Source organism: Seriola dumerili, unplaced genomic scaffold (assembly GCF_002260705.1).
Source record: "Seriola dumerili isolate Sdu_G_001 unplaced genomic scaffold, Sdu_1.0 BDQW01000191.1, whole genome shotgun sequence".
NCBI classification, from domain to species: Eukaryota; Metazoa; Chordata; class Actinopteri; order Carangiformes; family Carangidae; genus Seriola; species Seriola dumerili.
The window spans coordinates 3,799,708-3,940,799 of record NW_019174446.1 but is presented as its reverse complement, the minus strand read 5'-3'; the positions used below and the strand labels follow the sequence as shown (position 1 = coordinate 3,940,799).

General features: G+C 40.7%; 5 protein-coding genes across 8 annotated transcripts; 3 read left to right on the top strand and 2 right to left on the bottom strand.

Annotated features, from left to right (window-relative positions):
* Positions 1 to 23,326: 23,326 nt before the first annotated feature.
* LOC111227857 (growth/differentiation factor 6-A-like) lies at positions 23,327 to 29,180 on the bottom strand. Its single transcript, XM_022753582.1, has 2 exons — positions 28,820 to 29,180; positions 23,327 to 24,321 (listed from the first exon to the last, which is right to left on the bottom strand). The coding sequence occupies exons 1-2, from the start codon at positions 29,178 to 29,180 to the stop codon at positions 23,327 to 23,329; spliced, it is 1,356 nt and encodes a 451-aa protein (XP_022609303.1).
* A 3,870-nt stretch (positions 29,181 to 33,050) lies between these two features.
* Positions 33,051 to 45,349, top strand: sybu (syntabulin). Of its 2 annotated transcripts, none has more exons than XM_022753422.1 (8): positions 33,051 to 33,139; positions 37,696 to 37,742; positions 37,993 to 38,179; positions 38,761 to 38,907; positions 40,548 to 40,647; positions 40,861 to 41,013; positions 42,425 to 42,580; positions 43,510 to 45,349. In XM_022753422.1, exons 2-8 carry the CDS (start codon positions 37,719 to 37,721, stop codon positions 44,702 to 44,704), a joined length of 1,962 nt encoding a protein of 653 aa, XP_022609143.1. In that variant the 5' UTR covers positions 33,051 to 33,139; positions 37,696 to 37,718; the 3' UTR covers positions 44,705 to 45,349. The 2 variants fall into 2 exon arrangements, with proteins under 2 accessions (XP_022609143.1, XP_022609142.1); XM_022753421.1 differs by having other exon boundaries at positions 38,707 to 38,907.
* A 1,663-nt stretch (positions 45,350 to 47,012) lies between these two features.
* On the bottom strand, positions 47,013 to 56,568 carry ebag9 (estrogen receptor binding site associated, antigen, 9). Its single transcript, XM_022753217.1, has 7 exons — positions 56,274 to 56,568; positions 55,677 to 55,771; positions 55,106 to 55,187; positions 54,755 to 54,919; positions 53,439 to 53,549; positions 52,627 to 52,718; positions 47,013 to 48,775 (listed from the first exon to the last, which is right to left on the bottom strand). The coding sequence occupies exons 2-7, from the start codon at positions 55,757 to 55,759 to the stop codon at positions 48,658 to 48,660; spliced, it is 651 nt and encodes a 216-aa protein (XP_022608938.1). The 5' UTR covers positions 55,760 to 55,771; positions 56,274 to 56,568; the 3' UTR covers positions 47,013 to 48,657.
* A 653-nt stretch (positions 56,569 to 57,221) lies between these two features.
* ttk (TTK protein kinase) lies at positions 57,222 to 66,854 on the top strand. Of its 3 annotated transcripts, none has more exons than XM_022753450.1 (25): positions 57,222 to 57,285; positions 57,934 to 58,021; positions 58,114 to 58,336; positions 58,520 to 58,626; positions 58,726 to 58,869; positions 59,094 to 59,169; positions 59,259 to 59,340; positions 59,469 to 59,590; positions 60,080 to 60,167; positions 60,321 to 60,429; positions 60,569 to 60,791; positions 61,013 to 61,119; positions 61,440 to 61,583; positions 61,707 to 61,879; positions 62,316 to 62,461; positions 62,618 to 62,744; positions 63,098 to 63,190; positions 63,338 to 63,495; positions 64,165 to 64,316; positions 64,911 to 65,035; positions 65,152 to 65,226; positions 65,322 to 65,498; positions 66,140 to 66,236; positions 66,375 to 66,460; positions 66,559 to 66,854. In XM_022753450.1, exons 2-25 carry the CDS (start codon positions 57,934 to 57,936, stop codon positions 66,625 to 66,627), a joined length of 2,991 nt encoding a protein of 996 aa, XP_022609171.1. In that variant the 5' UTR covers positions 57,222 to 57,285; the 3' UTR covers positions 66,628 to 66,854. The 3 variants fall into 3 exon arrangements, with proteins under 3 accessions (XP_022609171.1, XP_022609170.1, XP_022609169.1); XM_022753449.1 differs by having other exon boundaries at positions 59,055 to 59,169; positions 61,719 to 61,879; XM_022753448.1 differs by having other exon boundaries at positions 59,055 to 59,169.
* Positions 66,855 to 68,127: 1,273 nt separating this feature from the next.
* Positions 68,128 to 122,923, top strand: bckdhb (branched chain keto acid dehydrogenase E1 subunit beta). Its single transcript, XM_022753453.1, has 11 exons — positions 68,128 to 68,349; positions 69,083 to 69,160; positions 70,843 to 70,911; positions 73,506 to 73,639; positions 75,776 to 75,931; positions 78,986 to 79,094; positions 82,997 to 83,094; positions 86,100 to 86,210; positions 110,104 to 110,190; positions 120,206 to 120,357; positions 122,465 to 122,923. The coding sequence occupies exons 1-10, from the start codon at positions 68,154 to 68,156 to the stop codon at positions 120,344 to 120,346; spliced, it is 1,179 nt and encodes a 392-aa protein (XP_022609174.1). The 5' UTR covers positions 68,128 to 68,153; the 3' UTR covers positions 120,347 to 120,357; positions 122,465 to 122,923.
* Positions 122,924 to 141,092: the final 18,169 nt, after the last annotated feature.

Sequence of the window (141,092 nt, the reverse complement as noted above, 5' to 3'; positions counted from 1 at the left end):
ATTGTTTCTTGTGGTCAATTGTGTCATACACTTGCATGCAGATGCGTGTGGGCATCTGCATTGGGGAGGAATACTTGTAACAGCCTAATAAATACAGGGGTAGGTTGTATTTGGTTTTTGAAGCATATTTGACATTTGTTGGGAAACACTAAACCGAGGAATGCGTTCCTGGCAAAGTTGGCAGGTGGTGCCTCTTTTCTGGGTCACGGAGAACGCAGAGGGAAATCTACTTCTGACATTAACAGGCTGCTATAGGAGTGTTTTTGATTAAATTAACATGGCATGAGAGGTTGGCTGGTCTGAGCCAGAGGTGAGGGCACAAGGTGAGGAAGGTTGGGATTAAGGGGTCCATGGGGCCACGTTTGCGCCAGTTTGTATAGGTGAAGATGATACTCAGGGCCGGGGATCGTGATGAAGGTGTCATGCTGCAGCTGCAGTCTCTGTAAGAGGTTTAATTATGCCCCGGGCTGCAGGGTGCGTCACCAGTCACAGATGACAGAGCTGGAGGAATGAATCATGGATGGACCGATGCGAGGACTTGCTGGTTTTGAGGTGCGGGGGAACGTGGCAAGGGTTGGGGTATGGTGTGGGCAGTGCTAGTTGTTTCCTTTAAAGCCTCTTTTAAAACTTAGGTTCTGGCATCAAGTAGGTGTTCGCCCAATGGAGCGCATGTGGATGGGTGAGGGCACCGATTCCCTACTGCCAACAGTAAACGCTGCAGGAGATTTTGTTCTCCACTGATTTTAATGTTGTGCGGTTAGAGAAAACACCAAATGTCTTTTCAGGCACCACATTCTCTACAGTAATACACAATATCATGACAGGATAAAGACCATGTTCCAGGGGGTCCAGGACCTTTTCAAGGGGTCACAAAATAAATGTTGAGGGGTCTCTTGATAATTTACAGAGAGGAAAGGACGACAAAACTACTTGTTTTGTGACATTTGCTTACACTATGCGTGTTCATGTAAAAACTGGACGCTTTTCCCTGTTAAGGCCTCCAAAAAAACTATTCTGCGAAAACATTTTGTGGAGAAAACATTGCTCTTCACTGGAACTACGTCATGCGATGGGGTCATGGAGTAAAATAAATACCTCATTTTAAGGGTCACAAGGCAAAAAAGGTTGGGAACCTCTTTGGTAAAGCATCTCGCAGAATTGAAACTGAATATGTTCTTCATACAATAGAAAAACCTGCTGTTATTTCAGAAAAAATATTCATTCAAACTGACACTTACAATCCTCTTTAATTACTTAAATGGAGCTGACAAACACTTTTTTGCTTCACTTCAACTTGGACACTTCAACTCCTTTCATTGCTTTAACTGAACCATAAATTCCATATAATATTTTCAGATTCAAAAAATAGATACTTTGAACCCTTTTTATGTGTTTGCACCTGCAGTCATTTTATTTGTATATATAGATAATTATATATATATATATATATATATATACATATAATGAAGTCAATTTGTATCGATTTACTGAATTATGGTTCAATTTAAAGCAATGAAAGGAGTTGAAGTTGTCAAAGTTGAGTTGAAGCAAAAAAAAAGTGTTTTGTCAGCTCACATTTAAGTATTAAAAGGATTGTAAGTGTCAGTTGAATTGAATATTTTTCTGAATAACAGCAGTTTTTCTATTGTATTGAAAAATATCAGTTCAATTCTGCGAGATGCTTTACAAACAGAGGTTCCCAACCTTTTTGCCTTGTGACCCTTAAAATGAGGTATTATTTACTCATGACCCCATCGCATGACGTAGTTCCAGTGAAGAGCAATGTTTTCTCCACAAATGTTTTCGCAGAATAGTTTTTGGAGGCCTTAACAGGGAAAAGCGTCCAGTTTTTACATGAAACACGCATAGTGTAAGCAAATGTCACAAAAAACAAGTAGGTTTTGTCGTCTTTCCTCTCCTGTAATTATCAAGAGACCCCTCACATTTATTTTGTGACCCCTTGAAAAGGTCCTGACCCCCCTGGAACATGGTCTTTATCCTGTCATGATATTGTGTATTACTGTAGAGAATGTGGTGCCTGAAAAGACATTTGGTGTTTTCTCTACCGCCACAACATTAAAATTCAGTGGAGAACAAAATCTCCTGCAGCGTTTACTTGTTGGCAGTAGGGAATCGGTGCCCTCACCCATCACACATCCTCCATTGGCGAACACCTACTTGATGCCAGAACCTAAAAAGTTTTAAAGAGGCTTAAAGGAACAACAAGCACTGCCCACCCATACCCCAACCCTTGCCACGTTCCCCCGCACCTCAAAACCAGCAAGTCTCGGCATCGGTCCATCCCATGATTCATCCTCCAGCTCTGTCATCTGTGACTGGTGACGCACCCTGCAGCCCGGGGCATAATTAAACCTCTTACAGAGACTGCAGCTGCACTGACACCTTCATCATCCGATCCCCGGCCCTGGTATCATCTTCACCTATCAACTGGGCAAACGTGCCCCCATGGACCCCTTAACTCCAACCTTCCTCACACTTGTTGCCTCACCTCTGGCTCAGACCAGCCAACCCTCTCATGCCATGTAATTTAATCCAAAAACACTTCCTATAGCAGCCTGTTAATGTCAGAGTAGATTTCCTCTGCGTTCTCCGTGACCCAGAAAAGAGCACCACCCTGCCACTTTGCCAGGAACCTTCCTCGGTTTAGTGTTTCCCAACAAATGGCAAATATGCTTCAAAACCAATAACCTACCCCTGATATTTATTAGGCTGTTATTCAAGTATTCCCTCCCGCCAAATGCAGATGCACACGCATGCATTGCATGCAAGTGTTATGCACACATTGACACACACACACACACATACACACGTCTACAGTCACACACACCTTCCGTCGGCCGCAGACGTATTAGTAATTCTAATGAGGAACGGAAGATTAAAGAGTTGCGTTGTCTTGGGTGTTACAGTACACGTCTAGCTTACTTTGAGGACCAGAGGTCAAGAAGAGGAACACAGGGGGAGGAAATTGAGAACATTTCTTGATTAAAGCCTCTGGAATATCTAACCTTTGACTGCACACAGACTCAGCAGTGTTCTGACAGCATATGCTGCCTGGCCCGGCCATCTCAGTGTGTTAGGACCTCCAATGGGCCCCTGAAAGAAAGGAGGACTTGCATCGCTTTCGCAGACATCTGGGGACAAACTGGTAAAAGCAGCAGCCAGCTTGGCAGCCGTGGTTACTGTTTGGCCCACGTAACTGTGTTGAATGACATCGGCATCTTTAGATCTCTATGTTTCTGTATGGAATAACAGGCACACACATTGATTATTACCTTCTCCACTTCACTTCACTGTTGATTGCTCTGGTGTTTTAGATTTAAGTCTAGATTCTCAGTCAGTTTGGCCGAGGTGTTAAAAACAAACAATTTCCACGCTGGAAACAACTTTACGGTGCGCATTTCCACCTTTTCCTCTCATTCAATCCAGCCACTGTTTCCTGATGTCCCCTGACCCCACAACCCATTAACCCCCACCCAGCAGTTAGCTTATCAATCCTCCCTGAGCTCCGTCATCAATCTCTCAGTGAAAATCTCCTTGTTTCTGCCAGTTGTTTCCTCGAACTGCCAGCGTGTTTAAAAAAACCCTGCAAGAGCTCCCCCTTTTCCTGCCAGGTTGGTCGGAGGCCAATAAAACTGTCTTGGTCAGTCATAAGACACCCTGAGAGAGAGAAAAGGGTGGGGGGGGGTTGTTTGGAGGTGGAGGGGGGGTGGCAGGGTCACGGCCTAGAACAGGCTCAGTCGGACCTGACTGGTTCAGCCGAAGGGGAGGGTCTTGCTTTCGGACCTCCAGAACTTAGAGGATAATAAATGGCATTTAAGGAGACAGTAAAACACAACTATTGCATAAAGTCATCAGTTAAAGTTAATTACAAAATATATGGGGGTTTGATTGAATGGGTCTCTGGGGAGTGATCAGGAAGAGAAGCTGCAGGCGAGCCGTAGAACAGTCGTCCGATGAGCATCAGTGGTTCACACACATTCCTTCAACTGGGACCTGGTCTGTGTAAAGGACTTCAGTGAGAGAGGCGTGATTCATTGTGGGCCGCCATAAAAGCAGAAGTCGAGAGCAAGATGTGGTAACTAGCAGTGGTGTGCCATCAGGGCAAGTAAGGCAAGCGTGCTTGACCAGTTAACGCTAAGAATAGACATCAAATACAATGATACTGAAGTAGAAGCAATATTTCTCCGTACATCTCAGAACAACGCTTTGTCCCATAAGGAAGGATTTGATATTGCCTGTTTGCATTCATTTTGTAAGTTAATTGCCCTCCTGTGGCTACAGTGGGCTAGGCTAACTATTAGCCGCTGTCATTTTTGTGGCCGCGGCTGTGTCCCGTGGACAAAGGCTGGGGCTTGTCAGAGGGAGGAGCAGCATTTTTTTTTTGGATATTTTGCACATTGTGGATAATCCTGGGATCTTTGATGGGTGACTTGCTATAGCTACCTACAGACAAGTGTTCCTGTCAAGCTTCCCGTTGACTTAGCTTCACACGTTGTGAGATGTTGCTGTTGGTGTTGTCTTTCTACTGCTCTCGGTAGCGGTTGCCAGAGCACAACACCACCCACCGAGTTGATTGGGCATTGGTTTTTATGCCGGATGCTCTTTCTGATGCAACCCTGTGTGAGAGGAACTGCCAACCCCGCGCAGCCAACCTGCTCTACCACCCGAGCCACAGCCTCCTTCCACAGTTCTGAGATCAGTCATGATGTTGCATGCATTATTAGAGCAAGATCTGCGGTAAGATCTGCATATTGTAGCGTTAGCTCCTCTATGAGGTAGATTGTGCGTGTAGCGATAAGCCTAGTTATTTTGTCAATGCAGGCACACAATGAGTTAGCGTGTTTCCATGCACCAATTTCTTACTTAAGTCCCAGTAGCTTGTTATATATAATGATGAGAATTGCGCAACTGTTTGTCACAACGATCAGTTTCTCATTTTGTTTGAACTAAAAAACAGGACTCAATAACACAACTCAGAGACAGGATCTTGATCAAAAAACACAGTCTTTACTTATAAACACTTTGGTACACAAGTGGTCAGTCAGAAGATCAGGCTGACAAAACAGGTAGGGAGAAGGCCACAGCAAGGTCCAGGTAAAACAGGGGAGAGATCAGACAAAGCGGAAAAACCAACACTAGGAAAAAAGGCTGCAATGCTTGACACAGGGTACAAAGACGAACTGGCTCTGAGACAGACGAACACACAAACTAAATAGACTAGAAAGGAAGGGTAATGAAGGGCAGGTGAAACAAATCAGGGCGGAGCAGGCAATGAAACAGGCAGGAAACACACAAGAGCAGGAAGTAAAGCATCTGAAACAAGGAGAGGTGAGTATTACAAAATAAAACAGGAAACACTGAATGAATATTAGACAAAGAAAAACATGACCTACGAAGTTGGATGGCACGTCACACCTTTATGAGGAAACATCCACCTACCATCGCATCTGAAGCTCCCTAGTTACCACATTATATCTCATTTGTTTGATCTGTAATAAAAAAAAACTTGTCAACTTGCAGTTTCACCAGGGATTATTTCTTGTCCTTGCAAGGTAACTTCTTGTCACTGTGTCAAGATTATGGCTATGGCAAATTATGGTTAAGGCAGGGTTAGGGTTAGGCAACAAAAACACTTGGTAAAGTTTAGGAAAAGACTGTGGCTATGGTTAATAAATAGGGGAATGTTAATTGCAGGTCTGTGATGGCACGCAAACTCCTGCCTGAAAGTCAGAGATGCCCATCCCTACCCTGACCTTTACTACATAAAAGGGTGCAATACTTCTGGCACTGATTGTTGGCAATGGATGTGAACCAGGAGGTGAGGAATTGTCCAATAAAGTATAAACCTAATTCCCAGGGATGGACTACACTCTTCTATGTTAGAGGACATTTGCGTAAAGTTGAACTGTTGAACTTCACATGGATGACTTTTGAGTCTTTTAGTTGTGGTTTGTGGCAACAACATGTTTTACATCCTGTTGTTTAATTTCATTAAGAAAGCCTAAAACTCAGTTGATTCTTGATGCTAAAGTGTAAAGTGAAAGTCAATTTATCACAGCCCATGATGAACCAGGGAAAACAACATATCATCTACTGACAGTCATACAACAAACACATGTATAGAAAAAGAGGGTTGTGTGGACTCTTTGTGAAAGTGCGCACATCTACATTTGTGTGTTGGTGTGTGTGTGTGTATGTGTGTATGCGTGTGTGTGTGTGTTTAGGGGGATCTGTTACGTTTCAGACAGAGGCCTTTGTTACTGCTTCTGAGTGTTGGGGTGCAGCCGTGCATGCAATCAGTCTGTGTTCCCTTATAATTTTCAATAAGTCTGTTTTTTGGCCTCTTATAACTCAGCGCCAACTCACCAACACAATCACACATTCCCAAACACACAAACACACACACACACACACACACACAGAGAAACACACATACAAAAGACAAGAAAAAATGATTTAAGCCAGTTCCTCATTCAACCAGCAGACGCCATGTGTTTCTCATGTTGCCCCGACAGTCCTTTTTCATGAGATCTTCATGTTTTATTTCAGAGTAAAAGGGACAGAAAGTCTAATCTCTGTGTATCATGTTATAAGGTACAAATCACACTGAGGGAAAATGCTAGAAGAGAGAAGAATGAAAGGTGGGGGGAGCAGGCATGGTGGTGGTGGTGGTGGTGGTGGTGGTGGTGTATAAATCTTCATGGGGTTTGCAGGGAAGGAAACTCTTATGCTGAGGAACAAGAAGCACATGTAGCGAGCAAGCTACCAGGAAATTGGTATAGTCTTGTATGATTTTATAGGGATCTTGGGCATGCCCTTCACATTAATTAGGATGTGGAGTGCGGAGGTATTTTTTACAGGAAACTAAGTATAGAACCCCTGCTGTCTGCCTCGGGGCTCCAGCTCCTGAGTCAAAAAAACCTAGAGGACTCTGTAACCAAAGTAAAGCGGGATAATGCAGGTCATATGCACACAAACACGCTGACACACACCAAGTGGCATGAACACACACATAAACAGAGACGTGTATGCACATATGAGGGAAACATTACTTGCTGAGGACAGACGCATGAGAAAATGAGCTTCTGCAGGTCTGAGTGGCCTGTACAGGTACTTTGTAATGTGGAATGTTAATCTTTTTTTTTTTTTACTTTATTTTGCTTTATTTTCTTACTTTGGAGTAATGTTTGTTGATGACTCCTCTCCTGATTTAATCAGTATGCCACTGTGTACCGTTTTAATTTTTTTATTCACATTCTGGAGACTCACATTGTAGGGACTCGTCTCCTATTTGAGGACAAAAACTTGATCCCCACAAGCTAAACTTGGTTTGTGAGGCTGAAACACTTGCATTCTTACCTCAGATCCGCATTACCTCTTCTCCCCTTTTAGCCCCATGTGTCGGTGTGTGTGCGTTTGTGTGTGCGTGTTGACTGCCCATTTGCAAACTCCTCTCCTCTCTGCCCACCCAGGTAGTTCTTCAAAAGTACACAGTGGTAACTTCATCCTCTGTCTACTTAAATATGGCACCGCTGAAATGCCTGCGTTCAGTCGCCATCCTAAATGGAGACCAAAGGAAACTCAAAAACATGTCACCAAGCCAAACTTAACATCACATACCAGCATAAATGCATGTATGTATTTCTATGTGTACACTGCTAAAAAATCTTTTAATCCTGTGTATTTTTCCCTGTAATTTAGTTCCTATAATCCTTAAAGTTTTCATGAAATTCAATGGTACATAGTAGTATAGTAGTTTTCAGTCGTAGTCTGCTATTCCATGTAACACAATCCAACATTACTGTTTGTAATTTTATCTCACTGGGATCAGCCTCACTGTTCTGTACTGTTCACTCTGTTTGCATGGTAACATTTCCTGCTGCTGCTGCATCACATTAAAAGCATTTAACTGGGAAAAACATGGGTGACTTTTATTGTGAAGTAATCACAAAAAAATGCAGTGTTTTTGTCACTGAGGTTAGCGCTGAAATAGTGCACACCTCATGGTAACCAACTCTTTTGTGTCCTGTTGTTGTGTAAGACTAAAACACATGTGCATGAAGTCAAATCGCAGCTGCAGTTATTACTGATCAACGTCTTTATCAAAACAGAGTGACTTTGTTTGGCTGCGCTGTAAAGAGATATCCTGTGTTTGCTGTAGTGTTAAACCACATACCGAATCACACCAAATCAACCAGGATTTTTAACATTAAAGTTATATATTTTTTTAAAACAAATGGAAATATCTGGCAGAGTACTGAGATTATTTCTACTTATTTCCAATAAAACTAAACTTGTGTCAAGTATTTTCTGAATAAAAGTTTCATATTTCTGGATTTTAGTGTAGAAACCTGCATTATCCTTGTTTCTAGAAAATTCCTGGGAAAACTTAAATCCTACTGCAAAAAGGTGGAAATATTTTCAATGAATAGGCTAGTTTTTTCCGTGTTGGCCAATTCGTCCCAAGATAATGAAGTTTTTAAGACTCAGTTTAGACAGAAATGACCTGATAATAGATTTTTCACATCAACTTGCATTGTACATGTAGAAAAAAATGCAGTAGTGATTCCCAACCAGGGAGAAAATGAAAAAAATATATTTCTGTAATCATTAATGATTGACTGACTGCTAGTGCGAGGCATGTTAATTTTTGCTTTTTTCTTGTGAAGCAAGGGGCTTCTTTGTCTGAAGGAATCACAAGCAAAAAGAAGTTGAGATCTTGCAATGTAGGATGCTGTGGGAGTTGTCTCATCGTTTGACAACAAAGCACAAAAAAAAAAAAGGCTTTTCCTTGCAGATATTGTGTTGCTTTTATTGCTGACCCTTTGCGCTCCCGCACAGAGAAACCTGAGGGTAGATCTGCAGTTGCAGAGGAGGAAGCACCATCGGAGTGAGTAGCACAGTGTCAAGACAAGCTGTGTCTAAACGTCTCGATGTATGTTTACACAATCTAATGCACAAGTTCAAAGGTGAAGGGGAAAAGGGCTTTTAATGTTTCCGGGTTTATTTATTCAGCCTAGTGTCTGGCTAAGAACTAACTCCCACCCGCCCCATCCCTCACTAACCCCCCCACCCTACCCACCCTGCCTCAGTTTCAGGCCCTCCTACAAGGGTTCCCACCTCAAATGACATTGCAAAGCTTACGATATGATTGGTGAAGAGCACAATGTGGTCTGTGTGTGTGTGTGTGTGTGTGTGTGTGTGTGACTCTGCTGGGGGCCACTATCCACATGTTTTCCGAGGCAAGTTAAGCACACACAGTAGTATATAAGGGCAATAAATCAGCAAACAGTCGACCACAACAGTCCCGCTCATTTCTGTTGAGGGGTGGGAGGGGCTCTGTTATCGATTTCAAATAGCTCATGTCATTTTCTTTACAAGCACAGATCACATGGTTTAATGATAAGTTGTTTCATTTTGAGAAGAGAAGTGAAAATGTGAATTACGTGTGGAAACTGCATCTGTATTGCATATGTATTAAAAACTAAATATGTGCCTCTCTCACTCTGAACAGATGTTCAAAAAATACTAAACACACACACACACACACACACACACACACACACACACGCGCTATAAAAGTTGCTTTAGGTAGGCAGGCACATTATGCCAAACTTTAACTGTTGTTCCTGTGAGCACAGTCAATCATAAACAGTTGAGCCATTTTATTTGGCCAACTTGCTGTTAGTGGATAGTGTTGGCACTCTGACCAGAGGCTCATAAAATTGACATGTCTGTAAATTCATGCATTTATTGACACAAATTAATAGATGCAATGCCTTTCTCCGCTATTTCATTCCGCACTTCTCTCCATTCCCAACCAGTGGACAGTTTTTGGACAAAGTCCCCAGTCTAATGGAAGCTCTTTTTTCTTTCTTTCTTTCTTTCTTTCTTTCTTTCTTTCTTTCTTTCTTTCTTTCTTTCTTTCTTTCTGTCTTTCTTTCTTTCTTTCTTTCTCTAGTTTCAAATCTTTTAGCAGAGTGGTGCGGCCAGACTAAACAGAAAACAGAAAAGTTTACTGTGCACAGATGCACTCCAGTTCAGTTTGAGTCCAGGAACTCAAGCCAAAGAGTCATGGCTGACTGTATATTATGGCTATCAGGGGGCTCTCGTCTTCAGACAAGGACAAACCATTACATTATGCAGTGGAGAGAATATTCTTGAAGGGACAAAAACAAAAAAAAAAAAAAAAAAATCAGTGCTGCTGCTTTCTGTGTGGAGTCTCCATGTTTTTGTGGGTTTCCTGCAGGTGATCCAGTTTTTCTTCCCACAGTCCAGATTCATGCAGCTCAGGTGCAAAACTCCAGTCTTTCAGTGTTTGAATTTCTCTCAATGTATCCAGTCTTTTGGCGCCCCTGAATAGAAATAAACACCGGGCATTTTTAAGCAGCTCAAAAAACATACTTAACATTGTTTTATCACCTTGAAACTTAATGATTTTTCCTAATTTTATAATAATTGCTTGCAGCCGCAGTGATTTTGAAGTGATGACATGTTTCAGAAGTCACTGCAGAACATGGTGCATTATGATATTCATTTGTTCTATATCAGTATGTTTATGAGGTATGTTAATGCAGCACTTCCCTTCCTGAATAATAAATACGTTTATTTGGATTTTCTGTTATTGGAGTTTTATCATAAGAGGCAACATCACTGTGTAGGATAACAAAATGTAGAAAATGTCCCTATATTTTTCTGAACAAAGTGGATATACATTTGTTCATGCATGGCACATATGACATGTAAAACATCAAATATTTCAAAATTGGTGTAATAACAATTCTTTATGGGGATTTCTCTATGTTGTCACCTTTATCAAATGAACGAACTCCGCTGGTGTAAAAGAACAATTTAAATACTTTTCCACATATTGTGTTTTTATATGGTCAGAAAAAAATATATACTGTATATGTAAATGTCGACAAAACACAAGAGTTGTTGTTTGTCTGTTTGGTTTATTCAGCTGTCTAAGAACACAGCAAAGGGGCTGAGACCTTGTTCAGAACCAGCTTTCTGATCCACCGGTGATCCCACCCAGCGACAGGAAGTACTGTACATTACGGGTTAAACGTGCCATGAATTATGGGTTAAGGTTTTACCCCAGAAGAGAGTCCTTTGATGTCCCAAATTGCTGAGCAGTGAAGGGAGGAATGGCTCTCACGTGGCCTTCGTTGATGAGTTATGGTTATTTAGTAATGTGGCTGTGCTAGATGCGTTGTAATGATGCATTTATGGAACTCATCCTCTGATTAAAACCAAAGCAAACAGGCTGCAGGCTTGAGAGCAAACTAACTCTGCTCTCCCAATCTCATTTTCTCAATTTCACCCTCACCCTCCCCGCGCTAACGAGATGTGCACAGGACACCCTGCTGGCAGCAGAGAGCATTGCCTCTGTGGGACAGATGAGCAGCAGGCTTTCGCCGATCAGCCTGGCTGGAAATCAGGAATGCCCTCCTTCTCCACCTCCTCATCCTCTGCTACCTCCTCCTCCTCCTCCTACTCCTCCTCCTCCTCCTCCTCCTCCTTCCTTTCCTAATGGCTCATACCAAACTCACCAGGAGATCTGTGACCGCACCATCCTCAAACCATGAGAAGACTGCCACCAACTTCCCCAGAGGTGGAGGATTATGAGCACAAATGCTTTGCATCTGTGCACTTTCTATCTGTGCATGCCAGAGTGCTATTTCTACATAAGCTAAATGTAATGGGAGGCGGACTCGTGTCCCCAGAGGTTAAAGTCAAGGAGGGAGCGCCAATGTTTTTGCCTTGCAAACAGAAAAAGACAGAATACTCAGAGAGTTTATTCATATTTAATATCACTACTGAAGATTTCATTCATAAACTATTGATTGCAGCCTGCAGGGAGGAACTGCTGCAACTTAAATACAGTCATAGGCAAGTGAATGGAACTCTGTCATGAAACTGTATCCATCAATGCACATGCTTGTTAAGAGGTTTTATTAAAAAACGCTGAAAAGATGTTTCACTACTGTTCTGGTATTTTTATTATTTTATTTTTATGAGAACATAATTTTTTCCTCCCTTTCCGTTTTGTTTCTTTGCCTAAGTTTACATTCTCTTTACTGCCCCTTCTCCGGAGTTCAGCTGGAAGTGCTCTGTTTTCTCCACAAGAATTTTATGACTCTCTAACAGAGTGTTGAGACACAAAACACTTAAGCGGTGCTGGAAAGGACTGCGGGACGGGACTGACAAACAGGGACACAAAGCCTTGGAGGAATGAGGAGGAGAGAGATGGAGACAGACAGGAAGAGAGTGTGTGTGTGTGTGTGTGTGTGTGTGTATGTGTGTGTGTGTGTGTGTGTGTGAAGCCAACATATTTCAGTGTGATGACCAAGCATTTCTTTTTGTTATTTAAAGTGATTTCCAAATCTCACAGGAAGTGTATTTGGCTTCCAGAGGACATATGGTGTTAAATGTACCTGCTCTGCCCAGTTCTGCTCCGATTTGATCTTGATGAGCTGCATCTCACATGCTTAATGGTTCACAGCAGCTCTGCAGCATCTGTTCAATGTCTGAGGGTGGATATGCATTTTTAGGGCCAATAAGTGCACAAGTGACAGGGGTGGATGGAATAGTTCGCCCCAGATTAATCAGATTCAGCGCAATAACCCTGCAATCCTAGAAGTCTGAAGAGAAGCCCCGGATCTTTTAATTCAGACTTGCATTTTGAACCCCTCTGAAGTAGACAAAGAGGTAATTTGCAAAAGCATCTGGATCCGGTGGCGAAGCAGGCCGAGCAGCAGAGCGCGTTCCCATCCACAGCCCCTCTCCCGAAACCCCCTCCACCCAGCCCCCTTTCCCCTCCAACCACCACCCTCGTCTGTTTATCATAGGATCTCCAACACACAATCAAACATGAAAGGATGAGTGCTCGCAAGAGCCTTTTTAGATTTTGTGGAAATGTGACATCTCTGGAAACATTTAGCCTGTCATAGCTGCTGCTGCTCTTCAAAGAGCGCCGAGAGGAATAGATTAATGTTGCTTCTGTAACAAACCTTCTTCCTGTCTGTCCTCCTTTCCTACTAAACACGCTGGCTCCCTATATCTACTGTAACCATGCACAGAGATTACTGACTGTATAGTAATAAGGCAGCAAATCATTTTAAGATGTGTACTGTATGTGTATCAACATTGTACTGGCCATGATTTCAAACTGATAAGGCATTTGTGCTTAATTTTTATATCTCAAAATGTTTGCTTCTGTATCCCATTATGTAATCTAGATTTAAACTAATCTATATGTCTTTGAGTTATGCCGACTAAATGGGAAAGGCATGTGAACACATACTGTACAGCTGTATGTCATAATACCAAAGAGATGTGTATTCGCCCGGGATGGCACAAACTGAGGCGAAGACGTGTTGGCAGGAGTTAAAAATGTTTCAACTTGAAACAGAGATCAGTCAAAGGCTGAACTCTGCACACAGTCGATGTGTACATCACTAGCTAGCTCGCTGAATGACTGTACAGTCGATACATTGGCTGGCTGGGGTGAATAAACAGCACACACATAGCTGGTCCAGTTGAGATAAAAATTGTTTTGCTTACCGTCTGAACAGATCTGCCATGCCCCTGACCTTTGACCTTTGACATTGCTACTTTTTCACATGGTTTTAGGCCACAAAAAGTAACCATGAATAAAACTGATTGAACTTCAATGTCTAAAAATGCTGTGATTCAATCCAAATTAGTGTGACATGACATGGAGGACCTACCTCATCCCCAATCCCCAGCAATAAATAAAAGACTTTGGAGGTCCCAGGCCTTCCCACTTTGAGCCTCTGGCCTTGTCCATGCCTCATTCACCTGAGGCTGAGGGCTTGTAGGTGCAGAGTCCACGGAAGTCCAACAGAGGACAGGAGACGTCAGGGATCAGTAGTGTCTCAAGAGTCTAGACTATTTTGTCACATTTGAGAAAGGGCCACAGGCAACAGAACAGAGCTTCTTTTGCACAAGAAAGGTTTTTGTACATAGTAATCATATAGTTGCACACCTGTATTAACAAAATACGACAGTCAAAAGACTTAAAGTTCTAAAGTAGTTCCCCAATGAAAATTGGAAATTTTATGTTGAAATAAAGGTGCTACATATACGTTTTTGCCATTGCTTCATAGCCAATGTTAGCATTAAGAGCTGTTTACTTTCCAGTCAAGAAGAAACCTTGTGCATTCTTTTACTTGACTGGAGCTGTCTCCAGCGGTGGAAAGCAATGCCAATGTTAACCTTTGTTTTACGAGACAAGACGGACCAGCGGGCTAACTTCAGCTGACTTCTCTGCAACACAATACATAAATGTCTCTCACATAACATCAAAACTGTTGTTTCTTCACATTCTGTTGAATTTTACTTGAATATTTTGAACTAAAACTTTACATAACCATAGCCCCTTTAATTTGAAATTAATACAACTTACTTACTTACATTTACATTAGAGTTCCTCTCCAGACACATTTTAAACTATGTAAAAAAGACCACATTATAAGTATAAAGAAACAAACAAAAAGGGGCTGGAAGCACATCTACAGGTTGAGATTCCCACCCCTGCTGCTTGTGTTAGGTTGACCAGTGAAAGAGTGCGTATCAGTGCATATCAAGATGGTTAGCGTTAGAAGAAACGCCGGAAACATTCAGCCACAAATGTTTAAGCCTCAGTCAGACCCAGACTCAGATGAGTTGTGCACCAAAATCTGCAACTAGCAGACATAACAGAAGGGTTAGCGTAGTTAGCATCCAATATTTGTTTATGTTATTCATTAGCTTGTTACTGGCAGTGGCAGTATTAGCGGTTGTACAAATGCAAACTCTCTCTCTCTCTCTCTCTCTGTACCGACAAGGTTTCGGGTTTATTTTGCTCGCCCCCCACCCCCCACCCCCATCTCCGCACGTTAACAGGATTGGTTCCTTAGGTTTGTGACATATGAAACCCTGGCTGTCTGAATCCGTTTTTAGGAGGCTGTCATTGGTTTACTGCTCAGTGAAATACTAAGGCATGGAGTTGACTGTTTATTTTGCTCATGATATGTCTTGTAATATATAAAAAACACCATATGGACAAGGTTTAAAACTTTAAGGTAATGGGAAAAGAGGAGTGGATTCCACTACATTTCTCTATGATGTTTTACAGTGTACATTGTTGTTATTTTTTTTAATGATGGCCAGTCACAGGTCAGATAAAAAGTGGCACTAGAGTACATCAAACAGCAGTAACACACTGGCACATGAAGTGTTTTGCTAATATAGACAGACTATAAGAAAGACGAGAGAGGGAGACAAAAATAGAGAGACAGAGAGGGTCAGACAGAGGGAAAGGAATGCTGTTTACTCATTGCACTCATCCATAAGAGGGCTCCATCTCAACAGTCAGTCGGCCGGACGTTGCCTTGAGTTCAGCACCACATCCAGCCAACAACACCCCCCCCCCCTTCTCCTCCTCCCCCCAGCCCCCCCCCGACCCTAAACCGCCACCACTTTACCAACACAAAAAGATGCAGCACGGCACTTTCCTTTTCACCCTAGCATGCAAACCCCCCCCGCCCGTTCCACACACCCTATCCAACACACACACACACACCCCTGGCCTCCCCCTTTCCCACCTTTGTATCAGTTGAAAGGCATATGGTTACTGCCATCCGATTCCCCCTGGCTGAAAGTGCCTTTCACTTTACCGCAGTTCACAAAGAGGTCAGACTACGGCAAACAGAAATATTGTGTGAGAGCTCACTTTTTTGTGCCTGAGCGAAGAGATGTGAGAGACACAAGAATAGCAGGGGGAGAGAGAGTCCCTGATAAAGTTACATCTGGTCAAACAAACCTCACTCCATTCCTCATGCCAGAGCGGGAGAATTTATGTTGTAGTGAATAAAGAGCAGTATTGGAGAGAATTGACAGAAACTAACCTCAGACATGGTCAGCCATACATCATTCATTCAACTCCACATCCATGCACTGAGTTTTCAAGCCAGGTCGGATTTCCTGATGTAGTTCAAACAGCTGCAGTTGAAATTTGCTGTTTGGAGCCTCAACAGTGGGTGTTTCAGTAAAGTCAAACTGAGGCAAATTCAGGAATGAGAACACAGCGGTGTCCTGTCTGAGGTGATCAGCACAATGAGAAAATCAATCACCGGTGGGCAGGTAGGGTTGATAGGAGCGAGGTGTCAGAAATGTCACAGAGGCCGGTGTGTGTAACACGATGAGGCAGTGTTTCAGTCACAAACCCCTGGGTCCTCTGGGCTATCTTGTCTCTCCAGCTCTCTTTGTGCTGCTCTGGTAAATGATTAATAATGAGTGTTCCTCTGTTGACCTTGTTTGTTAAAAGACTTGTACCTGACAACTTTCCACAGTTTGTGCACGAAAGGAAAACTATTTCTGACACAGACAGGGACCTACTCCTATTTCAGAACGTCTCCCTGTGCCACTTAAACGAGTCATAAAATAAGTACAGCTCTTTGAAGCTTTGCGAACGCTACCCCAGTGTCCCTATTGTTAACCTTAATAATTGTAGCCATGAGTTGCAGGGTAAATTTTCAGTCTGCAGCCCTGTAATTAGACTGCCTATTCAGGCACCAATTTATGACCAATATTTTTCTTGGCATTAAAAGCTACTGAGCTAAAGATTTGATTTCCAAACGGGAACTCTGGGGAACCACACCAAAACAGCCTCTGGAAAGAAACCGCACAGCCAAAGAGTCTTCAGCACTTCAAACACTTCAGTGCAAACTAAAAGAGATTAATTCTGAAAAGCTAACTGCTGTTTACTTTGCCCTTTATGATGGTTCCTTTTAGTAGGATAACATTTGGTGAGAAAGTGTCAGACTGGGTTTTACTCGAGGCCTGCTGCTTCCCCGCAGACCGGGGACTCTTCGAGGAGGTCTTCCCCGTAGCAACCTCCCTCCCAACCCCCCCTTGGGGAACAGACTGACGACCGGCCTGGAAGTGTGCCTTGTTCCACGGGGCCATCAAACATTTATTCAGCGCATAAGCTGCTGCCAGCAGCCTCACTCACAGCCTTGGGCACTGCAGTGAGCTGGGTGAAGGGAGGGCATGTCAGACTCGTGGTTATGACAGCCATATAAAAGATAATGCAGTGAAGTTATACGCATTTCTACTTCACCGTGTGTAAACACAAGCAAGTGTGTGCGTTTGTGTATTAGGGAATGCGGTGGTGGTGAGTTTTTTTTTTTTTTTTTTTTTTTTACCCCTGAACAGAAGACTGCCTCGCACCATAAATCTGTCCCTCATTGGGAAGACAAAATGAAAATGGCCCCGTCATAAAACATCTGTAATGGCTCCATCCACCACCAACACATAATGGGGCAATTACCAAGAAGGGGGCTGGGACAGCATGAAGCCTTTAGCTCTCTTTGGTACGCCACACAATGCTTTGGTGTATGTGTTTGTGTCACATATGCATAGGTCTGTGCATATGCATATGTTTGTGCTTCATTTCAGCTTAGACCCACTATGTTAAGAGTGAACGATCGCAGAGGACGTCCACCTTTACCTGCTCATTGACCCTGGACCCCATTCCCCAAGAAAACCATCCTGTCCATGCTGCGCGGTGACAGACGGGCACATCTAATCTGAAATTGCATTATTGATGCCTGATCTTTTGCACGGCCCGGTCCGGGCCCTGCGTCTTCCACACCTCGTAATCAAGCATAATTGAGGTTAACTGTACAGCACGGCTGAAACGCTAGACAGGTAAGCCGCAGCCTCTCATGATTAATGTAGTGTGTTAGTGTTCTGGGCTCTGACCTTTTGAGATAGGCCAGGCACCATTTTTAAGTGAAAGCTCTGCCTCTGCCGAGTTGTGGAGTTGTCCATCAAGTCCTCCTGCGCCCCGCCACCCTCCTCCTTCCACCTTCTACCCCACCATCACCCATCACCCCCACCACCCCGCCCCCCCCCTTCCAAAGTCAGATCCTTGTCTTGCTGCCTCATTGCCCCTGACCCATGTTTGTTTGCCTACATGTCTCGTTTTACAATGCAGAACCAAAACCTCTTTTTTACCACCCAGGTCCCTTTTCTTAAATCGAGTATGTCTTATGTAGAGGAGTGGAAAAGTTAATGGACATTGATTGAGCCTGGATCAGGACAGAAGGAACTGCACCACTGACTCTGAGATTCTGGGTTTTTCTTTACTTTGAAACTATAAAACTTATTTCAGACTTACTCTGGAGATGCTCTTCTATTTAATTCCTGTCTTTTCCTCAAGTCAAACATGCATTTTAGGCCTAATTTGTCCTCCAGAGGACCACGTGTCCACACCAGTGAATGCCATTGTCCAGCCACTATTGGTCAACGACCCTCCCTCTCCTCTACACAAGCCTCTGCGGATGTGAATTGGCAGCGAGGTCACGTCCTTGCCTTGCTCCCAAACATAAGCATTGTCAGAGTTAACTGAGTAAATTTACTTTTGACTCAAGCTCATTCAGACCCTCAGACAAGCACACAGATACACAAAAAAAAGATGGACTACAAGGACACAAAAAAAGGACAATCTTCCTTTCTGCAGAGATTTGCAGGAGAATCTGAAGGTGTGCTTGTTAATCAGGGATGGCGAGGACCCGGGTCACCATCTGTAACATAGACCAGGGGCAGTAAATGGATGAGGAGGGGTGAAAGGGCACCCTCAGACATTCCTTTAGAAAATAAACAGAAGAAAAATGGACTTCTCTGGACAGGTATTCCAAGCAAATATATCTAGTTGACTTTAGTTTTTGATGTTTCCTGAGTTTTTAAATACATTCAATGTCGTATCTGTGGAGTTTCTAAGATACAAAAACCATAAACGGAAAAGCACGTGAAAGTGTGGTTTCCAGCACGGTTGATATAAGCTACTTTGGCTTCATCCTCATGTTTCAAAAGCACAGTTGGGAGTGAGTTTAATGCAATTAGCAGGTTATCTGTGGTGAAGTGGAGGTGTCTTCTGTCTTCCTGTTACCGTATGGTCTGACAGGAGGGAGGGATGGCTTTCTGTAAGGCCACAGAGGAAGAAGCAGAGGAAAAGACAGGCAGATGCCCCCTCAGAGGAAAAACACCCAGGTCTTTTGTTACACTATGGCTGCTCTGTCTGGGGTTTATTATCTGTCCCCCACTTCGACAACAGTACCAAGAGCCACCTGCATTTTGTTTTACAGTTTTGCTTCTCGTTTGGCAAATTATTTCAAACTTTTCACAAAACACGTTTTTGTTCGTTTCAAAAGGAGTTCAAGAAAATGAATACAAGGGGGGGGGGGGGTTGAAAAAAAAGTAGTGACCTCTGGCATTAAGGCACAAGCAAGTGTATTTAATGTTTGGGGCCGCCCCTGCCTTTGTGTTGAAGCCAGTGGTTCAATGAAAGGCAGCAGTAGGGGTCACTTCAGGCATCTGCTGCTCTCCTGCACCACTCATCTGTCCATCTGTGTACGCTGCGGCCCTTCTGTCCACTGATACACACTCACAGACACGCACATGCACACAGAAATACACACTCCTCTAATAATGCAAATGCACACATCGGATACTGTAGAGTCTGGAAGAGTGTTTTTATTGTGCGTCTGTTTAGCTCAGAGAAGCACCACCTTGCCCTGGCCTGCGTTCTTGGCTGGAGAGAGGTGTCCAGCTTCATTATTGAAGCAAAACCGCAGTATCCGCTAAAGCAGAGTGGTGGGAACTAGAGGAAACCGGAGAAGGAGGGGCTCCTCTAGAGGCAAAACAAAATGTGTGAGCGGAGAAACAGCCAATGACAAATAAATAATAAGCCGCTTGCTGGAATTTATCAGTAGCAGCTAAAAAGTCAGGCCTTGGCAGTGACCAAGCTCCTCTTTTCTCTTCCCCTTTTCTTCATTTAAATTGCATCCATCCAACAAATCAAAGCACAAGCCCTAAGTCCTCACAATAAATTTTCTAATGCTCCTTCCCGGTTAACAAATTTCTGCTTTCTTAGAGGTCCCCGCTGCCTGAGAGATCAGTGTGATTTATGCCTTTCCTGTCACTGATGAGGACATCACTGATAACAGAGGGGTTGAGTATGAGGAACATCTATGTCTCTGTACGAGCCAAGACGGTTTTTTTTTTTTTGTTTTTTTTTTTTATCTTGCAGACACTCCCGGGCTTTCCACTCAAAGCAACACCTAGTAGATCTTCACTTACACAGCCCTACAGAGCCCTGAAGAGGAGCCTCCACACACAGATGTGGGGTGTCAGGACTATTTGTGTTATACATTCTCCACATTTCTGATGAAAAGGGCCCATCTCTTTGCCATTTTCGGTTCGCTTAGACTAATATATTAGGAGCAAGTTTCAAATAAACACAACTCTTTTTTTTTTTTTTTTTTTTTTTTTTTTTTTTTTTTTTGTCTGGGTCTCTCGGCCTCGGTGTGGAGTGGAGGGACAATAAGGCGGTTGTGATGAAGAACTTTATTAGAACATTTAACTTGAGAGTGAGGGATTGAAGCGGGTAAACAAAGCATTCCTTTCCCTTTCATCACCATTTAACTGTTCCCCTAACATTCAGCCTCACCTCCAGGCCAGTGCCCAACAGACCGGGGAGCTTGTCAAATAAATATAAATCAAAAAAGTAAAGCTTTATCTCACGGGTTGCCGCGCAGTTGCTTTTCTAATCCAGAATCACTCATCTCTGGCACTGAAAAAACAGACTCGTGGTGGTGCATATCTCCCAAAGTGCACTTGTGAGCAGGAGGGCTCGCGGACGCATCCCCGGCGATGGTGTCCCAGACATATAGCCTGGAGGGCCATTTGGTTATACTCAAGGGAAGGGTTGTTGTGTCAGTCGTTTGTGGTGACTGCTAAAGAGTGCACTTAGCATCCTCTGTTTCCCCCTAGCAAACATGTGGGGAGTGACATGATACTGTACAAGAGCCTGGACAACATATAACATTTCAAAGCAATTTCCTAATTGTTTCCAGGCCAAGGTCGATAGCCTATATGGAAGCAATCCCTTCTTTCAAACTTTTTTTTTTTTTCTCATCCACAGATTGGGAAACATTAAAGTGTTAAGTAAACTTGACCCAGGCGGGGCTACTTCATTGGGAAATAGCTGGGGTTCGTACATTCAGTGCCATATCAGTGACAGTCAGTCGGTGGATTCCCTTCTACGTGGATGGTCACCATATGTTTATATGGTTTTTGTGGTTCAATCCTGCAGCCAGTCACTGACTATAGTGACATTTGTATGCTATGATGAGACTGTTTACAAAGGGGGAGAACAGATTAGCTTTAGCATACCTAAAGGCAAAGGTATATGTGCTCCATATGCACTGTATACAGCTTACTGAGGGATTCTGGAGTTGATTTTGATTCACAGGAGAAAAAAAGATTAAAAAGTCACTATAACTACAGTTGTCTAAAACTGGCACAGTATAGTATTTCTCCTCAATTTTTTTCATTCTGTATCATCTTGAACCAAGATACTGATGTAATTTCATCATATTTAATCAATGTCAAAGAAGAAAATATCATAATTTTGGGTGAGTATGGTTGTAGGCTCATAGGTTTAAAAACATCAGTGATGTGGCCCCTTTTTTCATTTGATTAATCCATGAATGAAAATAAAAAGTCACTGGCTTAAGGAAATACCATACAATGTTCCCATTACATTTTTGTGTTTTTTAGGGAAGTCAAACCCTCTTGAAAATGAATGAAATGAATGGAAACAGGGTGGAATTAATCATCAGAAGTTCCAGGCTGGTGGACTTTGTTTTCAGTTTTATTTGTACAGTAATGGTGTGGAATATTATCCAGTAATATATGTATATAAATGATCTTATATATCATTGTAAAAGCTCTTTACACTCTAACTGAATGCACCTCAAAACTCAGATCCTATATGCAATTATGAGGTAGACATTAATAATGGTATTTTCCACCCTCTGCAAAAAAAAAAATCGAATACACCTTAAATTACTCTTATCAATGTAAGAAATATATGATTATCATGAAACTCTGTACATCACAAATAATAAAATAATTATAGAATAGAAATTATACCGATTTGAGTGCATTTTGTATATTTACAAAGAAATGCCGTTTTCTCATTTCTTCATTCCTTGCACTTTGTAAAGTTTTCGACTGTACAAATATTTACAGCTCCAAAAACAAGAAAAAAAAAATAATGAACAGCAGTGCATTCAAAGCTAATGTGCATTTAAATATCGTCTCGTTTGCGAGTCTTTTCTTAATCTTTTCGTCGTCAGAGAGGACAAACTTTCTCGCTGACCGCGTGTCCTTGGCGCAGTCAGTTGTGGAAGTGCATTTCGTAAAGATGCAGACTTTTGAGCAAAAAGTTCGCCTCAGTAATGTGTGCTTTCTATTTTTTTTTTCTTTACAACAGGGCCCCACTCAGGCACAACACAAGTCTGGTTTTGTGTCCTTCTCTGTCCGCAAAGGCGCACGACGCATCTCCCAGCGCCTGTCAACCGGTCTCCAGTAAGGCAAAAAAAAAAAAAAAAAAAAAAAAAAAAAAAAAAATCTCTTGAAGGCATCACCACCACCATCTTATCTCCTCTCATCAGACCAGTGTGTGTGTGTGTGTGTGTGTGTGTGTGCGTGTGTGCGTGTTTGTGTTTGGTAGATTAGACATTCACCCCCTCTATTTATTTATTATTTAACTTTTTTTTATTTTTATTTTTTAATTATTCATTTATTTATTTATATTTGGAAAACAGGCACTTGCTCGGGCCTGTAATGACTCCAGCTGGACAGTGGCAATTACAGCCTGGATGCACATACCCAAAAGAATCCGGCCTGGCAGGATCACACGGCAGAGTTGCAACAAAGCGCTCACAGGCAAAGCCCAGTGTCCTCTGGCCTCGGCACGAACAGGTGCACAGTTTGGACTCAATAGGCTCCCATCTCGCCTTCAGCCAGAGCGCGCGCACACACACACACACAACACACCGCTATCACACACACACACACACACACACACACACACACACACACACACCGTGTTCCCAATCCTTGTGCCATATGGACGCGTCTCACTCCGGGAAACAAAAGCCTGTTTGATGAGTGATAACTTGTTGCGTGGATGGGAATGCATGTGCGTAACACTTTAAGGCAGAGAGTGTAAATTCATGTGACTGTACTGAGTCTGAATAAATAGCAGATATCGCCTCTTGTGTGCATCCCTTTTGAATAAAGACTCGTGCGTCATGCGTCAAAAGCATTTCAGACCTGTGAGGACTTTATATCTTCAACCTGGGACCCATCAAGACATATCTTTGATTTTTTTCTGTCTCTTTAAGTTTGTTTGTTTTTTTTTTAAACAAAATAATGGCCGCTACCTGCACCCACACTGCTCCACCACCATGTCCTCGTACTGTTTGTACACCACGTTATTGCCCGAGTCTATATACAGGATGCTGATGGGGCTGAGTTTGGTGGGGACGCAGCAGCTGGGCGGGGTGCTGTTCGGGTCCATGGAGTTCATGAGCGTCTGTATGATGGCGTGGTTGGTCGGTTCGAGGTGCGACCTGAGGGGGAAGTCGCACACCCCCTCGCAGTGGTACGCCTCGTAATCCAGGGGCGCGATGATCCAGTCGTCCCAGCCCAGCTCTTTGAAATTCACATGCAGCGCCTTTTTGCTGCACCTGGATTTTGATTTCTTCCCGTGCCTCTTCCCGTGCCTGTTGCTCAGCGCGGTCCGCCGCCGACGGCGGGGCCCCTCTCCTCTAACCCCCCTCAGCGACACCCCCTCCTCCTCTGCAGCCTTCACCACCGCCGCCGCTTCCTCCTTCTCACCCACCGACCTCCGCGACTTGATCTTCTCCTTCATCTCGTTGAACAGGTTCTCCCTCTTCTTGGAGCGGGTGTAGGCCACCAGGATGGCCTTCTCCTGCTGGGACCGGCCGCTCCTGTCCAGCCCCAGCTGCCTCAGGTCCACCTCGGTGTCTGATTTGCCAAGAGTGACCCTGAGCTGGAAGCAGAGCTGGCTCCCCTGCTGATAGTGATGATGGTGATGATGATGATGATGATGATGATGAGGGTGGTGATAATGATGCTGGTGTGCTTTAAACATTTCCCACACGTCCATAACCTCCCAGCCGGCTTTAGTGGAGTCCAGCGGGTCCAGAGACCTGGAGTCCAGCAGCCTGTCCGAGCGGCAGGGGTAGAGCTGGATGTCGTAGAGGCCCGTCGTCTGCAGGGAAGTCTGCAAATCCCCGGGCGCTCTCCTGAATATCCTTAATTCCGCCCCGACCAGCTCCTCTTTGTCTGAAAGGGTTGAGACATCAAACAGATACTTTTGTCTTCGCAGAGGAGAGTGCAAAAGATCGTCTGCAAGGATAAAAGAAGAAAATAATTGCAGTCAGATTCACTTAGGGTGTACAGTGTTCAGAGGGATGGAGGGAGGGAGGGGGACTCACATTCTCCCACAGAGGCCTTCCCCCCCCACCCCACCCCTACCCCCACACACACACACCCCCACCCCCACCTCTCTCTCCCTCTCTCTTCCTCTCTTTCTTGTTTTTCAAATGTCCACCCTGAACCTGCCTGAAACAAACCACAGCTGACAAGTCCTCAGTTTGGACGGTAATGAAACAACCTCACAGTTAACACCACGTTTGTTGTTGCTTATCCCACCTCCATCCTCCACATATTATCAACTACCCATAAGCCCACTCTGACCATTTTCCTCTGGTTCACTTTGATTTGATTACACAGTAGACACATTATACTCCTGATAATAAAATCTTGTGCATCTTCTCTGATGCTGAAGGTTAAATGAGGGTTGAGTTTACAGAGCCTGCTCCGAGGCTTCCTCCTGAGAACTGTTGTTCCTCAAGTTTCTTCATTTCATTTCCTGCAAAAATTTGTTTGAAATCATATTAAGATGCAAAGCAAACAAACTCCATGTCATATGCAGGAAGTATAGACTCTCGCTTGTTTCAAAAACATTATAGAATGACATGTTTCTTTTTTTAATCATCTGTCATATAGGTCAAAGTTTCTTTTTTTTTTTCTTTTTTTTTGACATTGCAGCAACAACAATCCAATAAAATCTGGCGATGTTTTAATTCCACGCCACTTTTAATCAAATCCAGAGAGTCTTAATGAAAATATTTCTGCTTTCATTTTACTTGATGACAGACTGATTATTAATTTCCACCACTTTGGCAGAGTGGAAGTCAACTTTTCCTTTTTTTTTTTTTTTTTTTTTTGTAGCTTCAGAAAGTCTTAAATCTACGCAGCACTCAGAAATGTGTGGTAGGCTACGTTTTCTTTTTCTTAGACCTCTTGCAGAGTAGTAAAGCAAAGACAGAGAGAAAAAACAAGGGGCCTAGTGATGTGAAGGCCCCTGGGTGCTGCCAGACACAACGGACCAAAGGCGACATACTGTACACTCAACTGAACAATACACAATTAATGCATTATTCCCTGCTGGAGACCCAGGAGGCCTGCAAACATTTCATCACGGCGAACCAATGAGACTGGAATATAACACAGAGACGATGCATCAAACAGAGATTGAGTACAAATCTCCCCGAGTGTTTTCTGTGCTTCTTAAAATCAATTTCAGATCAGAATGATTTATGTTTATCATCATATTATCACGAATATCAGGCTGCAGCTTAGACATTTTTAAACTATGGATACATGTTTCCTACTTCATTCTTTTAGTGCAAAAAAAGTAGTTTGTATCATTTTCCAATTTAAATCACTTTTTTTTCATGAACAAAGGGGATGAAATCATTCTCTCATTTCCTGCGGTTTTCCTCTATTTTTGACAATTTTCCCAAAACGAGAGTCAGTAGTTTGAGAAAAGGCAGAATTTAACAAGAAAAGTAGGTTAAATTCAAGAAAACTCCTGAGACAAGTTCATTTGCGTGGGGAACAAGTGAAATCTTTTCTGTTTAAATGTCAAATCATTGTAAAAAAAAAAAAAAAGAAAAAGAAAAGGAAAAAAAAAGGATTTAAATCTAAAAGCTGAATTTAATTTCTCGTTGTGATGGTTGATGTGTGATGTTTCTTAAAAAAATAAAAGCTCATCGCCTCTGTTGATTGTCTCATTTCTGTCTGAAGATTAAAAACAACAATAATAATAATAATAATAATAAAAGTGACATGTCTACACCTCAACATCCCTGTGATATCATTAGTAAAACTTGCTGTGAGGAGACATTTGAGTCTGGTTGTCAGTTTCCCTCCGTGAACCCTGCCGAGTCAAACAGTAAAAGCAGATTGAAACCTTGTGCTCGTTTCAGCGACTCTGCGCGTATGGTCTACATTAGGTTTCTGTTTTTTATAAGACCTCAAACAAATCGAATACAAGTTCACCAAATAATTAACAGTTCTCAATTCCCATCTTCCTCATTAAAGCACTTCCCCTCTTATATTTCATCTCATCCTGCCAACGACAACATTCCCCTTTAAGTGCGCCTGCACGGACCGAGCAGACTGTGGATATTACTGGGAGATAATATTCGTGTTGACAGTTAAAAATGGAGAAAGCTTTCTTAATTTCATTATTATGTAAAAAGCTAATTTTTTCCATTACGCTGGAATACTTGACGGTGGATAATTGGTGGAGAACGTGTTTGATTTTTTTTTTTTTATGATTATTGCTTGGTTAAAGCAGCATCCTGTGCACTTTAGTTTGACCTTGTTGGCTGTATTAGAAAAAAAAACGCATAACATGTTTTTGTCATCTATGCCTCTGTTTAGAGGGAGGGGGGTGGGGGGTGTAGAGAGAGAGAGAGAGAGAGAGAGAGGCCGGGCTGCACCATCTGCGCTTTAATGAGTTACCCCAAGTGCCAAAAGTAATTTTCAGATTGGGGTTATTCTTTTCTGATCTTGCCTTTTCTGACCTTCAGGAAACACCCCGTCTGCTTTTATAAGCAAATTCCATTTACCTACAAAAGTGTGAAAGCCAAAGAAGCCGTAGATCATATAGGTGCAGTCAGTAAAACCTGTCTCCGCGTGGATGAATAATGCGTAAAAGACGCAAAACCTGTTACTTTACGCGTCAAAAGCTGCTCCCGTGTGCATTTCTTCCCTGATGGAGGCGATTCAAATCACTGAGGTGACTGAGCTGAGGTCCATCCTTCAGGTTAATGCAGTGCAACACTTACGGGACGCTGGGAGGAATCCCAAAAGAAACCAAAGGCGCTTGAGCTGAGACAACGGGAAGAAAAAAAAAAATTTCCGTAATTAAAGTGGCGTTCGCAAAGTGAGGTTCCGCAGTAAAGAAAAAAAAATATGAGCCACTTCACAGCAGAGGAAGTGCTCTTTCTGTGTTTTTTTCCTCCCTCGTCGTTTTTTGGTGATGTGCCCATCGTGGCCGAGCTGGGTCATTATGGGAGAATAGACAGTGTTTGATATGTTATGACATGAACACTCAATTAGATCACCGAGTTCAAATACTCCAATCAGCCGTTCGATGCCAAGCAGCTCTCAGAGGGTCCAGCTCGGGGTCAGAGCCAGTGACACATCACATCAAAATCATAGGAGAGAGTGAGGCGTTTTTCCTATCAAATCAGTTCACACTGCAAGAAGTGGCCACACGGATGAAGCACTCAGTTTTGTTTTCACTCTTTAAAAGTCTTTTTCTGTCTGAAAAGGAGCAAATGTGCGCGAGAACGTCACATATTTAGAGGGAAAGGTGCCAAATCTTCGTCACTGTACTTAAAATTACACTTCATTAAATATAAATCTTGGAAAAATTTGAACTGCACTTGAAATAAGCGAAACTTCACCTCACTGCATCCGTGAATAATAACAACAACAGGTTTGAACCAGCCGACTCTGGACTCCACAGCTCATCGCGATGGACATTTTTTGCAGCGCGCACTCTGCGTCCCAGAGCCGAGGCTCGGAGTGTTTGAGACAGGAGGGGAAGCAAACAAAGATAGCTTTTATTTCTCCTGCAAAGATTAACTCGGCTTATGTCCCCTTGTGTGTGTTGGATGTGTTTGTGTTTATCAGAGTGTGTTTGTCCTCGCAGGCCGGTCAAATCACTTGGTTACACATGTTAACTGACCCAAACACCTGCTTCTCACACCGGCCAGCTCTGCCCCTGGCCCCCTCAGCTCCCTTTGTCAGCACAAGTTGGACATACTGGGCACCATGACGGCAACAGATTGAACTTCTTCCTTTTTTTTTTTTCTTTTTTTTTTTTAACAAGTGTTTGGTTTGGGATTAAACTTTCCCTTTATACTTTAGAATATGGCCTCGTGTCACAGTGTTTGAGTTTAGAGACCAATGAAAAATCGAAAATGAAACAAGCAGCAACAACCTGCTTTAATATCCTGAGTGAAAAAAAAAAAACTTTCCTCCCTATTCACGTGGAGGTTGGGAGCGGAATAGTTCTGCTGCAGCCTGCACTGACAGTGATTTACAGCCTTCATTTAGAGAGCGCCTCAATTAGTGTTTTACTGTCGTGTTACCCAGAGGTTAATTTAAGTGTAATATAACTTAATATTCGGAAAAAATTACACCTTTCGGCGAAAAGATTTTAAGGAAACTTAGACCACTGCTCGCTACTAATCCTGCAGCTTCCGAATTTTCCTTTTAACAATTATGCCTTTGATTTATTGATATTTTGTGCTCGTATAAAAGAGCATTTGCACATTTTCCTGAGCCTGATTTAAAACGTGCGTAAAGGTAGCCACTGTGAACTTGTTGCTCTGTGGTTTTTACGCCTTACACTAGTTATTTTTGTTCATATTTTAACAGGATCTAAGAGGAGAATACTGGAGCAGCCAGTTGAGGAAAAACTGTGCCACAGAATTATGCAAGACTGAGCTGATGGAGGAAGCAGCGGATAGAAACCAACCTGTTCCTCTGTCCACAAAACTTGTTATGGTGTTGGCAGATTTAGAGGAGCGGAAAAAGCTTGCGTTTAGTCCGAGCTTCTCTGCAGCCGAGTATGTCCTGTATATGGAGAGCATGTATTCATGCGGCACAATAGCGTCCTTTAGGTCTTCTTTGTGATGGCCCACGACAGGATGCGAAGACGCGATGATATCTTTTAAGAATTTGGATGACCTTTGTCCGTCCCGATGTGGAATCCCGGCTCCCCTGTTCCTCCTCGGCGCAGAGGGAGAGATGATAGCAGCAGACTGGAAACACGGTATATTCCCAAGGAAAACAAGGAGCAGGCCCAGATATAGCGTTACCACTCGAGATGCGTCCATGGCTGGAAGAGTAACCGGGAGATGTTAAGAAACTCTCTCGCTTTTTTTTTTTTTTTTTTTTTTTTTAACCCCGCTCAGTGAAGTTGGATTCGGGGGGTGAGCCGCCGGAGCCGGAGATGGTGTGCGCGTCAGGGTCGGAGAGCTGCTACTTTTGCGCTCTCTGGTCGCACCAGAAGAAGTGCGTTTTGCGCTCTGGACTCCACACAAGAGCGGAGACTGTTGGGCCGACAGAAACACGCCCACATGGTCGTTCAGTGCACGGCTTCCCAAACGATTTCATGTCACAGACCTGCAAACAGACGAGCACTAGAGCCAGCGGGCCGCCACGAGATAAAGACACGAGAGTGCTTGTGGGAAAGTTTTCTGTTGTTGTTGTTGGTTTAGCAGCCAGTCGCTGATCTGGCTGCACTGTCCACAGAGAACAATCATTTACTCTAATTTAAACAATTGCTTCAATTGAATTTTGATATTATTATGTGAATAAAATTATGAGGAAATTAAACTCCAGTCATTTTTGTTTCTTTGAAGGATTTATAGAAGAAACCGAAGAGAGTTGTAGTTCTCCTTATCACAGTGTCTGACAGCCTGGAATCTTCCAAGGACACATCAGATCAGATTAGATGAGATTTTACGCACAGATAAACTCAACACACAAGGTGATCGTAAAGTTGACTTTTTCTTTTAAAGGAACATCTTGGATTTCGAAACGTTATTCGATGAAAGATTTCAGTGTAATAATAAATTCAATAATATGAGATGAATGAAAAAAATACCAAGGCAGATGGACTTTCAGTGGTTGACTTTGTGTTGAGCGGATGATGATTGTGTTCAGTGGTGAGGAGGAGAGGAAAGACGTGTTTAAATAAGATGAGGTCAGAGGTGTCGCATTTAAAAGCAGCCTAGAGGTGTGAACACAGTAAACCCAAAACATTTAGTCTGGATGTGGAGTGAGTCAAACGCATTAAACGCATTAGGAATAACACTAGTGACCTCTAGTGGCCATCGAAGTTCATCACAACGCGATGTCTCCCTTGTATGAAGAAACGAAGACAAATGCTGCTTTCATGTAATCTGGGAAAATCTGGCTTCGTGACTATATTGAAAAGCTTCAGCTTTTGCAGTAGGCTATAATCCAGAGCTCCCACATTCACATGGTTTAAATCTCGTCTATTAGGCTACATTAGTCCTGATAAGGAGGGTTTGTAACTAAATCTTACCATATCAAAAAAAAATCTGTAACTAATCCAGTCATTTGCCATTACAGGCCATGTGGTGCTCATTTATTTTGTTTGCTATTTTCACCAAAAGAGACTTTTCATCTTATCTGACAGACTCATTGTTTTCAGTGGGATATGTCATGAAACAAGGCACAATAAGGCAGATCAAAGGTCATTGTAATATGAAAAAAGATTAAATGATTAGTTTGGCATGTATATCAGATGGGCGTGGAGGACTGTGACACTTGATACAGGCATGATTGAGCCTGTTTGATGTGAACTGTGATACATTTAGATAATGAAAGTTTGGATAATTAATCACATTACATCCATGAAGTCATAGTCAAAGTCAAAGTCAAAGTCAAAGTGAACTTTATTGCCATTCAGACCATACAACTGTAGAATGTACAGCATCCTGGCTCAACGTGCAGCCATATAAAAATATATATAAATATAGAATATAAACATACAAACATAAATAGACACAATTGATATAACAGTAGACTAGGACATAACAAATAGTGCAGCATGTCAGTTTTAGTAATAAAGTGCTGATGTGGTGGACATCGAATTATCCTACAGGGCAACAGCAGTTAAAAATGCACTAGCAACAGATGAAGGTATAGTAAAAGCAGATTAAAAAAAGTATAGTTCTGGGAGATGAAGCTATGCATTTAGTCTCTGTTCGTGTTTGTAGTGTGGTAGCCTACACCACAAAAAAACATATTACATTGCAGTACGCTACAGTAGCCCAGGTCACAGTGAAGGGATTTTAATGTCAGTGCCTGTGGGTTCGTTGACCTGCAGCACACTGAGTGACAGTGTGTTGTTTCTCCAGCAGAGGGCGACAAACTGCCGCTCATGGGTCACTTGCTAACACTTTCCATTGCTTCCTCAGTTTGACGCAGTTGTTAAGCATGACCACCTGTAAAGCCAGGGCGAGATTAAACATCACACAGGTTGTTTCACAGAGACACATGACACTGTTTAATCCTGACATGTTTCAAGTCTGTCTGGTTCCTGCACCTGTTTCCAGTGAGTGGCGGATTTGATCTGGCAAACGCTGTGTACCTTTTTATTATGTTGGTTTTTGGGGGGGTTTTTTTGTATGTTTTCTTTCTTTTTTTCTTAATCTGCAAATGTCATTGTGAGAAACTACCGTCTGCGCAGGCGCTGAATCTGAATATAAATGGATATAAATAAGACCAAGAGCAGCTGCCACGGCAGCTCCCTGATTTCAGCACCATGGAGAGTCAACTGGCTCTCACACTGAGAGCAGTTTGACAGGGTGTGTTTGGCTTCATGTGCATCACTGTAAACAAAGACACCGTGTGTGTGTGTGTGTGTGTGTGTGTGTGTGTGTGTGTGTGTGTGTGTGTGTGTGTGTGTGTGTGTGTTTGTGTGGGTGTGTTTGTGTGTGTGTGTTGAACATGTATGAGGCCTAGCCTAATGTCATGTCAATGTCATGCACATTGCAGTTGCATTTTGCACCTAGCTCTATACTTGATTTGTCTATTTAATTATTCATTCCCATTTTTACATATTATTTACATTTATATATTGTGCTTTTGTCTTTTTGATTTTGCTGTTCTGGTGGTGTGGTATCTTGAGGTGCTGATGTGAAGAAGTGATCACCGCTGACACGTCTTTACTTGCAATCAAAAAGAAGTTTATTTACAAGAAAGAAACAGTGTCAAAAAATGCCGAATCCTGGAGCATCTCTGCCAATGTGAGATCTCTCCTCTAACGTTTCACAAATCCCTCTATTTATCTGTCTTATCCCACCTTTGGAATGTGCACTTCTTCCAATAAGAAGAAGCCTCCACCCAAAGGTAAATAAGATCTGGTCTACAGCCTCTGGTCTCTAGCCTTTGGCTTTTTTAGGCCCACATAAAACCCCCACTCTCTTATACCGTATTTACCAAAAAACCAATGGGGAAACAATTTTACCTCCTAAGGCACATTCCTTAAACTCAACTTACAATGAGTGGTTCAAGGTAACCTTCGACAAGGCCTTAGTTGACAACCTCCTTAAACTTTAGAATAAAACATACATAAAAGAAGAACACAACAATTTACTATGTTGAAATAAAAGGAAATGAAGTGAATAATACACTACAGTGGGTAGTGGGTTTTTATAAGGCTATCTATCTATCATCTATCTATCTATCTATCTATCTATCTATCTATCTATCTATCTATCTATCTATCTATCCGTAGAAAATTTTGTATTCAATAAATCCATGGTAAACTGTTATGCATCATGATGGATAAATAATCTTCAGTATAAAGTATTGTAAAGTGTAAAGTATAAAGTATTGAGAAGCACCTATTTATAATGTATTAGAATGTGTGCTTATGAATAATACATCGAGGCCTACGTCGTGTTTTAATATCTCTCTTGGATGGAACTCAAAGATGACACATATTTAGACAGAGATCACACATAGGCTCGTCATGTCTGCAGCTTATGTTTCTATATGATGGAGGTGGTTAAGTAATGCCTCGCGCGTTATGTAACACACTTGGGATGGTATAGTCATATTGTGCGTGCACTGTCAGCGGTCTCGCTTCTTGTCCAATCGTGTGTGTCCTCACAGCTCTCCTCCACCCGACATCCACATCCCAGCATCAGAGCAGAGCGGAGGCTGGCACCAGGAGGAGCATCAGCAGCGGAACGACCCTTTGTGCTTCACCCATAAACGCGCCACCTTCTGCGAGGAATCACCATCAAACACCCAGGCAAGCCTTGTATTTATTTTATTCATTTTATTTCACACTCACTCAACCATTTGGTGTTAAGAATGAAACTGAAGTATTCGCAGCATAGAAGCAGGTGGCTGGTGGTGAGGACGAGCTGTTTACAAGTTCAGGAGCGAGTCTTTTTTTTTTTCTTTTTTTTTTTTAATTATCCGAAATTTTGCACAAGTCAGACCTGTTTTGAGAGCTGTTGGGTAAAAGCCATCCACACCAGGCTTAAAGTTTGATGTTATCATCGCCTTTGGTTACACCCTGTAGCCTTTATTCTAGAGGCATCCCCGCGCATGAGAAAAACATTCCCAGTAACTGTGGGGGCGCCAGATGAAACAAAAACAAAACCCCAATGCTGGATACAACATGACGAAAATGGACAATGAGCTGTTTGAGGGCAGTGTGCTAGGAGATGCTGTCACTGGCAAGAGATATCAGGACACGAATATCCCCCAGGCTTCCCTAATCCTCAGTGAAAATGGCTCTGAAGAGAGAAGCCTTAAACAAAGGGAGGCATGTAAACATGTAAACACATGTGAGGGTATTACACAGGGCTCCTTGCTTAGAGCAGTGTTGCATTTAATGACTGAAATTCTTGTTTAATTTATTGTGAGAATTTCACATATTTTAAAGGGTTTTAAAAGTTCCTATGTGAAATCATGTGGTGCTACATATACAGAATTATTATTGTTATTATATTATTATTATCATAGCAGTTAACAGTGGTTTACTATGGTACAAACCTAATAAAGATCTTGTGTACTATCAGGAAGCCATTTTATGAATGGTGTTTTGGTTTCAATGTGCTTAATGCTCCCTGCAATGATTCCTGAAAGTGAAAGAGATTAGCCAGTAATGACATCATGCAATGATGATGCATTTTGTATAAGGGTCACTGAGCTCAGAGCAAGTATTGTGACTACCATGCCACTCCTGTGCCACTAGTTGTTTTTCGGAGAAGAATTTTGTCCTGCATGGTGCAATAATAAAAAGAAAAAACATGCAGATAAGTTCACTCCTTTCAGAGCTGCACAACAGTCTGTGGTTTAGGAGTTCATCAGCATGAGTCAGACATCATCATCACTAAAATTATACTCAACACCTCATTAACAATCACATTAGAACAGAACTAATGGGCTCAGTGCATCGTGGGGTTAATATCAAATGGAAAAGAGAGCCTCACATTAGTCCATGTGCATGATCAACATTAGAAAGCACGTAGACTGGGATGGATTAAGGGAATTATTATTCACGCCCACTCCATGCTGTTTTAAAAGTAGACCATCTGGATAAGAGAAACAGCTCAAGTGAAGGCTTAAAGACTTGTTTACCACTCATGTCCACATTCTCCCAGCATCCCACTGGCAGCTTTTTTTTTTACAAGTCTTCCTTTCCCAGTACAGCCACTTTTTGAATCGGTATGTTCCCTCCCTCCAGGCTTGTGTTTGGATGAGTTTTCAGAGCCACTGTGGATCACTGGTAGCTTAACTGTCAGTTAGGCTTAAGAGAGCTGAAAATCCTGTGTTTGCAACTCAGATAATACTTAGTCTGTTGCTCAGCAGGTAGCCAATCAACATTGTCTGGAGTCAAGTGGAGGAGCACACGCATGATCCTACTTTAGAGGGTCTAGTGCAGGATGGGTGCAGGTGCAAAAACAATTAAAAACAGGCAGAAAGTTAAGATGAAAAAAATCTAATTCACTACTAGAGCATGCATGGTCTGGCATCTGTACCCAAACACCCCACAGGCCGTCAGGTTACAAACTACTGAGTGATCATAAGCAAAGGAAGATAGTCTTGCACTGTAACAAATAATATGAGATGATTGTAAAACGCTGTTTGAAAGATTTGGCTGTGGGATGCTACAGTCTATAGCCTAGCTGATCTGTGATTCCTCATGTTTTGATGTTATGACCCTCCTGCGTTTCCCACACATGGCTGCTTGTGGTTGCATGAATTTATAGAAGTCACTTCCTAAACTAAAAACCTTCTCACCCCTCTCTCCTCTTAACCACACCCTGTTTACTGAAGCATTTCTCTCTCATTCATTGACATCAGTTTTTGGGTTTTTTTTCAATTTTCAATTCAAATATTGGCATGAACAAAAACATGTTGCCAAAGCAGTTTACAGAATATTAAAATACATGAATTGTGAAATATGTGTTGCCTACGTGTTGCACTATACTTGCACATCATCAATTCAAGAAAATCTGAACATTTTCGTACCATCCATCATCAAGACTTTATGGCTGATACCCTCAGTTTGTTTTCTTTGTTTAATTTTCTTTTTTCTATAGGACTCCTTGCAAGAACATGTTTTAAAAAAAAAGGCAAAACATTCCATATAAACTCCAAAATAAATCATATTCATATGCTCCAAACAAAGTCAGTAGTACATGAATAAGTATACAGATGTTCCTGGAGCTCACACACACTGACTCAAGGACACACTATTCATTCAGTCTAAGAAAAACATTGTGCAGCTGAATGGTGAACACTCCCCCTCATCACCTCAGCACACACTAGATATTTTCTCAGCATCTCAGGATGAACAGCAGAGGCTACGCTCTGTGCAGATTTACACATAATTTGTTCCATCGAGCTGGAGTTGTTCATGCAGCGTTTTCCCTCGGTTGCTAAGACTGTTGCTAGGGCACGGCTCTGGTTGCTCTGCCCTGGTTCCTGCCTATAATGTGATTCTGCCGTGCCAGTGCACCAGGCAGCTGTGAGCATTGCTACAGTGTGATGTTTGTGGGAATGCAGAAACTCAAAAAGAAAAGTGAAACGGTTGGCAAGGTGGTGCAGACTACCTAGAGCTCAGATCTATTTTTGAGTCTAATGATAGGAGGTGGAGTTTGATTCCCAAGTCTCTCTGTTCTATTTCTGCAATCCTCTCTGGTCCTCTGCGGTTTGAAGAAAGAGGATTTTGCAGGAAGTCTGGGCTGCTCACACAGGGACGTGACTTATATTAGGTCATGAAGTGGTGATATTATTCTGTTTGTTTGGGGAAACCAGGTGATCAAAGCAAGACTGACATTCATCCAGTCAACTTTTTTTTTGAAAAAGGTACCATCTGGATGAAGCGAGGGAAGACAGGTTCAGACTCATCCATGCGACAGCAGCACGCAGGCCCTGGGGTCAATTACATCATTCCTAATGCAAAAAAAAAAAAAGGAAAACATGTATGCGCTTACGCAACTGACCCCCTTAGTCGATGATGCTCAAAGGCAATCAACAGGAGAGAGGAAGTGAAGTGATTGTATAAAGTTTATTCAAGCATGAGAGTAAACCTGCATTATTTAGCATTAAAGCATCAATAAAAAATGTTTCTTCTTTAAATGTGCGTGTCAAAAATGAAAAGTTCAGAGTTTATTCCTACTTTGGTTTCTACTCCAACCCATTTTTGAAAGAGGATATAATATTGCTCCATCATCCATTGTATCTCACTGATAGACGCAGTTTGTAGCTCTTGGCAGGCAGCCCCGCAGTTTTGCCACAGAGGGCTGATAAGAAGAGTCAGTGAAATTTTGCTTTGCAGAATAATATAGTGAAGTTAGACACCTTTCTGTGCTTCATATCGGATCATCTTAATTAGTAATGACGATAATGAAAAGCCAAAATATGAAAAGAATATTAGTGATCTTTTTTCTTTAGGGTTGTATCTGTACAGATGAGAGTTAACTCATTTATTTTAAATCTATTCCTTTCACATATTCCCTTTTGTCTTATCTCTTTTACTGTTTTTAGCATCATGTCTCTCGGGGAGGCAATGTGAGTCTGTGGGTCCGTCCACTACTTTGGTCCAACCTTAAAAATCTCAACAACTATTAGATACATGCAATTTTGTACAGACATTCACAGTCCCCAGGTGATGTATCCTAATTATTTTGTCAATTCCCTGACTTTTCCTCTAGCGCCACTATAAGGTTGGCATTTGTGATTCAGGGTGAAAAAAACTCAACAACGAGATGATGGATTGTCATGAAATATGGTCGTTCAACATCCCTTGAGGATAATCCCTAATGACTTGGTAATGGTCTGAATATTCCTCTAGCGCCACCAGCAGGTCAAATGTTTCATGTAATCAGTGATTTATCTCGGCATCTTCTTGAGGGATTGTGATGAAATTTTGGGCTAATTTTCATGGTTTCCCTGGCGATGAACCCTAAGGAATTTGGTAATCGATCTGTTTTTGTTCTTAAACTCATTTGTCTCCAGTTGATTATTAAAAGGGCTTCACATATTGTGGTTTAAAAAAAGGCACTGTGGCTGTGGCCGTTTATTTTTAGCCGTGACACATAGAATTTGTTTCATAAGGTCATAAATTCAGTGTGTGTTGGTCATGTCTGGCTCCAGGCTTATGCCATCTGTACCAGGCAGGGTGTGTGTGTGTGTGTGTGGCAGTGGGTGGGATTTAGTGGTGTAACACAGTTCAGACAGAGGGCCCTTGTTTGTTGAGGGTTTGAGTGCCACGTCAAAAATGCTGCCACATACACAGTCCACAGAAAAAACACTCACCTGGTTTTTCTCCTCTCTTCCACTCAACAGGGGAAAACGCTACGTGAAGCACAATGGGACCGTTCCAAGAATATGAGGTGAGTCTTGTGATTGCCACTGGTCATGAGTGATAGATTTAATGAATGCTGAATCCTTTGCCACTATAAGACTGGCTTTTTTCAGGTATATGGTAAAGGAAAAGACAGGTAAACTGTGAATTTACAGTTAACATCAGAAGGCCCCAATATGACCAATAATCAATCTTTTATGGAATTAAAAATGAAACAAAGTGTGTTTCTGCAAAACTATATCCCTGCCTTTAGCTGTGACGGATGTTGCTTTGAACAGGAAAAGAAGTCACCAGAGAAAGGAAGCCCTCGCAGTCGTATCCCACGCTTGGTCCTGCATCCCTTCCGACCAAAGGACAAAGGATCACCTTTGTCCGATTCACCTTTTTCAGAGGAGGAGGGAAAGGAGTGTGACATGAGCTCAGACCACTCCAAGAGAACCATCAGCACCAACAGCTTTTGCTCTGGTAAGAAGTTCAGGTCCAGTCCAAGGACAGCTGAGTTCATACCTGATGTAAAATCTCAGATACTATGAACAACCAGCTCCATTTACAGGCCGTCAAGTGCAAGATTGCATTGCATTGCTCTTGGTCGGCTGTGTAAACATAAAATCCTTATGTGATAAAAGCAGAATCTCTCATTCAGATAGTATTTTGCATGCAGAATTATGCAAGCTCTAACAGAAATGCATCTATGTTTATTTTATGTTCACCTGAATTGACCTCCTCAACCAATACTACACTGCAAAAAATGTCTCTGTGCGTGTACAGTGCGTGTGCATGTATGTGTGTACACTGTGCAAATCAACCACAACACAGACACTGCTTGATAAATACTTTAAGGAAGTGATGAGCCATTGTGAAAGTTGTTATGCTATCTGTCAGATAACACCCCTGGCTGAACCTTGAGCCCTGACTTGAATGCTTGTGTTCGCTGCCTGCCCTGCACTGCCTGTTCGTGGCTATTACTGTCTGTGTGTACCTGTCTACAATAGATGACACCGGCTGCCCCACTAGTCAGTCTGTGTCCCCCTCCAAAACCCCGTCAGGCTCAGAGCAGAGTGCCCACGGCTCGCCGACACTCCCGGAGCGGAAGACCAAAGTGAAGAGGGTGAGGGTGATGGCCGAGTGGAGCGGTGAACCACGGAGCGTGCAGAGGCACAAGAGGGAGCTGAGGTCGGCCATGAAAGCCAGAGGTAAAGAGGAGTGCGGAGATGAAAAAGATGGAGACAGAAAGAGGATCAACATATGAAATCTTCACTATGACAATCTGATCCTCTAGTCTATGGGAATAATCTGCATTTTTTGTCGATGAATATCTTTACTCATGTGCAGACTTACACACTGCTTACACATACTTTTACATGCCAGTGGTTCCCCAAAGACCAAAGTACAATAACAGAGTATTTGTCACATGTCAGCAGCTAACAGTTTCCCAGGCTTATTGACTTGAACAAACACTAACTGGGAAGCAGCTGCTTGCCTAAAAGCAGAATAATAACTGGAATGAATTGTTGTCTGTGCATCTGTGCTCTGTTAACATATACCAGAAACAGTGCACTCCAGTCCTGATGCCAAAATTAAATTTCCTCTCTTTTAATCTGTTTAAATCTGGGGTCATGAGAGAAAACTTCTTGATCTTGAGTCAAAATGGGGCAGAAAGCTGATTGGTTGAGGAAAACATTTGGGAGCTTAGCCAATTAGGCTGATTAGCAGGAGGTTACTACACTGAATACATTGAATGTGCACACACTCTCAGTCCACTCACCAAAGTGGTGGAGGATCACTTAGTTTTGAACTGTTTTATTTGACACAGTCATCACGGGACACAATACTATGGTTTTATTAGATGACAAGCGATGCTACTCAGGTATGACTTTGAATTTAACCTATAAAGAATTTCAACAAAAATATTTAGTGACTGTTTTTTCTCTGTTTAAACAATTATTTTTCTCTGGTGTTCAAGGCTGCAGTGTTGTGCTGAGCCCTTTACATAAAGTGACTGTGTTACAACATTTGAGCAGATTGTTTTACACATAATGGCTGAGTGTTGACTAATTCTGTTTTAGTGGCATTTTAACTCACAAAGGGTCTAGATTATGGGGAGTATAGCCCATCCAAAAAGCTGTTGTATGAGAGTATCTGTCTGAGGCTGTGTTATTTGGTTGGTCACTCCATCAGGGAGACTATATTATGGATGTCCTGCTTACGTAAAGTGAGACATGATGGTCCTGTTTGATGCTGCACTTGATCCTAACAGGAAAAGATGGTGCTGCTTCAAGGTGCTCATCAAAGAAGATGCAACGATGAACTGACATGAGAGGGACAGGAGACAGGAGAAGTGGACACAAATGGCTCATGTGTTTTCTTGATGACATAGAATAAGAATATAGAATTGTGTTCAAATTAATGTGGAGGTTTGAGGCTGAAAGCTAACTTTAGCCACCTAACCTTTAGCCAACAGCTACCACTGGGCGAAACTTGACGACAAAGGACAATTTTGTTTTTGTTTTTTTTACTTTTAAGGTAAAACCAGTGAAATGTTGAGTTGTGACATTCCCAAATATATGGGGTTACAGTTGGACAAGTACAGAGGAATCATAAAGTCAGTAAACTCAATATTTATCCAAAGGTTTCTAACATTAGCCACATTCATACCACACCAAGTGAGGCTGAAGCACTAAAACTCTTTGAGAGTATGGACTTGAGCAAGACTGTGTTCCTTTTCTTATGAATTAAACGTTTCATAGAATGAGGAAGATTGGTAAATATTCTTCAAAAAAAATATAGCTTTGCGTTAGGTCTGCTTGCATGTTAATGCTGTTTTTCCCTGCAGGTAGTGAGGCCGACTTCAGCTCTTCCAGCAGCACAGGCAGCCTAAAGACCAGGGAAAGCCTAATTTCTAATTCAGCTGGAAAGAGAGCGCCTTCACGAAGGTATGACATTTAATGTATGCATTTTTATCATCTCTATGCTTTGCTGGGCTGCTACTAGACTTAAAAAAAAAAAAAAAAAAGGTTTTAATCTTATTTAAAAGAGAAAGGTTCGTTATGCATAAATGTTTTTTTGTTTTTGGAATTAACACTTGAATTATTTCTGTTTTGTTTTGTTTTTTTTTGTTTTGTTTTTTTCCAAATCGTATTATTCAGTCGCAGCACCCACATCAGACCTCTGCCAGTGTTCAAACCAGCCGGGAGCCCGACAGCCAACCGCGATGCAGAGCTCTACGCTCCCTACAGGACTCCTCCGAGAGCTGCCTCCTCAACCAACAGCAGCAGCTGCAACTCCAGCCCCACCTCCAGGTACTAAACATTGCTTTCATGCCATGCATTATTGATAATCACAGAACAAGGTTTGTGGCTTCAAAGTAAAATATTCTGATCAGTTGCTGCGACCTCCTGGACACATTCAACCCTGCAAAGGATCTCCCCCTGGATTCATTACAAATCCAACCTTCTCTGCCTGAGGGAGGAGTTAGATTTTGGAGACTGAGAGATTTGGATTGTGGCTCAGGCAATGCACTATGAGTGAGTGAGTGAGTGCGTGAGTGAGTGGGTGGTTGGATTAAGACGAGACTGTTTTATCATTTCCTCTCTTGCAGCTGACTGGGATTATATCGGTCATGATTTGGCTGTGGGTCGGATTAATAAGGATTCAGTAAAGCAATTGTCTGAATATGGTACCCAGACAGCGACCCTACAGGATGCAGCCAACTCATAACTGGATTAGAGAGAATGCACCTTGGTTTGGAGGAGGGAAGAGGGTCATAAATATTTCAGACTAGCAGAATTGATGTATGAACTGAACAGCCTGCAGCTCATATGTGTGGACCACCTTGAATTTCTGACATGGTGCTCCAAATTACTAGTAGGGTTTACTTTGTAGGCTTTGTTTGTTGACTCTTCAGCCCTGCATAAGGTTTAACCTAAAAATCCTCTGTCAGCAAACAAACATTCAACCCACAGCCCTTTGCAGATTCTGCTACTGCATAAAAACTCACTCTTTATCTTGTGCTTAGAGCTTCCATAAAAAACCCCACTCCTATCACTTTAAGACATTCTGCTGTCAGCTTTCCTCTGCCTGGCTAAGTGTCATGTGACATCTTTTCCTTTCACATGCTGTCTTCTCCTGGGCTGTTTCTATTTCTGGCAGGGATGCATAGTGCTCGCATCAAAGCCTCAAGTATCCCAGGTTGCTAGGATGTTGTGTTAGTGGGAGAGAGGGGCTTACATGCTGCTTTGCATATTGTCCAAATCCACCCACTCGTCCTCTACAGAAAAAAAATCCTTTTATCAGTTCTCTTTGAGCATGATAAAACACTGATCATAGGACATGCAGAGGGCATTTGAATGCTAAGGCAATTAGCTTGTAGATTAAGGTTTTTCTAGTAAGGTGATTTCCTTCCTTGCTAACTCTGCTTGTATTTAGATAAACCAGCATTTTAGGGTTTTTTGCCTCTAGTCTGCATGCCAGTAATCCTGTGTCAGACAGTAATTCCAGGCTTCGGAGAGCATCTGCCCTGACAGCACTCTCTCAGCCAGACTAATTACCCTCTGCAGGGAGCAATTTTACTTTGAAATGTCTAACTGCTTTGTTTTCTGCTGTTACTTCAAAATGTCTAGTTGGGGGCTGATGGATATGGTGGTTCTAGAGCAGTAAATGTGGCCCTTCACCAATATCATAATATTATATAATTACATCTCTGCCTGACAGAAGAGCAAACCTAGGCCGCTACCACTCCTGTGGAGACAACCACGGCATCAGACCCCCGAACCCCGAGCAGTACCTCACCCCTCTGCAACAGAAAGAAGTGGCCATCAGACACCTGAAGATCAAACTGATGGAGTCTGAGAACAGAGTCCATGACAGGTTAGTTAAGATTTAGCAGCACAGTAGCTCCTGTGATTTGTATCTGTAGCTTTTTATGGTTTGATAGTGGTAGTATCAGGGGAGAAAGTGATGCATTTGATGTGACGTAATCCTCCATATTGCAGCTCTGCTCAACTAATAACATTTACTGAAGTGCAAGATGAAGTAACTTCTTAAACCATATCTTTTAAAGTCATCAGCTCATACATTTTACACTTATTCATATTCTTGCAGAGTGAGAGACAAATAGGAGAAAAGATTGATACCATTTATATCTGTTTAAAAATAAATAAATAAATAAATAAATAAAGCTACAGCCAATAGCCAGTTAGCTTAGCATAAAGACTGGAAACTGGGAGAGACAGTTAGCCCAGGTAACAAAATCCACCTACTGGCATTTTAAAGCACACTACAAACCCACATGCTGTCTTCACATTTTGGTTTTTGTATTGATTAAACAAAGGAGATTAGTTTCGAGCTGTCAGACTGGATTACACCTTGAAAAATTTACTTGTGTGCTAAAGCAGGCGTGACAGGATATGGCATAGGCAGGGTCATTAGCATAAATTGTAGGAGCTAGGATGACTAGCAGGCCATCAATAACATTCCACAAGTTTGTAAACAGCATATTAACACTTTCATTGACAAAGTTTGTGATTCAAAGTTAAAGTTGATTGAACTCTACTCAAAGCAAACAAGACAGGGTCATGTTGCAACTGGAAACGTGCACGTGTAGCTCCATTCTTTGAAATGAATGTGAAGTAAAATTTGGTTTTTGTTGCTACCCCTGTTTCAAGTCTTTGCACCAAGTTAAACTAACTGGTAGCTGTAGCTTCATATTTGGCATACAGATATATTAGAGTTCAGAATATTTCTCCCAAAATGTTAAACAACTGAAGTAACTCTGCACATTTTCTTCTCTTTATTAGAGAGACAGAGATTGAAGAGCTCAAGGCCCAACTGTGCAGAATGAGGGAAGACTGGATTGAAGAGGAGTGTCACCGGGTGGAGGCTCAGCTGTCCCTAAAAGAGGCTCGCAAAGAAATCAAACAGCTGCGTCAGGTGGTGGAGACCATGAAGAGTAGCCTGATGGAGAAGGATAAGGGAATACAGAAGTACTTCATTGACATCAACATTCAAAACAGGAAGTTGGAGTCCCTGCTGCAAAGCATGGAGCTCGCTCAGAGTGGTGCCAACCTCCAAGATGAAAACACCTTGGACTTCATCTGTGATAGCCCTGACAGTGGTGGGAAGAAGATGGTAGGGGAGGAAGAGGGTGGGATGGAGCTGGGAGACCAAGGGGCTGAGGCAATGGCAGACAGCGGGCTGCTGGTAAATGATGAGATGGCCAACAGAGCGGACATTTTGGAGCAGGTCTTCATGTCCACTGCGGTTGACTTAAGTCAGGACTCTAGTGGCAAGCTGAGGGCAGAGGCAGAGTCAGGGCCTGGGGTGTCTGCACTGTCAGAAGAGGAACAGTTGATTGATAAATCTACTGCATCCACACCAGCGCTACCAAATACAGTTTCCACCACCATCTCCTCAAGCACACCCTCCCAGCAGACCACAGAAGATAAAGGAATCCAGACCGACACAATGCCCATGTCTCCAGACCTGCAGGCTCTGCTCCTCCAGCTGCTGAAGTTCCACGGGGCTACAGCTGCGGACACAGCTCTATCATCCTCCAGTGGTCTTCTTAGCCTCCCAAACCTGCCCACTTCTGCTTCCACCACTGCCACTTTCCCTGACTCCGCACCTCCCCCACCCAGAATGCCCAGCCCTGTTCACCCAGAGAGCCCCGACACCTCCACTGATTCCGGCATGTGCAGCTCGGAGCCTGCACAGAGCCGACGGTTCATGGAGGAGCTGGACTTTGGTGTCGCTGATGAGGAAATTTGTCTGTCACCTGGACTGGATGTGGTTGGCAAACGGTACTGGAGCAACAGCTTCCTGGTGGATCTGGTGGCAGTAGCAGCCCCTGTGTTACCCACGGTGGCCTGGCTGTACTCGCGACACGGTGTGGATGGGAGCTATCCAGTGTACAACATTGCTGCTCTTATCAGGGGCTGTTGCATCATGGGATTGCAGTCTCTTCGTCACGTCACTCACAGGCCGGATGCGTAATAGCTTCCAACCTGCATGCACACACCTAACCTTGAACTAAAAGCACTTAAGCATCTTTTCGAGAGTATTTGTTTTTGTTTGACACCTGATGATATCAATGCAGTTATTTTGGTTCCAACACTGTTACTTTGCACTGTACAGTTGCCATGAGTTGAAGCAAAATGGTGACATGAAAGGGATTATTTATAATGGGGGTTATATATTTATTTATCATTTACATGTATAAGCTGATCATCTGGGTAGATGGTTGTGTTATCATTGTCCTGTGGTGTTCCCAGTTGTCGTTGTGTTTTTAAAAAAGAAAAAAAAAATTCTTTATGTTTAGGATGAGAAAGATTGAATGTTAGTTTCTGACAGGTTCTCAACCGTTTTGAGTTATTGTTCAAAAAGAAACCTTAAACCTTCAGCCAAAGCTTTAATGTGAATTCACTGTTATTGTTTTGTGAAGAAGTATTTTACTTTATTTTTTTTCCCTCCCTCGGAGTAGAGCTTTATTCAGTACAGCCTGTGTATTGTTCATAGAAATGAGTTGACGCTTCAAAGCAACTGACACTTGTTATGTGCCTGAGCTATGTGCAATACTGGTGGTTTACATCAACTGTCCTTGTATCTTTATTATTAAAGCATGATAATTCTGGCCACATGTTTTGGACTCCTGACATTTTTAATCTTTCAGGTGTGTTATGGGGAAGAAATGGCTGAACAGGGATGATTGTTAAAGTTTGACTTATGTAAGAGGCCTGTTCAAAATGCTGGTGAACACTGGGAGAGCCCAAGTTCTTTTTTTTTTTTTTTGTTTTTTAATTTGAGCAAGATGTTCACATAAATTAATAAAAGGGGGAAAATGTCTAGTCTGATCCCAAGCGCAACCAAGCAGTATCCTCATGATGGCTCATCTTACATAAAAGCTTTCCCAGCCTGTATTTTCAGACGTCCTTTGGGTTGTGGGCTGACAATGTGAAGTGCATTAGATCCACTTTACTGGGATCTCTCAGAAGCTGTAAAATGCTGCCTGTACCCTTACACCAGTAAAAACTGGGTCAGTGCCAGAGCAGCTGGACGTCTACCCGCAAGAACTACAGATGCTTTTCTCTACTCGTTACATAACATTTAGCCACATTAAATGAAGAAAGAAAAGCTGATTAATTCTAAATGAACTAACACTTGGCATCTTTACTCTGATTACTCTTTTCTTCCACTCTGCCATACGGCAGTGTATTTTAACTTGCATAACCATGATCTCTGTTTATAAAGCATTAGACTAATGAGTCATCAGATGCCCAACACTAGTCTATGGATTCTAGATTAATATGAGTCGGCAGCAATGGTGTTGTGCACACACACTCTTGTAAAATCAGTATACACTGTTAGATTCTCTAGACTCCCAGGACAATTATTCAGCCTTATAGCTTGTTCTCTTTCTGAAGACTGATGACGTGCATTTTCCCTTTTTGAAACTGGGTCAGTCTCTGAGAGGTTTTGGCAGACAGGCAGTGTCCCCGGACAGATGGGAGTGACATCATTTTGATGGAGGTCAGATGAGCGATGACAACCGTCCATCAATTAAGGTTAAAGGCCGTCTCAGTGTGATGCTACAAACAAGACTGTGTCTATGCTAGCAGCTCTATGAGGTTGTACAGGAGTCTACAGCTAAATGCTAACAACAGCATCCTAGCATGCTAACATGCTGATGCTTAGCAGGTATCATGTATATCACTCACCATAGATAGTTTAGCTTGCTAATATTTGCTAATTAGCATTAAATACTATAGCTGAGGCTAAAAGGAATGTTAAAAGTTGGATTCATATATTTGGTCATTAAAAACTGTCCAGCACATAAGTGTTAAATCTTAACCCAAGGATAGTAGTGGAAGACATGTCGGGATCACCAGAATTATTACAGTTCATTCTGAAGGGACTGCAAATGTGTGTAACAAATTTAATTTAATCACTGAGACATTTCAGTCAAAAACAAAATGATCAACCTCATTTTGCTGGAGAAAAAGTCAAATAATCCCCGTCAGTAGGATTCATCCTCTGGTGACCATGAATGTCGGGATTTATTGCCATGAAATTTTGTACAAATATTTCAGTCTGGACCAAAATGATGACGTCTGACCAACATCGTCATCCCTAGAGCACCACCGCGAGTGGCTAATAAAAAGCAAAAAACCTATATGCTGTACCCAAAGCAAAGATAATCATGCAGTATGTCATCCACCTGTAATGGTACCTCTGCCCCAGTACTGTAGCTTCAGATAGTGCTTCCCAAATTACAGATCAGGCAGCAGACTCATGACCAAAGATATTCACCTGAATCAAATTATTTTATTAAAAACCTGTGTAGGACTAATACAGCAGACCCTCTAGATTGAGCTTGGGGACTTATTACTTCCATGGAAGTGCCTGTTTGTGCTCAACCATGACAAACTCTTATAACATGAACTCATACACATCAATGTGGAAAAAAAGATGAGAAACAAAGGGTTCTCTGTGATTCATTTTTGGAAAAATTAAAAGTGCAAAATGACAAAACAAAACAACATGCAGCTTTTCTCAATGGAAACAGTTGGGAAAAGAGCATTTCCAAAGAAAGCACTAATCCACATTGATAGTTTGCTGAATTCCCTTCAAATAAACACCTGCTTTTAATTAAACTCTTGAACCCGATCATGCACGTATCAGCCATGTTATTAAGTTTCAACTGTATCAGCATCTCTGAGTGGGTCAATAAATCATTTGATAGATAACATTAACTCAATATTTCATTAGAAGTATGAGATCACACTGCTTGCAAAGCTTTTCTTATTGTAACATTTAGTACATCAAACTTGTCATTCAAGTGTCTTTCCAAATTATTTTTCATAAGTCATGGACCAAAGGCATACTCTATCCTGTATGCACATTTGAATTTATAAAGGCCTTTCTCTATCTGCCATTGTTTCCATGACAACAGCTTGCCGATCGGCAGTGGTACCAATTTTTCCAACACCGTTAGCCTTGCATTTCCAGACAAGAAAGGAGGCAAATGTGTTTCCTTAATGGCGAAGAAAACTGGTCAGGGATTATGATGTGATGGTGATCTATGTTTTATAAAGACAGTGTCTGTGCAGTGAGTGTATCAACTATTTAAGAGCAAAGTTCCCTTTGCACGGCAAAAAAAGGAAAGGAAAAAAGTCAATGTGAATCAGTAGCCATGAGATTACCATAGGAACCCACAGCATTTATAGTTGGGCTAGATTCTAGTCTATGGTCATTTGTTCATACTCGTATTGAAAATCCTCAGCCTTCAGTTTAATGCAGATTTCCAGTGTTATAAGGGCTGCACAGCACAGGGAGATAAGATGAAATATCAAGCAACATTCATTAGAAAACAAAAATCTGTTTTCAGACCATGACAGACATAAATATAAAAACACAATAATCAAGCAAACCAAAGGATGTCACTGGTATACAGTGATGCTTAAAATTAGTTACACTCCTTTGTCCTTTGAGGTTATAAATAAGACAAAGAAAAGGAATTGTACTCCCTAAATGAGTCTCAGAAGGTAGCACAGGTACCAGTTTATTTACAAATGTTCCTGGGAAAAACCAAAATAGAACATTTTTCTACACTACCTAACAGATTCCTAACCTTTAACCTATGATGAACTGGGTTGTATGAATACCACTCTCCCTTGAAGACCGAAATTACCTTGCCACATGAACAGCGAGTAGACCAGGTGCTTTATCTGCCCTGAAGAATGATGCGTTTTACACTTCTGCAGCTGGAAAAAACAGACTAAAATGGCTGCTGGTGGAAACAAGGTGGAGGAGGACAGTTTGCTAACAGATAAGAAGTGTACAGTGATAATCCTGGTCGGTTTGATGACTTTAAAGATAGATTAAAGATTGATTCAGTGTCTTTTGCACTCGCTATCCCTTTTGGCTCAAAACTGAGCATTTCTAAAGTGTTACGAGAGCTTGACGGCAATCTTCTGCTCCTTTTTCATCATCCTCTGAGCCTCTTTCTCCATCTTCTTCCTTTGCTGCTCCATGGACCGCTTTTCTCTCTCAGCCATCTTCTGTTGTCTGTTACATGAAGGCAAAACAAACGCATGATTGTCATTACAGAGCACATCAACAGAAGCTAGGTCAGCTGGGAGAGGGAAAAACAAAATCTTGTTGCTTGTGCTGCTGTTGCTGTAAAAAAAAAAAAAAAAAAAAAAAAAAAAAAAAGGGTACACACTGCCACCTGCTGGCCATGACGAGAACCTACACTACTCAAATAGAAAAGTGCCACTGGGAGTGAGCAGACAATGCTCACCCGTTAACATTGTCACTGCTTTTGTCTGTTCAGAGTTATACGTTTATGAGACATTTGCCCATACTAGCTGTTACTGAGGTGGCCAGGAAGCGTATTGTTTTCTTGTTTATTTTATGTTTTCCTACAAAGCCTCCCTATCTGTTACACCAAGAGCAGATCAAGTCCTGGGTGTCACATTTGTGTCTAGCCAACTGGGAATCCACATTAAAAACGAGACATAAACGACATGAAGTGTTCTTGTTCACACAGACTCCAACCTCAGTTCAGCCATTGCTGTTGTCAGAACCAGATGTCTGAACCAGGCGAGGTGGCTAAAAATACCATCTTCTCCAGGATGGATGATATCAGAAATTCACTGAACAAAATTTGTTTTAAAGAGGACGTATTATGGCCATTTTCAGTGTTAATCATTTCATTCTTGGTCTCTACTAAAATAGATTTACATGCTTTAATGTTCTGAAAAAACTTAATTTTTCTTCTTCTGTACATCTTGTACAGTCCTCTATTCACCCTCTGTCTGAAACACTCTGTTCCCTCTGAAAGCTTGCCGGCAACTACCATGGCAACAGTATGTTCCGCACGTCTTGTGTAAACAAACGGTTGTGGCAGCTTCGGTCCTGTTTATAATTTTGAGCAATAGTCCGATCCTGAACCAGAAGAAGACAGATCTGATCCACCTTCACAAGCTGGACTGGAGCAGAAAACAAGCGTACGTACTGTCAGGCAGCCGGAAGGAGGGAGAAATATGAAGAGCACTGCGAATCAAGACGCTGGACAGTCTGCAAAGACTTCGGATGACTTTATTCATAACTTGGAATACTTTTATGAGAAACCCTGTTGAGTTTTTAAGTGTGGACACTTCTGGACTAAAGGAATATTAATAATGGAGGAACAGACAGATGGTCGACAGGTAGGGAGTCTCCACAGCTTCCCCTCCTGCTGGTTTACGCTCCCGGTAAATCTGAATGAATTTAATGTTGGTGGGCATAGTTACTGAATAACAAACTGAGCTATCTGAGCTAACGAGGTACAGCATGTCAACACTGACAAACATTTAAGCATTTATATCTTAGCTTTGCTGTTTCTTACTAACGTGATCAGGTCACGGTAACGTGGTTAACATCACAAATCCACAACAATGCAGACTGACAGGCTGTGAGCCTCAGTGTGAAGTGTGAATTACAGAAATAACCGTTGTGAAAATGAAGTGTCTGACTGTGCGTCGTTTCTGAAGCAGTCCTCCTTGATGTTCGATGTTATAATAACGAGGTACATGGAGAACCGTGGAAAAATAAAGCAGATTTCTGCAGGCAGTTGAGAACATGGTGTCTTTTCGGCATGGCTACAAAACTAAAGAAAAACTCTTCATTATAAGTAGTTATGTGGGGGCGTGCCAAGCTTGCAGGGGGTGTCCAGGTTGCAGGGGCGGGCAGCACCAAGAGAAGTATTGACGTCAATAGGACCAGGAAGTAATGTCTGGACCACCAACGAGGCGTTTCATACAAAGGAGGAAATTGGGTTTTTACCCTGACAGAGTTACTCCCTTTAATGTAAACTGTGATCCTTGTGACTCTGGAGATCATTTACATGCACAAAAATCTATATAACACATTATAAGAAAGGAAAATCTCAGAAAATAATAGCATAAAAGGTCCCATTCAATGTGGAACCAAATTTCCTTATTGCTAAATTCGACTGCAAAGTAGGCTATAATTTCATTAGATCATCCGTTGTTTTTTCCCCTGTAAATTTACAACTTTAAACTTGGAAATTTTGAACTATTCTCAGAATATTACCCCCCTCCCCTGGCTGTTTTTTTTTTGTTTTTAAATGTACAATGGCCCTAATATGCTGTCGTAAAGAATAGACTTGGAGAGTTAAATGCATGGAGGGGTGACATTTGATGAGTTGGAAGCAGATCAGTTCGGTGACATGGACAAGTGACAGATATTTAAAAAAAAAAAAAAACCCCAAAAGAAAACATGTGGATTGCAGATAATGCAAATACTGCATGTTTGCATACTGGTTCATGTGAGGTTTTTGTAAAAGGTAAAAAGGATCTCAATCTATATATAATTTATATTTTTATAATAGCAACATATCAAATGACAATGTGAAAACAATCGTGATTGATCAGGACAGGATTATTACTGCAGCTCCCATCAACTTTACAGAGCTTTATAGGGGGTTTTAGATCACAGTTGTCTGGCTGCAACCAGGGCTGGGCGATAAAATGATAGCAATAAATATCGCAAAATTATTTTCCTCGATAGAAACATTTAAAATGTTCGATAAATGTTCAATGCAATTAATTTCCATGCTTATAGCACGCCCACAAATGAATCACGAATGGCCAATCATGTCACAGGAATAGAGGTCTGCATTGCGCAAGTTAGGATGCACGGTGAGAGGTATAAATGCAGGCCAGCACGTGATATTTACAGACACACGCAGTGGCTGACTGGCTTGAAGTTGGAGCAGAGTAAGCAAATAAGGTGAAATGAGCGACACCACAGAAAAAGCAGAACGCAGCTCGGAGGACAAAGATATAGTCGACAAGAGAGGCCACTCAACTTTGAAACAATATCACCCATTAGAACACACAGGAAGTAAGAAATTAGAGGCCCAAACGAGTATTAGTGGACCCTTGACGAGTGCCAGGCCAATACCCTGTGCAAATCTTCTTTGTCTATTTATTTGTCTATTCTGGTCATGTTTCATGTGTGCTGTATCACACTGCTGAACTTAATTTTCTATTTACTTTGTTGAGTAAAAAGGAGTGAAAAGGATTTTGATTTTAATCATGCATATTTTATCATATTTTGAATGTTTATACCTCAGAGATTTTAAATGTTCTGCTGTTTGGCAAGTGTTTGTAATGTTCTGACTAAATAGAACAGTTTAAAACCACAATTGACTGTCTGGTTTCGTCAACTTTCACTCAGGAGCAAAAATCAGCCTTTAAACCTGAAAGAAATAACGGTGAGGCATTTATCGTTATAAATATCGATGTCGACTGGTATGGAAATTTTTATCGTGATAACCGTTTTGGCCATATCGCTCAGCCCTGGCTGCAACTTTACTGTTTTACTTCACTCTCACCGCTCCCATAGTGTTTTGAGCTGCAGCGGTTTTCAGTGAGAAAGCTCCAAAAGGCCACAGCACAGTGCCTGCTCAGCAGCAAACAGCAGACAGCCACAGTTAGAGACTAGGTGGTGAACATAGTGGAGCACTTAGCAGCTAAATAGACAGATATTTCCCTCAGGAGTTGGTGGACCAAAACATAACTAAAGAAGAGTGAATATTGGACTTACATTCATCAAGCGGACAGAAACACAACTCCAGATGCATCCTAATGTTGTCCCATGACTATTACATGTGTAAGTTCACCATATCAATGGTGATTGATATGGTGACGACATGTCAATGTTTTGTTCACGACATGTCCCCACTGTTTTATAATTGACTGATTGTCATTATGGAATATTGAGTGTAGATTGATGATTGATTTGATTTTAGCGTAAGGCTGTAACATAACAAAATGTGAAAAAATTGAAAGGGTCTGACTACTTTTCAAATCTACTGCGTCTACTTTATATAGGTACAGATGCATTACCTGAGCACCTCCTCTGCTTCCCAGGCAGCATCAGACTCGTCCTCCCAGGCATTTGTGTCCTCCTGCCAGTTGTCCATTTCTCCAAGCTCAGCCTGTAGAAAAGGAAAGTATCCAAGCTATAATTCCTGAATAAGACCAAAAAGCAAACTAAGTATTTTATATTGTGTATTAATTCTTTACTGGACAGTTATTTTGAATGCCCCACCTAGTTCTACCAGAGATATATTGTATCCAAAAGGTTGTACTGTCCACATTGTTGCATTTGTACTAGTTAACATATAGTGGTCTAGTTGAAGTATTTACCCCTTAACTGCATGAAATAGACTAAAATGAACCTTCAACAAATTAGCTAGCAAATGGTTTTTGCTGAAGTTCCATGTAATCATTTAGACTGATAACGAGTGAACACTTACATCTAAGAGTTGCCTCCTGTAGCTCTAAAACTTGTAGTCTAACGAGTTACACAACAGGTTTTACCTTCAATTTTCTATCCAGTAAAATCTCACATATTTCATTTACTACTGAAATCTATTATATATGCATTTGTAAAGTAGCCTACGGAGAGCATATAACCTATAAAGTCTCTATACATTTTTAACAACGTGGGTTGTTTATTTCAATCTTTATTTCCTATTTATTTTCTTCATTCTGTTCTTGATGATTTTTCACATAAAAAATTACAAAACTGCATTTAATTTTACACAACTCTACAAGAGAAACTCTGCTCGGTCCTCAACTTTTCAATGATCAAATAACACGTGAGAAGCAAAAAACCTGCTTGAAGCTTCGGATGCTGTAAAACTGAAACTCACAGAGGGTGGACTGAAGGACATCATATCCTGAGAGGCTGCCAGTCTGCTGGAGAATCCTGCTGAGCCATCAGGCACCAGGTAGTTCAAAGGCTCCCTCTTCTTCAGCACTATCTGCAACGTGGAAACCAGAGAGAGAGGAGTAGAGCTCAGAATTTAACTGAGCTACTGTGTGATGCAGTACAATCCCATAACAGGCATAGATGTAGTAGTTTTGACTTTTAAACTAGGCATAATTCAAGAAAATGTATGTTATTTGTTATTAACTATGTAGGTGTTCTGTGCATTATAGAATTCTTTCATGCATTAGTTTAATGTCCATATTCATTATAAGCATCTCAAGGAATCTATTACCAGGAAATACAAGCAGATAGTGAGTGAAGTCAGATAATATATTCATATTAGACTGGATATTTCCCGTCTGGTCTAACCTGATACATCAGTCAAGGTTTGACAAACAGAAAATGCAAGCCAGGTGCATTACAGTCACAACCATATTACTTTATAATCTATCCTAGCAGAGATCATTTTAATTTACCATTTACTTGTTTATTGATATTATCCAAAAAGGAACGACTGCCTTTTCGCGAAACTCGGTTATTTGCTCATATTATATATTATCTAGAGGTACATGTGTGGGTTGAAATCTATCTCATCTTTGTGTGTCCACTACAGATATTGATCAGAGGTGCGCTTTGACTAGTTTTGCACAAATACAGGAAGCAAGCTGTTGCCCAGTTAGCTTATGCACTGCAGCTCTCCTTGACTATCTCCTAGGAGCAGTGGCTGCACACAGTATCTCACAGCTGATGCTCACATGTTTAACTTCCCAGCTTTGAACATTTTCTTTATTCTAAACAAAATTCATCTGAATCTTGGATATACAGTTGACAGGCTTGCAAGCTCACAAAGTGTACAGAGTTGCAAGGTTTCCTGCATCGTCTGACAAAAAGACTAACTGTGCTAACAACATAAAAATAAATGCACATTGATGAAAAAACCTTTAGATTAACCTTTAGGAAAAAAGTCCAGAGACACTATTGTTTATGCTGTCACCTATTAACTTAACCTATCACAAGACAACATGTGTCAGGTGGCCTACCACCTTGGCTTGGCTACAGAATTTCCTGAGCTGCTACAGTATTAAGCTTAACTCGTCTTTGTGATAGGCTAACACAAACACACCAAGGAGCTACGTCCTTAGTAAAAGCACAGAGATGAAATTTACATTTATCTTATCTAAAAATTCAGTATCCACTGTATCACTAAATTGGGTCTGCTTGTTTATACTGGATGAGCTGCACTGTCTGTTGACATACCTTCTGTGTTTTCCTGATGGTGGGAGCCATGTCTTTAAAGTAGTCAGGCTCTTCATCCACATCGTTGGGTGTAGGGGAAACATTTCCGTTGCCACCTTCAATCTTAATACTTGTAGGAGCCTCTTCGTCCCAAGAGCTCCATTCTTCAATCTCTGGCTGTGCAGACTAGAACAATTTTTAGTCAAATGTATAAGTAGAATTCAAGAGCAGTAGGCGTTTATGTTTATAAGCAAATATATGCAAATTTAGAAATTCTGTCCAGTGATTACATCTGTAGTTTGCCTTCCCAAATACTGAATGCTAAGATCTGAATTTCTCAGGGCTAGTTCTGTTGATTGATGGATTACTGACCTGTTTTGGTACCGATGATGAAAAATCCACTGTTGTTGGGAGGGTTATTTGATCACCACTGAGCTTGCGCCCTCTTCCGCTCCTGTAGAATAATACAATGAAAAGTCAAGAGGAAATAATTCATTATTGTAGAAAGCAGCATCGGACAGAACATTGTTATCCAACATTGAGGTCAGATCTCTTTAGTGTGCAGAGCTGGTTCTGCCAGCCAGGGATGAAAACTTCGCCAATTTAATGTTCTTTAAGCATTTCAAATGGACACGTCATGGCAGGCTAGATTTAGTGTTAAATCTTCTTGCATTTGATCCATCTTTCACAAAAATACCCCTCGTAGATGCTAGTGAACAGGATGCATTTCTCTAAGTGGATGAAGAGAGATTAAATTGTGGATCAGATACAAATTTCACCAGAACATCCCGACAGTTACTCAAAGGTATAATATTAAGTTTTTTGATGTATTTATATTTGCAAATAAGGAAAGTAGAGTTACATTGGCAAGAGTTCCATAAAGGGAATAGCATGTATCAGGGGTAATAGACATTGCATTTGTGAAGCATTCAGCTGCACTCACCTGCATATCAACCTTTTAAAGAAAGAAAGTAAGCTGGCGAGGCATGTGCAGATCTTGAAGAGTCGGAACTGAGTGATGGCCATGATGAAACTGAACTGGAGGGAAAGAACAGATATAATACTAGCATTAGGGTTTACAATGATGCATATACGTGTCATGTTTTGCTCCAGTGTGCCAGGATGTGTAGTAAAGCAAGTCTTCAACAGATCAATATTTATGCAGGGTAGAGTGAAATTAAGAACATCTGGTGAGGAGTCAGTCCTTATAAAATAATCTGTTGGCATATATGAACATTATGTACCAACAACCAGTCTATTCATAATCTGCAGAGACGTGACACTAACATCTCATTAAAATGCTACCCTTCTTGTGTATAAACGGGAGCACTGAACACTGTTAAACACCAATAAACGCAATTACACTAGCAGATTTATACCTCTCTGTGTACTGTAAAACAAAATCACCGAATGATAATGTTAACGATAGGTATAATAGAAGCACTACGGTTATTTTAGCTAAATTAACGCCACTACATTATTTCTCCACGTTGGATTTTTGCACGTCTTTGCTACTATACAAACAGATAGTGTTACTCACCTTGTAAGATGACAATGCACCGTACTCAGAGCAGCTGCTTTCTTCTTGTGTGGCAAAAAAGACAAGTTCATTTATTTGCTAACCGTTGCTTGCTAGCTTAGCCAACAGGAAAACATTTTATTTCTGAACCCTTTAATTGTCTTCGTAGAACGACACATTGGAAGTGACAAATTATAACACTGTCATGTCAAAACCATGCATGTAACGGCTGTACACCCCAATGTGGTTTCATGACAAAACTCCTAAATTTGGGTCGTCGCTCATCTCTGTCCCGTGGCTGCCATCTTTGAGCTGGGAGGAGCAGGAACAGGGAAGTGCAGCGTGGTACTGGTGCATTCAGGAGCTGCAGGAAATTGGAAGAATAACAAACGTTATCGTTATTACCATACATTAATTTCTCACTGTAAATACTTGAATATCAGTAGGAACCATAGATACATGCAGCTAATGTATATACATAGAAATGCAGTTATATACAGTCGATAATCACAACGCATGCAAGGGAAGGTGGGCTCAAAACAAGCATAGTTTGTATATTTCGCTTTATTTATACTATATACTTTATTTTTCCATCCACGCAGAATTTATTTCCATTAAATATGTTTTTGTTCCCTCATAGTTGTGGCCTGATTTCCACTTAGTAATTCCTGTTCCAGAGAAACGGGAAGGCTTACTATTATCACCTTTCTGTGCCTAAATTAATTCTGTATAAATCTGAAATATAAATCCTGTGATGAATGAAACTAAATCCTCGCGTAACCACAGATGTATAAAATACATAATGATTACAATGATAATGATAACAATTCTTTACGATTTCTTAGATTATTAATGTTGTCTTATTGACTAAACGCCGTCATTAGTTTGAAACATGAACGCATCCTGTCGTCACCACAAACTACCCAATCAACACACGACTTGAGCGGAAGTGGCATATTTGAAAACTGGCAGTTGAAGTCGAGCCTTTTTCCTGCCCCATAAGTGAAAAGAGATCAATGACAGCGTGAACAGGGTGAGGCTTTTTTCAATTGAAACACGTTATTTAAATGTTATTACAGATACACTTAGCAATATATGTTTAACTTCACCTGAGATTATTGGAGCCACAGAGGAACGCTAAGGTAGTTGTCGTTAACAACATCGCTACATGTTGGCTAACTAGCTAACTGTGCTAACTCACTTTGTAAACACAAAAGGAGATACTTTTGCAAAGGAAGAACGATGTGAAATTATTTACCTAGCATGTGTTATTGACAGTCTTAATATGAATATTGTTATGTTAATAAAAAAAACATACGAGGTGTCGTCAGGAAAATTAATAATTAACGCTAATGACAAACGATCCCCAAAGCTGCATTTCATTATGGTAACGTAACGGTACAATTAATTTTTCTGCTGTTGCTCTAACTGTTCACCACGTCTCTGTTGATGCGTCAAATGTCACTTATAACATTACCAAATTTGGACAGTGACTTGCTTGACTTGACTTTGAAAAGGTTTGAAGTCATGCGTATGACTAATCCACATGTCATACCATGTAAAGAACCATTAAATTCTCATTATTTTGAATGGTGTTTGGTGTCGAGGTAAACATTATCATGCAAGAGTCTACACATGTTGTCCGGGCTACGTCGTGTATTTATTTACTCTTCACTTTCAGATGGAGGAAGAGGAGCATACAGACAGAAAGCAGCAGCTTGCCATGCTTTATCAGAAGCTCAACAAAATTAAAAAGTATCTCAATGAAGGTAATGGCGTTGCACGTAGTCCTGTCACTGTAAGGTGCATATGCATCAGTATCCATGCTTCATGAAGTCATAACACTTTGCTATTTCTGCAGATGACACGGACAATATTAACCAGGTCATTGGCTCAAACTCACCTGAGTCATGTCTCTCATATTTGATGGACCTGGAGAAGAAAGAGGACCCTAACTTGAATCGTAACCACCTGACTAGACTTATTGACTTTTATACCAGAGTATTCTCCAATATGCCGCTGGGAAGACATTGTCAGAATGAGAGCTATGCCAGAATGTTGGTCAGATTTGCAGAGCTAAAAGCGTAAGTAACCAAAGTTTTTACTTGTGTCTTTCCACTTTTAATTACTGTAGATAAGATTTTATGAAAGCATCAATAACTCGGACAAATCTTGCTTAATCACCAATTTCATTGTACAAATATATATGAATTAGAATGTTTTTATCAGGTCTCTTTGAGTCTCATGAAATGCCCCATTTTTATTAGGATTCAAGATGTCAATGAGGCGGAAGCCAACTTCAACGTGGCAAGATCTCACAGCCAGAACTTTGCATTTGTTCACATTGCACATGCGAAATTTGAGCGTTCTCAAGGTAGCAAGATGTGTTTTTTGTTCTTTTTGTGCATATAAATACATTGGCATGAGACATGTTATCTGGGTTGTTACAGTGTCTGCCATTTCATCTTACCAGGCAATACAAAGAGAGCGGTTTACATATTGCAGAATGCTATCGAGCTGGGTGCCAAACCAAAGGAACTGCTTGAGGCTACCTTGCAAAGTATGCTGACAGGGCAAACACAGCTCCCCTGTTCAGAAGATAAGGAAAATGTACCACGTGGGTATTTGTTCATGCTTGGCTCCATGACATAATATGGTTACATTATCTGTCGTTCAGCAACTCAGAAGTTTAGTTTTTATTGTTACAATGTACTATTATCATACTACAGTGTAACCATTATCTTTTTGCTTTATGCTTTTCCAATCTGATTTTCATATTTTGCTGTCTTTTCTCTCTGTCAGTATTTCCCAACACTAATGTGCACGACTCTGTCAAAAAAGGGTCAGAATTTCAAAAAGTGAGCAGAATATCAGACGGGACGGGTGACCTACAACTCTCCAGTATTTTTGGTTCAGGGTAAGACCAAAACAACAGGCTTCAGTGTTTTCTAAGGTTTCTGTTTGATGTGGGCAATGTGACATTTTATCTTAATCTCTGCACTTCAGGACTGAGCCCCTTGGTGGATCATCAGATGACCAACTGCCAGGCTGGAGAGCTGGATCTCAACGCAAGAGAGCAGTTGGCATGGTGAGAGTTGCATTTCATCCTGCTTGTGTTACTACACAACTTAGTGTAACATGCTTTTTATTTTCATAGGCTGCATGAAATTATTTACCAAATATTTTAAAGTGTGTAAGCCACCTTTTGCTTTACAGGCAGGGAGAGTTCCTGTGGTCCCTTTCTCTATCCCAGAAAAGGATGACGATGATGATGGTGACTACATCTACAAGAAGCCCTCTAAGACAAGTGATGCATCAGTCCCCACCAGTTTGTCCAGGTAATTTGATTACGTCTGGGATGCCATATTGAACAGTTTTGTTAAATTACATTAAATATATGACTGCTTCTACTTAAAACGAGATTACTTAAGATTTCTTATAGTATAGGGCTGCATAGGTTACCCAAATGTTACTGTAATGGTTTGTGTTATTTCATTAATTGAATCAAACAATTCACCACACATTTTTAAAAAATGTGTGAAAAGAAAATTGCAGTGCTGTGATTGTTAGGCTATGGTATTATCTCCTTTGTTGTTATGTTGTAAAGCCCTGCTTTTGTTTTATTGTGTATATACTGCTGAGAAACCACATGGCACTCCTTGAAAAAGTATTAAATCATGACACCAATTTATAAAATAGAATTTCGTGATTTGCGTTATTTCCCTTGTTCACTTTGAAAACCAATTCTTGACTATGTCATTCAGATGTGTAATAATTTTCTTTCAAGTGTCATGTGTTGTATTGATACTTATTTAATTTTGTCTTAGGCAAACATCTGGCTCAAACATGAACCCGTCATTTGGGCTCTCATCCTCAAAGAAAAATGCTGTCGATGGGGATTTAATGAATCTTCAAGTGAGTATAAACATGCAACAGTAGTTTGGATCTATGCAAAGTCAGAATCAACCCTCAGCAGTTTACATTATCAGGACTGTGCTCAGCAAAGATGTTCAGCCTCACCTGGAGAAGGAAGTGTAATATCTGTCTCTCATATTGCTGTGTTCTCAGCCACCAGCTGTCAGTCCAGAGCATTGCCCTTGGGAGGATCAGGCAGCTGTGGACTCCACTACCACACTCCTTCACACATATGACACACGGGACACCCTGAGAATGGAAGGTACTATACAACCTTGAAAATCTGCTACTCAGAATGTCCGGCTGTTTGTTGAGTAGTCAATTAAACATTTATATCTTATGAACATTTAGTGTTTAGATTGTTTTCGCTGTTTTCATGATGCGCTGTTTTTCTCTGGCAGATGTAACTTACAGTTTTGACCAGGTCATTAAAACGAATTCCCCCGAGTCGTGTTGGACATATCTGATGAACCTGGAGAAAAGAGGCAACCCACACACAGACATCAGCCTCCTGAACAAACTCAAGGACTGTTACTCTAAAGTCTTCTCCAAGCTGCCTATCAGACAGTACAGCAAAAACTCCTGCTATGCCAGAATACTGGTCAGATATGCAGAACTCAAGGGGTATGTGGACAACAATACTATATCTGCATTACAGTCTGGAACATTGTGGCATGTGCTGGGGTCAATTCATTGTATGTGTGGTTAATATGGATATAGTATACATATACAATCTCTATAAGCTAAGATAAAAAAACAAAACAAAAGGCCATTGTTTTTGAAATAAAGTGTATCAAATCTTTCTCACATGCTACTTGGCTATAACAACATGTCTTTCTCTCCAGGATTGAAGACCCAGATGAAGCTCAGGACCACTTCATAGTGGCAAGATCCAACTGTAAAGGCTTTGCCTTTGTCCACATAGCACATGCCCAGTTTGAGGTCTCTCAAGGTATGATGGATTACTATTTATCTTCATTTTCCAGAAATCTGATGTATGGAATAGACGGACAACAAACAAAGACAAACAAAATGCACACACTTGGGATGGATGGTAAATAAATGAATACATGTAGAATTACTGTTTGCAGCAGTGATTATAACAACTCTAAAAATGATGGAAAGTAGCTTAAGGCTAGCCACTATCCCAGTACGCTTACAACTGCGCAGTGATTCAAGCTTTGCTTCGTCAGTGAAGTGACTACTTGTCTAGCCAGCCTTTGTGCAAAACATAATTTAATGCCACGTTTCTCCTACTTCCTTCCTTTTAAGGTAATGGGATCAAAGCAAGTTCAATTCTGCACAAAGCCCAGATGTTAAATGCCAGGCCAGCTGAGCTCCTGGAGGTGGCCATACGCAACCTTAAAGCTGGAGAGAAACAGCTAGTGCCCACCAAGGTGGAGGAACACCTCACAGGTAGAGAGACACTGAAGAGTTTTCACTAAAGAGAAGGGCAAAGCACTAGAATTGACATGGTTTACAACTTCAGTTTGTCTAATATCTCCTGTTGTTTTTTTTTTTGTTTTTTTTCCTTTTGAGATTCGCAAACAGTTGTTCCAGTAAGTATTTCTACCTACGGTGGAAACCAGGAACATCAGCTTCCTGCTCGGGTCCCTGTGAACCGCTCAGTAGAGCAGCCTAAACCTGCCAGCAAAGAGCCCTTATCAGAGTGGAAGATGCCAACTCTCGTCAACCGGCATGTTTCTCCAGAGGTCTGATAACATTCCTTATCCACTGCTACTGTCTGTGCAATGTATTTTACCAAACATTTGAAATGGTTCATAAAAAAATACTATTTTTATTTTATAATCTTTATTGTTTTGGTAAGCTGTTTTGGAGTGTCAGCTGCTGTTAGTTTGTTTACTTATCTGCCCTTGCTTGCCTTTTAATGGTAGAGTTTGGCATTAATAACTTTTTTGTCGGCATGATGAGAGTTTACCAAGTGAGGGACTCTCCACACACACATAACATAATAATCTTGTCTAAGTTTGCTCATCCAGTTTATTCTCTTCATACTCGTACAAACATGAATTCTTTTTGTTTATAAATGTATATAAATTTTCAAATCATTTTCAAATGAACCAGGTTCTGTTTTAGTCTCAAAATCCTTCCCTAGTGCTAATTAAATCATTCAATTTTTTTTTTTAGGATAAACGTACGAGCCCACCTGACCCCAGACCTGTTCCACGTCTGCTGGAGTCGCATCCCACTCCATCCTTCCAGCTTCCATCCAGAGTGAACCCACAAACAGTCTGCCAGACACCAAACAGCTACAGAAACCCCTCTGCTAGCAGGTAATATCTTGACTTGGGTGTCTGCTGGTCCAGAATATTATCACCAGCACTTATTTGATTTAAAGGTCACATAAACTCTCATTACTGTATTTCTTGCCTCTTTGTACCATCAAAAACTCTGCCCAGTCACACCTACTCCATCTTTCTCATCTTCAGCTTTATTACTCCTGTTGCAAAGAGAGGTCCTGAGGTGTTTTCTTCTGCAGTAGCAGCACACAGAGCTGGACCTGTTCAACAGTTTCATACACCTCTAAACCAAGCAGCCTGTTTCCAGACTCCACAGGTACAACATATTCATGCCCTACGTTTGCTGTTATTTTTTAGCCTAAAATGTATCACACGTGGAATATTACATTTCACCATAAACCGTTTTTGCCCATCACTAACCACCTGTTGACACTGTTGATTGGGAATTGGGAAGATTTTTTTTGGAGTGATGCTTTTTACTGTGTACCAAGGAGGTCTGAGCACTTTGATGCCCTAGTGCATGGATGATTAAAAATGTTATTGACACAGACAGTAATGTAGCTTGTCTAAAATACTGTATGCTTTCTGGGAAACCCCTTTCTGTTTGCATGTTGCTGAACAAGGATTCATTCTAAACTGTGCTGTATCTTTGTTTGAATCTACTTTTAGGCTTCCTTTACTGCATTGTCAAATGAATCCATTACCATTAAGGGCAAACAGTTCTTCATCCTCAAGATGATTGGACGTGGTGGATCGAGCAAGGTGAGAAATTATTAGTGAATGTCTATGATGTGTGGGGACAAACAAATACTCTAATTATGTTCCAACATTTTATTTTCATTGATGTTTTACCTATAGCAATCTTTTGTTGTCCTTGCTTGATTGACAGGTATTTTCTTGTATTTCCAGGTGTACCAGGTCCTCGATCACAAAAAGCAGCTGTTTGCTGTGAAATATGTCGACCTCGAGGAGGCTGATGCTCAGACAATAGAAAGTTATAAAAATGAGATTGAACATCTGAACCACTTGCAGCAGTACAGTGATCAAATTATAAAGCTCTATGACTAGTGAGTACATGACCTATCCAAATATAATATTAATACATTGTACAGTAATCACCTTGAACCTTGTGGTCAGTTTTAAGATTTAACTAAACAGCTACAATGACCCATCATTTTCATTATTGTCTATAAAATGTCATTAAAATGTAAAAAAAAAAAAAAAACCCACACAATTCACCACAGCCGGCGCTGATTTCTTTTAGATGACTCGTTTTCAACGGTCCCAAACCTAAAGATATTCAGTTTATTATCCTGTATGACAAAGGCATCACATCGTCATATTTGAGAAGCAGTAAATGTTTGGCATTTTTATCCAAATAATACATTTTCTGTTGATCAAATAATTGATTCATTAAATAATCATTGCAGTTCTGTTTAACTGTTTTGTAAAGTGTTGCAGCAGTAAAATGCTACAAATAGAGCAAATGGGGAAAATGAAAGAATGTAGGACAACATTGTAATGTGACATTACAGCAGTTCGTGAAAATAGAGCAGTTGTAGAACAGGAAAAAACACCAGGAAAAAGGAATATGATTATGTGGTATTCATTTGTAGTTGAAAGGCACAGCACTGCCACCAGACTAGTTGATTTGAAGGTGGTGTCAGTTCTTCATGTCTACTTGGAATTTAAATCTCTGCCACAAATGTCCTGATGATTGTAATGTGTGTTTGCAGTGAAATTACCAACAGCTACATCTACATGCTGATGGAGTGTGGAAACATTGACCTGAACACTTGGTTGCGAAACCGCAAGACTGTGAATCCGCTGGAGAGGAAGTTCTACTGGAAGAACATGCTGGAGGCCGTCCATACCATCCACAAACACGGTTGTCTTTCTACTAAAGCTCTGAGTGCTGTTTGGTTTGTTTTCACACCTGTGCTTTTCAGTCTGGTTAACTTGGGAAATTAATTTGTTTTTCTGCATTGGTGTGATTCGTTCAGCCAGGTGTGACACAGTAATCACTCATGGGTTCAGACTAAAACAACCACACCAAGGAACTCTCGAGTGGTTCATTTGTTGGGGGGATGCGAGCCGATCGTGATCCCACCCAAATGCCAGGTGTACTCCACAAGTTTGAGCTAAACGGCTCCTGTGGCCGGGTGTACTTGGCATTCTGGGATGCGGTAAACTGTAGCCGACTCTGCCATTGCTTCGTCTTTAATTGCATAGCAATGTTTCTCTCACAGAAATATGCATTCTAGATATGCTAGTGTATAACACAGGACCTTCTTACTGTATTTACTTTCATGTTGCAGACACATCTGCCCAGTAAGCAGAGTGAAAAGAAACCCTACCAAAGAGGAAAACTCTTTTTAAAAAAGTTTAAAGTTCACAAACTCATAAACTAGAGCAAATAATGCTATAGGTGTGAAAATGCCCTGAATCCTAACTGTGCCAAATATCTACATCTTCAATGCAGGAATAGTCCACAGTGACTTGAAGCCAGCTAACTTTGTCATAGTGAATGCCTCACTGAAGTTGATTGACTTTGGCATCGCAAACAGAATCCAACCAGATGTGACGAGCATCATGAAGGATTCACAAGTAGGTTTTTTTTTTTGTTAATGACATGTCATACATGTCTCTAACATGTAGCATTAACATGCAGCCCAGGTGATTGGACTCTACATGCGTAACACATGGTTGTTTGTCAAACACAGGTAGGAACCCTGAACTATATGCCCCCTGAAGCCATCAAAGACACGTCATCTCAGCCAGGAAAAGCACGCTCAAAGGTATCATGTTTTACTCACTCTTATTGATTCAACAATCTGTTTAATAACCTGTGAATGAATTGGAGAGGTTAGAAATGTCCGATTGTGTTCCACAGATCAGCCCCAAAGGTGACGTGTGGTCGCTTGGATGTATCCTGTATTGTATGACTTACGGGAAGACTCCATTCCAAAGTATCACTAATCAGATTACCAAGCTGCACGCCATCATTGATCCCTCCCACAAGATTGAATTTCCTGACATCTCAGAGAAGGATTTGCTGGATGTGTTGAAGGTGAGAAACCACAACTGCACTGTGTCAGTGTGATGTGAAAACAAAAGATATGAGCAAACATGACATGTCCTATACAATTAAGCACTGGTATCTGAATACATTTAGTGCACTAATGGACATTTGAAATGACAGTGATCAAGCTCATACTGACCATTAAACATTTGTGTTCAACTGATGAATTAATCTGCACACTTGGAACATATTGACCTTTCTGAAAAATAAGCGGTGAATCAGACAGTATGCTTTGCAGTTGCTATAATCGACGTAACTCCCAAAGGTTTCATTTTAACCATATTAACCACATGTTGACTTGTGGTTAATATGGTTAGAAAGTGGAAGTGGATGTTTGTCTATCTTTGTCTTTTTTATCAGTAGGAAAGGATGAACGTGAAAATAAATCTCTACAAATCTGTCTGTGTTATGTACAAAAAAGATGCAAAAAAATGTTATGCATAATCACATTATTCTGGGGAAGAGGTGCCGATCAGTTATATTCATTTTCATCCAATTTATATCGATTTGATATTTTATCATTTGTTCTTATCTATTTGCAGATGTTTCACATGACAAATCCATAGATTTAGAAGTATTGCAGAAGTGATGTAAAATTCAATAAGCTGTTTATTGTCTGATTGTTCTAGAGGTGCTTGGTACGAAACCCCAGAGAGCGAATCTCTATTGCAGAGCTGCTGGAGCATCCATATCTGCAGATGAAGCCACACGCAGCACCTGAACCAGGTACACACACACACACACACTCACACACTCTATCTCTCTCTCTCTCTCTCTCTCTCTCATTCTGTCTCTCATACTCACTCAAGCCAGTTTTGCTGTTCACCACATGACACTGACCTGTCCCCATTTCACCTGTTTCAGAGGCACCATGTAACAGTGATCTCCAGAGGATCCTAAGAGACCTGGCTGCCCTCCAGTCTCCAAACAGCATCATACGAGCTGCAAATGTAAGCAAGCTACAGATTCTTGCTCGTTCAGTAGAACTTGTAACCTTTTCTCTATCTGTGAGTTTCTTAATAATAACCGTGTTCTCTGCTTTTTACAGAATCTGGCCAAAATGTGCAGCAGCGGCAGGAAGTTGGATGTTGCGGAGTGTGCAAAGTCATCAAACTAATTATTCTGGAAAATGTGATGCTGATCTTTTTTTTTTGGTTGACCCTTAACCACTGTACGTAACCAGTACAGAAACTATATTTTTTCCTGTAGAAAGTAACTAACCTATATTTGTATGTTTATGTCCTTGAAACGAAATATATAGCTTCATTTTTTCATTTTTACTTATGTTTCCTGATACTCGATGTAAGCATACAGTATAGTCAAATAAACATACTGTACCCTTTAGAGTTGGTTTATTTGTCTCAGCTGATATAAGGGTTGGGTAACTGACAAGGTGTGTCATCACACTTATTTGAGAAAAACATGATGATGGGGATATTTTTTCTGCAAGAAGTATTTATTCATAAGTACATAATTCTGTTTTCATTTTTAAATTTCATTTAAAAAAAAAAAAAAAAAATTTTGCAATTAATCATTTTGGGTACCAAATCTTCGAAAAAAAAAAAGTGATTTTGTCTCCAGTTTTTGCTTAACAAAAAGACAAATTAATAAACGTAATCAATAAATACAATTATTTAATAATCACATTTTCCTATTAATTTTCTGTCAACCAATTAATATGATTAATTGAGTTAATCATTTCAGCTCCAGAGCACTGGGAAATGCATACAATGCAACACATTATTCAGATAAATAAAGACTTCTATGGTTTGAGGGTGAGCTTTTTCGATGTTCATACTGAAACTGGCCACATTTCTGCAATCTGTGTACAGTGTACACTTGCAGAAATGTGGCCAAATCAAAGCCCAGACCTCATTATCATCAGTTGTGTCAGGACTTGAAACCGCTTCACTCAGTCATGCAACTTGTTTGAGCCGTTTTGTTAAGTTATTATTGGGTAAACTTCAATTGACCTCGTGTTGTTTGTGAATGAAGTGAACTTGGCCTTTAGCATCTTTGTTCACATCAATGACTATCTTTTCATACAGTCTACGGTGCACCTACTGTACCCAAAAACTCTATCACGTACACCGCCCTCCCTTTTGACCAATCACAACCTTCATCAGGTTGCGGAGGCTGGTGCAGGGCGGAAGAAACAGGAGGTCTCACTCTGCCACTAATCCCAGATACTGATCGCTTCTTAAACTAGCTTTTGTTCCACTCTTTCGACGACTTTCTACAAGATAAAAACTATTTTCTCAGCATGTATCTATAAACTGGGTTGCCCCCTAATATAAAAGCTCTTAAAGTTTTAACTCAAATATATATTGCTGAATATATTATTCAAATCCCCGCGTTGAATGCAAATATAATCTTTATTTTATCTTGACCGGTGCTGAAATATCACTACCCAACACTTTAGTGAAGAGTACTGACAGAAAACCCCAGTATTATGTGTCAAGTTTAAGAGAGACTAATGAAAGAGGCCAAATACATTTGAAGATAACCCGGAAGTTGCTCGTGATTTCGTCTTGATACCGGAATATACTACTTTTTCTCCGCCGAGTGACGATTCATCATTGTACTAGACGATCTGCACACTTTAATTCATCTTGCCCTTCCTGGTCAGGCATAACAACAGTGATGGCGGCGGCTGCACGGTTCTTTCTCCGAGGTGCAAACTCGAAACTTTCCTTTACCGGTGTTGGTACCGGGGCTCACAGCTCTTTCGGAGCCGCTCTGCTGAAAGTGTCCCCGGGCTGCAGCTCCCGCACAGAAACACAACGAAGACATGCCGCGCACTTTACCTTCCAGCCTGACCCCGTCCCGACACAGTATGGTGAGTGGCTGGCTAGCCGGCTAGCGTTAGCTACTTTCACTGGACCGAATTGTTCAGTATTTGAAGTTTCAGTAGTTTAACAGTAAAGTTAGTTATCGGCATTATGAACACTTTGTTAGGTTAGGTGATATGAAAAAGTTGTATATGCCCTGTGTATTCAGTTGGCAAACTTGAACGGACAGAAGCCCAACTATCTTACCAAGCAGAACAAATCTTATTTGGTAAGGTGTCGGCACACAAGTGACCCATTAACACTTTCAGTTTTAATGACAGAATTTTAAGTGGGTTAAGACTTCACAGTCACACTGCTGGCTGCCGACGTGAAGACTGTATCTGGTTGGTGCAGCATGACAGCACTGGGACTTTTCTCATAGCCTTATCACACAGGGGAATAGTATCCATATGATGTCACATAGTGTGCGGCAGTTTATCCTATGGTACATTTTACCAGGATGTTGGCACTCACTCAGCTGCTGAAATTTGTATTGATCCGGAAAGACAACTCAGGAGAGAGACATTACAAGTATCATTTGCTGTAACAATGAACTGTTTGTCCCGTTGATTGCAATCTCTGAATCATTGCCAAGATTCCATCATGTAGTTTCTTTCTCGCAATAACTGGTATGGTCACTTATGGTTATGTTCGGCTATTAAGCCTAAAGTATGCCACATCTAAATGAAGTGTTGCTCATGTCAAGTTCTTGGAAATGTTTTTTAAATATGTATTTTTTAGGTCCCACACAGAAGATGAACTTGTTCCAGTCAGTTACAAGTGCCTTGGACAACACTCTTGCCAGTGATCCGACAGCAGGTATGATACTGAAATAAGTAATTGAGTTTTATAGCTGTTATTAGAAGAAAATCTGCAAAACGTCAACACTGTCACTTCACCAAAAGACATTTTTGTAAGTATGCAGTGGCCTACAGTTTGGGCTCTATGTCTAAGTCCATATTGATAAAGGAAAATCTTATGTTAGTCACACTTACTCTTACATGTTAGGGTGTTACTCGAAGTCAATGTATTTTTAGGAACTACATAACATGGTCGCAGTAGCATAAAATTATATAATCTCCGGCGGAGATTAGTTTAAAAAGGCATCTCTCCTTGACTCTACCTCCCTCATTCAAAATGGCCACCACTTTCTCCAACTGGTTAGGGGAGTTTGTTTGCTGAATCTGCTAGTGTGTTTTGTCCTAGTTGATGATAGTGTTGTTTGTGGTAGCATAGGCAAGATAAAGGAAAAAAATAGTTGTAGTGTGAGGAGCAGTGATGGCTGGCATTAGGGGAGTGACTCTGGGACGCCAGTGATCACTGTCTAGCCTCCTGGAGGTGTCGTGGGACCAACTAGACAAAACACTGGTGAAAGGAGGTTCCCACCTGATGACCCCAAAGACATGTTAGTTATCACTGCTCATTAGTCTGTATAGCTGAATTAATAGTTATCATAGGACTTGTGAATCCAAGTTGTGTTCTCATTGTAAGTCCTTAGTTCTGGAAGTAAAAATCCTATTCATTTTTTCAGTCAGTGTTATTCTATTCGTTATTGATTATTCTGATGCTATTTTTTCATTTAGTCAATAAAATATCACAAAATATTGAAAAAATGTCCTTCACTTTTTCCCCACAAGTTGTAGGTGGCATCATCAAATGTCTTATTTTGTCTGACTGTCGGTGCAAAACTCAGATATTCAGTTAAGCAATATCAAAATAGTTACAGATTTAGTTTTCTGGTGATCGACTAATCAATTAATCAGTTAATAGTTGCAGCTCGAATGTTATGTGGCTAATAGCTTTTCTGCGACTTGGATCAACATTAAACTCTCCCAGTTAAATCCTCAGTACAAAAGATGAACAATAGCTTCAGAACTAACTGATGGTGAAAGCTAAAGATTATGATACTGAGAATTGTGATTATGTAGTCCATTTGAAGGAATCCTAACCTAAAAAATAAAACAGCAATCAGTTCTTTAACAATGAAGACAACATCTCCCATGATGCCTCACTGATTCATGACGTACTGTTTTGATTGAGAGACCCCTAGTGGCAGAAAAATGTGTTGAACTTTACTCATGGTATTCAATTTGTTACCATATTTACTTAAAATAATAATAAAAAAAGAATATAGCCTCAAAAGTCTTTGATAGTAGACAACTTTAGCTCATGTTGAGCAGCAGCAGCAGCAGCAGCCACCCCCCCTACCCCTACTCCTATTGCTATGAAACAGCAGCCCTTTTACCAAGACTGGTGGGGCTACTGATGTGCCATGATGTTTGTTAGGAGTTTCTTTTTGAATCCTTCTGTGTATTATGACTGAACAATGATTCAAAATATTATCAAAATCACAATATGAAAATCATGACTTGTGTAGCATTCGAAATAATTATTTTTCTTTGCATAAAGTTCAGCCCTGATGTGTATTTTTTCCTGTTCTTTGATTGTGTGTTGAGGAACATGCACTTCCATCACTAACGGTGTTTTGTGTTTATCCACAGTCATCTTTGGGGAAGATGTTGCCTTTGGTGGAGTATTCCGATGCACAGTGGGTTTGAGAGACAAATATGGTGAGATGTTTTATTCCGCTTTACACCCCAACTCCCCAACTGAAAAGTCACCATTGCTGAGTTGATGAAACTATCAGCAACCTGATCTCCAGTCTACTTTACATGATTTTTCCACTAGATGGCAGCATAGGACTGTGAGGAATCTCCCCACCTTCTCCCTCACAAGGTCATATTACTGTTCATTGTTCACCCACAGGACCACAAGGATCTGTTTACACTTATTTGTCCATCGTAGCAGGGTAGTCTTACTAAGTTGCTACAGTAGGCTGATACAGTGTTACAGTGGTCGTTCAAATTTTGCTTAAATGTGAAGCGTTATATTCAAACTCCTGCAGGTTGAACATCTTTCTAAAGAACTCTACCCATATCAGCATGTGGGCCAGTGCATACCTTTTCATTATATTGTAATATGTTCTTGTATTATGTTCATTCTTTTGAATATTTGTGCTTTATAAAGGCTAAGCGCTCAAATATCAGGCAGAAACTGTTGCTGCCCTGCTCTCTTTTTCACAGATGACATTTAACTTGTCATAGTAGGGAAAGCACATGTGTTACTAATAACATTAACAATGGCTTTGTTCAATTCAAGTATCCCAGTAAGCCATGACAGTGAGCCGGCATGAACCAAACCAGGAACCTGAATCTGAGGCCACTAAATGGAATTTATTATTTACACCTGTTTTCTCACTGAGAAACGTCAAAATGTCAAAATGTCTGCCATGAAAAAAAGCATATTGGGATGTTTCCGCTACTGCAACTCACTTTTAAGTATGAATCCATGAAGAGAAACGCATCTGCAGTTTACGTAACTATTAAATTATTATCTCCTCTGTATTATTCAGTGATGATTTACCCTTTAAAACAAGCTGACAGCTTCAATTTGGTTCTACAGTTGACAATCTTAAAGATAAATCTCTTCAGAAATAACTAATGACATGGCAATGGCATCAAGCAATTTTCTATATAAAATAGGCTGTGGGTATTGTCCAAGATTAATGCGGAGTAGAAGAACAGTCAGTAGTTATAACTAGTTGCTCCTAGATGTATTGAAATATATGCAACCTTTTGATCTAATGTCATTTTTTAGCAAATTTCTTCCATGAAATTCAGGTCCTCCAAAACAGGTTGACTAAACATAATACAGAAACCGTGTAATGACAGTGCTTAATTGTTTTTCTTGTTTTTCATGATGTAAAAGTCGTATAAACTAATTGGACGTCAATGGATTTCCTTGTTTCATGTTCATTTTCAGTTTATTTTCTATGTTTTTTTTTTTTTTTAATGATGAGGAGCCTCAAATCAGTCCTACAGTAGCTGGCCTTGCCTTTTTGTTTTCATTGACGTCAGAAGTGTTGACCTTTGGAGAGGGATCATTATTTTCCATCTCATCTTTGTGTACGGTGACGGGCGCAAAGCTGTTTTTATCCCTCTCACTGCTGAAAGGGATGGTGCACACCTCTGCCACTCACAGCCATTATACAGAACAGAGGTTAATGCAGGGTGGACACTATATGAGTGGCTTTTTACAAGGCGGATGCATTCGCCTCGACGATCCAGCTCCGCCACCACTGGTTACTGGCTACTTCTGAGTGCTGTTTCTCTGAAAACAACAGCACACATTGACTCTGCGCTCTGACCAGCTCTCCCTCTCAGTAATGTGTTATGCCTTTTTCACTGAGAGCAGCGTCAGTGTCAGACAGCACCAACTATAAAAGTTACCCAAACATGTTGTCTATTTAAAGTCGCATTTTAGACTCATGTGAACAACTGAGGCACAGATAACTCAAGGATGCATCTATTGGTTGTATTATTTCTCATTAGTTGACTTACTACTCATTGCTTTGATGAAAAACAGAAGCACGCACACACAAACACACACACACGCACACACATATGTCATTTACTGTCACTTTCACATGAGGCTGCATATTTGAGGTTGGTTCAGTAAGGCACTAAATTTTGATCACTTAATTGTTCATTCCTCCAAGGGTTTGTGGGGCTGTGGTTGCTAATTGAACTTTGTGAGTGCAGAGCAGGGCACATAAGGGCAGAGTTTCACTACTGAGAAGCGAGCTTCCCAGCAAAAGACCGAATTAGCAAATACACAAAGATGAGAGCAAAAATAACACACACAATCCAAATTTAGACACCCACTCTTGTGGCTCTTTGCCATATTATAGGGTGGAGAATGGAAAATAGTTTTTTTTTCCTTCCGTTTTTCCTTCATGGGGGTTGCGTGCACATCACAGGGTTGGTTAGCTACAGCTGAGGAGGAGTCATCAGCTTGTCACTTCATTTACTTTAGGACTGTATGGCATTTTAAGTGAAAGTATACTTTGCCATCTCATCTCTAAAATGTGCAGCATGGACCTTGCTCTGTTATCAGAAAAACACTGCTACTCCTCAGACTACAACTGATCGCCAATGATCCCAAATAAATAATTAGATTCAGTGGGCCACACCTTAAACTTTAAACCTCTATGTGGGCTTTTCTGTCTTAAGCCCTCTCACCCAGTAGCCACTGGTTTCCTTCCTCTCCTAATACACCAGCTTCTTAATCTTCTTGTACCTCCTCTTTTCTTCTGTCCCCCCAGGTAAGGATAGAGTCTTTAACACTCCCCTTTGTGAGCAGGGGATTGTGGGATTTGGTATTGGTGCAGCTGTTGCCGGCGCCACAGCCATCGCTGAGATCCAGTTCGCTGACTACATCTTTCCTGCTTTTGACCAGGTAAGGCACATGCTCCCTCACTCAGTGGACCTTTTTTCACACCAGACATCTCGGCTTGTCATAGCAGGAAAAGCACAGGTGTAATTTTTAACTTTAAAAACAACTGCATTCCATTTAGGTGAGCTCGCTCTCTTTTGTCAATGAAATTTTCTTTCCACCTGTGCTTTTCCTGCTGTGACAAGTCAAAATGTCTGCTGTAAAAAAGGCGTATGACACACTGTCAAAGACTACTACAGTGTTGATGTGGTCCCCACCAGGAACCTCCCTCTCAGGAGCATCTAATAACTCCACATCATGCCTCACAATCGTCAAATTTCTTTGTTATCAAAAAGATGCTCAAATCAAGCCCCTGACTAACCTGCTGACTCCATGGCAACGTTGTATTTCGTGTTTTCTTTACTCAAAGATTGACGAGAATTGTATTGGCAAACATTAAAATATTAGAAGGACGGGAAAAAAAACAAGGTTGGAAAAACATTCATGTTTTTTTTACATATTAATACATTATGTGTCAGTACTAATTTAAATACTATCCCATCAACATGGTATTTAGATATAATAATGGCATATCTAAGTGACCAAAAACTATTCCAAAAACAGTGTATGCTAACAAAAACATGGTGCGACTGTGCCAAAAAACTGAACACAAACACCCTTCAAAATGATTTTAAAAAAGTGTCAACAGAACAATGTTGCGGCAGATGTTTCTAATCTAAAGTTTTATTATGTGTAAACTTAGCAGATACAGTTTGAAAACATTACTCTCCTCCCTGATACTAAACTGTTATGCCTCGCACTGATGCAGAGCATAGATGTTTTACCTGTTATAGTTGCCTGGTTTACCAGCACACACTGTTTGACTGCTGCAGGGCAAGAGTGCATAGCACCATCGTCGGACACAGACAGACTATGCATGATCACTGTACCTGAATTTTGTAATCCAAGTTAGCGGAATGACAAATCAGTCCAGGATGTGATTCTGTGATATATTTTTGGTTTGCATCAATGTGATTGTCAGAGTATGAATGTGGTAACACCCTGTGCATATGCAGTTTTATTTGTGTAGAAGGAATGAGGCCTCCTAGCAAAAGATACAAAATTCAGTGTCTTCAGAAACACCTAGCAAAGACTGAAACAATGGGGGGAAAAAAGATTCTGTGCCATTAGCTCGTCTGGCAGCCACCACTGTAAGTGGATTTTGTTTTTTCTGACTTCTGTCATCTCTCTGGTTTTTCTAGTGCATTTCTTGTTGTATACAGGTGTTTAATAAATGGACTAGACAGAACTCAAGTTGCATACAGTCTCATATTCTACAGTGTATATCAGAAAGATCAGTTGAGAAAAGGAAGCGCTTCAAAATGCCCCCCCTGCTTTGAGCATTTCCTGAGGAAGATTAATGTGGCATTAACAGGCTGAGCAGGACGTTGGGCAGCACTGTTGTTTTACTATGCATACTTGTTGACACTAGCATCATTCTGTGTATTCTCGCCCTTCACAAGATGAATGCGAGTCCCTGCTATGTCAAGGCAACATAAAACAGAATATGTGATAATGGAGCTGGTTTCTAACAGACTCCTGCTGCGATGCAGCGACACAGTAGATTTAATCTGGTGTCGGGCCTTGAGTGGGCTCCCTCTCTCTCCTTCTGTGCTCTCGCTTAAAATAATGCAGTCCAAACTGACCTCAGAGAGACATAAAAGCTGAATTAACAGCCCACCTGAGTTTCAGGGAGGAAAACCTTTCTGGAGGAAGCCCAGTATCAGAAACTGAAGAGACTAGGTAAAAGAAACCAGACACTTGAGGTGAACGTGATCGTTAAAAATAAAGTAGGTTTTTGAAAGCTTTAAGAGAAATAACAGAGAGACTGGCCCGACACATGAAGCCTAAATCCAGAGGCTGCTCGTGTGGTCCTTCTTTCATTAAAACAGATCAGGATTCTCCTTTTTGACATGTGGTATAAACCAGTACACCCTCATAAAACCTCATTGTGTTATGTTACAATTTTTAATTGTCTTTTTACATACTGGAGCTTACTGTGTTTGTTGCTGCAATAACTCAGGTGTTCCACAAGTGCAGTTTTATCTTCTTTTAATTTCTGTGGTTGTTTTAACCTGAATCATATTGCTCTTTTTCCAGATAGTCAATGAAGCAGCCAAGTACCGCTACCGTTCTGGCAACTTGTTTGACTGCGGCAACCTCACCATTCGGGCTCCGTGGGGGTGTGTCGGTCATGGATCACTTTACCACTCTCAAAGCCCAGAGGCCTTCTTCGCCCACTGCCCTGGCATCAAGGTCAGCCACGCATTCATTACAGATTCTGACTTGTATTTCCTCTCCCTGTCTTTCTATAGTTTTTGTTTTTTTTCGGTTTGTGCAAAGTTGTAATTTCACATCTTGTGCTGATACATGTTCAAAAGTACTCTGGCAGAACATTACAGTTTATGAAAAAGGCCGGCTGCATCAATGCTGTCCAAGTTTATAGTCATTAGTTATAGTCATGCTAATTCAAGCATAAGCAAATACTGAAAGAAAGTACAGAATAAGTACAATAGATAAATAGACAAATGATTTTTGTCAGTGTTGCAACAAGTAAAAACAAGTGAAGAATGTCTCCAAGCTGAAACAAAAAAAATCCTGGTTTCTCATGTCCTCCAGCATCATTTGCATATTATTGGCACAAAGAAAGAAGTTGGTGAGCAGTTCTGAAAAAGTAGAAAAAGGACTATTTTAATTGAATTTTTTCCCCTGCAACATTATCCACAAACAATGCTGATTTTTAAAAAAAAAAAAAAAAAACTTTTTTTTTTACATATATGTTGTGTCAAGAATTGACTCAACAGCAGTAATTCCACTTAAAGCATCTAAGATATGACATATACAGTGAGGGGAAATGTAAATCTCAACAGTCAGTGCCCATGGATGAGATAAGATAAAGGGGGTTGGTTAGATGAAAACCAAGTATCAAACTATTGTCTAATCATAAAGGAGTAAAATTATTCCCAAGATAGTATGTCCTCCACCACTTTCATCTCTGTTGGCTAGAAGTATTTTGGCTTTTCTCTACCCCTCAGAACATCCTGTGAGTACACAATCTTCAAATAGAAAGGGTTCTTCAGCTTTTGCTGAGATTTGAACTAGAACTATGCTTTTATGAGACAAGCAGTGACACAGTTTCACTACAACCTCCTGTTAGTTTCTCAACCATCCCTTCCAAGCTCCCCATCCTGCCATGTAGAAATGTGCCCAGTTCTGTTGTACTCCTCAGTCCATCCAAACCTCGCTGTCTAATTTTTAAATTGTTTTCAAGTGAAAACGATTTGTGTCCATATTAGTAGAAACTTTGGTTTGCTGTGAAACACTGGAATTACATACAAAATCTCACCAAATCACTTCTTCTACCCTCTTTTCAGTTGGCAAACAACAAAACTACATCACAGTCCACATTTGGGACATCTGGGACAGACTGAGTAAATGATTATTTCATGATTGCAATGGCTTCAGACAAAACCAACATAAATGCAGGTTAATGACAACAGTTAGGGTACGTTCACATTAAACCTGTTAAACTTGTAAGTGCATCTTTTTCTCTGTTTCTCTCTCTGTCCAGATGAAAACATTGTGTTTGAGTGTGTAAATATTAAAACGTCAGTTTGGTATTTGAGTGTGTTGAACGGAGCTCTGACAAAAACTATGACGCAAGCCAGTCGCCTCTAGGGATGTCATTTTTCTTCAAAAACTCAAGTTCAGATGAGTTTGGACGAGCACATAATTCATTGGAACTACTTCTAATGCAACCAACAGAGTACGGCAGACCCCAGCCTTCAGTATAACCTTTATATTTTCTTGTGTTCCTGTATGAACCATGCCATATTATCAGTGATGGCCTTTTTACAAGCTTCCTGTATGGTCCTGAGGATGAGTGTAGAGGAAAAATAGTAGCGCCTACACACTAAGTTGTCTATTTGCCATTGCTCCATGCGTTTTGACTTTGGTGGTAAGCTTGCAGGTGAGTCCTACGTAGTTGTTGTCAACAGCTTTTTACAAAGCTGGCAAACAGATTTATCCTTGTTGGTAATTTTGAAATCAGATGTGAATAACCCAAAACACTTTGGCACACTGCTTCTCAGATGCTTTGGTACGGTGATTATCCGAATATATGCTTGCTGCTGTCTTCCTCCATTTTTATTTATTGGTTTAGTTGATGGGGAATGTTAACAGTACTCTGCTGGATCACAAGGCAAACTATTCTAAATGGTCCGATGCGCTCATGGCGCAACTACAAGAAAATGTTGTTTGAATATTTAATTTTTTCCTACCTTCGAAAGTTCAATTTGGAATAAAAAGTGGCAGCCGCAGTCACCTCTAACTTAGTCTGTCATAACTTATTTTAAATGTCAGGATAACCGATTACGGTGTTTGGATGCACTCTCAACACAGCGTTTGAAGGTGTTACACGCATTCACTGTGAATGATATCTCCAAATAACATCTTGGCACCACCCAACACTATTTAATACTCTGTCATAGTCAAATGGGCTGAAAACAATAACACATTTGGTCTTTCCAACCAGAAATGATGTACATGTTTATTTGCATATAGAGCAGGGAAGTGAACGCATGACCTGAGAGGCATGTTGATGTCAGGTCTGACCAGGGCCGATGTGCGAACACTTCCTGAGGAGGAAAGTGATTCTCTCGCACACAGACATCTTCACTGCTCACAGATGTATGACCTGTATGTGCCAAACAGTGATGGTGTGGCTGAGAGGGAATTAACAGCACGTGCTAAAAGTAAACGAGACTGAGTTAAAATGTCAGATATAAAATCTATCCATGCTTGTTTTTTTGGTTAAACCGAGCATGCCTCTAATCATCATCTTGAAAGTTTCTCATACTCCACAGACTGGGAATGACTGCTTGGTTTACAGCCATAGTTCATCCACTGTGAGTAACCACTGCTGAGCGCAATAAACATGTTGTCTCTCAGCAAAGGTCAGCTTGATAAATGTTAATCTTTGTGCATACTATCAGCACTTTTAGCTCCATCTGAGGTCCAGTGTTGTCATGATACCCAAATTCTGAACTAAATACCATTCAGAGGTTTAATATCTAATCATGTGACATGTTTACAATGTCAGGGGGAGGGAAGAGAGAAATATTGCAGCACAGCTTCTTGTGGATTTTGTGTCAATCTTTGCTGAATTTTGGCTTCAGCTGTCTCTGATTTGACAGTACATCATCTTCTGTTTAATATTAATAATGAACATTCATAAAGGTTATCACAGGACTGGATATTTTCTGCAGTGTGGACATAGTAGCCTCATGAAGTGTGTCTTGTGCTCCTCAGGTTGTAATACCCCGTGGTCCAGTGCAGGCCAAGGGTCTGCTCCTCTCCTGCATCGCTGACAAGAATCCGTGCATATTCTTTGAGCCCAAGATCCTGTACAGAGCAGCAGGTAAGCTGGATGGTGTGTGAGTAGAAGTCAGAAGTCAACATATTACTGGAGCCTTTTTATCTTTGTTCATTTGTCCCCCCTGATGTTCAGCTTTCTCCAGCATCGTGCCTCACTGGCCCACTATCTGCGCGCCTGGTTTCCTTATTGAAAGCAAATGTTCTGCCTTTTAGTGGCGTGAGACAAGATAAACAATATGCTGGACTGCAAACAATGTGAGTGAGATCAGCAGCATCACAAGTGTGAAGCAGACCGTCTAAATGGGCTGTGAAGTGTTGACAGTGCCGTGCTGAACCCCCCCCTCACCCTCCTCTGTGTGGAGGGAGTACCAGTATTCAGGCTAGCATGGTTAAACTTTAGGCCAGCATGGCTTTGACAGGCTGCCATGCAAAAAGGTCTAAAAAAAAATATATAAAAAAAATAAAAAGTCGTAATAAACTATTAACAGCTGTTGGCAGCTTTAACAAAACAGTGTTCCCTTGGCTTCACAATGATAATTTGATATCCCTGATGAATACAGCGTTGGAGGTTTGAAGATGATGTTATAGTAATGAAAGACAGAACCGGAACAGATTGGTACTACCAGCCTCAAAGATTTTCACAACTTTTGTTAGTTTCCCGCTTTGATAAGAGCCAGATGAGGTGGTGAGATGTTGCAGCTGACTGCTGAGATTGTTTCAGTCATGGCAATAGATTAGTGATCATTGTCCAAAATATTTTGCAGTGTTACAGTGCAGTCTGATATTAAAACCACTCATCAGCTCATAGGGAGTGACTCCATTCATCAAATCTCCCACGTTGTTCCTTGAGTTATTTTTTTATTTTTATTTTTTTAAAAGGGCAGCAAAATGTATAAGTTTTAAGGCCTGGAGCAAAATTCATCTGCAAATCTTCATGAGATAATTGTTTATAGATGCTTGATAACTACTTGCAAAAGAAAAATAAGCAAGCAAAAAAAAAAATAAAACTATTGTAGCTGGTGAGCTAACTGCTAAAACACTAGCAGGCTGGGACATGTGAGCTTCTTCTTTCCATTGTTTCAGCACTGTGTTGTTTACTCACCCCCTGGCATTTTGTCTCAGGAAAAAAACTCTTCAAGCTAACATGATTGATAGCTGTCAAGTGTGTTAGCTTGTTTGCTAATGGGACAATAAGTTCACATAGTTTATTCAAAAGATGTTGGCTGAAAACTGAATGGAGCAACAAATGCAATAACCTATGATAACTTCCTTCCTCCATGTTAGACTTCATGGACTTTCCAGCCCTCCATTCCCTCAAAGGTCAGCACTGTCAAAAGGGCTTGCTATTGGTCAAAGGCACTCATGCGCTTCACCAACTGATGTGCAAAGTTTGTGAGCAAATCCACCAATCATAGCGATTCCATTGGAATGAATTGATTTCCCTGCAACGTTTTGATGTTATAAACCCTAGAGTGACCACGCCTTTAGACCTATAGACTGCTAATGATGACTGATGTGATATTGGATAGTAGTGCAGTAGTTTGAGCCTGTGAGGACGACAGGAGAGATGAAGGAGGGAGAGATGTGAGGCGTGAGCAGCTATTTCCATGAGAATTCATACCCCTTCTCAAAGTCATAATTCAGTGAAGTCTGAACTCACAGACATGATTTACACATTTTTAGATTCAGTGTGACTGACACTTTTAGAGGATATCATTAGCTGATGTCCTCAGTGGATAAACGTCCATAAATCTGCTTAGAAATCATAGACAATAGTCTTTCTTCTTTCCTCTTCAATATCACCGTCATTTAGTGATAGTGATAGTGACTAGAACATAGGTGCTCAAACTGTAGTCCTCAGCGTACTGACTACTATATGACTGCAACTATATACTTCAAATTATGGGAGAGCACTATTATGCCCTAAACAGAAGTAAGACAACAGTTAAAGTGTGGACATAGACTATATAACAAAACATAAAGGCAGGTACTTCCTTGTATTATTGTTGATGTCTTTTAATACCTCACAGCTTTGGCCTAATAATCTGTCAAAGCTACGTTGGCCTTGGTGGCTGTGAAAGAATTCATTGACATTTGATTGGTCCCGTTATGATCGTGTGTGTGTTGCAATAAATAGCACTATCAGAGCAAATCACTGTGAATATGATGATATAATATATGCGTCATGACTCAAATTGATGTGGTTGAACAGGGCAAGGAAGAGCAGGTGTCCATGGTCTTGGCAGTGTTTTTGTTTGCATTGTTGCTCAGTTGACATTCATTTTGGTTTATTAGCTGTTTGGGGAGTGATGAGATACAGTACATCAGTGATATGCTGTGTGTAAAAGTCTGGATCACTGTTATTTCATGCAGCATTTCCATTTGGAATAATAATAAAATATATTGGATACATTTTTAAAAGGCCATGACAAGATATGAGTCGGTCAATCAAGGTCCTTTTTTTTTTTTTTTCCACTTTAAAATGAACACATTACTTGCTGGTTCCACCCTCATTAACTCATAGTCCCCTCTTTGTTTCTAGTTATCTTCTTTTAAATCTTTATGTTTTGACAGCTGTATGAAAAGTCACTCATTCGTCTCACACGGTGGTTTTAGTTGTGGTAGTGTTTCAGGAGTTATTTTGCTTTCCAGAAACGGGGCAGAGCGTGCCAGCTCTCGCGCCAGGTCTGCATGCATCTAATGATCTCTGCCTGGATTATGAAGTCATGTATTTAATTGTAGCGCCCACTCTTTTCTTGTGCAGAAGAGAATAAGAACCACACGTTTCTCTCATTGAGGCCATACTGTCATGTAGGGCCTGAGATTCCACTTATTAAACCATAACCTAGTTTTCATAATTCAATTTCAACTTTCTGCGAAATGCTATTATTCCACTCATATGGCCTATTTTCTGTCTAGTCTGGAAGCCTAAACCAGAAGTTGCAAATGATTCACTCAAGCCCTTTATGTTGTTTTAGCATAGTAAGTCATAGAGATGGGCAATTTTACTTTCCTTTATGGCTCCGCGAAGGCTTGAAAGGATCATGGAAATCATTCACGGTTTCCAGAAAGGTCTCCATGTCTCCGCAGAGTATAATTACTCTGCCTAATTGTAATTTTGACTTCATGCGTTGCCATGTAGGAATGCTTTTAGCTGTTCAGTTCCCCCAAATTCCACTCACACTTTCAGATCCTGTGCTCTGCCTTTTTTGCAGCCAAAGCCATAAGAGTGAATGAGATTCAAAGTTAGTTAAAATGCTACATGTTGGTTCTGCACAGTATAAATATTGCTAATAAGCTACGTGTTTAAAAGTGATGGCAGTTTGAGTTTATGATAAGTTTTTTCATTGTAATGTTTTCCATAAGTGTGCTTCAGTTTTCCAAGACATTATTAACCATTATTCAAACCATATACTTACATGCGCTTTGTCTTGGACGTTGGTTCAAAGAGAGACTGGCTGCAGGGCCCCGCTTTTTTGGACTGATGTCTCATATATGTGGCCCCTTTTCTGATTGATATCCCATCCCACCAATGTTTTGTTGTTAAGATTATTCAGGGTTACGAGCTTGTAGCTGGCAAAAGTTATCATTAGATCATGCACTCGATTGTGCTGATAAAAGCAAACACAGAGATGAGGTTCTGGAAAATGCATGAAGAAGCATTTGAAATGGGCCAGTTAAAATGTTCTAGAGCGGGAATTTGTGTTCTTTGACGGTTTGTCATTTCACCACTTCATCGTCATCTAGTCTATCATTTAGAGGTACGGTCAGTTGGAATCTGAGTATTTTACATGAAAACCACAGGGTACATTGTAAAATGATGAATGAATGGGTTCAGAATCAACCCTTGATGATTTTGAATGTGAGCTGACATGCAATGTGTTTGCACTGACATTAATATTAATGAATATTAACCTGTTATTGAATGTGCGTGTGATTCCTCAGTGGAACAGGTTCCCGTGGAGGCCTACACCATCCCTCTATCGCAGGCCGAGATCCTACAGGAAGGAAGTGACGTCACTCTGGTTGCCTGGGGGACACAGGTAAGTGACCCCATACAACACTGACATACTCTCAGAGTGACCTGAGCGGAGTTAAGTTGTCATCTATCTTTGGATCATTTTCCATGGCCACAGGAAACAAGGGACCCAGTCTCATCTCCAGTAAAATACGTTTAAAGCCACAGAGGCAAGCAGAGGATTAAATTTAAGTCTATCACAAGCCCCCTCTGTCCCAGCAGGGTCTCTCAGCTGGCAGTCTGCCGCTGTATCGGCCCAGACATCTCCACAACATCAAGGCTGTTCTTGGCTCTCCTCATGTTAACACTACATGTCTGCTGCACACTTGCCATTATTGCCTTTCTTTTCATCCAAGAGATTTTATTTTCTGCAGCTCCATATAAAGGTGCCTGTAACTCACCAGGAGTCATCCCCGACATCGACTGTATCCAGCCACTTTAGCAGGCTTATCTAGGCTGTAATGTACCTGCAGCATAGGGGGTGTGGGAGGGCATTAAGGGGAAAACGTCTCCATCAAAGCCATTATTATTGTTGAAGGGCTGACAGAGAAGAAAGAGGATCCAGTAAAGAAGTGGAAAGCATGCCTCTCCTTTTTTAAAGTGCCACTCTTCGTTCCCACCTCATTACTCCCCTCGTCTGTCAGGACTGAGCAGATGAGAGTAAAGAGTGAAGAGTGGAGTGAAAGGAGCAGTGTCCAGTCCTCAGAGAAAATTTCTCATCACTCCAACAGAGGAAGTTTTGTCCCCCTCAGAAAGGTCCACTGTGTCTGCAGATAATAATTTAATAGCATCATTCTAAAATAAATACTTAGTTATCAAGCTTATTTGTTAGGTTGAGGCCAGGGTCTGTATCTTTTGAAACTGGCTTAACTGCTGACAACGCTACTATTTGTGATGATTCAGATTTATCACAGCAATCAATTCTTATTTGGAAGCAGCCAGTGATGCCTGCCAGTAAACATGGACTCGGTGAACTCAAGTACTCTGAAGTGATGAATTAATGGGACTAACTCCTGCACCATGTTTTAAGGTTTAAATGGCTGTTTTCAACTTTGTGTTTATTAGGCACTGATGGACCACATGCAGTGGTTTCTGTAGAATAGAAAACAATGCTTAAATTATTATTATTACTTTTTTACCCCCTGCATGCCAGTGTAGCACTTAAAAGGTTGCTAATGTGGATGTTACAAAATACCAGTTTGAACAGTGAGGCACAGGTCACATATTGTAGAAAGTGAGATCTCATCTTTTTTGAGTATTAAGCAGGTCAAGGTGCTATATAAATAGTCAAACGCCCAATCCATGGAGAAATGCGCACAGCCCATATTCATAAATGGTGCCTTAAAACAAGCTGTCAGGACTAATTTTGTGATATCACAACTAGAGTGTAGTCAGTAACTACAGTCAAAGGGCCTCAGCTATACCCCCAGCACAGCCCTCCATGACCCTCGTCCAACCTTTTTTTTTTTCTTTGTTGTTTTAACTTTCTGAACAACTCAACACCAAGCGGTGATTCTGTCACTGAGCTAGCAAGCTGCAAGACAGAAAGATGTAGAGGAAATGCTGCACAATAGTTTGATGTCAGGAAGCCAATACATCATTGCACAGCAATTCCAAGGACAGAAATATTAGCGACCAGTGGCTAAAGGTATTTTTTTTCTGACATACTGGAGCATTTTAGCCAGAATTTGACTGTCTGTTTGACTTATTTCAGTGCTGAGTGAGCACTGCCATTTTCTTTTACCAGTGAGTTTTTACCTAGCTACAGTAGTAGGCTACAATCCATTAGCTGTGTTTGGCCTGGCTGTATGACACTCTAAAAACAGTCAGCAAATCAGAAGTGAGGCTCAGTGACTGACACCAAGCACCCTGTTGTTGCTAGAGCTCCAGAAAGAAGTGAGAGAGGAGATGTAAAACTATATTGAGATGTCTTTTTGGTAAGTAAAACCACAAATAGTTCCTCTTATGGATCAAAACTTCAAATAAAACACTGGAAAAGTTAGTTTAAAGTTACATGTGTAGACACTGTAGGGCTGCTCCAATCCAAAGATTTTCCCAGTCATCTAGTAGTCGTTAGTTCAAGCCCTCAGTTGACTAGTTATCACATGTTTATGATGTTAAAGTTGGAGTGCAGGACTTTTACCTATGAATGAACATCCTTTACATTCAAGTCATTGCCAAATGAATTCACTCCATGCTATTTAAGCCTATTACCACAAGATGTTAGAAACATTTCTGTGAGATTCTGCTTCATGTTGACATGATTGCATCGCATCATTTCTGCAGATTTGTCAGCTACACATTCATGCTCATTCATGGGCCCAGTGTGCCAAGAAATCATTCCCCACACCATTACAGCACAACCAGCCTGGGCTGTTGACATAAGGCAGGTTGGGTTCATGGATTCAGGCTGTTGATGTCAAATTCTGACTCTATCCAGATTCATCAGACCAGGCTACATTTTTCCGGCGAGGCGTTTCTGTCACAGAGTTGATGCTCACAGGATGTTTCTTCATAAAGTCTATGGACTCTTGTGAGTGAAATTTTCAGGAGATCAGCTGAAACACTCCTGACCTGCCTGTCAGACACTGTCAATCATGCCACAGTCAAAGTCACAGAGATCACAATGTTTGCTCATTATATGGTTTTATGCACTGCTGCCACATGATTGGCTGATAATAAATTACACATTGTTGAGAGAGTTTTGACATTGTATAAAACACTCAGTTAAAACTGAACTAGGCTGCTTGCGTTGCATTAAATTGTGCAACTCTGAAGTATCTGGAAGTAGGATGAAAATGAACATGTTTATTATCCATCACCATAGATTTTTTTGGAATAAGCCTGCTACAATGTAAACACAGATTATATGTTTTAAATGTTCTCTGTTGTTGTGGTATAGATAATACAGTTGTCTTGAATCTTGAATAATACTCTTTATGTTCTAGCAGAGATGAATCCCAGGCCAGACTATAAACTGCATTAGCTCATTACATTAAAAGGTATTCTTCCCTTTCTCTTTACACTTAGATCCATGTGATGAGGGAGGTGGCCAACATGGCTCAAGAGAAACTGGGAGTGTCATGCGAGCTCATCGATCTACAGACCATCCTGCCCTGGGATGTTGAAACTGTTTGCAAGGTAACGGCAGTCACACGCTCAAAAAGACATACAGCAATGTCTCATTCTCTCCTGAGAAACATGTTGGCACTTTCTGGTTTCTAAAATGTTCTTTAAAAATAAAAAAAAGAGCTAATCATTTTAGTGCCACTCTGAATCTTTGTGGGTAGGTAGTGTATCCACACTCTGAATTCCTGAGTGATCACTTGGACTCCAAGATCATCATTTGGCATAAATGTTGAAATCATCTACTTACTGTAAATGTTTGTATGTAGTGCAGTATGATGAATATGCCTCTGGCCAGTGTTGTTGTCATTGGTGCTTGATAAACAGGATTCCTTCCACAGCTGATAGGACTTGACTACTAGTTTATGTTGCCTCAGTCGTATGGAGATTACGGCACGCACCAAAACAAAATAAATATTTAATTTGGGTTGGCTTTGAGAATGGAGTTGCTTGAGAGAGAGAGAGAGAGAGAGAGAGAGAGAGAGAGAGAGAGAGAGAGAGAGAGTGAGAGAGAGAGAGAGGAGGAGAGTAGAGAGAGGAGAGAGAGAGAGAGGAGAGAGAGAGAGAGGAGAGAGAGAGCAGAGAGAGAGAGAGAGAGAGAGTAGAGAAGAGAGAGAGAGAGCAGGAGAGGAGGAGAGAGCAGAGAGAGAGATTTAAGCGGATTGAATAGGATTTCCTCAGGGGGTTCGACTGTTGTGTATATAGGGAATACTCGTCACATATGTTCTGTAGTCAAAGGAGGTAAAGAGTGTCTCTCTAAATAACCATCGAACTTCGTAATAGATCTAAAGATTTTGCGCTAATGAACGATGTTAAGACTTTGAAATATCGATATTATGATATAATTTGGGGCCGGAAGAGAATAAGAAAGAAATCAAAGAGAAAAAAAAGATACACAAAACACGAAAATAAAAGTAAAATTAGAAAAAAAAAGATCAAAAGATATCAAAAAAAAGAAGGGAGATTAAAAAGAAACAAAACAATAAGAAGAATGTAAAAATAGATTAAAAGAAAAAAAAAAAATTAAATAAGAAAAACCTGGATAAAGGATGAATTACAAAATGAAAAAAAATTTGAAGTTAAAAAAAAGAAAAAAGAAAAAGGATAAAATGGAGAAAAAAAAATACTAGCTGAAAGTAACTCGATACTGATCAAATAAAATATAGAGTAAAAAAAAAAAAAAAAAAGGTTGCAAGTAACAAACATGACAAATAAAAGATCAAAAACAAATAATTCAAACGAACAGAGAGAGAGAGAGAGAGAGAGATTTTGAAAAGCTCTTTGGAAATGAAAACCAAAGGTGTGTGTTAAGGCAGACCTCAAGGAGCTTCACAGCAGGACATGAACCATGTGTATGCATCCTCTCGGATCACTGCTTTTTAAATGGCCCTTAAATATACCACATGCTCCTTTTTCACCAGATACGTTTTAATTTTGCATATTTATTGTCCAATTTTCGAGCTCCTCTGGTTAACATACGACTCTGTCAGTGAGCACCATGCTGTGCCTGCCGCCAAGCAAATCTTATAACCAACAGTTAAAGCACAGGATGAAATTGCGGTAGGAGGGTAGTAATTTTATAGGGAGTCTATTGGAACTGATGGCAGAGACTGTAGTATTGTTCTGGCACTGAAGACTTGCAGCTCGAAGTGAGCGGTAGTCAGTTACAGATTGTTTGTTCAAAGAGGGGACTTCTGAAGTGAAGTAGTGCCCCATTAAAACAGCGGCCATGAAATTGAATAGTGAGTTTATGTGCTGCTTGGTGGGCCTAATGCCAGGCCTGCCACCTCGTGCTTGTCAACATCAGCTCTCCTTGTCATTTCCTCTGACCAAATGCCCCCTTAAATGTCTGTCAAACCCATAAACCAATTTCTCCACAACCCCCATCACACAATCTCTCACACACACACACACACACACACACACGCATATAAACAGAGCCTGCTCCTTCTTTCACATTTGGCAGTAAAGCCACTGTGGCATTACACTGATACACTGGTATCCCTGGAGTGTTTTTCTCTCCTCTACGTCTCCATTGAGAACATTATTTTCCGGTGTGTTCTGCTGGCTGAGCACCATACGAGACTTTTAATAAAGCTATTATCAAATCTCAGTGAAGGCACAGAATTAATTCCAGGCGAAATCAAGATTATTATCACCCAGATATATATGCATGGGAATACACATTAAGGGCTTTTAATTTATCTTTTAATTAATCTGAACCACATGGGCAAATATCAACATGTGCTTTAGTCAGAATGAAAACAAATGGAAAGAGTGGTGCAGTGCTGTTAAGCTTATATAAGACTGCTCAACACAAATACAAGGCGGTGGCACAGCACCGGTGTGATGCACAAAGCATCGATACAGTATTTTGTCCTGTTTCTCTTATGCATAAAAGGTGCTGAAGGCATAAAACTGACATTACCTTTAGCGTCCTAAAGTAGACATGTCTGTTGGTGTTTATTTACAGCACTTGACATGAACATTGCCTTGTGTTTCTCTCCCCTCTTCAGAATTAATCTACATGCTACAGATGCATTTTGACAAGAAGGTTGTGTTTGTGTGATCTTTGTGTTTACATTTAGCCTATTTACCATATGATGGAATGAGTTAAAGCAGAAACGATTAGCTCAATAAACAATTTTATTATCGATTCGTTGTATAAATTGGTTTTCAAGGAAAAATGCTACTAAAAATGCAAAGATATCCTGTTTTTTCTCAGTTTCATATTATTGTAAACTAAATACCTTTTGTCTTTTGCACTGTAGGTTGGACAAAACAAGTATTTCCTGACAATTTTTAAATCAAATGATTAAATGGCAGGTATCTACTATCAACTATCTTCTGACATTGACCAAAATAATTTGCTGTTTTGTTTATACTACAGCGAGTGTCAGCTATTTGACGCAATTTCCTTAATAGAAAGTCGGCTACATTAACATTCATTAGTTGGTTAATCTTTAACAATTTATGAATTACACTTGTAAAATGCATCTACATTTAAGGCAAGGAGATGTCACTTGTGCAGTTCATCACTTTTGTGTTTGAAGCTTCTTTATATAGAGAAACATGAACACTGCAGCTACAGCGGTGCTCTTGCTGTGTGACTCTCAGTTCCTGACCTGCTTTATCTGAGCAACTGAAGATGGTAGTTTGGCGTTAGCATGAGCTTCAGATAGCTAGTCAAACTGGACAGCTGCCAGACAACAACGCCATTGCAGTGTTCATCAACACGACTGCCACAGTGGCCATAGAAAGACAAGCAGGTGTGTTTGCTTTATAATTTGCTTTATAACACACGTGTAACTCCATGTCGTCAGATATGGCATCGCCGAGTGGCACAACTGGGTACTACAACAAACTGTGGTACATTTTCTGACAGTTGCACTGCACTTTTTTTAAACAATTAAATTATTAATGGCAATAATCAATTAATCATGGACATCCCTAGTGTCTGCCTGTGTGAACAGTCTGAAAGTATAATTTGGGCTTAAATACATTGTTTGAATCTCTTGAAAATTAAAACAAATCTTCTTAATCTACCCTCTTAAAATCCACATGGCAGCAAAAAACACACTCAAGTTTAACTCATGTTTCTGCGGAAATGAAGAGAATAGACACAAGTGCATTAAATGAGAAACACGGCCCTGTGTGTCCTCAATAACCCTGCGCAGCGGTGGCCTAACTACTGGGTGCTGCACAGCTGCGCTGGCCTGGCATCACTTCTAGATGGTTCTGTGGCTGCAGCTCTGCTGGTGCTCAGACATTAAGGGTTTCGTCACACTGGAACCCACCCATGCACAAGTAGTTTAAATGATATAGAAAGCAGCATCTCAAGGCCGCAACTAAAAATTCTTTTCATTACTGATTAATCTGTTCTTTTTATTATGAACTGATTGACTGTTTAGCCCAAACATTTTCACAAAATAGTGGAAAGGTCACATCATAAATTCATTGAGCCCAAGGTTTTCATATTATTTGGTTTTGCCTGAGCAGTAGTTAAAAAGTCAGACTTTCACTTTATAATGATATAAAACTGAGAAAAGCAGTCAATTTTCAGAGGCAGGAAAAAGTGAATGTTAGGAACCGTTGGTTCTCACCTTTTTCACAGATTGAGAATTCATGTAATCCATTTGATCTAAGATCAGTTAATAGAGAAAAAACCTACTGTATTGTACATTAGACGGCCTTGATTATAGGATAAAATGAAAGAATCCTGTTAAAGCAGAATTTGTGTATCAGTCTCATGCACTCTCCTGTCAGGCTGAAGAAGAAGAGGTCAACATTTTTTTTCTCCAGTAGTTATCATTCTTTGAGCTCCTCATCATCTGTGACTGTTGTCATTCTTCACTGTTTACAGATGATTTGGTCTCCGGTGTGATTCTGGAGTAAAGAGGTTTTCAGTCATGAATGTATTTCCTCCTTTACAGCAACTTGCTGCACAATCCTTCAGAGGCTCCTGCATGTTAAACTACACAAATGAAACGTTTTTGGGGCTGACTAATTCTTAGACGCGCACTATAAACAAACTTGAAGATGCTCATTAGCCTAGCGGCATTAAGGCTACAAACAACCCATAATGCACTCACATAATTACACTCACTGTAGGAAGCACTCTTTGCATTCAAAAGCAATATCAAATAATACGCGATTGTCTAGTTCTCAAACATAATACAAACACTGCTTTTTCATATATGATTAACAGAAAAACATCATCGTAGGCAATGCCTGTCCTCATAACTGATGATACCGGCATAGATTATATTTTTATATCGTCACTGTTCAGATATATTGGTGGAGAGGGGGAGTTCTGAGGTTCAGAGCTGGTGGAGCCTTTTTAGGGGGTGTTATCCTCTGGTAAACAGATTTTTGGGTCCTGTGCTATTCTTAGCTTTGGAGAGGGAGTTGCCAAGACATTGTGTCAACTTCTTAATTCAAAAGATTGTACACCTGGTGTCTAGCTTTTCCGGCGTACACACATCCTTCTAAAGCTGGCCTTTTGTAGCGCTTATTAACTGGCCTTCAGATGCGGTGAGTGTGCAGACAGTGTGTGAGGCTGCAGACACACATCCGGCTGCTGGCAGCCAATTAAAATTTTTCATGTTCCATGAGTCACATTTACCTTGCGTATCTTTCAGTCACGGACGTGTGTGTATATGTGTTTGTATTATGTGGTGAGCTGATTTGTATGTAGCCTGCGTGCTGTTTTTGAGCACGGATGTATAAAATAAATGAAGAATGATGTGTCTTTGAGCATGAGAGATCATTAAGGCAGTGCTCTGGAGGACCCTGCCATCTTTCTGTTTCCTGAGGGATTCATTCTGGCAGCCACCAGCTATACTTGGATCTAAATATATTCAACCCTCTTGTTGACAAAAGGAATCATGGGCAGAAATTTCTGTAAAAGTACAGAAAAACTGAGTGTATTTTATTTTGTCGCGCTGTCTACAGCGGTCCAGTAAATGTAATAGTCGTTCTTTAAGGGATAAACAAAATGGCTGGTTTACCTCTGCCAGACCCATGGCTCAGATGATATGCTGTGGAAAGTCTCCCTGTCGTATTTGGTCAGAGTACGTGTGGAGATGTAGTTGTGTAAAGACGCTCATGTTAGGAGTACATGCTGCAGAAGAGCTCTGTGATCCCTCGCTGAGTGGGCTGCTTCACTCCCTATTGTTTTATGGCTTTTATTGTCCTTCAGGTGGCGGTTGAGCCAACATTTCCCTCTGTTCTTGCATGATCCACATTTGTTTGACTTGGCTTTCAGTTGACCAGTCAGCAGTATAAAAAAAATCTCTGCTCCCATTATTGTATTAGTCCACCGCTGGTGATTCAGCCCTAACTCTCAGGTTTTCCAGACTCCAGATCCGGCCAGTGGAGAATTGGAGTGGCTCACCAGGGCCGGTCCATGACACAGTCATCGGTTCTTTAACCTTGATTGGAGGTGGCACTTCCCACAGCACCACACACAGCTCTTGTCAGGCAGGAGCCTGTGTACCTGGGCTACTTCATGGACCTCCACAAAGGGCCTGTTTTCCCCTTGTTCTCCTTAACTGGGCCTCTTCTTCAGCTATAATCAGGCAGAACTGCCTCTCCACACAAACCTGTCCAGCGCAACCCTGCTGCCATCAGTTGGCTGATGTGACTAAAAGGTAGTTGCATCACTCAGGAAAAACCCACAGAAGCACTCCGACTTGCTTTTGCGCTTGTCACTAATAAAAACCTTCAAGAAAAAGTCATGTCAAATTACACAGTTTCTATTTTACCATAGGCCTGTGAACAAATTGGATCGTTTCCCCCCTTTGTCCCTCTTCATCACTGTTTGACAGCTGAAAGCGAACCGTAAAGACTGCATTTGTACATTATTTTACATCAACCTTACAGCAGAGAGATGAAAGTGAACTTTTCTTCCCCCTTTTTCTGATTGACTAATCACTGATGCTTTTACTAAGATGTAACTCAACAGGATGCAGTGGGCTAAGAGGCTGTCATTGTAAGGAGTGGTAATATCTTCTGGGAAAGAAGCTGTTTGTACAGCCTCTGTTGTGTTGGTATCTCTTAGTTACTCGCTGAGCACAAAGCTTGGTCTGTCATTTCTCCGCCTGTCTCTATTATTGGAATCATCCAACAAATTTCTTTTTTTTTTTTTTGTGTTTTAATTTTCAACCACAGGGAGTAGGTTAGTCAGGGCATGTCCTCTTAGCAAGTCTCTGCTAGCCTATGAATTTGCAAGTCCCATCTGCTCCTATAAAAGACCTCAAGTTGATACTCTGTCCAAAATCTGTCTTTTGAGTATCAAACACTCATCATTGATGGCAACAACTTTTCACAGCTGAAAGAAATATCAAAAAAGTCCATAAAAACGTCTCAAATCCCCCCTCCAGTATAATCCACATCTCTGCTGTCCACCTGTATGCTTAGTGTGTGGTCTTGTTTACCCAGCATGCATCTCTCTGGCAGCGTGAATGCAGTAAGTGTTGAAATTTTTGAGGTATCGAAACTCTCGATGCAATTAATCGGTTTGAAATGTGAATTCATGCGATGAAATTGCTGCATAACTGAATCTGTTTTTCAGTTACATATTACTGGTGACAACAGTGAGTGTTCGACAAGCAGTGAAAGCGCAGAGCGGCTCTATGTTAGGAATACTGTGGCTGCGTGACTTCCAGTGAGTGTCCCTACACCACAGTACAGCAAGGAACAGGCAAACACAAAAGCAAAGATAAATTTTACTTCTGTGAAGACATTAAGTTTGACCTTGCTACTTCAGACGCAGAAGAATCACATTATTCACACCGTATTTATAATGGGTTAACGTGATGCATATCGCTTGATGACAGGGATGGGACTCGAGGAGAATTGCCAAGCCTAATATATTAAACAATAGCCTCTTTGAGTGCGAGTTGCAGCTTTTGTTAAAACCTGTCAGGATTAGGACTTGTCAAACTTTTTTTTATGTCCTCAGACAAGTTGTGTATAATCATGCCAAAGTGCTCCATATATTGATAGTAAGACATGTTGATTTACCGAACCAACTGCAGCGTATGAGTATTTGGGAGCAGTGCTGATTCTGACTCGAGATGCCCTGTATGTCCCGAGTGTGGCTGGTAACGGTTTTCTTCCAGTTCATTGTCTTCTCTTAAACGTGTGTAAACTTCCTCGCTCGATAGATGTGTCTCTTGGCCCGTGTTCAGGCTGAAGTCTGTGTGACTGCAGTGCTGTCTGGACCTCAGCCCTCATAGTGATGCAACCAATTTGGCTGAACCTGTTCAACCCTCAAAAACACTTGCAGGAGGAATCACTTAAGGACTCACGGTGCACAAGTGCACCGATATCTCAAGTCTTACACCATATACAGTGGGGTGTAAAAGTCTGAGCCCACTCAACCATTTGTGGTCTCAGACTTTTGAACCCCACTGTAAATAATATTTGTCGCTCACAAGCAAAGACATAATTTGATAGATGCTTGATAGAGGAGGAAGAGGTGTGTGTGTGTGTGTGTATATGGGGGGGGGGGTGATTAAGGAGGAATGTGCAGCAGCATCTGTTATGATTCTTGGAAGTGATGCAGGTGGCAGTGTCTGTATTTTCTGAGTGCTCTGGAGTCTGTTGACTCACTGTACAGATAAGACCTCCTTATCAAGGCTCTGCTCCCCCCCCCCCCCACACACACACACACACACACACACACACACACACACACACACACACACACACACACACACACACACACACACACACACACACACACACACACACACACACACGCGCGCTCTCTCTCTCTCTCTCTCCTAATGGTTTCAGGCTGCAATGTGTGTGTAATGTGTGTCCCGAGACAAAGACAGCAGGTAAACACAGAGAAGTCGGAGAGGACACAGCACACAGATATGTTTGTTTGTTATTCCCTGAGGTGGAAAAAGACAAAGGCAAATGGACTCAGGGAGCCAGTGTTTTCTGCTTAATGTCAAGTTCAACATGTTGTTCTCGTCTTGATGGCTGCAGTTTTTGTTTTTAATACCACCTACCATAATTATATGTGGCGAATAATCTGTCATTTAAAGTTGCCATTAAGAAACTTAAGCAGAGCAGTGTGCCATGGACTGATGGAAAATATTCCAAAGTTGCCGCCACACATTAAGATGGAACATTATCATTAAAGAGATGATACCTTACAGAATATTTGATTGTCTGTATTTATGCAAAACTGATCCTGGCTTCCTCAAGTGGAAAGAGTCTTTTAATAATGAATAAAACCAGACTCAGAAGCAGTTTAAACCTGAACTTTAATATTTATGACTACCAAAGGAGTCTGGCTCTGTCTTTCAGTGGGGAAACCAAACAAGTAATATCGACACTGATTTTTTTTTTTTTTTTACCCCCCCAACCCCACTCTCCTCATCCTCTGCTGAACATTGTTTTGGAAATTTTGACTTCATATCAAAACGTTTGTATGTTAGAATTAATGTGGTTAAGTGAGTTTTCAGTTTGATGATCAGTTTTCCTCATGGCAAGAGTCTGCCAGGGGTTTTTCCGTTTCCCCGATTTTGACACAGGATTGTTCTGCCACATCTGGCAGCAGCGCTTTTAATAACTCCATAATAAACATCAAGAGTTTCGCTCTGTTCACAGGAGACCCTGAGCTCAGTTACAGAGTAAATGATGATGATGTCAGCTTATTAACCATTGCACAAGTTGAAGCATTTATTTTTTGTCAGGTTGTCAGTGGAAAAAATAAACTGATAAATGTTTTTTTAATTTGATTGTTAAGAAGCCAGAGAATAGTGACAAATTTATATTTTACAAGGACTGGACACATTCCCTCTCCCACCACTTAAGAAGTCTGCTTTGACATCTACCACTCACAGCAGCCTCATTATTCTCCTGCTTCAGCTACAATCATGTTGAGCTATGAAAATGTGAGGAGCGCGTCCAACAAAGCCAGGTTTCTGAACGGCCTCGTGGAAATTTGTTGAAGCAAGTCTGCTGGCAAAAGCTGGTTCAGCGCACGCTTGCTTGATCCTAATTTGCCTGTTGCATGTCAACATGGCACAGCAGGTTTTATTTAAGTTGTCACTGCGCTGATTACGCCTAAACCTAACCTTGAAACTTGTTCACTGTTTCTTGTTCATACCCGGCCACCAGATACGCCTCTGCTCCTCAGTTTAGATATGGCAGCATCTCACAATATAATCTGAACCCAGCGACATCACTTTTCATTTGCAGTAGATCCCCCTGGCCTCGTCTCTGCAGCTCATTTGTGCGTTGTATTTCCATGAAGGCTAACAGCGGAACTCGCAGCAGAAATGACAATCCATGTAATTTCCCAATTTGAAAGACGAACCGTGAGCCTGTCATTATAATGATCTAGAGCAGCAAATCACGGCTACCAACAGGTGGGTTCCAGATGATGGGCCGTAATTATCAAGGAGGGCCTGGAAACAGGCCCTCCTTGATATGTTGGTATGTTGGATTAGTGTTATTCAAATAAGAGCAAGGTTATGGGAAAAAACTATCTTCAAAACTATCTGGACAGTAGTAATTGCACATTGACGAGGTTTCTGATTTCTTGTTAAAATTGATTTTATACTTGATGTTTGCTTCTCCCAATAATTGAGTAGGGTGCAGTAATAAAAAAAACAAATAACAGCTTTAAAGCAATAAAAATATACAAACAACAGAATAAATCATTCTCTTAATGTGAATCTATAAAAAAAAGTTTATGCGCAACTATAAAGCATTTTAATGTTTTCTAATTATGTTAGATAACATGGCAGATAAGGGTTTTTCTGACTTTAGTTGTCAGAAGGCCAAATCGTAATTTAGCATTTTTCCTTTGTCTTTAGTTATTTTCTCCTCTTACCCACAGTTTCTTACCATTAAACTCAAGCTTAGATTTGTACAATTTGTTCCTCTGTTTTCTCAGTTACTGTAGTCGTAGATAGAAAATAAATGGTGTTTTAGGATGTTTTAGTCTTATTTTATGCAGTTACACTACTCTTTATGCAGAGCCGTATTATTCTGATTACTGCTGAGGGTGAAATATATGCACTGTTTGTGTAGAAATGTATCATTTTAAAGTGCATGAGAGACAGAGGTAGGGCTGTAATTTAGTTATTTTACTTATTGATTAATTTGCTGATTATTTTTTTAGTCAATTGTTCTGCATTATATTTATAATTTCCCAAAGCCAAAGACAACGTCTTTAGATGTCATGTTTTATCTGACCAACAGTCTAAAACCCAAAAATATTGGGTTTACAATAATTAAACCAACAACAAGTGCTATAATATATACTGTATATGTACTCATTTTAGGAGTAGGAACCAGTGAATTTTTTGCTTTAGAGAAATTACAGAAACAATGAATCATTTATCAAAGTAGTTCCTGTTTAATTATCTGTTGATTGACTTATTGATTAATTGACTAATTGTTGCAGCTTAAGACAGAAGTGAAAAGATAAGAGAGGTAGTAATATCATAAAGTTAAGCACGAGCCATCTGCAAACACGCTTGTGTGTTTCTTGGATTTAAAACGACCATTAGTGATTGGCCATAATGTCTTGGCATCTAACGACAGCTCTCAGAGCTAACTGTTAGCATGTGAAATCTTTGCAAATTCAACAATTGAAGATTCCACATAGAGAACATTGTGAGTCTGTAAGATGATGAGAATGTGCGGGAAAATTATTTTTTGGAAAGATGGTACAACAAATGTCCAACCTTTTTGATGAATTAGCTGTTTATTTAGTATTGTTGTATGAATCAGCTGGAGATTCCAAAACTGGCTTTTCTTTAAATGGAAAATGACAATGAATATTATTTTTGAGTCTAGATATTATCTGTATTCAAGACAGGATTTGTTGTAGTACCTTGGTGTCCTTGCTGTGATGATACCTTTCCAGATTTTACGCCTGGACGGACCAGACTCACTTGTATCTCCCTTCCAGCCGAGGGGTCTCGGCCAGTATCTGCTCCCTGGCCCACCGCAACACTCCTAATATCTTTGGCCTGCTGTCACACTCATGCGCTCGCACACACGCACTGGAAACAATCAAAGTAAAAGAAAATGGCACAGGAAGAAAGTGGCCAGAGGTTTGGGCCCCACTCCCTGCATTCTTATTATTGTAGCCCACATCTGTAATTACAATGTTAACACTGAGCTGTGTAGACCCAACCAGCAGGACTTTGTGGAGAGAGAGAAAGAAAACATGTGGGGCCAGAGAGAGCTAGTGTAAGGTTGAAGTCAGGGGAGTGGGGGTGGGGGGGTGGTCATACGTGCCTTTTGGCCGGTGTGTATGTGTGTGTGTGTGTGTGTCATAACTCTGTCATGTGTCGTACTGCAGCAGTGTTTTGGTGGTTATATCAGTGGAAAATTACTCATGGTTGTTTTGTCAGTGATGGATACAGCTCCTCTCTCTCTCCCCGGGTGTCGCTGGTGAAAAGTACAGCCGAATGCAACCCTACAAAATGAATAAAGCCTTGACCAGCTCTTCAGTTTATGGCATTTGGGTAATTTATCTAGAGTAGACGTGTGCATCACTGGATTTGTGGTTGATAAAGTCTATTTGCGGTTCACCAGAAAGGTAGAGTAATCTCCCCTCTGTGTCTCCGCCGATCCCCCCACATGTGTCTGTCTGCTACTGACTTCTTTTCCATTCTTCCTCCTGGCAGTAGCTCCTGCTCACATTCCACAGCTAGGCACTGGAGATTTCTCAAATTCTTCCCAGTGTCACTCACTAGAGAAATGCGACCTTAAATCTGGCAAATCCACACACACACACAAGACGCACTAAAAAAATCCTATACACTCACAGAATAAAGATGCTTTGTGATTGTTAGCCCTGTTAGCTCTGTCGTTTATATTAAAAAAAAAAAAAAAAAATCTAGACCAACCAGTCATCAGCGCGGATCAGGGTACTGTGTCACTGATGAAAATGGGCGCAAAAATCAAAATGAGGCACTTTTCTCTTCTATTTCTCTCATGCAGTGATTGCTGGATAAACACGATTTTGGTAGCAGATGAAAATGCTGGCAGTGACAATTTTTGTTATGAAACAAACCCTCTAAAAGCATAAAGCACTTTAGATTGGACTGGTTGTTACTTCTATGGGCCAGGTCGTCAGTTTTCCACTGGAGAGGCCGGTTTAGTTAAGGAGCCTTGGCCAGAGACGTGGGCAGATTGAGATCATCAAGGTCAGCCTGTAGAGCGATAGCAGGGACTGAGTGGAAAACGCAGAGTATCTGAAGTCACAAGGACCAAGAGACATCCAAGAGGTCCGCTCGGATACAACACACACTACCAGATCATCTGTTGCCCAGGGATTCTCCAGGTCCTTTAAAAACCATCAAGTCAGTTACATAAACTGAACCAGAACCAAAAGAAATAAGAAAATTTCATCAATCTTAAATAGAGGTTTTCATGATTTTCTTTTCATATCAGCTTTTAAGATTAATAGGAAACACATTTACTCATGTGTTATGCAATTTTCTCTTCTTTTGCAATATTTTGAAACTCCTTTTCAAACATGCTCGGGAATTGTTAACAAATATAATAACTCTTAATCATTGTCATGTTTTTCTTTCCTTCTCCTCTTTTTTTTTTTCTTTTTTTTAACTTTCATTGGCTGAAAAGTTTTGACTGTGCTTCACAAAGTTCACAATTTGGCCCTGTGGTATGTTTTTACTGAAGATGCTGAAGTATAAACTAATGAAAAAGTTCGCAGTCACTGGGTGGGCGTTTCCAGTGGCATCTGGTGACTGATTGGTGGGAGATTTGATCCTCTGTAGTGCACTTAAATCAAATTCAAATAAACGAATCGTCCTATAACTTCAGCTCTTAACATTATTCAGTGATTAGAATCGTAACAAAGAAAAACTTACAGAGCCATGACATAACACAAGGAGCGCCGACGGGACAAGCAACAGTTGAACTGCCTGTGTGGCTGTTACAACTCAACTGATATTAAAAATTTGTGCTGCCCTGATCAACACTGTAATTTATTTTATGTCATTGTAGAAAAATAAATAAAACTTAAACACCAGGGAGATATATACTGATTTTCCAAAAAAAAATATTTTTAATTTCAGTTTGACTTCTAAGAGGCATTTATTTCTGTGACTGTTCAGCCATCACTGATCACACACGCTACCCTGTTCTTTTCTACTTCTTTAAACGCGTCTTTGATGCTACTGCTGAAAACAGTTTGAATAGAGGATTTTTTCAAAGAAAGACTTTGGCTGTGAAAGCTGGAATGAGTGTGGTTTGAACTATTGTTGTGTTGTCAGTGACAAAGTGTTAGATCTGGCCCTTTGAAACTGCAGTTAATAAACCTCTGAATCGTCAAAGCCGCTGTTTGTCCCTGGCAGTTTTGGCTGGAGATATGCACTGATATGCCAGGCTACATACTGTTATCAAGGTTAAATAATAAATCATCATTTTTTTGCACTTACTCAGGATTTCTTAGTCACAAATTCTTTGAAGCACAAAATACATAAATAAAAATACACATATTCATTTTTAGGATAGTAGCAATTGATATAAAAAACCTAAATTACTCCAAGAATGATTTGGTGAATAATGTTGACTGGTGTTTGTTTGACACATCGACTCCTACCAAACAAAACAAGTTACTGTTTGTTAAAGAGACACTAGATTTGAAACATGGATCTATTTTATGTTTTGGTGTAATGATGGGAGCCAGATGCAGTCGCCTCTGTCACGGTCTTGTGCTGATGTTGGAATATCACGGGTACTGGGACACATTACACCAGCTTCCTGTTGTGGAGTGGAGTTTTGTAAAGTGCTGCAGCAGAGGGTTCGTGTTAGTTGTCTTCTTTGTAGCTTCCTCGTATTGTTTTGTGTCTTGTGGTGACTTTTAAGTTGGTTTGATTAAATTGTGACGTTTTGTTGTGATGCTACCACCGCCACAAAGCACCACTGTTTTAACGGTATTTGCTTTTGATTATCGTCATTGTCTTTATATCGTTATATCCATGTTACACGTCAACACAGTGGAATTACATTTTTTTTCATTAGTCAGCAGTGTGTTGTTGTTACATGGTCAGGAGACATTTATTTCCTCATCTTAGTTGCTCAGACAGTTTGACTTTAACATTTTAATGTGGTGATCATTCATATCAGGAATGTAGTAAAACCGTACTAATGTTTTCTACTAAGAACTTAAGTGTTTTTGTTTTATTTATTTGGCACAGTATAATTGTAGTACCACTTGTTTGTAGGAGTCATTAAATGAAAATGCTGCAAAATCACTGTATGAAGTAGGCTTACTTTCGTAGTATAATTTTCACGCCAGTATGAGTTCTCCCACAAAGCTGCCAGATATTAGTTTTCAGTTTTTTTTTTTTTTTTTAATTTCCCTTGGGTAAAGAAAGTTGGTTTCACTCGTAGATTTTCACATTTTACACGAAGAACAAGAACATTGCCATCCACAATTTAATAGTTTGTAGAAAAAAAAATGACAACATAGATGCCACAGGGCTAATAACTAATAGTGATGTCACAGTATCAAAAATGTAGCAGTCTGTACCGACACCTTTGAAATTCCACCATTCCTGATACAAAATTTGATACAGCAAAAAAAAGTAGAAAAGAGAAGCGTTTGCACACACACGAACACACACACATACTGTATACTATCAGATCAGTAGCGTGAAAATATTCATTTAAAAAGTCAACATTTGAGCTGTTTCCTCCTCTCGCTTGAAACACTGCAGCACCATTTGTTCCTGATGATCTCCCTCAAACACAAAACATCTCCATACATGTCTCTTGACATGTTCTCACTCTTGATAAGTTGCTGCAGACCTGTCGCTGCACCCCTGCTTCCTTAATTAATCATGAAATCTTTAAAATGTAAGAAAACTGTTAAAAATGTCCATGAAATTTTTTCAGAGCCCAAGTTGATATCTTTAAACTGCTTGTTTTCTGTGAGAGGAAGTAAAAACTGTAAAATATTCAATGAACAATAATGGAAAAAAAGATAAACTGAGCAAATCCTCACATTTAACAAACTGGAAAACGTTCAACATTCTTGCTTGAATAAGGACTGAGCTAATATATTGATTAACAAAATAGCTGCCAATTAAACAATCAACTAATTGCTTAATTTGCTTATCCTTTCACCTCTAGTTGAGCCAAATCAACACTGTCACATGACTCTGACAAAAACTCACAGTGATTGTGCTATTGCTAGGCTACGGCATAGTGGCGTAGTGCGCCTCTCAGTCATAATGATAGACAAGCTGTATGGCCTCACCAGATCGGTCACTGTAGACTAGGATGGTGCTTTCACATTGTCTGACTTTGTGTTAAACATCATCAAAAATTCCAGTCTATTTACTTCAAATACCATATAATTGTACACTTTACACAGGTTACCCTGCTGGGTAAAAATCCTCCCTACAAGAAGTAGTTGGGATGTTACATCCACAGAAACCCACGGTTGTTATGTTATACATCACTTTATAGGATCTTTAAAAATCATTGATTGATTTTTATGGCCTTACTGTCCGCTCATACACGCAGCAGCCTGTGAGATGTTCATAAAGAGCTGTCATCAGCTGGAGTGTGTGCAATAGTATGCATGTGTCTGTGTGTACACACTGATGCACGGTTGGCGTTACAGTGTGGATTCAGGGCAGAAGGGTAGAGTGTGTGTGTGTGTGTGTGTGTCAGGGAGTAATTGAGTTGAATTGGTTTTAATGGGTCTTTATGGGATGTTTGGAGTTATTTCTGTCTGAGGTCTCCTCTGGCGTCCTGGCTCCTCTGGAGGATGGCTTGGCCCTCCGCCCAGTACCGAGGCTGTTCTACACTTTCTCCTCGGCTCTTTCATTCTTGAGCTCTCTTACCCCCTCTCTCTTTCTCTCTGGCTCTCACTTTCCCTCTCGCTGTCGTGAGAGGGAGAGAGGGAGTGATTGCATGGCACTGAAAGAATGAGTGAGTGCTTGTTTTTCCTCCCGCCCTGCTTCTCTCTCTGTGCTGTGATTTAATGGGGGCCTCCAGTTCGCCGAGCACTCACCCCTCTCCGCTAATCGCAGAGCGCCACTTTAAAGGCCCGAGCAAGTAGTCAAGCCTCATCCCGACTCTCATTTGTCACAGAGATCACATGGTGGCGCATGAGTTAGGACCCTGTGGTAGCCGCACAATTACAGGGTCAGCAGAAGGGAGCGAAGCCAGCGGGTCCAGCGGCAAGGACGACTCCTCGGTGGCGGCACAGAACTAAACATTCTCTTCCTGTCGCATTTTGATGGACGGCCTGAGGAAAGTACTGTATGGGAAGACCTGGAGTCACTCACTTGACTAGTGTGTATGTGTGTGTTTGCATACAACTCAAGCACGGCAGGTTTTGTATTTGTCATCACCACTATTTTTAAATAATTTTCGACCAATTTAGTGGCGTAAAAATACAGATCCAACAAATAAGTGTTGGCAACTTCCTCTGGAAAGACTCTCACATGTGTTTTGAAAACTTTAAAAGCACATTATGTGATTCTGCACCAGTCAAACCACATCCCAGTTTAGCTCCAAGTATGGACTGTTTTTATTCACTTCTCATCCCCAAAGTCTCTACACTGTCCTTTTTAGGGTGAGTTAGTGCGCTGTGTCAACTGTATACTGTATAAATATGCCACTGTTTTACTGGATCTTAGATTTCCTAGATTTGTTTGTCTCGTTTTCACTAAGATGACACTTTTGATGCCAAAATATCAGCAATAACGGCATCAGCAGCAGGAGGTAACCTGTGAAAGTAACTTACTGTCAGTCCTCTATAAGCAGTGTATGAAAAGCCATGTGTGCCTGCACATGTGGGTGTGTACCTCCACTATATACACGTACATATGTGGTTGTGGTGTGTGTGCACTTGCCTTTGTGGGGCCCCCATCTGTCTGTGTGTGTGTGAGTGTTGCCATGGGAGAGTGACAGCTCTGACCTTAGCCTCTTGAGGCCATGCCAGGTCATTGGCCGCCAGCCTCCGAGTGGTGAGGTAGTGGTGGGGAGCGCTGGGAATGAGAGCATAGGCTTCATGAAAGCATTGTAGGATAAATGGATGGTTGAGGGATGGATGGAGGGAGGGAGGAGCGAGGAGAAAAAAGGGTGATGAGGATAAGATTGACCGCAGCGTGGAGGAACGATGGAGTCAGGAAGGAAGAGACATAGGAAGAGACAGATTGAAGAAGTAGCGAGGATGGAGTGAATGCAAGAGGACGAGCTCCATGCTGCTCATTAGGTTTGGGTGTGTATGGGAATGGCAGTAAACATAACATTTCCCCTCCAGCCAGCGGAACGACTCCGGCATCTAATGACAGTGCTGCAGCACAATGAGTAGTAAAGCTGCAGCCACCAGAGCTGTCGCCCAGCCCAACTACCACTGGCTACCACCAACCAGGAGCCCTTGTTTTGACTCGCAGCCAGAGCTATGGCAGGGAGCAGGATGTTTCAGGCTACCATCTTACTGAAGTGAGAGGGTGGCTTTATAGATACAGTACAGAAACTGACCTCAAATATTCCATAGAGTAGGAAAAGGGTACAATCTAATGTTCATGTGGACTCTAGCCAAGTGCTACAGTGTGGCACCAAATATTTACCATAAAGTCAGTTGCTGTATGAACCACTTACAGGTTTATCTACACAGCCTTGCATGAGCAAGTTTCCACCCTCCACTGAAACGAAACTGGTGTCATTGAGGTGATTCCACAGTGTCCTAGCTGGCATTTAAATCAAGCACAGCTCCGGGTGTGTATCCTTGCTTTGTTGTGTAATTGTTGTCTGGGAAGATTTTAGTAGCAAAGGACAAGTTGACTAATTTTAGCCTGAGGTCCTCGGAGATTGTTGGCTTTTCTCACAAGCTTGACAGTGTTAGTCAAACATTTTGAATGTTTCCTAAGTCCAAGAATATTTTGCAGAACAGAGCAAATCAAAATGTGAAAGAGTGATGGAGAATTCAAACACACCGTAGAACACAGATTATAAATGCAGTGTTTTATGGAATTATGCCATGAAGCAACTACACCACTCTTTCTTCACCCATTTCATCAGTTTTTCATCACTAATTTGTGCAGAGCAGGACACACATACACAGAGAGAGCCCTTCACCTGTGGAATTATTGACATAATATAATTATAGCCTACATTAGGTTTCTGCTATGACCATATAGTACATGTGGCCACCGCTGTCTCCACATCTAGTTGCTGTCATTTTTTTTTTCATTCTTTTGTTACATTCAGATTTGTGTTAGATTTTGAAACTGTAGTGAATGATGTCAGTGTTATGTAATGTTGCTTGTATGATGTCATTATCACTATCCACTGATGTTTTCTCTGTTTGATTTTGCTGGGAGGCGAGTGCGTCACACGTGTCTCTAGATCACATGATGCAGCCGCGAGGCGTGGGACGTGCTCTAACACATTAATATGGGCGCCGAAATGAAAACCACGTTCCCTAGCCACCACGCACACGTCACACACATGTGTTCCAGTGTTTTTTAAGGCTTGGTTGATCTCCAGAATGTAATATCTCCATACATTCACGCCAAAATATCGGCTGTACTTATGTTTCAGTTTTTTTTTTTTAATAATACATAATTATATTATTGTGTTTTTTTGTTATATATAATTAGAAGTGCATAAGTGATGCCGCCACTAAATAGCAGTTTTATTTGTCACATTCCAAGGCACAATGTAAAGTAAGCAAAGCAGTGAAATAAGGGCAGCGGGGCAGATTGTACAAAACTGCAAAAAAATAGTTTTTCTTTCAATATTTTGAAAAATGTCACATATGGCCTGAAATATTCCAACATTTGATGATATTGAAGCTTACTGTTTTTTTGCCACTGGTGTGTCTTTCTACATTGACTACCATTTCCACCGTCACTACCTCATTGTTGGTGCATGGTCTGCTATTTTCTCACGACTCTTTTTGGAAGAGGATGCTCTTTGATTCACAGGACACAGGCCACTCAGTAATAAACTCATCAGGCACGTGTCCATAACAAAGCGATCCCCCTGCCAGCATGTCTCTCTGAGGTCGTATGGAAAGATTCATGACATGTTTAACTGTCGTGCACTTACCCAAGGCGTACAATTTATCCCCTTGGATACCTCTAACTGATCATCTTCCTACAGAGTCCAATGTACTTCCTGTGGCTCCACCACTCACTTAAAAGTAACGACTTGCCCCCGTTTCGAGTCCCAATTTTACCGACATGAAAGGTGGTTGTCATGGGCAAATAAGAGGACTGGATGACTTTAGGGAAAAGGGTCAAACCGCACGATGAGAGTGTATGGTTCTGTCTCCTGAAAACCCATCCAGCAACCGGAAGCAACTGGGTTAAAGGCTACAGCCACAATTACTATGTAGAAGTCAGAGTGCTGTCACAGCCTCCTGTCGGAGATGTAAAAATGACTGTGTGTGTGTGTGTGTGTGTCCGTCTTATGTTTCTTGAAACGGTGTGTAATTAAACCTCAGGCAGTGAGGTGAGTTGAATCAGAACCTATAGCATTGTCCCTTTTGTGCACTAAATTGAAGCAAAAATGTAAAATAGTTTTTTCTCTCATTAATTTTTAACCACATTAATGTTGTGACTCAAGGGATATACCTGTGTCTCTTGAATAAATATTTCTACAATCAGGGGCAAGGGAAATTCCTGGTCCCCAGAGGATGAATCCTACTTGGATTCAATTTAAATTTAATTTGAGCTGTTTTTAGCCACTCTAGTGGCTCAATGGGTGGCAAAGGCAGTCTGTCCACCACTTTGGTCCAGACTGAAATAAACAATAGGATGGATAACTGAAATTTTGTACAAACATTCATGGTCCCAAAACCATGAATCCTACTTACTGTGGTAATCCCATGACGTTTCCTCTAGCACCATCAGCAGCCAAAGTTTTATCTTATCCAGTGAAACATCCCAATACTCACTGGATAGATTGGCATAAAATTTATATAGATATTCATCAAAGAAGAAGGGGAAAAATCTTAATGACTGGTGATCCCCTGACTTTTCCTCTAGCACCACCATGATAATTAGGTTGCTGTGAAATTTGACATAGATATCCATTGGGGCCCAGAGGATGAATACTAATACCATGTGGGGCCCCAAGAACTCAGATTGCTCAGCATGAGCTGCTTGTGTTTTCTCCAACCACTTCCCCATGCCAGTAGATTGTTGAACATTGATAACATGGGGCTCAATAATCTGCAATTACAGTGTGTTTGATGACATACATCTTGATCACCACTCTGTATCAGTGAATAAAACACCTTAGATATGACTGCATGGAATAGTCTTATCTTCATTATTCAAACAACACAGACCTTCCCCTTGTTGCTTGTATTACTAAGTCAATGAAATAATGTCAACAGAGATTGTGGAATAAAATCAAAGCTTGATTCAGCCCGATCAAATATAATACATGTATCTTTTGTTGTGGTTCTGTCAACAGGAGAAATCCGACTCTGAACTATTAAAAAAGCCCTACAGTGTAGGCGGGACATGGGACTCCCTCATGTCAAGTATAAATCTGGCTCAGTCTTGTATATTTTGATTCACTGGCTGCATAAGAGGTTCAGCAATACAGTGCATGTCTAGTCAGTCCAACAAATACAGCTGTTATATCAAAATATGCAGGGATCAAAGCAAATGTCTCTGAATATGTACCTGGCTATTCATGAGTAATTTTCATAGCATTACAGTGAGAAAATGTCATTGCTTTAATGGAACAGTGGGTATGTTTTTCCTGTTCCTCTGTGACGACAACGCAGTGACTTCAGCTCATCATATGAACTGCATTACCTGTACCAGTGCACCCGGAGCATTTGCTGTCCCAGACATTACCACATTTTGCCATTTTTCGAACATATTGTCATATTGAGTCCTGGCTCGCAGCACTACTTCTGGAATAGCCTACTGAATTCCCTTATGCCAGCTAGTGGACACTTTGCCAGTAACTGTCACTTGTGGTTAAGCAGCATGGATTGGGGACAAGTCCATTAAGTGGGTCATGAGTTTTACCCAGGCCTCAAAGTCTGAAATCCTATCCCTCGATATTGTAAAAACAGTATCAGACTCTTTTTTTCTTTTCCTTGTCAAAAGCATCTGAAGAATGCACTCCCGTTTGCAGCAAGTGCTATGATGAGTGTCCCCTCAGGGCGATGACCAACAGGGAAATCAGGGCAATGCTGGGGTCAATGTAGCCTTTTTTAATACTACATGTTCAAGGCGTGAATGTTGCCTCTTCATTCCTCCTCACCCCTTCTGTATAAAAGGTACAAACACATAAAGGGGGGGCATCGCTGTTCTGGCAATAAGCCGACTTAGAAGGTAGTCACAGAGCCGGATGGGCATCCGTGTGTGAGTGAGAGCCAGCGCGGCGGGACAGACGCCAACACCGTTGTTGCACATCACGCCTCTGATCTAAGAATGCCGGCAGGCTATCTAAATTCACACTGGGGCAGCATTATGCTTTGTTTGGTTCATTGTAAACATGCAAAGCTGGCACATTGAGGGGTCTTCCCAACAACAATATATCTGGATCTCTGTTTTCAAAGAGCTAGTGTAAATTGGAAGTTATGTTAACACAGGCTTTAAGTGTATGTGTGTGTGTGCGTGCGTGCGTGCGTGCATGCGTGCATGCGTGTGTGTGTGCACATGTGCGTGTGTGTGTATATATAAAAAATGAAGAATGGGTTCAGCATCAGGGCAGAGTAGGAGATTGGGCAGCGGCTCTGTTTATACACAGGACCTGCATGAGTCATCGCGTGAAGGCGAATCTAACAGCAGCATGTCATATCAAGACATCGCCCCACTCTCAACCGCTCGCTTGATTTCTCCTCACTGTGCAGATTGCCAACTGTTGTTATTGTCTTCCAGTGTTATTAATTTCCACATTCCTGAAGATAGTGTCATATAATCAGTGAATTTTGCAACTAAACTCATTCACCTCAACTGGTTAAAGCTTGCTAAATATGCAGGCTAAACTGACACGAGCACTGAATTCTGTGCATTAAGGTTCAAATTTAAAGACTTAAAGAGTCCTTGATTTCCACCCTCTAAAAATATCCATACACAATACAGTGCCCTCCAGTGTGCACCACCAAATATTAGTGTTACTCTGCTGACTCATTTAGCCACCAGTACCAGTCGGTGATAGTGGTACAGTTTGCCACAGTTATTTAGTGCTTCACAGCCAAACCCAGGACCTCAGCAATGTAAACATTTGCCTGTTTAGCATTAGCATGAAGCCCCAGAATGCCCCTGTGTTTGATATTATGTGGTCCTGTTGGAGGGAAAAAATGTCAGGCCTAATTTACAGAGCCATATGCACATGTGATGCTTATTTTCAGAGGCTTAATTAGTTATGAAGGCTCTTTTGGTTTGGTTTGTGGCTTTGAGGGAACAGAGAGGCATGTCATATTCAAATGGAGCATGTATTGTGTAGTGTCATCATTTCAGTGGAAAATCAACCCACATTCTTAAACATGGACCAGGGATTTCACTCAAACATATAAGTCTCTACACATGTAGTTCTCAATTTAAAATTTAAAATTCTATATAATGGAGACAACAGGAGTTGAGTTTCAGTTGTATTTACACAATTTATTGCTGGAAATGAAAAGAAATAAAACAGCCGAGAAAGGGTTTGCTGAGGTAGCAGAGAACAGACATAGCTTTGGTCTGGACCAGTGGCAAGTGGAAGAGATTATAGTATAGTATTGGTTTTATGCTGTGGTAGATAACGGGTGGAGCAGAGGCATCCTTCGGCAGTAATGTCAGGTTACAGAAAACCCAAATGCAAATGCCTGGGAGGCTGAGACCTCTAATGTCCATGATTGTCCCGTTGGCCATGTGTACCAGCCTAAATCAGCCCTCCAGTTCATACTGTCGTGTCGTGTCCATTTTATACATGCACACACATACTCGCAGAGCAGCACAGCCAGACACACATGCAGCCTGAGGGTAGTAAGCAGATATAGCATACCACAGCAGGCAGTATGTGAACCAGTCTTGGTTGGTAACACCCATCTCCCGGGCCACATGCAGCCTCACCAGTGGCACCTCCAGTAGTTGAGCTCTAACCTCCACAGTGTGTCTCTAACACACACAAATACACCCACAGACTTGCACAGACCTTTGTGTCTAAGCACACATGTAAAACCAAAAATTAATTTTGAAAATGTTTCTCCGTCTGTTGTTTTCTGATTGTGCAACTGGCAGAAGCTACTTGTGTGAATATTATTAAAAAAAAAGGTTTGTTTGATTAGAGGGATATTAGGTTCTACAGAAGATAACCCATTTATTTCCTCAGTGATCAGACACGCAGCTGGTTTGACACTATAAAGGGTTAATTCCCGAACCTTCTGTAATCATCTGTGTGTGTCTTTGTTTTTCAGTCAGTGGTGAAAACCGGACGTTTGCTCATCAGTCACGAGGCTCCAGTCACCGGAGGCTTTGCTGCTGAAATCAGCTCCACAGTGCAGGTGAGTGTGTGTCTGTGCCTGTGTGTGTGAGAACATACTGTATTTGATGAGATTTTATTGGGCTCTGTCGCTCCCAGGGGTAGGAGGTGGTCTTCAAAGGTACCGGTCTTAATAGGTTGGAGTGGTTTTGTCAATAAAAGCTCCACTTTGTAATAAAGCTAAAATAGCCTTTCACTGAATGCCTCAGAGCAGCAGAGGCACTGTGCTACCCCCCACCACAACCCTGTATTCAGCTACAGAAGTGTTTGACAAGGCATTGGGCAGGGAGTTAGCGGCAGAAGGGGATCCCCAGAAAAATGAGCAACAATAGTCATTTAATTCACAATAGATTTTCTCAGAGCGGTTTAAGAAGGGCTTTTTGTCATGAAATTCATTTTGATTACCATTATCCTTGTTTCACAGTGTGCACAACAGAAAACTCAACAATTCTAAACCAATTCAGAATGTTTTTGTGTGCCTCCGAAGGATGAAATATTTTTCAAATTGGGTCTGTTGTAGGAGGGGTTGTGACATTAAAACACTGACAGCACCTAATATGCTACAGTTTGAAGTAATTTGCGCTAAAAATCACACTGCTCCTCTTCCAAGGTGTAACTCCATCAAAGCTAAAGAGAGAGATGATATGAATACAGTTAGATTGGGTGTGATTTACCAATGATGTATGTTCTCACTTAGAAATCAAAGCAAAAGCTGCTTCAGATCTTGCCTCACAGTCATCATATTTAGTATCAAAATGAATCCAGTAGTTTTATCTGTACATTCAGGGCTATGCAAACAGAAACTGCTAATGGCTAATTCAGCTTTTCCATGGTCTGAATTGGCTAAAATGTAAACCATTATACAACAGTTAGTTCAGACCAAGTTATGTGATTGGATGAGAGTCATTCCACAAGTGCTCATATAGAGTACAACAGCACTGTGATGAAAACCTGTGGACATACAGGCAAAAAGAAAATCTTATGATTTTTACATTGCATAAAACTTTTATGAACACTGTCCTAGAACATATAGAGTACCAACAACATACAGATTAATGGGATTTCTGAGCAGTCCAACATCTTTTGAAAAGTGAGTTAAAAGCCTCTAAAAGTGTCATGGACTCCATGTGTTAATGAATACCAGACGACTAATTACATTCTACTAAGGAGTAGCTTCGCTGTGAATCTGTAAAGCTGCACAGAGGGTGTTTTCTGTCACTCGTCAGGGACTGCTGATACAGTGGCGCTAACTACCCATATAAGGTTTACGAAATATTGCTTGTTGCTGGCAATAGAGAAGGCCTGGACACTGTAACCAAGACATGCCAGAGACAGCGGATGACAAAGTCTGAGCTAAGTGTGATGCATGACTAAATGAAAAGTCCTCCCCTTCCCATCATCCTAATTACATCTATATTTGCGTGGTGAGATAATTATCTTCAGTATGTGTGGCGTTTTCTCCCTGTGACTTCCACTCTCCTCTCAATGAGCAGTTTGTGTCTGAACAATGACAACTCTCCTTTTTGTACCTGCCTCCTCAGAAGTCATCAGAGTAATCGTATGCACAAACACTGTATGTGTTACCTGGAGCAGTTTCCTTGTTTCTGTGCATGAAGTCAGAGTTGAAGCTGTAAAATCGATCGATCCTCTCCTCATTTACTGTCGGTCAGACGTTGCTCCCTCCCCCCTGTGGGTGAGGGCTGAAATGGTCAGTGAGTCATCCCCCTCATTTCCATGTTTCCACATTGTGTATGGGTGATGTAAGTTGTTGGTGTGTTCACTGATTGCATTGAATTGCAGTTTTCACATGGCCTCAAGCAAGTTGGATGCTCTTGTTGGAAAGAAACCTTTGGAGTGGTTGCTGGTTGTGTTTTAAAAAGGATACAGTTTGACCCACAGGCCGCTGTCACACTGTTAAACTCTACATTACATTAGAGTTACTCCTTGTTCAAAGAGACTGCGATATGCTCACTTTAAACACACACCATCTTTCTCTCTTATAAAAGGTATAATGGCCTCCAGTAGCCTATAACAGTCAATCAGCCATTCCTCATAGGTGATGTTTTAATGCTCAGCACAAGAGACTGTAGTATCTCTTAATAATAAACCGTCTGCTTCACCTAGCAGCAGTTATCAAGCTTTGCCTTAATATCTTTAACGTGCTTGTGAGAACTATTGTGGCCAACATACAAATGTTTGGAACCAGGGGTATAAAATTCAAATAGGTCCAGTTGGACAAAATTAAAATAACATCTCTAATAATAATTAAATGTTCTTTTCTCATTTCAAGGAAAATAAACGCTGTAATAAGTAAAACGTACATAACAAGGAGCTTTTGAAAAATATATTTAATTAAAACGAATTGCTTAATTTTAGGAAAATTGAATAAAAAGTATAGCTTGACTTTTCCTTTTTTTTTAATAACTCCATTTCACATCTTATTTGTCTTAACCAGTTTTATAATAACAGTCTCAACACATCTTTACAACTGAAAAGCTTGAACACCTCCTTGTGTCTTTCTATCCCTCTTATATCCCACTTTTCCCACTTATCTGATGTTGTCTATCATCTCTTCTCTCCCTGCGTGTATCTAACTCACTGATTCAAATCACAATCATTGGCTAAGTAGCATGACAAGACCAGTACGGTTAAGGCTAGAAAAGCCGCGCCGGTTGAAATGGAAACACTTAATAAATTTGATAATTCTCAATAATTTATAGGTTATAGGTCCAGGTCCAGACGGGACGGCATCTGGATCCGAGTCCAGATCCGGACCGTGGTCCGCCTATTACTGACTTCTGGTATATACCAAGTATATGGACGTACAGTAGAGAGGTGGATTATGCTGCTTAAGTGCTTTGAGAGGAGTTTGTGGCTGTTTTGATTGTTTTTCCTTCACTGTGAATCTGGGTCACCATTGGAATCCATTATAACCGCTGTGAATCTAAGCTGACTGCAACCACCACAGCCTGCGAGAGAGCAGAACATCTTTCACATCTGCAGTGGATGATATTCAAGAAGACAGATTTTGGAAGTATTGTTTTAATTCATCAAATTCACCAGATTGCAAAGTGAGGTCATAACCTCAAAAAAATAATAAGTGGATGTGGTGGAGGCTAGGCTGTACATTTCTAGATAAAATATGATTTCAATATTTTATTTTTTAATTTTGAGTTTCTCACCCAGAAAGGCATGATCAGGATTTTCTGTAACACTTCTTAATGAAGTCATTTTTAATAATTACATTTATTAAGTATCTTTTTATGCAGATAGAAACACAACATAATTGTAATTATTTCTAATGTTTTGTCCACAACCATTTTAATTGGGTATTAATATATTAAAAAATGCCTTTTTAATAACCAATTCAATATAATACCAGCGCTCACTGCAGCTTCAATACTTCACATAGAGATAGATCAACTAGGGTTTTAACTAACAATTATTTTCATTATCAATTAATGTACTGATTTTCTTGATTTATCAATTGATCATTTGGTCTGCAAAATGTCAGAATATGGTGAACAATGGGCATCGCAATTTACACATTGACATTTTCAAATTGCAACAGAGGAAAAGGGGCCCAAAACTCTGAAACCACTTTGACAACGGCCTTGATAATGGGATGATAAGATGCTAAAAATAAGCTTTTAGCAGAAATATTGAGTCACACATCCTCAGAAACTTCAACAACATCCTGACTTTGAGGATATCAGAGTGAGACTAATACAGATCAACAGCAGTGTGCATTAAGGTCTTAACTTGTACCACACCTCCTTGTTTACTCGTGTGGTCTCGTTGGCAATCAAGGGACAAAAAGATTAACTGGTTGTCAGTAAAGCTTGTGTAGTCCAGCCACTGTTGTCTCGGTTGTGTTGTTTTAAGTTAAGTCTGTTATTTCTGGAGAGAGTGGCTTCAAACACTACCTATCAACCTTGGGCGCTTCCAGAAAGATCCATTTATGGATTTGATTTTCTATTTCATATTAAGAACAGAGGGGAGTTTGGTAGTTCTTGGCAGGTTTTCCTTTATCAGACTTTGGCTGCAGCCCTCATGATTTAATAATGTGTCATTGGTTGGCCCTTCCCCGAGTGTTTGGCTGATGACTGAATAGGACAGAGTAGGGCAGAACGAGATGTGGCTAAAGACAATGCTTTCATGGACCTCAGGGATGCACAGAGAGAAGTGGTGAATCACCCTCCTCCCCTCAACTCTACAAACCACTACAGACTTGACTATAGTTGATTCCAAAAAGTCCAAGCTTTGGCTGATCAGTTTGGCTTCAGAGAAATATAATAATTTTTCCACTGGTTGCGAAAGATGTAATGAAATGCTGTATAATTGTGACCACTATGAGAACTATATAACTATTGGCTGCTCAGAACGATTAGAGAGAAGTGCAGATAACATCCCAGATGTACAAAATAGTATTACAGAAGGTATTTTTGTAGCTAAAGTTGTCTATTTTCCACACAGCCATACATCACACTGCATTGAATCGTGTGGCACTGTCACTGATGGGGTCTCAGAATTAACTATGGGGCCCTTGGATTTACTGCTTCTAGTTCCACTGTTTAATTCGAACCAACAGCATCCAACATCCAGCCCAGCATTTCCTGCAGAGTTGTGGTACTATTCTGGGATGTGGTTCAAAGGCTACCGACTCCACTCCAGCCCAGTTGGTGTTAGCTTAGGATGAAGGTTTTCATGTTTTCTGCCTTCTGAATCAGAAACAGACCACCGGTCTCCTGTCAGACTCTACTGACTGAGAATCTCAGGAGTCCCAAGGCCTGGGGCGTTGTGCTGCACTGTAAAAGTCATGGTAGCCCCCCTGTGACTTTCTCCATCAGGAGATACACTAAATTGCCTTCAAAGGACAGTGTTTATACAGGAAGGCTCCTTTAGAGGGCTTGTGAATTGGATACAGGTACCATCACGTTGGTTAAGGGAGTTATGGAGGTTATATAATGTTGGACCGCTGCTGCTTGTTCCTATCAGTTGCTTAATACCCTAAAGCTTGATTCACTCATTAGCCATTTCTTCCCTGTAGGATGTTGTGCAGAGTCATCTCTCAACGTCTGAACTCGGATCACTAACACAAGTCAAATACCCTTTATTTGCTGAGTTAAATGTCAGTTTATCTTATTCACTAGCACCATGACAACCCATCACAGACCAGACAAGATTATTGAGTGGAAGAGAAACCACTTTATTTGTCTTAAAAGTTATAATCCTTAAGACTTTCATGAAATCAAGCATCGTTTTGATACTTTATGGGCAGTGTTTTTCATGAACTGCCAGTAAATGTATTTGCATTCAGTAGGTACTTCTCTATATAGTAGTTTGCACTGTTAATGGTGGAGTCTGCCATTCAAGTCGCCCTCACACACATAGAATCCAGTGTTACTATTTGTAGTTTTATTTAGTTGACACAATCTGAGCTGTTAATTTATTTCATTGCATTTTAATAGGATGCCTCAATTTTTCCTGTGAAGAATAGTAGAAAATAGAATCCCTCTTTGTTTTATTTTTTTCATTAAAAAGCTTTTATGTTAAAAACATCGAGGAGGTGGAAATGACCTGTAATCTACTACAACAGCTCTAATGGAAAATTTAGCATAATGTACATTTCCACAGTACTAATTCCATTAGTACAACAGAGTCGTGACGTACTCCACCACTGCTGCTCAGTTTCGTCTTTTTACACTAAAATTAATTCCAGTTGTTTCTTTTTTGCTCCTGATGGATGTAACGCTGCCATCAACAAAGCTCAAAACTCTACCTACAGAGGGAAAGCTGCAAGACCTTTAATCTGAAAACTCTGGAGGAAGTGTTGAGTTTCTTTCATAGTAGCGTAACATGATTCCGGGAACAGTGTGAACATTATGCTTGCTGTACCAATGGAGTTACTGCTGTTACATGACGGAAGTTTTCAGTTCGCATTAACTTGAGAACATGCAAAATTAGAAATTGTATATTTTATGTTTTGCCCTGGCCTTTATTTGGGACAAGCCTTTATTTGTTTGGACAGACAACACTGTAAATTATACAGTAGTCTTTAGGACAGTGCATAGTTGGCTTGTCCTAATTGGCTGTACATTGTGAGACTTGCCTCAGCTAACATCAGAGCTGCACTTTGTCATCGCCAGCTGTGCTGATAAGAAATGCTGATAGCAGTTTTAAATGCATACATTTGGAATAGTACCACTTTATCATTTAGCATTTAGATGTGTGTTGTATGAATTTAAGAAGAGATCTATTAGCTGACCACTCAAAGGCTATACAGTACAGGCTAGTGAATATTCTTTGACCTGAACATCACTGAGAGGTTCAGAAACATGTTGAAGGCTTGAAACCACTTTCAGTCTGTTCTCAGTTCATATCAAGCTGGTATGGAGGCTTTGTTAGCTGGTATAGCCTGTGATATTGGCACTTGTGGGTGTTTCTGACTTTTGTGTGACTGGAGACACAGTATCATCACTGCAGCTCTAAGCCCCGGCTCTTCTGTATTTTTAAATTCTGCGCCACTGCAGGATGTATGTTTTTTGTTTCTTGCCATGCCACATAGTTTTATTCTGACATTCAAGTGTATTACATATAATGATGCACTTCCCAAAAGATAAACACCGATTTGAATGAAATCTGAGTTGTGTGGCCATCCTCCGTCCAGCTGTGGTGGCAGGCAGGCAGTCAGACTACTGTACTTTTCTCCCACTTCCAGTAAATGTATTTAAAGGAGATTACAGATGTGATCCAGACAAAAAAGCAAACTCCCTGCTACTGTCTGACTGTTTGTCTGTAGTAGGGCAGGGAATAGATCTTGAGGTTGTAATCTCAGCGGACACGGGTAATCACATTGTCACTTCCATCAATACACTGGGATGAAAAGAAAGCAAGATACCTTGAGCAGTTATTTTCGGTGCTTGTTGGAAAAGTTCCTGTCCTCTTCAGTGCCTGCAGAAATGCACCGTTTCATAAATACCTTTTTGAAAAAAGCTCATTCACTGCATATCATGTTGTGAAATTGATATTGGAAAAAATATAACTTTTCAATTCCAAAGGTGCACAGAGGCATATTTATGGATTCATGGAAATTTTATGATTTCTGTTCATCTGGATCTGACAAGACAAAACCCTCTCATGTCTGTCTGTCAAATCAAAGAGGATAACATACGCATCCAGATTTGCTCCAGGCCCAGTCTATTCAAGTACACTCCTGTTTGACTTTGACATTCCCAAGTTTGTGTGATTCTGCTGAATGAGACTGAACTCTGCCCAAGAAAACAGCAGTTACATTTTGTGAGCCAGGTGCCAGATATGGCATACATTAATGACGTTTAATTAATGCTTAAAACAAGACTGAACTGTTACAGTGAGCTCATGTGTATAGAATCCACTCCTGAAGAGCCAAACAAACCTATGACATGGTCCTGGTGTAGCCTGCTGGAGGCTATGCGAGCAGAAACACAGAACGTGCCTGCAGTCTGCAGCTTACTGTAGCACTGAATCTGGATTCCAGATTCCACAACCACTGGCTTCCTCCTCTGCTTGCAGTTTTTTTTAATGCAACTGAGTTTGACTACGCTTCAAGCTTAGTTGTCTAGGGCTACATAGGCCCTAAGGCCATGGACATTTGTCAGCACATGAAAGCAATGCTCTTAAGCAAACTGAAAGGGGAAAAAAAAATACCAAGATTAGGCTTTCGCGTCACTAGTAGTGCAGTTGTTGTCAGGATCTGCCACAGCCTGTTGGAGAGAATTAGACTCAGGTTGTTCTGAAGTCAGTGAGGAAGTAGGAAACAGAGCAATGAAAAGGAAAGGAGGATTTGTTGAACTAGTTGTCTCCATTCAGTTTACGTTCATTAAAGCTAATCGCAGTTAATTAGCCGGGTGGAGCAGACTCCCAGTCCTACGGTGCAGGAGTCCAGCTGCCAGGCAGATAACAATGCCAGCAGCACTGAGCCCTGCACAAGCTCCCCCTGGTTTTGGGTTTCATTCTTACTGGCACCAGAATGAGAGACCCCATGACTTCTGGGCTGGCCCTTCTTCACTAGCTTTACTGGCTTACTAACAGATTGTAACACACTAGATGGCTGTTCCCTTCTGGCTGTCACATTTTCAAAAAGACAGTTTTAAATTAATTTGAACTGACACTTAATCTGTTTGAATTAATTCAAATGACACTCGTAAAACGTTGCAGTCACAGGCTGTAGCTTTTTGGTTTAGTTTGTTTTAGTTTGAATATTTAGTTTTGTTTCCCATGTTTGAACACCAGATCAAAGAGATGGTTTGATTTGTATTGAAATTTGTCATCCCATCATAAATCATACCACCACCTCCACAGCCCTCCCACCCTGCCACACATCCTTTATCCGTTACTGTTGCACTGTTCCACTAAAATCTCAAGCTATCGGATTGATATTTTCCCCATTCACCTGTTACATTAACTGCTTGATACATCTCTTCCTGCTTGGCAAACATTTCATTTTAGTAACACATCCAAGACCTGACATCCAGACTGGAAAGCTCCCTCTGTACCATGTCAGCTCCACAGGCATAGAGAGCAGCAAGCTTCTGCCACAGCCTCCCTCTGTTTCTCTTGTTGTGTTGTATTTTTTACAGGCTGTAAAAGCACCAAAGCACAAAAGGCCTCCTCATCAAGTCTGACGTTCCCCTGGACTCTGCCAGAAGTTTTGTAAGAAATGAAAAACATAGTGTGAAACATACAAGTCCTGCCCTGCTTAACGCCATACAACGGCATGGCAGCCAATTGGGTGGGTTCGTAATGAGGGATTACACGGATGGCTGAGTTTGTGATGCTGTCGGTGTCATAAGGAACAGGTTAAAGTGTGTGCTGTGTCGAGACACACATCTACAAACAGGCAACACACACAGACGGTGCTGTGTAACTTGTGGTTGCTGGAGTTGTTTGTAGGACAGTATAATCTGAGAGAGGGTACTTCAGGTTTGTTTCTGCAAATCTGTGTGCATGCGTCCAAGTGTGTTCATTTAACTCATCAGGGGGTTTGTCCCATTTGGAGTGTTTTGGCCAACTTCATTCTGCTTTGTCTCCATGGGAAGAGGTCAGAAGCCAATATAGAGACACGAGTCATGGCTTGTTTTGCACTCAGGCCAAATTGCCTGAGCATTGGCCTTCTCTCTGAGGAGCCTGAATGAACCTTTTTTGCTTGTCAGGTACAGTAATAGAAATAAAATGAAGCTGTTTGACCACCTCTAAAACAACTATTCTACACTTGATGTCCCAGTCAATCCACTTCTTATAGTTTTGGAAACTGGGGGGTATGCACAAGGACTCATAAAGGTTATACTAGGTGTCTATAGTTCTGTGAGCGAGAGGGTTGTTCAGGGTTGCCAAGAAGACAGCTGATGTTGGTTTGCAACAAATCCCTTTAGACCAAACTGCCGAGCCAAGGAAGTGTCTGTACTTGATTGTTTGAATGTGGTAAAAATTATGAAACTCCCTCAAATTATAAAAGCAGAATGTGCAGGCGTAATGCGTTTAAATCAGCATGGTAACAAATGGCAACAATTGTACAAATTAAAAAAAAATAAATAAATAAATAAAAAAACGTATCTACCCTCCGTCTCTTCTCTATATTACTGAACATTACTCTCCTCACATCCTAAACAATACCTGGAGGACCTTAAGTGAAGATTTTTTTGACGACAGACTGTTGTTTTGTGGCCACACTGTTTCTATTTTCCCGCTCACTTAGTTACACTGCTGGCAGTGATTTACTTTCTGTTGCAACTGTGCAATAGAAACAGGGTCCCATCTTTTTATCATAGAGTCCAGTGCATTAAAAGGTAGGTGATTGTGCTTCCTCTGGTAACCCACTCTTAAAGATTCAAAGTCTTGACTGAACGTACTGCTGACATGCTACAGCCCATACAGTCACAGTCTGGACATTTAAGCTTGGTTTCCCTGCCAGAATGAGTCTGGTTTGAGCGCTGACAACATTGCGACAAGAATGAGAGTAGTTTTTCCTCATCTGTGTTATTTTTTTCTTCCTGCAGGAGGAGTGCTTCCTGAATCTGGAGGCTCCCATCAGTAGGGTCTGTGGTTACGACACACCCTTCCCCCATATCTTTGAACCCTTCTACATCCCCGACAAGTGGAAGTGCTTTGATGCGATCAAGAGGATGATCAACTACTGAACCCCCGTCAGGTAGAGAGATCTGACAGCCTCCTTTGAAGTTAATTTGTGAATGGACACAAAGTAATTTTTATTCAGTTAGTGTATATTTAAGCCTGTCAACAACTGCCTTATAATCTGCTTCATTTGTGCCAGTAATGTAGTTGTGACGACATGAAGAGGTGACTTCATTACAACCCCAAATGTTTTCCTACCCTACTACTAGACCACTAACCAAGTGGGATTGCCTTTTATTTCCCAGCTCACATTGGTTTTTATCTGTCAAATGGAGTAAATACTAAATAAAAAAATTACATTTGACCATATAGTTAAAGAGGATATTGTAGTGGTGGTTTGCACACAGGATAAAACTATACAGAAAACTGTGTGGGAGCATTAAAAGATGCATGCTCCAAATTTGAGGTGGTGTTGCTACTGGCAGTTACTTACACTGACATTAAATTTGGCCATGATGTAATAATGATGGAAGTTTGCAGCATGTCGCCAGGCAGCCAGCAGCAAGAGCTTAAAATATTTATTCAAGATAAAAAAAAAGTTAAATACAGTTTATAAAAAAAAACAAAAAGAGAAAAAAATCAAGGCAGCATTCCAGCCATGAAATACTGAATGATGTTAGTGGACTTGAGAGAGGCGCATGAAAAAAAGACGGGTCGAAATCAATGCAATAGAGTTTGAAATATCCCGACTTTTAATGTGGGTCAAGTTCCAAAAACACTGGTGCCTTCATTTTCCATTATGCAACTTGATGGAGTCTTTCGTTACACCCTACCTGACTGGTAAATCCTCACATGGGGGCGCCTCGACGGTTCACCTGGTAGAGGGCGTACCATTAAGGCTTAGTCCTTACTGCAGCTGTCCTGGTTTGATTCCGACCTGTGGCCCTTTGCTGCTTGTAATCCCCTCTCCCAGCTTTCCTTTCTCTCTCCCACTGCAGCTAGAATAAAAACATAAAAAAGCCAAAAAAAAAATGCCTGCTGTAAAAATGACTGCAACAGTCAGAGTTTTAAGGTTTTATCGTATTGAGAGCAAATTTCACTAATGATTGTTTTCATTGATGTTTAACTTGCAGATTATTGTCTCACTTTAATTTGTTTTTTTACAGAATGTCCAAAATGGTAAAAAAAAAAATAAGCCTTTTACGGTTCACCTCTTCAAGTCAGTGCTCGCTGACAATCGAAAAACCCAAAGATATTCAGTTTAAACACCACTACACAAAAAACTGAACCAGTCTTCATAACTAAGTCAAAGTCTACAGTCCTGAATGGAAACTAATTTGGCACATTAAAATGTCAGTAGTGCAAAGTTTGTATTCCTGTAGTGTTTGTGCAACAGCGACATCCAGAATCGAAACTGTGTAGAATGATCTATTAGATTTTTCAGTAAACATTTAGGAAACACTGAAGCCACATTCCTCATACGCCTTTTGAATTGTCCCAACAAATGCGTATTGTCTGTGTCTTGTTGTGTACAATAGCAGTGGACAGCACCTGAATTCACTGGAAAATTCTATTAGTAAGCGTTACAGAGGCCAGTAGCAAATTGTTGATATATCACTCAACCGTACAAGCCTTCAATGTGCTCAGGGATGTGTTTACTCTATGTGGACATGCTTCCTTGACTCTGAAGCCCCTCGATGTGAAGCTCAAGTGTCTTTAGGATTCTGAGGCATCTGTTTTGGGTGGATACACACCTGTATTTAAAGCTTCTGACTTGTATCAGACCACCCAAGACTGATTTTAGTGGCAGGTGTTAACAGCACCTACACGTCATTGGATATGCCCCACTGAGTTGTGTCACCCCATGCTGCTATCTCATTGTTGGTTGGACTATTTACTTTCATTAGTTGCAGTAGTGCTGAATAATTCCTTTTTGGACAGTCAGACTGTTTTGTAATCCCCCTTTAATTGTCAGTGTCATCTTTAGTCATAGCCATTAAAACTTTGGCCTCAATGAATAAAGAGGAAGGAGCCATTAATAAAATACTTAATTGAATCCAACATGTCACCTCTCATCTTCACTGCTCAGCATCTCCATCCAGCTCGACTTTTCCTCCTCGTCTGCCATCTGCTGTCACGCCAAGTTATTCTCTTTAACTCACTGAACCTCTCTCCTTTTCCAGGGCCAACTTCTGGTAGTCCTGAACTCTACGCTCTCCCCCTTTTCCTCCTCCTTCATCCAATCAGTGGAGAGCAGCCAGGAAAAGACACTTTGTTGACCATCCAATCAGGAAGCAGTATCCAGATGGGCTCCGTGTCCCTCTGTGTCATCCAGCTAAAAGACTGTTACATTAACTCTGGGTTAGGGAACCTCCCTCTGTGGCAAGGGAAACTGACTTGATCCAGTCTATATGAAGAAACTCTCAAATTTAATTTCCTCTTAAATAAAAGTTGAATACTGTGGGGGAAACTGTATTTGGTTGCATTTTGTGACTATCTGCCTTTCTGTGCTGTTACTTTAGATTGATTGTGTCCAGCAGTGCTCTAATCTTTATTTAGTTTGACATGAACTGAAACTTATTGTACTAAAAATGGATTTGTGGTTTTTAAGGAAAATAAAATTATCAGAGTAGGTATGGTGATTTGCATTGCTTCAAATTTCTTGGGATTTTTACTGCATCATTTTGGCAGCAAGACACAAACAAGTTACTTATCCTACACTTCTGGTCACATGATTAAGAGAAATTTATATCTTACCAGACTGGTAAAGTCTGAATTTTATACATTTTCTGATTTTTACAGCGCCAGGACCTGTTTTACAACACGCTGAACACATTGCATTATATAGTAATTTATCAGTAAGCTGATCGCTCCATTCTGTCCATAGGGGAAAAAACGAACAAACGCTTTTCATTTAAAGTACTTTGATTTAAAGATTTAAAACTGTAAAACTGCATTACATCATGGCCACTGTCTGAACTTTTGTCCTCCTGTAAAGTTTAAAGGCCTTTCCATTTTATCACTGCTTCCATAAGAAAATTGTCTTTCCTTGTTAAACTCGTTGTTTATCTCTTACCATTTAAAATTTCACTATGAGAGCCATAGACTCAATCCTCTGTCCATCTGCTGCATGTGTTTCTGAGAAATCATGGGTAAACTATTACTTAAACAACCATGAAAACTGCCCGTCAGAAACTGGAGGTCTGCCCGTGCCTCCATTAACAGACGCTGGCGAAAAACAAATGGTGTCCACAACCGCTCTGCCACTCATACAGCTAGTGTGTGTGCAGGGAATGCAAGCGTGTTAGGAAAATCAACAGTGGAAGTGTAAAGCCTGTTAACTTCTAGAAGAAGCAGTGTTTATAACACTGTGGCAGAATTAGATGGAGTGATTATATACTGACAGCCACAGAAAATCTTCAGGGGGGTAAAAAATGAAACATCAGGATGGCATTTAAGCAAAGAATCAACAAATTTAAACAACTTCTCCTCTGCAGACAATGAATGTGCTCAGCAAATGTCTTGGAAAGATTTTATAATTCATGTGTACAAGTGGAAGTTTTGCTCTAAGGGTGAGGCAAAAATCAGTTCATCTTTCTTTGACTATGATTATTTACAAAGTCTCAGGGTATATCAGTCATTTTGTTCCATTAGTTACCTTCTTGAAAGTTAATAATTTGAGTTTATCACCTAAGTCGACCAATAACCTCTGGGGAGTTTAAAAAGTCTCAATAAAAACTAATTTTTGATTTTCCCAATAAATCTTGAGACATGTTATATTATAAAATATGTGTCCAGAGTTCCCAAGGTGGTGCTCGAGAGAAGCTCGAAACAATGAGCTAAACGAGGCTAAAAGCTCTGTAGAGCTGGGTTTTATTTCACAATGGCATTTTGCTTCAGTGTTCATGTGAAGCATAAAGCTGTATTCTTTTTTTTTTTCTTTTTTTTTTTTTAGCATTTTTGTATCATCACCTCATAATGTTATTGTGTGTTAGCAAACTTGCCTGATTATACATCAAGCTGACATGTAGCAACATTAGCATTCATTTGAAGTCATGTTTCTGTGCCACCTGGCCAACATAAGTATTTTTTTTTTTTTTTTTTAACTGTACTATCACCTGAGAGAAACGACTTACTCTTTAGCAGCTAAATTCTTCAATAGATCGTTTATGAAAGTGGTCTCAGACTTGGACCCCTGCTAAACATATTCATTCACTGCCTGTTTGTCCTTTTAGTGCTGGATAAGTAGTGCACACTGGGTTTATCAGAGCTTGCAGAGCCAGCTGCCTGGTGCGGCCGGGAAGAGGTTGATGCTGCAAATAAACCAACGACATTAAAGCTTCAGGCTGTGAAAACCAAAAACAATGAGCTGATGTTGAAACACTTAGTATAGCTGAGGGGAACTGGTGTATTTTTGATAATTCACTGTGAGATACCCCATTCACATTAAACATAGTCATTTGATCCATTGTTAATATAAAAATGTTGATTAGTGCAGCTTTAATGCAGGTTCAATGGGGCTGAACTGGCATCAAACCACATTAGTTTTATTTTAAAGTTACAGCTGTGAATCAGACAATCTGCTGTCATTGTATCCCAGGTGTTTTTCAGTTATTCACTGTCTGTGGAGCAGCTGCATTTCCCTCTGGATTACATAATGGCCACAGTCTGTCCTGTCCAAATTGATAAAAGGAATTAAGCTGTACAATGGTGAAACAACTTAAATGATATATCCAGGTGCTTAAAATGATCTCTTAATTTTCTCTTAGCATTTTGTAAATTAGTGTCACAAGAATTTGTTACAAGGAATTAACACTAGTACCACTGTTGAGACATTTAGGCATTAGCTGATTCGTTAGTCCAATCCCATGTGTTTTTTTTTTTCTTCGTTTGTTTGTTTTTCTGGGGTTTTTTCATGCTGTTCAGTCCCATCTGAAGAGCATGTTAGGACAGAGAACCATCGTACTCCTCTGGGGTCTCCTGCACGTTTTCACCAACACATAAGAGAAGACATAAACATGGAAACTGCTATTTTGTGATATGTAAACCTAAAAATGACTTATTTATCTCTCTAACTCTCTGTGGTTTAGCATATTTTCTTCATGCTGTTATTTTTTTTTTGTAAATGTACAGTTTACAATCCACAAACGTGTGCTTGCTGCTTTTGATGTAGTTCTGACACTGTGTACAGTATGGAAGCCTTATGGTCATTTACTCCTCATGCAGTTTGAGCCTGTGGGGGAAGAATAATGAACCTGCTCATGAAATGTTTACAGTGGAGGCACATAAGACGGACCAGCTACACTACATGGCCTCATGCCTCAAGGTCTTTGCTTTTAATTTGTGTCTAAAGTGCAGAACTCAACCCATCAGTGGAGTTTAGGAGAAAGGTGAGAACAACTGTGACTTTAATAAATTAACAATGTTTTCCCCTCTTGGCACATACAGGGCTTTTTAAAGAAAGACAGTGGGAAGGAAAAGTAAGGGAACCTGATGGAATTATCTTTATTTATGTGAAAAAAAAGTGTCTTCAAAGATGCTCAGATCTTCATCTAAATTACAATACTGAACAAACACAATGTATTTTAACTAATAACACACAAATCATTGTATTGTTCTTGTCCATGTTAAATACATCATTAAAATATTCACAGTCTTGGTTGGAAAAAGTATGTAAAACCCTCGGCTAATGACACAAACAAAAGCTAACAGCAGTCGGGAGTTATCAAACCTGGAGTCCAACCAGTGAAACCAGATTGTTGGTTTGGGTTAGACACTTTGACTCATAAAATACACACACAGATTTTGAGTTTGCTGTTCAAAAAGAAACATCTGCTGATGTGAATCATGCCTCACAAAAAAGATCTTAGAAGGATGAAGAATTGTTGATTTTCAGCATGAAGCTGAAAGGGTTATAAAGTCATCTCAAAGAGATTAGATATTCATCAGTTCACAGACCACAAATTGTCTGTAAACGGAGATGATTTAGTTCTGTGGCTACTCTCCCTAATGGTGGGCGTCCAGTGAAGACGAGCCCAAAAGGCAGAACGCAGAATGATCAGTGAGGTAAAATGAAGCCCAGAGTCGCAGCGAAAGGCTTATAAGAATCATTGGAGCTGATTAACATCTCTGCTTATGAGTCTGCCATACGCACATCATGGTGCATGGTGTCCTGCCATGGACACCACAGAGGAAGCCACAGAAACAAATCGCATACATGCCTGATGTTTGACAAAGAGCAGCTTGACACTTCACAACACTACTGGGAAAATGTTTTGTGGACTGATGAAACCAAGGTTGAATTGTGTGGGAAGAACATGCGGCACCACGTATGGTGTAAAAAAAAAAAAAAAAAAAGAAAGAAAGAAAGGAAAAAGGCCACTGAATACGAACATGAAAACATCATCCCAGAGACAAGAGGGAGCATTATGATTTGGGGCTTTGCTTTGGGGGTATCTGGTAGGATGTCAGGGCAGCTGTCCACCTGCTAAACCTCAGGAGAAGCAGGGTGATGCAGCAGGACAATGACCCGAAACATCAAACAAAATCTACTACAGAATGACTTCGGACAAAGATAATCCGTTGGAGTGGCCCAGTCAGAGTCCAGACTTAAATCCAGAAGAGATGATGTGGAATGAGCTGAACAGAGCTGCTCACACCAGACATCCTAAGAATATGTGTCGTCCTGAACGTTGTGCAGCTCTGATCAGCAGCTACTGGAAGTGCTTGTTTGAGGTTATTGGTCCCAAAGGAGGTTCGAGCACTTATTAAATCCAAAGGTTCACTTACTTTTTCCACCAGCTCTTTGAATGTTTAATGCTAGTGTTCGATAAAGACACAAAATATTACAATTGTTTGTGTGTTACTAGCTTAAGCACATAGTGTTTGACTACACTCGTGAAGATCAGATCACATTTTATGACCAATTGATGCAAAAAAAAAAAAAAAACAGGTCATTCCAAAGCCACTGTCGCACAAAGGCCTTGACAAAGATGACTTGAAGTCAAACCAGAGCACCAGAGAGAGAGAGTCCCATTGTTTCAATGTGACAAAGTCATCTGGAAAACCTTATGTTAAAATCATGAACATTACTCAGTTTGTACTTTTGGCTATTTCTTTGTATCATTTGAAAATATTTCCATATGTAGCGATCAAGATGTGTCCTGCAGCGTGCTGGATTTGCTTGTTCTTTTGGAGCAACTGCTTCCAATCTGTCACTTTGTAAACAGTTTGTGAAAGTGATGGGCACTGGTTTGTGTGCAGTCCAAGAAAACTGCATCACTGGCATTTTTTGGGGTATCCAAGTAGTACACTTCTGCTAAATAAAAACCAGTTGGCAGCATGTACTTTAATTGTGGCTTGTAAAAATAAGTTCATTTGGAAAGGTTGTGATGGAACTGAACTGTTGTATTCCACTGTAACAATAACCAGACTCTATCCACAGTACATACACAGCCGATCACCATCTGAACTTTCAAAGGGAGACCTTTGTAAATATCTTCTTGGACTGGCTCAAAGCTGGAATGTAACGGATTCTTGCTTCTGTGCCAAATGTGCTCTCTCTCTGTTTCTCATAATCGCTGAGATACGTTGTTCTCCCTCTCACCTTGCCAGTGGGACACCTATCACAACATCTGGGCAGTTTGCAGCATCTGGAATCAGCAGTCAGAGGCAAAAGAGGGCAAAGACTAAAATGGTTTACCAAATGTAAAAAAAAAAAAAAAAAAAAAAAAAAAAAAAAAACTGAAACAATTCCACTAATCAGCGAGTATCTGCTAAATCCTTGTAAAATTTCAGATAGGATTCTCAGCACTCTGCACCACAAGCCCTGGTCAAAATGTAAAGATAAAATAACGTCTGTCATTTTGGTCTGGGTGAAAGCAGGGCCTTTAACCACGGTGGTGAGGCGGCCCCTCCTTTGGGCGGGGTGGCAAAGATGACCTCTGCTTGGTAGGAAGGCCATAATAGCATCTGTGTGCTGACAGTGTGTCATTACACACTATATTTACATGAAACGCAAAAACCAGGGGTGGTAGGTCAGGACGTGAAGCTACGGGGGGTGAAGATGCTCTGGTGCATGTACCGTACAACCAGAGATTACTGGAGATTACAAAACCATTTAGCCTATAATGTGGCCCACTGTGCATTTTAATGGTTGGTGGGGCATGTTTTACAACATCATTACACATTCATGGGTTTGCTTTGATTGTATTTACCCAGCATCCAATGGATATTTTATTTTGATAGTTAATTATAATAGGTGCAGCCTGGGATAGTTTGTCCTGTGGTTGAAGTGGAAAATGATGATGGTGGTGAAATAAATTATGTGTGGTGGACAGAAAAATACTTGTTGGATACAGAATCAGTTCATTTCAGTTCAGCATCACTGAGGGTTGTTTGCCTTTTTCTTACATTGCTGCAATAATTGAAATAGGAACTCATTCCTTAGACGCATGTTCCTTTTCCCCGATAAGAAAAACACCATTGGTTCTTATTGAAAACAGCAAATGAGCAGCACACCGTATCACACCCACAGCTTTTACAATTTAGATTTGCATTACCAAAATACCTGCAGTAATGACAGCTGGTGCTGCCTCTGTCATTCATTTCAAACCATAAGTCTCACAGTGACTCACAAACTAATTCTTACATACAGACTAGTGTGTGTTACTAAATATTGACTCTTGATTACTGTCAGGTTTGAAGTTCCTCTTCAGACATGTTTTAAAATATGTAAAAATACTCTGCTATGATTCATATTTTGTTTAACATTGGTTTTCCACATAAAAAATAAGAAAAAATGTAAAACTGGGGCTGTAAGCACATCTACGCTTACTTCCTCGTTGAAAAATCTTGCGCTAAGTTAACAGGGGAAAGAGCAGTGTTCATCTATATGATCAGTCATGTGTGGAGATTAATCAAAAAATTAGATATTTGTACTATATGATTAGCGGAGGTAACATCAGAGAGACTCAGCTGCATGTCTGAGCCTCAGTCAGACCCAGACTCAGGAGTTTATTGTGACCAAAATCAGCAACAAGAAGACGTGTCAGAACGATAAGCGCAGTTAATTGGTTTTGTTGTAACTGGCAGTTGCTGACACAGTGTTAGTGGTTGGCTAATGCAAACTCTCGCTCCCTGTTCTGACAAGGTTTTATTTGTTCATTGGGTTTATTTAGCCCCGCCCCTCATCTATGAAAATTGACAGGATTGGTTCTTCAGGTTAGATGACATATGAAACCCAGGCTGTCTGAATCTGCTTTTATGAGACTGTCATTGGTTCAATGCAGTCCCATGAAGGAGATGCACAGTCATGGCACTGACTGCTTATTTTGCTAATGATATATCTTGTATTGTATAAAAAACATCATATGTTAACAAGGTTAAAAACTTGATTTTGTTCGGAGGAGGTCTTTAACTGTTGCACAGCTATCTGAACCAAACAGAAAAAACCTCTGAGAACAAGTCCGATCCGGTCAACAAGTCCCATACATCTGACACAAACCGAGCAATGGATGTAGGGATAGTTGTTGCAGTCCTACAGTGACCTTACATAACCTTCTTGTCCCACTAATTATGCCGTTTCTCTGTTCTCAAGCTATAAGAAAGCTAGTTTTTTTTTTTACGTGGTCATATTGATACCACAGTCAGAGTACTGTGGTATCTATCCTTCCAGGGAGACTTGTTCAGAACTGAGCTCAATTCAAAGGTTCGTGTAACAGAGTGAGGGCAGGCTAATGCAAAGCAGGATGTATATTTTACTACATCCTGGAGATATGATGAAAAGCCTTTGTTGGACTGAAATGAAAAGAATTTTGATATCAGTTCCTTGTGTTGCTGTCAGTTCTCTTGTGTCTTATAAAAAAAAAAAGAAGATTATGATGTCTTTGTGATACAAATCCAGTCCTTAAGGGCAGAACTGAAACCTCGACAAACCTCCGAAGATTATATAATGTTGAAAAATCAGGCATACCTTCAATTTACTGCCTGTAATCCACTGCTGTTATATGATGTGTATATTTGCCTTTAACAACACAGACCCTGGTGTTTACCCACTCAAATCACAAGGGACAGAGAGAAAACACCGGCTGTTTTTGTTCCATTTATCCAAAGCTTCATTACCCCATCAAACATTTACCTGCGAGCAATGTGCTTTCAAGAGTTCACACACACACACACACACACACACACACACACACGCATAAAGCATGTACTGTACATTAGTCGAGTAATGCCTTAAGACTGAAAGAGCTCACTGCACGGTGTATAGTGTTTGGGTTTCCAGGCTTTGGTCCACTGCTTCTTTCAACCCAAACAGAGCACTCACAACAGCACTGAAACACAAACCATATATACATATGCACGTCTAACGATCAGACCTTTCCCTCACACACAAATCAGCTGGATATTATGAATTTCTTCATCATCAGCAGTTATTTCTTAAAAAAAAAAAAAAAATCAGACAAGGGTTGATTTTAATTCCGGCTGTTGGGGCAGACAAATGGTTGCTAAGGCAAGAGGGTGGGGGCAGGGACAAAAACACTCTTGGTCCAGCGGAGGTAATTTTGTCTGGCTGTCGGCTTGACAGGGTGTTTGTGTACCAATGACATCCTGTTTGACACAGAGGGTAGTTCAGTCTCATCTGACGTAAGTGGTGCTAATTTGTGTGGCAACAAAATAATTTCCAGCCCTAATTGAAGGAGCGTTGCATGTCAGGCTCACACGCTTTACACCAAAGAGGGAGTCTGTTTCTAAGTCAAGGATGATACTTTGTTCCCCACCAAACAAGGGCAGCCTTTTCTATTCTCCAGCTCGGTTGGGAGCAACACATTATTGTCTGTGAAAGTTGATACGACACAAATGCATACCATCTGTCCAAGTATGACTGTGGAGGGAACATGTTTGTAAAGTTCCAGCATGGAGTTGACTTTTGTAGACCCCAAAAGCTTTTGGTGAGGAAAACATTATAGTTATGGGTGAGATTATGTCATCAAAGCATTAGTTGTAATGGAAACAGATTCAGTTCTATATTTGAACTGGATTCTTTGGGACATAATTAAAATCCAGATAGATGAGTTGCCAGTATACAACTGCATTTACAGGGGAAACACTGTGAACCTCTGACTGCTTTATCTTTTCAAGCAAAGCTTCTTGAAGTTCATTTCATCCTTAGCATCTTCTACATTCCTCTGAGTTTTCACTGGCTCCATCTTTTAAACACCACTATAAAAGGACACAAATAAATGCTGAAGTCTAATCAGTGTGGCCAGGAGTTGTAGAGAAAAAGTCATCACGAGAACGATGGACAAAACCTTCAGCAGTCGTACTACCATGCTTACTAATTGATGACTTATGGGATCTGAAACCTCACCGCAATTAGGGAGGTGACTTTTGTAACTTTGAGACTGACATTCTGAGAAGCATGCTGACGTTACACAGAAATCAGTCGTGTGTGGAGATTAATCAAAAAATTAGATATTTGTACAAAAACAGAGTCAATTCTGCTGCGCTCAACAGGAAACAGATAATTGAGGCCGTTTTCTTGTCTGTCCTGGATCATGTTATCTAAAGACACGCCTCCGCCTCCACCCTTAAACCCCTGGATTCAGTTTGTCACTAAGATTCATTACTGGTGACAGTCATCATACATCACTTCCTCATTAAACTGGTCCCAGAGTCATTATTTGACCCATTCAAGGCATTGGCTAATGCTCAAAGTCCCACATGCAAACAGTGATTTTGGGAAAGCTGCTTTTAGTTTTTGTGCTGCACACAATTGGAACATTTTACAACACACATTAAAACTCACAACACAATCGTACCAATTTAACCTACCTTAACTACCCATATAAAACTATGATCACAAACTACAACACTCTTTGGTAACTCTTTGTTTGCTTGCTTGTTGATTGTTTTTGTGTGTGTTTATTCTGTTTTCAGTGTACTCTCTCTAAAATGAGGCCTTGCCCTCGATGATTCTTCGAGATTCAAATCAAGGTTGACTGAAAGTGTTTCTCCCAAAGAAAAGGTGATTTCAGATTAAATGGCAAAATTTGCATTTACAGAAAAAGTAGACAGTCTTGTGGAAATCGGTGCAGTGTGTTACTTTAAATGAGCTACTTGTAAGTCTTGCTATTGCTTCATAGCCAGCATTAGCATTAACAGCTGTTTACTCACCAGTCTAGAGGAAACATTGTGAGTTCAGCATCAAACTTCATTCCTTTACTCATCAAGAGCTCTCTCCATCAGTATAAAAGCAATCCCAATGTTAGCTCTTGTCTCCATCACGCCTTTTCTTCTACTGAACTTAGCATGCTAACCAGCTAGCCCCGGCCCATCTCATCACTTCCCGATAGCGTCTCATTGTAGCCTCCAATCTGCCCTGAAAGCATAGTGCTGCTCAGAAGAAGTATTATAACCTCTTGTCTTGTAAACACAATGATGGCTGAAGCTCTTGTCAACATCAATCACCACCACCTGCTCCCAGCAAGAAACGAAGTTCTGCGGGCAGAGAAAACTCAAACCCATTAATTTCAGTACCTTGGACCTGATATTTTGTTGATACTACCACTGGGCAGAATTTTTGAAATTTCTAACTGTGACACTGTCACAATCACTTTTCCCTACATTTTCTTTTCCATCCTGCTGGTGGCATCCACTTGCAGGACACATGATGGCTCCACCAGAGCAGATAGTGCAGATGTTTACTCCGCTTCAGCTTTGAGTGATTGATTAGCTGAAACTCTGAGATTTTCCAGGTTTTAAGTATATTATTTCCATGCATGTTTACAATCACATTCTGTATACTATCTGCTGGACTGTGTGTGGTCATGTGGTGCCGACTCTGCTCAGCAGCTGTTCAGAGGATAACTCAAGATAGGTAAAAAAAGAATGTGGATGTACTAGATCGACTGGATACATTGTGCTTTATCTCCATCCAACGCTTTGATGTCCATCTGCAGTAATACTTGCACTGAGAGGGACAAGTGTAAACTACTCATATCCCTTCTTCTCAAAATGCTGTTTTCATTTCAGCTGCATGTCCGAGATTTATATTTGCAAATGAACAAAGCTGCATCTTTTTGCATTCCAGAAGATAAAGAGCTTCCTCGGGGAACATGACTCATTTCAGAGTGTGCCATTAATCAGTTCAGACTTTATCTTAAAAAAGGGGAAAAGGCGGAGTGGGAAAGTTCAGTTTACATTTCAAACCATCAGGCTTATTTTTTATGTTATCCGCTGTTATGCAGCTGTAGTAGCTCCACACAGACAGTGCTTTCACAATAGAGTTGTAGTTGTAGTTTTTTTTATTAAAGAAAAAAAAATGTAATGATGCTACTACTCATCACTACAGAGAATTTATTATACTTACAGTTTGTTAGAATATTAGTCAACCAGTAGCTTGCAATGGCAACCGCACCAAACCATTAACGCAGCTTGATATCAACACATGTTAGCCTTCAAGTCAGGCTCATACATATGCTGTTATACTTTCTAACTTTTTTGCTGGTCACATATTTCCACAGTTTGAACATGCCAGTCGGGGCTTGTGGCATGTCTTCCATTCTTCAGCCCTTGACACACTCTCACTGTTCAAAAACACTTGTAGACACACACAGAGCATTTAATCCACTCTTGGTTCCCAGATGTGTCAGATGTGCCGTCGAGCGGCGGTGCTGAAGGATCTCAAGGAACGCTATTTTGCAGGGAGGAAAGAGAGGAGTCACTTGAGGTCAGTGAGGGGGAAATGTGTGAACAGTAAAACATTTCACCTTCCTGGAGGCTGAGTCAGAGCACTTCTATTCAAGCTGGGAATGGGGCAGGAGGGGAGAGGATCTGGTGACATGACAGTTGAAGTTATGGCAATTGACTGACCCGTGATACCACTCGAAACTGCACTGGAGGGGTAAATTTGATTACTGCCCTTCTGCTACTACTCAGAGACAAAAATATGAACAAGACTCTCTTGGAGAAAAACACAGAAGACTAACACGCCTCTGCAGCCTGAGATGCCTGGATCATTGCTCTACTTTGGGTGCAGCAGAGACATCCATATATAGCGTATGCTGTTTAGATGAGAGGACATCCAAATGTTGACGTAGATATTTACATTTGAAATTTGTGGAGTTTCATTTGAATGATTTTCTCGCTTGAAGGTTCAATTTAGTTGAACAAAATTTTAGACCCCAGACATATTTTGGTATGCTCCTGCTAAGAATGTCTTTAAGACGCAGCGCCAACTTTCCTCAGAGGCATGTCATATGAATTTGAATCTGGCGCTGCTTTGCAGTGATAAATCTATTATAAAGGGATTCCACAGAGACACTTTTCGTCATAATTTCCTTATGAAATGTCTCATAATACATTATAGCGTCAGAATTCTTTCCAGGAAGTGTGACGGGTAAAGCTGTCCTTGGTAATCTCACTGCAGAGGAACGGTCATGTTCAGAGGAACTTCGTGAAGATGTAAGTATAACTATCAAGAAATGGGACAAGGGAGGTGATGTTGCAGTGATGGATACTGTAGTTTATGTAAAATATTGAAATGTTGGTTACAAGTGTGAACTTCATTCCTTGTTATCCTTTTATTTTCAGAATCATTGGTTAAATGAGAACAAGGTTGAATTTATAGAGGCAAAACATCCTACAACACCAGTAATCTGTGGCCTATAGTGCATAAAGCTTTGATGGAGCCTACATCAGGAAATGGCTCTTTAAATTTCCCATATTCTATAAGATTTCCATGTGTTGTTTGATTATAAAGCAGGTCTAGGTTCTATATTAATACTGTGAAAGTATCAAAGCGCTCAGTCCACAGAGAAATGCACACAGCCTGTATTCAGAAACTGAGCCTTAAAACGAGCAGTCAGGACTTCTGTAACAGTGTGATGTCACAACAAAGCAGTCACTCCTCTCAGCCATGCCCCAAGCCTCGCCCACCAGGGCCCACCATCCAACCTTGCAGGATTTGGTTTCTCTGGGTGTTTTACCTGAAATCTGCTATATTCTTATTGGATCACTCAGAAAACAGTCAGCCAATCAGAAGAGAGGCTCAGAGCCTCCTCTCTTCTGATTGGCTCACCGACCTGTTGTTACTAGAGCTCCAGAGAGAAGCCTGAGAGAGGAGATGTAAAACTACACAAAGATGGTTTAAAACCATAAATATATCTTCTTATGGATCAACACTTAAAATTAAAACACTGGAGAAGTGCAAAATAAGGGCATAATTTGTTGACTCTCATAAACACATATGTTCATTGTGTCCTACTTGTCCCTCTTGTGAAGGATACAACTGATCTACTTAATGAAATAAGCTGTAATTCAGACATCAAGGAAGAGGAGTGGTTGGTTTCCTTAGATGTGAACTCTGCGTACAATCATAAATGACGATGGAGGAATTGACCCTCTTTAATTCTAGAGTGAATGTCATTCTACTGGAGCTGACACCGTTTCTAGTACCAAGAAATCAGGCCTTGTTTGCCAGGACTAGCTTCAGAAGGCAAGTGGCATGACAGGTTAACATGTGAACTGGAACCAGGTCACATTGTTGAGTGGCTAAAATCTGGACCTGACCATCTAAATTGAGCCTTTGTAAAACAGGTGGAACAACAGTTTTCTCGTGTCTTATTTTTTTTCCAAACTGCTTCCTCATTGACAGTTTGACCTATCCTGCCGTCCAAAATCACTGGTGGCTCCTGTTGCACAGTCTCACTGTCAAAGCTTGTGACCAAACCACTGACTCTTGTCGCTGCTGTGCTCCTCCTTCACTAAAGCAAACACACACAAAGAGTTACCTTTCCAGTTATATTTGCAATTTTGCCCATGACTTTCTGTCTAAATGTTTATAATTTTCCGTTTGGAACCTTTGTTTTTGTTTTGGTATATTTAGCCATCCCTCGTCCTGGGCTCAGTGCCCGCTTGACAGACAGTCTCTAATTAGCACAGCAGAAATACATATTTAGAACTGTGTGGCTTTGGAGACTCTCTTTATTTAAGTCACCAGGGAGAACAATGGAGGAAACAATGGCTGCCTGCAGCAGGCAAGGTCTTCACAGCACTGACTCAGTGCAGATCTTCTCAATGTGACAGTGCAGCTCAAATCGAGATACTGTAAAACAACCCACTCACTGCAGATGCTAAAAGCTAGTTTATTTCCTCCAATGACAGGGAGTTGATTGTTGTGCTGCAGGGTTTTACACTCAGTCTGAATAGCTGTGGCACCATGTCTGGTAAGGCTTTAGTTTAAGCAAATGTTTTTGGCACATTGGCCATAAATAATAATGAATCACAGCTTAAATGATGAATATTGTGGCTGCTTGTAATTAAGACAAGTGTTTGTTCCCACATAATCATGGGTGACACGAGTGATTTAAGGCGTAATAATAGACATTTTGGGAACAAACTGTTTTAATCTCCCTGTGGCAGTGTTGATAAGAGGAAGCTGTGTCTTAATACTGATAGCTGTTTTGGGTTTGTGTCCCCCATGGAGGCAGGCCTGAGCAGGAAGTGTGGGTGCGGCTGGCAGACATTTCCCTTGGCTCCCCGCTGAGACCCCTTTAAAAGTGAAACTTGAATCAGAGCCTCTACACATTTACTTGTCTGCGGTTCACAAATGAGTGAGCAGCAGGGGGACTCCACTTCTGCTGCACTATAATTTTGGGAATTAATTCAGATCAATTTTGATTTTTAAGAAAACTGTGGCTGTCACACAGTAAATTATACCCCAAGTGAGAGTTTAGATTTCACCCTCAAAGAAAAGAGTGTCAAAATAACAACACAATGTGGAGGTGGCTGCATGATCTCACTATTCTTTCCACCAGCTTTGGTTTACCACACCCAAAAAGTATTGCCATACATCACTCATTACTCATTTATCTTTTTAATTTTCCTATAGGAGTTTGTTGGAAAATTACTACATTAAGAAAAAAACGTTACAGTGGTTGTAAAAAAAAATTATAAAAAATAAGTATGGTAAGCAATGATTACTAAGCTCAGTCAGTTTCCATAACATTGTGGCAAGTTTTTCCAAAGAAATCAGGATGAGAAACTCAGGGAGTCAACAGGGGTCAGTCCGTTATGTCTTAATAAAGGATTCTATCAGGTTGCTTCAGATTTGCCTGAATTGCAAATCTACGCTATGGACTGAGCAAGTATTTTATTCCACTTGAAAACGTAAAGAAAGCTGGCTGGTGGTAGAACTTACTTACATCAGAGCTTTGACCTTAACGCTAACGTTGCATGCTAACATGCTCACAATGAGAATGTAAAAATTCTGATGCTAGGCAGGCATGTTTATTTTGCTCATCATGTTAGCTCAGTTAGTTCATCTCAAAGGAGACATGAATGTGTCGACCAAATGTCATGGCAAGGCAAGTTTATTTATACAGCACATTTCATGCATAGAGGCAATTCATAGTGCTTTAAATAGTAAGAGTGCAGTTATTAGCAACAATTAAAAACAGAGATGAACATAAAAGTGTTTTGCCTGTAGCCTGAATTTTGGTGCATCTTAGATCTTCCGGAAGTTTGTTCCAGCTGTGTGTAGCATAATCAGTGAACACAGCTTCACCTTGTTTTATTTTAATAGAAAAAATAAGCAGACTGGTAAAAGGGTTCATAGTGAGGAGGAAAGTCAGAGGTGTACTTAGGCCCTAAACCATTAAGTGATTTGTATTATATATATATTATATATATATATTGAAGTCAAGCCTTCTAGACACTGTTAGCCAGTGCAGAGATCTGAGAGCTGGTGTAATATGTTCAGCATTCATGGCAATCCATCCAGTAGTTGTTGAGATATTTTACAAAAAAAAACCCATAAATGTGAAGCTTATAGTGGCACTACATCACTACATCATTATGATCCTCTGGCAGCCAATGTCTAAAAAATGTCAAGACAATCCATCCAGTAGTTGTTGAGATATTTCAGACTAGACCAAAATGGCAGAACGATCAACTTACAGACTAATATTTCTATCCAAAGAGCTGCTTTTAACATGGCTAACAAGAAACCCAAGGGAGCTGAGGTCAGTCAGACCAAATCCAAATAGAGATGAGGATTGTTAGACCCAATCCAAAATGTGGTCAATCAATAGAGGCAAACAGAAGGAGAAAACCAACAACATGCAAGCACAACAGACAACAACAAGGCAATTCAATGGGACCCACCTAACTTAAAGGTTCTGATTATAAAGCAGCTCATACTCTGAATGTATCAAAACTTCATTCGACTGAGAATAGAACACGGCCCATATTCAGAAACTGTATCTTAAAAACAAGTCATCAGGATTGTGATGTCATAACGAAGCAATCACCCCTCTAAGATGTGCCCACATCTGGACCCACCGTCCAACTTTGCAGGATTTGGTTTCTTTGAGTGTTTACCTGAAATCTGCAGTATTTTTTTTTTTCGGTCTCTACAAGGACGTGGAATTTTTTCTATCTTTCTGTTTGAAGTTTCTCGTTTTATCAATCATGCTGTTTTATGAGTTACACTTGGACTGAAAACCATGTACATGTGCACTGCAAACTTGCTGACTTACAGTTAAGGATGATGTCCACCGCCTGGAATCAGCTCATAAAAAAGGATAAGATGCTTTGTCTTTGTTGGCTTTGTCTCTAAATGTAAAATATGGGACCTTGAGTCTGACTGAATATAATTTGTGCCTGGCTGGATTCAGGTCCCAGGTCATGTCTCAGATACTAGGAAGCAAGTGGGCCTCTGAAGACCTCTTGCCATGGCCCACCTGAGTTTACCTGCTGGATGCAAGTGGACCTGGATAAATATTGTGACAGTTTTAGTTCAAACGTATGTATCGTGTGGGTCTGTGGAAAGATGTGTCAAAAGAAACACTTAAAAAAATAATGTGTTGATAGCAAAAAAAGGCACAAGATGATGTCCCGTCCAATGAAAAGAAGATTGCGTGTTCTTTAAACAGTAAACAGAGATGGACTCAATCATTGTTTGGAACATTCATCTTCTAAGAATGGAAAGTTTTTAAAACAAAAGCTGTGGCATTTCTTTGATAGATCATGGTTTATTATTTCTAATAAAATTTAAACAGTACACTTTATTTAAAGTCGGGTATCTTTAAATAACATTTAACTAAACATTACTAAACACTAAACATTTTGGTCTACATGTGTTTGAATGTGTCCGTGCTGACCTGCTCCCATGATGCTCTTCCATGTTCCCCATCACTCAGCAGATGGCGACACGGCCCAGATGTGTAGGTGTAAACATGCTGTTAATTAGGCCAGAACTTGCTCTGATCTCCTTTCAAAGGCACTGACCCGCTGCAGACACACCCTCTCACTCTCCACGGCCCCCAACACTCAGCCACTGACCAGCCCTACACCCTAGGCAAATATTTGGGGAAATGGCAATGAACCCTGTGTTACAGACACATAAACACACTCACACACACTCACACACGCATGCATTTGTATTACTACTGATCATTCCTTCATCCTTAACTGTAATGTTATTCTAACTCTTAACCCATAACTCCTTAGGATCCCTTAAATTGTAATTGTGTAGATCCTCAGTTATAAGACCTGAAAGACAAACCATAAGAAACTACGTGGTGCAAATTAGAAGAGGAAATAAAAAAATAAATAAAACATTGTTGACAACCAGATTTTTGTGAGTAATGTTAAACTTTTTGACTTTAGCCACACAGTGGTGGGGCTCTAGGAATGGAAACGATCTGTTTGACAGTTGGTTTATCAATTCCTCTGTTAGTCAGTGTGACTGTCCATAAGCCAAACACTTTGTCAAACTAATTGATTAGATTTCCATGAAATTCATTACAGCTTTACAACAGCATTGGTGACTGTCTTGTTGAGCAAGCATGCATGTTACTAAACTAATGTAATTAGTGCAGCTACGGAAGCACATGATTTTATCAACATGAATGCAGACTCAGACTTTTGCTTTTTTTTTGCATTTTTGTGCCACAGATATCAAAGTTAGAAATGCTGTCTCTCAACATTTACCACAAAACCTACTGACCAAATCCTGCTGCTCTATTCAGCTTGACACTGTTAGTATGTTAGCACCATGCTACCATGTTAAAATTTGCAAGCTAAACCTCAGCATTTTAAGATGGTACGCAGAATGTAACATGCTAATATAGCTTAGCATAACATGTTGCCTTTACTCTGGAACCATACTCGAGCCCAACTTTAAATTCATTTATTAACTTCAATTTACTCTGCAGGGCGGCACGGTAGTGCAGTGGTTAGCGCTGGCGCCTCACAGCAAGAAGTCTTTCTGTGTGGAGTTTGCATGTTCTCCCCGTGCTTGTGTGGGTTCTCTCCGGGTACTCCGGCTTCCTCCCACAGTCCAAAGACATGCAAATGGGGACTAGGCTGATTGGTTACTCCAAATTGACCATAGGTATGAATGTGAGAGTGAATGGTTGTTTGTCTCTGTGTGCCCTGCGATGGACTGGCGACCTGTCCAGGGTGTACCCCGCCTCTCGCCCGAAAGGATGCTGGGATAGGCTCCAGCCCCCCCGCGACCCTACTAGAGGATAAGCGGTAGAAAATGAATGAATGAATTTACTCTGCAAAGGACAGCAATAACAAACAGTGTTTCAGTGTAATGCATTATTTCTGGATACAGACTATGTTACACACTGTTGGTCTAATCCACATCAGAAACTAGGATTACCATCATCTCACCTTCAATCAATACAATACTGCAGAACCAAACTGTTTTCCATTTTACATCAACTAACATATACAGTATGTAAATTTAGCTGTAGCCAGGGTTTGAATTACGAATGGGATTGAGACTTGAAACTT

Bases quoted from the DNA above. Each gene is read 5' to 3' on its own strand.
- LOC111227857 (XM_022753582.1), bottom strand. From the start codon at position 29,180: ATGGACGCATCTCGAGTGGTAACGCTATATCTGGGCCTGCTCCTTGTT. The intron at 24,322-28,819 runs GTTGGTTTCTAT...TTATCCTTGCAG, and splicing joins TTTTGTGGACAGAGGAACAG to ACGATCTTTTGCACTCTCCT.
- sybu (XM_022753421.1), top strand. From the start codon at position 37,719: ATGGGACCGTTCCAAGAATATGAG. The intron at 37,743-37,992 runs GTGAGTCTTGTG...TGCTTTGAACAG, and splicing joins GACCGTTCCAAGAATATGAG to GAAAAGAAGTCACCAGAGAA. The intron at 42,581-43,509 runs GTTAGTTAAGAT...TCTCTTTATTAG, and splicing joins GAGAACAGAGTCCATGACAG to AGAGACAGAGATTGAAGAGC.
- ebag9 (XM_022753217.1), bottom strand. From the start codon at position 55,759: ATGGCCATCACTCAGTTCCGACTCTTCAAGATCTGCACATGCCTCGCC. The intron at 54,920-55,105 runs GTCAGTAATCCA...AAATTGTTCTAG, and splicing joins CATCATCGGTACCAAAACAG to TCTGCACAGCCAGAGATTGA. The intron at 48,776-52,626 runs GTAATGCATCTG...TTCATGTAACAG, and splicing joins GAAGCAGAGGAGGTGCTCAG to ACAACAGAAGATGGCTGAGA.
- ttk (XM_022753448.1), top strand. From the start codon at position 57,934: ATGGAGGAAGAGGAGCATACAGACAGAAAGCAGCAGCTTGCCATGCTT. The intron at 61,584-61,706 runs GTAGAGAGACAC...TTTCCTTTTGAG, and splicing joins GGTGGAGGAACACCTCACAG to ATTCGCAAACAGTTGTTCCA. The intron at 62,745-63,097 runs GTACAACATATT...ATCTACTTTTAG, and splicing joins CCTGTTTCCAGACTCCACAG to GCTTCCTTTACTGCATTGTC.
- bckdhb (XM_022753453.1), top strand. From the start codon at position 68,154: ATGGCGGCGGCTGCACGGTTCTTTCTCCGAGGTGCAAACTCGAAACTT. The intron at 68,350-69,082 runs GTGAGTGGCTGG...TGTATTTTTTAG, and splicing joins CCCCGTCCCGACACAGTATG to GTCCCACACAGAAGATGAAC. The intron at 70,912-73,505 runs GTGAGATGTTTT...CTGTCCCCCCAG, and splicing joins GGGTTTGAGAGACAAATATG to GTAAGGATAGAGTCTTTAAC.